General features: G+C 42.0%; 3 protein-coding genes and 1 long non-coding RNA gene across 6 annotated transcripts; 1 reads left to right on the plus strand and 3 right to left on the minus strand.

Moving 5' to 3' along the window:
* Positions 1 to 681: 681 nt before the first annotated feature.
* On the minus strand, positions 682 to 4,700 carry LOC144616460 (uncharacterized). Its single transcript, XM_081795798.1, is given in 6 exon segments — positions 682 to 1,742; positions 1,745 to 2,120; positions 2,162 to 2,620; positions 2,622 to 3,230; positions 3,233 to 3,920; positions 3,922 to 4,700. Coding segments are annotated over 6 exon segments (3,492 nt in total). The 5' UTR covers positions 4,221 to 4,700.
* Positions 4,701 to 9,089: 4,389 nt separating this feature from the next.
* IL17F (interleukin 17F) lies at positions 9,090 to 32,228 on the minus strand. Of its 2 annotated transcripts, XM_060615726.3 has the most exons (5): positions 27,471 to 32,228; positions 24,445 to 24,561; positions 17,562 to 17,629; positions 10,926 to 11,134; positions 9,090 to 9,809 (listed from the first exon to the last, which is right to left on the minus strand). In XM_060615726.3, exons 3-5 carry the CDS (start codon positions 17,583 to 17,585, stop codon positions 9,569 to 9,571), a joined length of 474 nt encoding a protein of 157 aa, XP_060471709.2. In that variant the 5' UTR covers positions 17,586 to 17,629; positions 24,445 to 24,561; positions 27,471 to 32,228; the 3' UTR covers positions 9,090 to 9,568. The 2 variants fall into 2 exon arrangements, with proteins under 2 accessions (XP_060471709.2, XP_060471708.2); XM_060615725.3 differs by lacking the exons at positions 17,562 to 17,629; positions 24,445 to 24,561; positions 27,471 to 32,228 and adding an exon at positions 15,854 to 16,267.
* Positions 32,229 to 32,342: 114 nt separating this feature from the next.
* On the minus strand, positions 32,343 to 50,654 carry MCM3 (minichromosome maintenance complex component 3). Its single transcript, XM_060615722.2, has 17 exons — positions 50,421 to 50,654; positions 48,947 to 49,059; positions 48,316 to 48,524; positions 47,740 to 47,870; positions 45,547 to 45,785; positions 44,963 to 45,071; positions 43,897 to 44,050; positions 43,433 to 43,564; positions 42,651 to 42,859; positions 41,620 to 41,794; positions 41,156 to 41,282; positions 40,215 to 40,365; positions 37,484 to 37,624; positions 35,504 to 35,607; positions 34,897 to 34,979; positions 34,420 to 34,489; positions 32,343 to 33,058 (listed from the first exon to the last, which is right to left on the minus strand). Exons 1-17 carry the CDS (start codon positions 50,496 to 50,498, stop codon positions 32,860 to 32,862), a joined length of 2,424 nt encoding a protein of 807 aa, XP_060471705.1. The 5' UTR covers positions 50,499 to 50,654; the 3' UTR covers positions 32,343 to 32,859.
* A 41-nt stretch (positions 50,655 to 50,695) lies between these two features.
* On the plus strand, positions 50,696 to 121,558 carry LOC144616388 (uncharacterized). Of its 2 annotated transcripts, none has more exons than XR_013555655.2 (3): positions 50,696 to 51,360; positions 90,692 to 90,864; positions 98,455 to 98,553. It is a non-coding gene; the product is annotated as an uncharacterized LOC144616388 (long non-coding RNA). The 2 variants fall into 2 exon arrangements; XR_013555654.2 differs by lacking the exon at positions 98,455 to 98,553 and adding an exon at positions 121,378 to 121,558 and having other exon boundaries at positions 50,697 to 51,360.
* The last annotated feature ends 1,081 nt before the right edge of the window (positions 121,559 to 122,639 follow it).

Genomic DNA, 122,639 nt, shown 5'->3' on the forward strand with positions numbered 1-122,639 from the left:
ATGCCGTCTACCTTGAGAGCGGTGGGGGTTGTCAACACCACAATGTAGGGTCCCTTCCAGCGCACTTCGAGGGTCTCTCGGTGGTGCCTCTTGACGTAGACCATCTCCCAGCCTGTACTGATGAGGTGTCGGGGTCGGGCCAGCCTTGTAGATGGCACGGAGGTGCGGCCAAATGTCCTCGTGCACCCTCTGGAGCCCTCTCAAGGAAAGAAAAAGTTCTTGATCTTTAAACTCAGCAATAGGGGTGCCTGGGTGGCTCAGTCGGTTAAGCGTCCGACTTCAGCTCAGGTCACGATTTCGCGGTCCGTGAGTTCGAGCCCTGCGTCGGGCTCTGGGTTGATGGCTCAGAGCCTGGAGCCTGCTTCCAATTCTGTGTCTCCCTCTCTCTCTGGCCCTCCCCCATTCATGCTCTGTCTCTCTCTGTCTCAAAAATAAATAAATGTGGGGCGCCTGGGTGGTGCCGTCGGTTAAGCGTCCGACTTCAGCCAGGTCACGATCTCGCGGTCCGTGAGTTCAAGCCCCGCGTCAGGCTCTGGGCTGATGGCTCGGAGCCTGGAGCCTGTTTCGGATTCTGTGTCGCCCTCTCTCTCTGCCCCTCCCCCGTTCATGCTCTGTCTCTCTCTGTCCCAAAAATAAATAAAAAACGTTGAAAAAATAAATAAATAAATAAATAAATAAATGTTAAAAAATAAGCTCAGCAATAAGTTCAGCTCGAAGGCTGGGAATAACAGGGGGTGGCCTGGCAAACATGATCTCGTAGGGAGTAAAACCCAGAGTGTAAGGAGTGTTTCTAACCCGGTAAAGGGCGTACGGTAGGAGAGTCACCCAGTCCCCGCCAGTCTCCATGGTTAATTTGGTAAGGGTCTCTTTCAGGGTTCTATTCATTCTTTCTACCTGTCCTGAGCTCTGGGGCCTATAAGCACAATGTAATTTCCAGTTTGCCCCCACCGCCTTGGCTACTGCCTGTGTTACCTGCGATATAAAAGCTGGTCCATTGTCTGATCCTACCAGGGCAGGAAAACCATACCTGGGTAAGATGTCTTCTAGTAGCTTCTTAGCCACCATCTGAGCCGTTTCATGCTTGGTTGGGTATGCCTCCACCCAGCCAGAGAAGGTGTCTGTAAATACTAAAAGATATTTAAAACCATACTTTCCTGGTTTGACTTCAGTGAAGTCAACTTCCCATTGGGCTCCCGGTCTGGTGCCTCTGAGCCTGGTTCCTTTTTTATTTGATGTGGCTCTCGCGTTGGTGAGTTGGCAGGTCTTGCAGGCAGATACAACTTGCTCTATTTTGGTGCCCTGTTGGTGAATCTTGATTCCAGCATGTCGGATTAAGTCTTTTAATTTTCGGGCCCCCATGTGAGTAGACCGATGCATGTGCTCTAATATTGAGACTCCGAGCCGGTCTGGCAGCACGAGCTCCTTGTTAGGTGTATACCACCATCTCTTTATCTCCTGGGCCATGGGGAGTTTCTTGATCCGCTGTAACTCCTCCTGGGAGTATTTGGACTGGTCTGGTAAAACTGGGTCTCCTGGGTCCGGTAGTTGTATGGTCATGGTGGGGACTGGAGTAAGGGCTACTGCCTTGGCTGCCTGGTCAGCCTTTTGATTACCTCTAGCTACTGGGTTATCAGCTTTTTGGTGCCCTTGGCAGTGGATAATGGCTAGCTTGGCAGGAAGCCATAAGGCCGTAAGCAGGTTAAGTATCTCCTGCTTATTTTTTATAGTCCGTCCTTCTGCCGCAGTAACCCCCTCTCCTGATAAATTGCCCCATGAATATGAGCTGTGGCAAATGCATAACAGCTGTCTGTGTAGATGTTAAGCCGTTTTCCATCTCCCAGCGTCAGCGCCTTGGTGAGGGCTATGAGCTCTGCTCGCTGGGCTGACGTTCCGGAGGGTAGAGCCTCCACCCATACGGTGTCCGTTTCGGTGACCACCGCTGCACCCGCATACCTGTGTCCGTCCCGCACAAAGCTACTGCCATCAGTGAACCAAGTAGCCTCGGCATCGGGGAGGGGCCGGTCGGTCAGGTCTGTCCGGAATCCATGTACTTGTTCCAGGATTCCCGCACAGTCATGTAGTGGAGCACCCAGGTCCCCGTGTAGTGCCTCGTCGAAGATGGTGGGTGAATTTTTGAATCCCTGAGGTAGCCGTGTCCAGGTGAGTTGTCTACTGTAGCCTGCCTCCTCCGTGTCCAGGTGAGTGCCCACTGCCACTCAAAGGCAAACAAGGGTTGGCTCTGGGGTGCCAGCGGCAGACTGAAGAAGGCGTCCTTTAAATCTAGTACAGTATACCAGACCCTGGAGGGCGCCAAGGAGCTCAAGAGAGTATATGGGTTGGGAACAGTTGGGTGTATGTCCGCGACCCTCTTATTTACTTTCCGGAGGTCTTGTACCGGTCAGTAGTCATTTGTGTGAGGCTTTTTGACCAGCAGTAAGGGGGTGTTCCAGGCAGACTGGCAAGGAACTAGTACCCCTAGGCTTCGTAGTCTCCGGATGTGTGGCTGGATCCCCTTCCAGGCCTCCTGAGACATGGGGTATTGTTTGATCCTTACCGGACTCTCTCCTGGCTTGAGCTCTACCAGGACTGGGGTCCTGTGAGCGGCTAGTCCCATCCCCCCCCGTCTCTGCCCAAACCGAGGGGAATTCTTGTAGCCATCTGTCTATATTATTCTCTCTTGGGAGCGCCTCCTGGTGGAGGAGGTATTCATCCTCCAGTTTCATGGTCAGGACCTGGATGGGGTGGCCCTTGCCATCGGTGACCTGAGGCCCCCCTTGTCTGAAAGTTATCTGAGCTCCAATCTTGGTCAGTAAGTCCCGTCCTAACAGCGGGTAGGGGCATTCTGGTATTACCATAAAGGAGTGGGATACCCGGCCCATTCCCAAATCTACTGTTCTTCGGGTAGTCCATGAATACTGGCTCATACCAGTTGCCCCTTGTACCCAGGACTTCTTGCTAGCTAGTTTTCCTTGTGGGGTGCGGAGGACCGAATGTGCTCCGGTGTCGACAAGGAAGTCAATAAGGGTCCCCTCCACTTTAAGAGTTACCCTGGGTTCGGGGAGAGGGTCCGAACCCCGACTCCCCTAATCACTTAGTTCATCTAGCTCTAGGACTTTTACTTGATCAGTCTTGCTTCCCTTCCCGCCGGCCCTTTTTGGACAATCTCGGGCCCAATGCCCTATCTCCTTGCAGTATGCGCACTGATCCTTTTGCAGCCTCTGCTTCCCCCCTTGGTGATTCCTTTACCTTTTCTTGCATCGTCTGCCAGCTGCCGGAGACGGCGGTCTCGTTCCTCGGGGAAGTCAGCAGTGGTAGCTAGTAGTATTCTGGCCAGGTCTCAAGTCTGCTTACTGCTGGCAGCTGCCATGGCGCGAGCCTGCTTGTCCTCAGGAGGCTCCCGGTTATTATATACCTTTTTAGCTACCACCAGTAAGTCCTGTAGACTTTTTTCTCCTAGTCTATCTATTTTCTGTAATTTTCTCCTAATGTCTATGGCCGATTGGTTTACAAAGGCCATGATAACAGCTGCCTTGCTTTCCGGAGCCTCTGGATCCATGGGGGTATAGGTACGGAATGCCTCCATGATCCGTTCTAAAAAGGCAGCTGGAGATTCATCTTTTCCCTGTTGTACCTTTCCTACCTTTGCCAAATTGGTTGGCTTTCTAGCAGCCATTCGGAGACCCCCCATTAGAGTCTGGCGGTAGACCCGGAGCCTCTCCTTACCTTCTGCCGTGTTGAAATCCCACTGGGGCCGAGTTAAGGGGAAGGAGGCATCTATCTGAGCCTGGTTGGTGGTGGGATTCCCGTCTGCACCCGGAACTAGTTTTCGGGCCTCGTTGAGGATTCTTTCTCTTTCTTCAGTCGTGAACAGGACCTGCAAAAGCTGCTGGCAATCATCCCACGTGGGCTGATGGGTAAAGAACAGAGTCTAATAAATCAATAAGCCCTGCTGGTTTCTCGGAAAACTTAGGATTCTGAGCTTTCCAATTGTAGAGGTCACTAGTGGCGAAAGGCCAATAGTGATGGGGCTGATTCCCCTCCGCGTCTGGGGGTCCGGTGGTTCGCAGAGGCAGAATAGTGGAGTCGGTGGCAGAGGCGGATTGCTCCCTCTGAGCCCTTTGTCTGGTAAAGGGCGGGCTTCCCACTGGAGCGTTTCCGCCTCCCGCTCTCAGAACAGCGTCTGCCTCCCCCGGAGGGGGAGGATGGTGTTCTTCCAGCATCCTAGAGGGGTTATACGGGGGAGGAAAAAATTAATTTTTCTTCAGTACCCCCCTGTAGGACAGGGTAGAAGGGTGCTGAAGGCTGGGTAAGACTTTTTTCTTCTTTGTCCCCTGCAAAGCAAGAATGGGTTTGGCTCCGGAGGGAGCGGGGCTAGGAAGGGCTTAAGCCAAGAGGGTGGGTAGAGGGGTAGTCTGAGTCTGTCCCATAACGTCCGTCCAGTAAGTCCACAGAACAAAACAGAGAAACACAAAAACAGACAAACAGAGGGCCCCTAGAAAGTCTTTCAACTCCATGGAAGCAAAACTGAAAGCTAGCTTAGACCTTTGAGGGGATTCCACGTCCCTCCAGAAGGGAGGATCGGAACGTCTTCCAAAACTCCCGGCCCGTGGTCCTCCAGTGCATCCACTTAGACCGCGTCGGGCACTACCAGAATTCCAGAAATGAGCTCACACAGAAAAGACAGACCAAACAGACAGACACTAACCATGGCCAGTCAGGCTCTCCGGGCCGGGGGTCCCTCGGGGGTCTTGGGGATCCCGGGCCGAGCCCCCAAATGTTATGCCCAGAATTCGTGATCCCCAAATACTGCCAGGGAGCCGAGTCCGATGTAAAAGCAAAAGAGCCTTTATTCGAGCTAGCTCGAGCTCAATCCCCTACCTGCACCGATGCAGCGGTGAGATACCGGAGAGAGAGCGAGTTTCAAAAGCACAAAGGTTTTATTGGGGCCTAGGGGCAGTTGGTGAGGTAATGGCTATGGCCTCAGCCGATTGGCTGGGGAAGGGTCCGAGTCCTGTTAGGCAGGTGAGGGGGGTGGGTTACTCAAGGGGAGGAGGTGTGGTCAAGGTGAAGGACATAGAACAAGATGGAGTCAGCCGGCGTAGGCCCACCCTTTCAGTTGGTTTAGTCAGTTAAGTGTTCAACTTCTGCTCAGGTCATGATCTAGCGGTTCTTGAGTTCGAGCCCTGCATCGAGCTCTGTGCTAACAGCTTGAGCCTGGAGCTTGCTTCTCATTCTGTGATTCCCTCTCTCTCTGCCCCTTCCCACTCATGCTCTGTCTCTGTTTCTCTCAAAAATAAACATTAAAAAAATTGTAAGTGAATTAAAAGATCTATATAATAATATTAACATGTTTAAATCCTTTGTTTAAATCACCTTAAATTATGTGTGTGTGTATGTGTGTGTAGAGATTAAATGGAGAGTATAAATTTAATAACCGTGAGGAATAATATAGCTGTGGCATTTAAACATAAAAGTTGGTTGTGAGTTTCCTGGGGCCAAGCAAATAGGAAACATAAGTTTTGCACCTCTTGGGATAATGACTGCCAGGTACTGAGTACCTACCATTTCCTGGGTACTGTATTAAGTCTTTTACATTTTTTATTTTAATTACATTCTACTCTTTAACATAGGTATTATTCCCTATTTAACATATGAGGGTGCTGAGTCTCAGAAAGACGAAATTGCCTACATTCATATAACCAGAAAATGGTAGAACCAGGATTCAAAACCAAAAGCTGTCTAAATATTAAATGCATTTCTTCTACCACTTCTCTTAGGAAAAAATAAGAAAACCAATTTTGTAATCATCTTCCTCACTGTAAACTGCAAGTGATATTTTTCCTGTGAAGCATTACAAATAAGGGTGATTTTTATCCAGATTTGGGAGTAGGGGTGGGAGAGAGAGAAGGAGAGGGAAGGAAAGAGAGACAGAGAGAATATGTATTTCCCCTCAGCCCAGCTATCATAAGTGAGAACTAGATATCAAAGAAAAGACTATATGTTTTCCAGTTCCATGTGTAAAGAAAAGTTCCTCTCTCTACATATTATGGTGGCAATGCTGTATTTGAACATCTGGACTGCTCAACGTAGACCATTTCTCCTGCATTCAAAACAAAGGATCTCTGAGGCCCAGAAAGCTAGTCTCGGCACTGAGGAACACAGGCTGCTCAGCAGTGTCTCAAAGTGGTTGTCAAAGACAGATTCCCCCATAAGGGAGCCATTTACTTCTGGGTACAGTGTGCCACCTTGTGAGCTGGCGAGGATGTGCAATTTCCTGAATGATAGCCAGCCCGCAGCCCAAGCTGTAACTTGGGCCCCAGGCCCCAGGGGGCACCACATACAATGTATTTGGAGGTGTGAGATGTGGAAGTCCTTTTTACTGGCTCCCAGGGCCAGCCCTAGGCTGCACAGAGAAATGACTGATGTGAGTATTTACCGGAAACATTACTGAGTGCTGCAAATCCAACATAGAAAATCATGAACCTGGAGTCATTAAATTTGTTTCTGCCAGTAACTACTCCAAGTGACCTTGAGCAAGTTGCCTCATTCCTCTGGGCCTCATGTGCAAATGAGAAAGGCCAGCCAGGTGATCTGCAGGATCCCATCCAGCTCTGAGAGGAGCTGTCACCTCCCTGGTCTTCTCACTAGCCTCGGGTTTCTGATCCCGTTTGTTCACTACTGCCAAAATTACCTTATGAGATACAGCTATGCTCATCACATCTGTAATAGAGCACACAAAACCTTTCACAAGTGGACCGTTTGCCTACTGTTCTTTTTTTTTATTTCTTTTTTTAATGTTTTTAAATTATTTTTGAGAGAGAGAAAGAGAGAGAGCACAAGCAGAGAAGGGGCAGAGAGAGAGAGAGAGAGAGAGAGAGAGAGAGAATCCAAAGCAGGCTCCACGTTCTGAGCTGTCAGCACAGAACCCCATGTGGGGCTCAAACCCACAAACCACAAGATCATGACCAGAGCCAAAGTCAAACACTTAACCAACTGGGCCACCCAGGTGCCCCCATTTGCCTACTGTTTTTTGCCTACCACCATGTTCATTCATTCATTCAATTATTCTTTCAAGAAATATGTATTCCCCACCATGTTCCCCTGTCCACACTATCCCGAGCACATGGGACTACTTGCTGTTCCCCTAACGTGCCAGGCTTCTTTGTTCCTCTGTGTTTGCTTATACTGTTCCCTGTGCTATGAATGCCCATCTCCCGTTTTCCACTAGACGAACTCAGATTCATTTCAGTGAAAATCTTCTTTCTGAAATTTCCTGGATAGCTATCACCCTCTGTGGCTTCTTATCATTTCCTACCTTGACTATTGTATTTAGCACATTGTTTTGAAATTACATGTGTACATGTATATAACAAGGTAATAATATCTTGATACACTCAGAGGTGTGATTTTTTTTCCTCTGCAAATTCCTTCCTCTGTATACTTCTCCTACCCTTTTTTATATGTACTTTTATATGTACTTTTTATAGTACTACCCTCAGGATAGGGCAATTAGTGCCATAATCAGCAGAGAAAGGATTCATTGCACAAGTTTGAACACCAACATGGACTTGTGAGATTCATAGCAAAATTATGAAGTTGTTAGATAGGACAGAAAATCTTTTCTAGATTTCAAGAGCTTGAACACTTTAAGTACAAATGTCAATATTTATACCATTAGCAAAAGATTATACAGCCAAGAGCTGAAGAGCCAGCCTACCCAGCTACTCCATTTCTACTCTCGCCTAGACTAGAAGAAAGTTATCCAAACTAGAGTTAAAGATAGGTATCAGGTTTCTGACACCAGCCTATCCTCAAGCCAAGTTTCAGGTGGGAGTGAGAACTTAGGCCCCACTTTCTCCCTCGGACCTGGAAAAGTAGCAACAATGCAGATGTATTCTGAGCCAGTGGTAGCATTAAGGAGAAAATGTGCTGTGCCATGTTGAGGCAAGGGAGGGATGAGAGAACCTCTGACTTTTCCACAGAGTGGCATGGAGACCAGAATCTGGAGGCTCCTGTGCCGTGCCCCGACCCAAGAAGCATAAGATATTGATGAAGGACAACCAGTGACCCTAAAAGTCCCAGAAATCTAAATGAGGACGATGCAAAGGGATTGCATGGCTCCAATGACCAGAGCCTCTGTGGACGGCCAGTCTCAACACTGTGGCCCTTCCATACGCATTTGTCTTTGCATCTTCAGTGGCTAGCACAGTGGCCAGTAAATGTTCACTTTGTACAATAATGTAGCCAGGAAGACGGAGCAGTAAAGAGTTACCAGGGAAACTCAGTTCTGTTTACACCATTTTCCTTAATTCTCCATGTAACCCCCAAGTACCCTTAATAATAAAATAACTCTCCATCTCATAGAAACAGAGAGAACTGTAGTTGCCAGAAGCTGGGGGGTGGGGGCAGAGAAATGAGAAGATGTTGGTCAAAGAGTATGAATTTATTTATAAGATGAATACGTTCTGGAGGTTTAATATATAGTGTGGTAACCATAGTTATCAATACTGTATTTATTGTATGCTTGCCATTTGCAGAGAGATCTTAAATGCTCTCCATAAACATAAGCACACAGAGGTAACTATATGAGGTGATGGAAGTGTTCACTACCTTACTGTGGTAACCAGTTCACTATAGAGAGAGAGAAATAGAGAGACAGAGAGACAAATCATCATGCTGTATACCATAAACTTACATAATATTATCTGTCAATTATACCTCAATAAAGCTGAGAAAAAAAGTCTCCAAGATCTCTCTCTCTCTCTCTCTCTCTCTCACACACACACACACACACACACACACACACTGCCACATACACACTAATAATAATAACTCTAACAGTAGCCTCTGATAAAAAACTGATCAGGAACTGTGAAAAACAAATGACAAGTATATAGAATTTCAAAATCTTTATGGTTATAAGCTCTGTGAGTATAGGTCAAGACTGGAAACAAACACTTAAAGTATTTTTCAATCATGAATACTTTATTACATTAGTACTAGATATGTTCATTTTTCTCCTACAATTTTATATAACCAATATATCATAAATATATAGAGTTTCCTTACAAATGTAAGTATCAGGCCAACTTCTGTGTTTAGCAAATGTTTAATAAACATATGCCCTAGATCCTTATCCCCATCCTTCCCACCCCACCCTGCACAGTCCCTCCCACACACTCTTACATTGTGGTTGTATTTTTTACATTTTCATCCACATGGCACAGAGCCCCAATTTGCCAACAGAATTCTCGGGGAGTGGCACCGTATCACAGTGTTGATGTGGCTAGGAAGTGGTCATCGCTGCACGTAAACAGAGCAGGCCAAGGGCGCCTTCATTCTCCTCCAGCCATTTTCAGGGGGCTGGGGCAGTGGAACCGCTCAGGACTATGCTATGATTTGGAGGCACCCCAGAAACTTAACACTATAACTACTACAGAGCTTTGAGTTTTCCGCACAGGTCTTATCAAGAGGCCTATGAAGTGGAGAAAATTGGGACTGCACAGGACTGGCTGAAGAGCGCTGGGTAAGGAATGGCATTTTCCAGCTTCTTCAGCCAAGCGGCGGTTCAGGCGCGCAAGTAGCGGACGATGGGGGTGACACAGGTACAGCCCACAGTCACCCGCACCTTCTCCAGCCGGAAGGTGCGTGAGCAGCCCTGGGGCTCCCTCCGCAGGACCAGGAATTCCTGCTGGATGGGAACGGAATTCATGGAGCTGTCTTCCTGCCCCTCCGCGTTGATGCAGCCCGAGTGCCTGCACTGGGCCTCCACGATCTCCGAGGGGAACCGGTTGGGGTCCCGGGTGATGCTGCAGGAGGAGCAGACGAAAGCAGGTGGTGAGACAAGGGAGACGGAGATGGACAAAAGTGAGAGCCCCGTAGCGCTGGCTGCTCCTGCAGGGAGCCATTTCCCAGCAACCCAGGGCTGTAGCCAGCTGGCCTGGATTCATACACTGCCCTCCGGCAGGTGTTTAACTGCCGAAGCCTGTTTCTTCCACTCTAAAATGGAGATTCTCATAGGTCTCTTTCATGGAATGGTTGAGAATATTCAGTGATACAAATGTACACAAAACGCTACACTGAAATATTGGCATTCAATAAATGTCAGATCTTTTCTTTTTCATTGCCCTGTTGCTATTATTTAATTAGTTTTCATCCTTTGCCTAGATACGGAACTTGACTAGTCAGTCTAATATACAGTCTACAAAGCCTGCTGCTTGGAGAGGAAAGCCAAAGCCCCAGAGGTCTGTGAATGCACCACATACTCTCAGTTTCTTCCTGAATACCCGCTCTGCCAGGGGACACAAAGGCAGCAAAGCCATGCCAGCCAACTTGCCACTCCTTTCCTGTGGGAAGCAATTCAGGCAGCCCCAGAAGCCCTTCTAATTGTCCCTGGAATCTGTTTTCATACTTGTATTTGGAGCATGTAGTTGAGACCTTGCTATTCCAAGATCTGGCATGTCAGATAGCATCACAGGACAGTACCCTGGACATCCCATCCCCAAACGGGCCTCTCACTCTGCCCTCCTCACCTTTCCTTGCAGGCTGATGTCTAATCTGAATGGAGCACTCCAAATGGACTTTTCTGGCTCCCACTTATTCAGATGCAAAGATTATTACGTGGGCTGCTTTAAAGAGCCCCCTCTTCCAAGACAGAAAGTTTGTAAATACCAACCCAGGGCTGTGTGGAGCAGGCAAAGGCAGAGAGTCAATGAGAAGTTACAAGCAAAACAGTAGGACCTCTGACCACACAGGAGGACCTAGCCAGAAAAGCAAACTGTGAGCTCCCAGGCAAAGTGGGATTTCTGTTTTTAAGGCAAATATTAGGGCTTTTATTTTTTTCTATATTTTCTAAATTCTCTATGATTAGAATAAATAAACATGGTTTCCAAAAGAACGTGAAGATCAGTCTCATTTGCACTTACTTGTAATCCCAGGGGGAACTGGAACGGTTCTGGAAATCATTTGAGATGGAAATAGCCCCCTGGTTTTGCCTGAGGATGCGAATGTCCACCCTCACGCTGTTATCCTCCAGGGGAGGGCACAGGGCTGTATCCCCTGCTTTAGGGTTTTTCCAGGCTGTCACTTCCCTCAAGAGGGTGAGCTCCAACATCAACAGCAGCAGGGACTTAAGCTGCAAAATAGAGAAAGTTGAGTTGGTTTGGAACTCTGGTGTCAGTTGCTCTCATCCTCTAGCTGAACTCAGCATCCCCAGTCTTTTGTGGGACCAGGGCTTCTCTCTGAACCTCAGGTCCTCACCTGAAAATGGGAATAGTCATACATGAAGATATCAGGGTGCCAAACTGAGTATATACTCATTAGCCTGGTGATTGAGACTCCCACAGTCTGAGACTTCCTCAACAGTGGGACAGAAAGCTTATAAGGATCTAAGACTGGGTTTAAATCTTGACCTGGCCTCATCACTGAATCTCTGGTTTCTCTTCTTTCCAACTGGGTTATAATACTCCCTTCATAATAATATTCACAAGATTAAATCTAGTGTTCTATATAAAGTACCTATAAATTTATCTAGTAAAAATAAAGGATTAATAAATGATAGCCCTTGTTTTTAGTTCCAACCTTGTATTTCATGAATTCTCCTTCCTCCCAGCCAGCCATCTCTCCACGTAGAATACACTGCCCCCACATCTATCTATCCAAACCCTACACTTCCATCAAGGCCCCACTCAGAGGTAGCCTTCTCTAGGAACCATCTCTAAAGTCATTCAATTAAAAATACATTCATTTTCCTTCACCCATAAAGCACTTGCCATCTAGCATTCAAGTGTCATTTCTTTACTGTCTGGAAATGTACTGTCTGTGTTCATGTCAGATATACACCTATTGGATTATAAGTTCCTACAGGAGAACATGTCCTAGAACAGGTGTTCCACAAATACTTTCTGGATGAGTGAAATGAAAAAAACAATACAGTTAAATTAACAATGTATTTAAACTCAAAGCACTAAGAAAAGCACTGTGCAAAACCAACTATAGCAAAGTTCCAATTATCCATGTTAATTGAAAGAAGCAGAGCCACTAATGATGCACAACTACAGAGAATATGGAAACTATTTGTCTTTAGCTCTGAAACATATATTTTTCCAACTTACATTGAAATATCAGTTTATCTGGTATTACAGGAATGCACAAAGAAAGTGCTCTGTGAAGACCTACCTAAAAGAAGAGGTAAAAATCTCTCTAGCTTCCTTTTGTCACAACCATGCTCTGCTCACCCCACCATTACCACCAACCCTTACTAGGGATGGACAAGGCCCATTACCAACTCTCAACATGATACAGAAAAGGAGCTGAATCTGGGTTGCTTTCATTCTCTGGGCTCAATGTTGTTCAGGCTCACACTTTCCATGGGTTAAGGTAGGGGAGGTTATTAGACATGTCCATTTAAAGGACCTCCTTTTTATATTTTACAGATGCTGGAGGCAAGAAATGACAAGACTAAAGAGAAAGGTCATGGTGTCAACTTGCCGTATGAAGGTAGGTGACACTAAAAAGAAGTTGAAAGCAAGATTGACCCAGATAAGCCCAAATGAGGCTGATCTGCCTTCAGATAATCAGCAGTTGTCTACTTTCATCTACTACAATCATTCATTCATTCAGCAACTTTTTCTCAACTGTATAGTGTGGTGACTCAAGATACATGCTCTGGAGTCAGATGTCCTGGGTCCATAACTCAGTTTCAGGACTCTGACTAGCTGCCATTCGCACTGCCAGCATGTGGTAAGTATTCAACACAGGGGGATATTAAGTAGACATTGTGCTAATGACACACAATGAACAGGAAAGATGTGGAATTTTCCCTCATGGATCTTCTGTCTAGAGCTATGAAATAAACTTTAAAAAGTTAAAGGATGCTCTTGTAGACCAGAGGGTTCTTAGGTAACTTCCCAAGCCTACCAATTACTTCTTTAAGGTTTCTTTCTTTTCTTTTTTGAGAGAGAGACAGAAAGCACTCCCAAGCCGGGGAGGGCCAGAGGGAGAGGGACAGAGAGAATCTTAAGCAGGCTTCGTGCCCAGCAAAGAACCCAATGTGGGGCTTGATCTCACAACCGTGAAATCGAGGGTCGGATGCTTACCTGACTGAGCCACCCAGGTGTCCCTTGGGTTTCTTAAGAAAATTCCTCCTGTGTGTTTTCATCTTTTATCTTTAGTATCATATTCACTGAGTCACTTCTCGCTTTCATTATCAAAGCTTTAAAGTAACTGTATCTTATGGTTATGTGATTCAGCAATAATTTCCATGCTTCTAACAAATCATTATATTTGCTTATGTTCTTGGAGTATTTTAGAACACACTTTCACATCTCTTTGAATACTGGATTCTCACAACCACCTCACGAAGTAGGCAGAGCTAGTATTAATTATCCCAATGACACCGATAAGAGTCATGACCGAAAGTAACAAACGGCTTCATTGAGTTCACCAGCTTGTTGGTATCAGTCAGGGGACTCAATCCTAGGTGTCAGTGGTCAGTAGCATTGATACTGAAGTTCATTATTATTGTCAATATAAAGCCAGTCGTGGTGCTTTAGTCTTAGCTTTGCCTCCCAAGAGGAGGCAAGCATTTTAAGCAATGTGAACAGCCGTGTCAGAATTGCATGAGCGTTGTAGGTCACACAGCTCTTTATCAGGAAATCAGATAATGCCTGCATATCACTCTAGTTTGCTCCACAAAGCTTTTGATCTGAAACTGTAGATTTTGGTGGTTATGCGCTACAGAGCAGGGGCTCTGATATGGCTCTTGCTGATTCTTAAGAAAATGACACATACAGCACACACATACATTCTTCTCTGAGAGGTTCAGAGCATCTTATAGATTTGAATTCTTACAGGCCACCTATGAGGCAGATACACAGATATCACTCCTGTTCTGTACACTAGGAATAGAAGCAAGAGAATGCACTAGTGAAGGTGGGCAGTATCAAGACACTGATGGCCTGACTCTCGGGCTCACCTGAGACTATCTGAGTATTTGTCTTCTTTTTTAATTTTAGTTCTTTTTAATTTTTACTTGTTTGGGGGGAGAAATAGAGAGACAGAGCACAAACAGGGGAGGGGCAGAGAGAGAGGGAGACAAAGAATCCGAAGCAAGCTCCAGACTCTGAGCTGTCAGCACAGAGCCCGATGTGGGGCTTGAACTCACGAACTGTGAGATCATGACCCGAGCCAAAGTTGGACGCTTAACCGACTGAGCCACCCAGGAGCTTCTGAGTATTTGTCTCCTGAACTGATCTGTAATGTACGCTCACCTCTGTAGGAATGTGCTCCAGAGCTTGGCCAGTTCCTAAGCCCACAAGAATTTGCCTCAACTACTTACTGAGGATGTTCTACCTGCCTGTACCTTCCAGCTTCGAATCCTATTCTAATGCCCCTTGCATCATCATGTTTCTTGCCGATGGTCCAACAGATTACTTCAAACCAGAAATAGAAATGGTTTTGGAGTACAAAGCTACCCGATAGATTTTTTTTAGACACAAGGTCTTTGAATTTAGAAACCTTGCCTCTGAACCATTTGAGGAAAAGCATACTGTACTTGAAGCCGGTAAACCTAGATTCATGTCCCAGTTCTTATGTGTACAGTACCCAGTGATGTTAAATCACTGGACTCAATTGAGCTTTTTTTTTTTTTTTTTCATTTGTATAATGGGGAAAACTAATCCCAATCTACTTCCTGGGGTTGACAAGAGACTCAGAGGTAAAAATAATAATATTAATATTTTACACATTGAATGTTTTCTCTATCCTTATTGGTTGTTATATTAAAATGACCAATTTAACTAAAAACTAAGCCATTTCAGAGTACAGATTTAGTCATTCTCTATGATACTAATTAATCCCCCCAAAAAAAACATATGAGGGAGATACCATTATTAGTCCCCTTTACAGATAAGGGGAATAATTATGCACAGAGCAGCTAAGTAATTGATCCCAAATCCCACATTTAGTAAGTAGTGGATCTAGGACTGACTCCAAAGCCTATGTGCTCTCTAACTGTTACACTTGGCTGCATTTCTGGTCATCTCTAAAATACCTAAATATGGTATTATCATCACCATATACTATGACCTTTTATGAAATCCAAGCTCTTTTAAATGACGTGGCTTGTAAATGGAGAAAACAAAAAAAAGAGGGTTTATTTAAGCCAATAATATGGTGAATAATTTCCCAAGCCCTGTTTTCAAGCTCCTCTAAATTATATTCTTCCCAGCCTTTACCTGACTGATGTCAGGCAAGATTCTAGACCCAAAAGAGGTGCTTTCCATTATACTAACATCTCTCTCTCCTCCATGAGAAATGAGACAATGCAAAAATAATCAGCTGTCTTAGGCACAGCCAATTTCCCTCCTCTGGGAGCTATCCAAAGTTCAACACTGGGTGGTTCCACTTCTTTCATCCTGGGCACTCTCTGTCTACTTATAGTCTTAGGGGAGTCATTAAACCTCCTGGAGCCTCACTATCCTTGGCTAAAATACATGTGTACAGATCCTAAAAGGCTGGAAGTCCTCACCATGAAATAAGAGTTTTAGACCAACCTAACTCTATAATGGTGGCCACAGGAGAGATCGTGTTCAGCTGTCTGTGACACCAAGAGTGAGCAAGCTATCAATCACCTATGCGAAAGCCACCACATGAGGAGCTATGTTTTATACCCCATTATAACTTCCAGTTATTTTTTTCTTTTTCCTCCACCAGACAGGGGTCAAAATTAAAGTCGGTTCTGCTTTTAAGAAAGAATACCAATAAAAACCCCAATCAAACCTAATTCCTTAGAAATCTGCTATCCTGAAATCCTAGGGCTGACTGCTACTAAACAGCAATTATTTTTACTCACCATGGCTATGTTGCGCAGGATGGTCTTTGTCATTTTGCTCTGGTTGTCTGCTTTGTGTAGTAAATTCTTCCTGTGTGTGTATGTGTGTGTGGTGTCGCCCCGTGTCAAATGTCGCCTGTGCTGTGTCAATGAGAGCACCTGTCGGTTTTATAGCAATCACTGTCCTTATTTCGATTGACCTGCTTACTGTCTAAGTTGTGGTTACCCCAGAATTACTGACGAATGTAGGTTTTTTTTTCCTCTATTACATTTCCTGAAGAAGAATCAGAGAGAGACCCTAAAAAGGATGATGGAAAAAGGGCCAAATCTTGCTTTTCTTCCACCCCACTTCTACCCCCACTGGCCTCAAATTACAGCAAAATTCTTAACTAATTTACTACACAGATGAACCAAATTACAAATTGCTGTCATGATCTTTTATGTTCTTCCACAAATGGCTAACGACTCTCGTCACATACCATATGTTCTACTTTCCTTCATATGATATGAACCATGATTTAAGTGAAAGGTATGTCATCCTTAGAGGATCCTTGATATTAAATGAGAGGACTATCTTTAGTCCATTTTTGAGTGAGAAAACAAAACCAAAGAAATTAATGACATCAGTGAGAGATTCAAAATTATTGCCCCAGGTAGTTTCCTCGACTCCCTGAACAAATTCTATTTTAACCCCATGCTTAAAATCCTATTGATACTTAATAAATAATCATTTTCATATAACATACAATGTCCATTATCTTGGCCATCTCTGATTAAGATTTTTTTTTTTAACAAAAATGAATTAGCAAGTAGAGCCTTTAAATGCTCTAACATAATTTTAAATGACCTATGGAAAGTTAATTTTTCTCAGTTCCGTTCAAGTCAGCAAACATTTATTAAGTACATATTATATGTCAGGTATTGTATCCTAGGGATACACAGACATTTCTGAAGTAACAGTATCTTAATTTCTTTTTTTTTTTTTAATCCCCAGTAAGACCAGGTAAAACTACACATGCTCTTTTAAAAAGGCAAGGCACATTCCAGCAGGGTAAGTCATTTTCCTCTATCACAACACGTTTGAACAACTTTCCTCCATTTTCTTTAAATGAAGGAAATGAAAAGGAAGCAGCTCTTGGATTCATTGGAAGCCCCTCCAAGACCAATCAAAATTCTTCTGTGATCATGAGCCTTTCATCCATATTTCTTCTCCCCATACCTGTGGATTCTTCTCTGCACCTCTCCTCTGGAACAATCAGAAGTTTAACTACTATAAGAAGACTTCTTTGAATCATCCTCTCAGGCATCATTCCCTTCCTCATTACCTCTGTGCTCATATTTAGTCTATCATACTTCTGTATATGTTTCTGAGGTCTTCATGGGCTTACGGTAACTTTAGTACCCCCCCCCCCCAATAATCTATACCAGCCTCCTTCTCTAAATATACACCTCCAAATATAAGACCTAAATTAAAACAGTACATTTTCTATGCATATAGAGATTCAAGACAAGTCTCCTAGCCAGCGCCTTCCAGCCAGCCTGAAGCCCCTAAGCCCACCGTGTAGGGAATTTCCAAGGCCATGCCAGATATGTCCTTCTATATACTCAGTAAAACCAGCACATAAATCAAGAGCCATGTTTTCAAATTTAATTATCAGTCATGCTACCAAAGCAATATATAAAATAGACCCTTAAAAGCATATTAAATCGAGTGGGTTTAATTACTTACTTTCTTTGATGGTCTCTTCTCCATTCAGAGTGATACCTCAACACATAGAAGACTTCTTCACCAGCTCTCTTGAAAGAAGGAACAAGTAAGTCACTTTGAATTAAGAGTGCCTGGTTCAATACAAGAGGACTTGCTGCACTGCAGAGAACTAAATGGCCCTTTATATAAATAGGAAACTGACCTCTTACATCCAGCAGTCACAACGTTTTCCCTCATCAAGGTAAAAATAAGTAACTCATCAGGATGTCAAACTAGTAACCAGCTATCAACAAGTTCAAACTCAATCAACAGATCCAGATCATTATTTCATCTAACATTTATTACATACTTCTCACGCTGTAAATTATGTGCAAATACTGGGGGCACAATAATGATTATATGATGAACACACAGCTGACTATGGTGGAAGGCCTTCACTGCCCCTGTACCACCCATGACCCAAGCTGTTACTACCTTTAGAAGTTTTAGTAATACAAGTGGAACTGTCATTCAACTTACTGACAGCCAGGACACTCTACACACAAGTCCCAGAACCCACAGAAAGAGACAACATAAGATGTTGTAGTTCCAAGAATGGGGTACACACAGCCTCATGTGTGGTAAAATATTATAGCTGGTCAAACATCCAAGTTAGCAAGACTTTTTATGCCCTACCATGTGCTGGAAGCCATGCTACATGTCTGTTGGGGTTACTCTTACAGGAAATAGACTGTACTATTATAGTCTCTACCTTAATGATTTTAAAATCTAGTTATAGAAAGAAAGCAAATACACATATACTAGCCAATAAGATAATAACGAGATGGTTGGGGATACTGATAGCTAAACGTACACATTTAGTTTTACAAATCCAACCTTGGACAGATTTTATCCCCAAAAAAGCTGAATGTGATCAGGATAAGCTGTCATAACCTGGGTATGGAAATTGATGCCTAGAAGTGAGGAGCTACCACAGCAAAAGGCTAAAATAGTGGCATGATCTCTAATGGTCAGGCAGGAGGCTGAAATGACAAGGAAATCGTAGGCTAGCGAAATGATGACCCACAGTATGCAATGACAAAACACTTGGTAAAATTATTGCTTGCAATAACCTAGAGGTACAATAAGAGCTCTAGAGGAAGAGATGAGAAAACAGAAAGTTGTATGTTAGATGCTACTGTCTGCATTTGGCAAGGTAGCCTAAGGAAGAAAATGAAAGAAAATGGAGTCCAGAAATTCAGAGCCTTGGAAAAAAAAACCCAAAATATTTCTATCCCCCAAAAGCAAAAGATAAGATTGAAAAAAGTCTTTGAGGGAGAAATGTCAGGTAAAACCCGTCAATCAAATAAACTTCCTACAGGCAAGAATCTAAATGAAGCATCTAATAAGTTCTTTTAATTGGATAAAAGGACTCGGAATAAATAATGTACGTGTGTAGTTCTAATAATCTACCATTAAATCAAGACAGGGAAAATTACAGCAATGAAAAAGCAAAGACATAGAGATGTTCTAGGAATTATGGCACAAAAAGAACCAACTTAGATGAAAGTTTACTAAGTTTTTGAGAGAGTTCTCAAAGTTAATCACAAGCCAACTGTCAGCCCCATAACCATCTAGGAGCGCAAAGGCCCAAGGAAGGTATGTTTGCCAACACTCTTTCAGATGTGGGCAGATTACTGGGGGAAGAAAACTCCCAGGAGGTGGAGCCAAGGACCACACTACATCTTTGGGAGGAGGTGATCCTCTCTCAAAAAACAGAATCAGGGTCTAATCAAAGAATAGCCCACATGCCCTGGCTATGGGATCCCCACAATGTCAACCAAGCAGGATCTCAAGGTTTCTACACACCAGAACTACTGTGCATCGCCTATTCTCTCTTTGCAAATGAAAGTGTCTTACCCCCATCTAAACTGATGGATCAAAACATTAAATAATTTAACAGGCTTTTCTGTGGATTTTCATTTTTTATCAGACCTCTGACTCCATATCAAATAGCCAGTTATATAATGTTATCATATACTAGATCTAAAGAATATTAACCAGGAATTAAATGCAAAAAATAAACTGAGGCTATAAGCTATTAGTATACAGCTTACTTTCACCCAGTCTTATCTCCAAATGATACTGAAACACTTCTTTCTAATTTCCCTGAAGCACTTATTTATGTTAGTCAGACCTTTCTGAACATAGGTGAAGATCATCGGGTCGGAATTGCCTCAAAGTATTATGGCTTTTATTGTCAACCTCAAACTTCAAGTTTCTTGCACCTCTTCTCCTCTTCAAGCATAAAAATTCTTCCTCTGCTCAGGCTATTCAAGCTAATCAAATACATTGTTTATTTTGCCTTTTTTAGTCCCTAGATCCTTTAGAAAGTCCATGTCCCATTCCCTTTCATAACATTACCGCTCTATCCTCTATTGAATAAAACCATGTGGTGATATGATAGCATCTGTTCCTGTAAAGCTACAGATTCCATAAATTCCACAATTCTTTTTCCCTCTTTTAATGCAGAAGATTATTATCTTCAGCTCCAGTATTCTTTGTGCCTATTAATTCAGTTTTACCTATTTTGTTGGAAGCCAAATTCAAGTACATTATGTGCTTTCTAGAATCTCCATAAGATCACATTCCATAGCAACTAACCCCCCTTTAAGTTTAACATATTTTCACTATGGAAAGATTTTCAAGAACGAAACAACTTTACTTTTGGTTTAAACACTATAAAGAGTTTATTATAATGATCATTGGTCAGATGAAAATACAGTGCTGGGGTTTTCATGTATTGATGTTTGTGGGCATGGGAATTATGTGGCCTTAAGTCAACAAAGGATAAAAAACATGGAAGCCCTCCTTTCCCTTCTCTCTGTAACTTTCTCTTCTCTCCCTAGCCCCCCAGTCCCTCTCTCTCTTTCTCTGTGTCTGTCTAAAAAAAGAGTACAATTCCTGATCATCTGATGAAAAAATGAATCTGTGTGAAGAGTTACAGTGAAGAGACATGAAGGAAGGGGATTGGAGACAAAAGCTGACAAAGAAGAAAAGTAAGGGGGGAGGGAAAGACTTAGGAAAGGAGTTTCTCTGGGGTGCTGTGTGAGAATCCTGGGTAAAACAAGGTTGAGGTCACTGCAGAAAGTTCCAAATCAAATGAGGACCGACCCCTCAATTCTGAGTCTATTCTCTGGACTGTGGAGGCTTTTTGCACCAGAGATTTATCTCCTTGTTAACAAAAACACCATTTGTTAAATGTTCACTCTGTACCACTGGGCTGGGTACCTAACATGGGTCAGAAGAAAAAGTACTGTCCAAAAAAACAAGAAAATCACCATGGCAGTTTCCTCCACCCAGGAGTGCCATGAATTTTATGTCAGACCAGATGGCACTTCTGTTTTGGAGAGAACTGACCGTGGGCCTTTTGGGAAGAACAGTGATAGAGCCTACCTCTATCCAGGGCGAATATAGAGAGGAAAATGCTCTTCTTCCAAAACAGAAACAAAGAGGGAGGTCGCTACACATACAAATAATAGGAATTTGAATTACCCCAGAAGGAAGAGAAATGGAGGGATGCCAGTAAGAAAGTGTGGTGGCTGCCATAGCAGGGAAACTTTATAGAGTCATGAGCCTCATCTTCAAATTGTTTCCATGTCTACATGTGTTTTAATTCTCTTCCATTAATTCTACACCTAAAATTCATTATACATAAAATAGTCCTACAATGTCTACATAGCTGCAAAGTGATGTGAAGAGACAATATAGCAGTCTCGGGAACAGAGGCAGCAAGAGTGGAGCAAGCAAAAACTTGCAGTGAGACAGTAAGGACCATCCCCACTCCCCCACCATCCAGGAGGGCTTGGCTGCTGAGCTGATCCTGGGACCAGCAGCATCCAGCTCGCTAGCCCCTGGGAACTTGTTAAAAAGGTAGAATCTTGGGGCGCCTGGGTGGCTCGGTCAGTTAAGCGTCCGACTTCGGCTCAGGTCATGATCTCACGGTCCGTGGGTTCGAGCCCCGCGTCGGGCTATGTGCTGACAGCTCAGAGCCTGGAGCCTGTTTCAGATTCTGTGTCTCCCTCTCTCTGTGACCCTCCCCCGTTCATGCTCTGTCTCTCTCTGTCTCAAAAATAAATAAACGTTAAAAAAAAAAATTTAAAAAAAAAAGGTAGAATCTTGGTTGATGGATATTAACTAGGCTTACTTGTGGCAATCATTTCACAATAGATACAAATATCAAATCCTTGTACACTTGAAACAAATATGTTATGTATCAATTATATCTCAATTAAACAAGAAAAAAGAAATCAGTGTACACTAAAAAATTAAAATAGATAATACATGAAAAAATAGTTTAACCTCAAGAGTAATCAAAGTAATGCAAATTAGAATAAGATAACCATATTTAGCCTCTCAAATTGGCATGGATTTTTAAACATGCAAAACATGCAATATTAATAGAATAGGGAAAGGGGATACTTTCAGGTGTGACAGCCAGGAGTGTTTGGTACAATTTTGTGTAGGTCATGTAATAACATGCAACAAAAACCTAAAAAAAAGTTCCACACTCGGGAATTGTTCTAAAGAAACAGAAACACACTCAAATATCCACATAAAAGAATATTTAGAGGGGAAAATTGAAAATGCCCTAGATTTCCAACAATAGAGTAACGGTTAAGTAAATGTCATTCTGCGTAATGATAGAATCTTTGTAGCCATTAGAAACTGCTTTCTGAGAAGATTTAATAACTTTAAAAATACTTCTGTTGTAACATTTGTTGAAAATATCAAGACATAGTTCATATAAGGTATGACCTTACTTTGTATAGATATATGCACACTATGTATATCCATGTATGTACGTGTAAATGTACACTCATAGAAAAGTACCTAAAAATAGATATATAAAAGTAGAATCTAGGCCCTCACCCCAAACCTATTGAATCAGACTCTGAATTTTCGCAAGATTTACATCACATGAAAGTCTGGGATACACAGCTTTACGGAACATTTTTAAAAAGTGCGAGACTTCCCGTAAAATTACAGTAGAGTTCGCTAGACACATTACGTTGTCTACAACAGAAATGGTGAGTCAAGTACCCTGAAAGAGTGATCGGAATAAGGAAACCTGAGCCTTAAATCTCAAAGCTGCACCCCCTCATAGCTAAGAACCATACCTATTCTACCCTAGAATGTTCCTTGGTGAGGGCAGGATAGAGAATCGGACAGCGAGATAGTTCCATGTCACAATTCAGTAGCAGGTGCTTTGGGGTGGCCTAACCAAGCTACCCACAGGCTAGCTGTAGGCAACTCAGGTTTCGTGCAGACTTTCACTTACTCAGCAGCCAAGCTGATTTCCTGCATTGAGGTGGATGGAATTAGTCAACAGAAGACCCAAGTGCGGGGACTGGGGAAAGCCCGAGTGAGTGTCTATAGAATGCTGTCGAATTTTCCTGGCTTCCTCTCACTAAAATTTCTCCTCAGCTTGTTTCTACCAGGGTCATACAGGAACCAGGGATCAACAACGTTTGCTCCTGGACTTCCCCACTGTTGTCATACTGACAACCAGCAAAGTTTTGAGGTGGTAAGTTGAGATGGCAAATCTGGCCCCAGAAAGATGACGTTGCACTCCCTTCTTGCCTCTAGATTACACTGCCAATTCCTTAAACACTGGCCCAAATGTTATGTGTGGCCCCAGCCTAATTCATGAAAGAAATCACCTTCTCAAACTTGCCATGTGAGGGAAACTGTTTTTCAGCTTCTGCTCCACAAAATGTTTTGTATTTGAGCCCTCCTCTCTCTGGGCCAGTTCCTTTTCCTTGGAATGTCCCTTTCGGTTCTTTCTGCTCATTGAGGTTCTCCATAAACTCCTAGCCTCGTCCTCAAAATCAATCTCCTCTGACCTTCCATCTCCCATTGTGTCTTTCCCTCTTCTGATGGCTCAACTTAACTCTCATGGCATTTCATTTAGCATTTACTTAGATACAACTTTTCTATGGTCCACTTGACCAGCTATGTGTATGTGCTTTGGCTTTTTAAGTTTTCAAGTGTTTATGCCTGATGTGTTCCCTGGATCTTAAACTCTTTCAAGGAGACAGCTGTGATTTCTGCTTTATGTTCCCACCACTCCCGCACCCCTAGCAAAATATCCTATTCACAGCTAGTACTCTATGAATATTTATTCACTTGATTTAATGTTGACACTAGTTTATTTCTTCTTCCACCTAGTTTTTTGCTAATGAAGGGGATCAGAGTATGCCACCATAAAATATGCAGGAAAAGCTCTCTGCCCTCCCCCTTTCTGTCTAAAAGCAGGGCATAAATTTCCCTTTGTAAAGGTAACATTTATTTTCATTTATAAAGGTGTCTCCCTCTCCCATAGTAGGAAGAGAAGGATAACTCTTAATCATGGGAGTTATCTCTTTTTCATCAATGGTGAAGGTACAAACTTGAGTCTGTATAACAAATCCCACTAAATAGCTTTAATTTTTTATTAGCTTCCCCCATCAATTTACCTTCCCACAATTTACTTCTACTAGAAGTCAAAACTTTGTGTAGTTACTTTTCCACAGTTTATCACTCTTTGTTAAAATAGTACATAAGCCCCCAGCTCTAACCATTTTTTTTGGTCCTTCCTATCTCTTCTATAAAGGGCTCCATATGCATGCATAATAAACTGTTTCTCCTGCTAATCTGTCTTTTGTCAGTGTAATATACAAGGCCCAGGTACAGAATCTAGGAGGGTAGAGGAGAGAGATTTTCCTCTCCTACATTAATTTCAATTCCTAACACATCAGATGGGCTGCCCAAAAAATTATTAATTAAAGAGGGTTATTCTGAACCAGAGAAAAACTTATAGACACATAATATTATCTTCAAGTATTTGGAAGTTTTGTAAAATGGAGAGAAACTGGACTCTCACCAGAAGGTCACACCAAGACGCTAGCGAACATCAGGTAGTGACATTCCAATGGGCAATCATATATTAGGTGGCTCTTTGGACTGGACCTCCATCAACATCTTTTCAAACTTTGGGATCCTGTGAAAACCAAAAAAATTTTTTTTTGATATTTTAATGTTTATTTTTGAGAGAGAGACAGAGTACGAGTGGAGGAGGGGCAGAGAGAGAGAGGGAGACACAGAATCTGAAGCAGGCTCCAGGCTCTGAGCTGTCAGCACAGAGCCCAATGCAGGGCTCGAACCTATGAGACGTTAGATCATGACCTGAGCCAAAGTCAGAGGCCCAACCAAGGCACCCCCAAAATTTGGTATTTTAATTAAACATCCCCGCAATCTCAGTCTTGGGAGTAGGGGTGTGTATGAGTGTGCACACGTGGGTGGATACACTACTGTATCTTTTGCCCTTTTCTTGAGTTTTTTTCCTCTTTCTGCGGAAAACAATCACATGACTCCAAATGCTAAAAATTCTAAGTATGTTTCTACAAAGATCCAGATTAAGAAGAGAATAACTTGGGGGTGGGGGGAAGACCAGAGAAAGAGCACTGAGACAACCGCACTTCTGAGAAATGTTACTTTCACTCCTGCATGGGACTGACTCAGAATGATGAATCTCGGGGCTCTCCTCATTTTGGCAGAAACGCTATAGAAGGACAGGATGAAATGGGTTTCCTGCAAGGACAGTCCATCTTTGTGGAGGTGAGGGACTGAAGGGATACAAAGAAGGGTGGAGGAAGAGAAGAGGGGAAGGTACATGGGAAGGAAAAGCAGAGCACATAGGAGCAGAGAACAAGTGCTCCCCAGTTAGCAGGGCTTGTACCACTGCTTTCCTGCTGCATTTGACCCAGGAGGAGATAAAAGGAAGGTGGATGGGGAGGACGTCAGGGAAAACGCAGATTCTGAGAAGGTTCTTGGCCATGCCGACAGGAGCACTTATTGAAGCTAGAAAGCTTCCTGTAGATTGAACATTTATGTCCATTACCTAGGTTTCACGTTGAGCAAATAGCCCAGGGAACACCACTGCTCACTTTCTTGCTCCAGGACACCCCTCACACCCTACAAGTGTACATGTCCAGAGCACCCCTGTGCTCTGTGTAAGTTAGCACCTAACTTATAGGAGCCATTAAGGCAGGGAGACATCTCTTTACCTTTTGCTGTCAGCCTCCATCATAGATTTCAGGAGCTCTTTACTTTAGAGGTAATCTGATCCAACCTCCTCAGCTGATGATGGAGGTTGGATGGCTTTCCTACAGACCACCTCCAATGGAGGAGCCCAGGCTGGTCTGAGGCCTCCCAACTCCCTCCAGTATCCATCTTCAAATAAAGGGGTCTGTCTCTCCAACTCCTCCAGGGCCATTTTTCTCTTTAACAAAGAGCTGCCAAGGAAGGAAACGGTTATATTAATAGCCTTACATTGTAGGTAAAGCCATACAGCTCACAAAGCACTTTCACGTACTTGATTTTATTGGACTCTCACAACAATCGCACGAGGAAAAGATGATCAGTCTCTCCGTTTCACAAGAAATTGAGACTTAAAGAGTGCATGGCAACTGTCCAAAGCCACACAGCTGTCAAATAACAGAGTTTGGAATTCAAACCACGGCTTCTGACCCCAAGCCCAGAGAAGGAATGCACATGCAAGGCTGGAGGAAATTTGACACAAAGATGCCCAGGGCCTGGTGGAGACAGTTGTCAGAGGATGAGACTTGAAGAGTGAACATCTTCTAAGTGATGTCTGGACTGGAGTCAGGACACTTGACTCTGTGACTCTGCCTGTCACAGTGACTCTGCCTGTTCTCTGAAGAAGAGGAGAAATAAAACCAGTCTTTCTTTTGTTTTGTTTTGTTTGTTAATTCTGAATCCTTCTTAGCCTTTACACATTGTCTTACACACATTTATCTGTGTGTGAACAAGTTAAATGGAAACAAGAGCCAAGTCAAATGGTCAGTGACAGCTCTTAAGATGCCTTGCTCTACCAATTTTTCATTCCTAGTTCTCAAAGATTATATACTGATGGGAAGTTGCTTTCTTTGCACTTGCTATTTATAGTGATAGAAATTTTAAACCACCTCCATAAGTCTGAACTACAAGTACTACTAACAGTATTATGTGGGAAGTACACAGTATGAAATCTTAAAAATTAATTTCAAGTCCTAACTACAGTAAATTTGTCAATTTAAAAAAGGTACCGGTGGGGGTGATGATGATATCCAGTGTCAGCAAGGATGTAGGACAAAGGGCATCCCTCACACACATGTGGGGATATAAATTGGCAATTTGGTGAAACATATCTAAAACTTTAATGTTTATATTTTTGATCCAGCAAGGACACTTCTAGGAAATCATCCTAAGGAAATAAATAAGTAGGTACACACAAATTTGGCAACAAGGTATTATTTATAATCATGAAAAATTAAACAACAAAAGCTCAACTATATAGGTATATATACATTTATCTGGGAAAAAGAAAAACCCCAAGGTATATTTTCTCTGGGTGACTAGATTACAAGTGCTCCTATTTACTTCTTATGGTTATTTTCTAGTATTTCTCTAATGAAAAGATTGTTTTTATAATAAGAAAAAAAATATTTCAGTGGTTTTAGTTTAAAAAATTTTAAAGTTTAGGGCTGCCTGGTTGGCTCAGTCGGTTGAGCATCTGACTTCAGCTCAGGTCACAATCTCACTGTTGGTGGGTTCGAGCCCCGCATCAGGTTCTGCACTGACAGTTCAGAGCCTGAAGCCTGCTTCAGATTCTGTGTCTCCCTCTCTCTCTCTGCACCTCCCCCTTCACACTCTGTCTCTCTCTCTTGAAAATAAATAAATGTTAAAAAAACAATTTTTTTTTTTTTTTTTACTTAAAGTTCCCAGAGGAGTAGAATTTCCTGGTAATTGTAGGGCCGACCATAGCATAAACTTTGTGAGAAGATATGAAATAGCAAATACCAATCACTGCCAAACAGGCTTCCAAGGGCAAATTGCTGACAGCATTACCGATTATGGAAGGTCTTCAATTTCATCTCTGCACACTGGTACCCAGGCTGTTGTCACACCAGGTTCACTCATAGATGTAGCTGTGACCACTTCCTTAGAGCAGTCTCAGCCCTTTGAAAGCAGCAGCATAGTATGATGGTTAGAATACAGTCGTTAAGAAACAAGATAGCCCTGAATTTGAATCTGGAAATCTACGGGCTACTAGCTATGAGGACCTGGGCAATCATCTGACCTCTCTAAGACTGTACTTCCTCTTTGGTAAAACAGGGAGAGTAAAACCATCCCAGAGGACAGTAGGGAAGATTTAATGAGGTAATTTACATGGCGCTTAGTGCATATAGTAAGCTCTTAATAAAAATGATCACTTTTAGGAGGGCCACCCCTTCTCACCTGCCCCAATCACTAAGTGCATGGAGTTATCTCTGGGAATTAGTTTGCTTAAAGAACTTGGAACCCTTCATCAGCTTCCCTATATTATACAGCATCCCTATGTTAATCCTAATTTTTTTTTTATCATCCATTAGAGTTAAATGTGACATGTATTTGCACTTCTGCAGGATTTTCAGAACTCTGACTTTACACTCAAAGTTTCAAAACATTCTTAGTCCCTAAATCCCTATCTCAATGTCAAATGCTTAATCCCCGACTTGCTGGTACCACTGGATATATTGCGAAGTGTCACTTTCAAAACTGGTTTTTCATGTTCATCAAAGATAAATTGTAATAGCTATAGTGAGGTGGTAATATCATTTTGGTTCTCTATTTTCCCAAACAGACCATTATGTTTTATTAGTCACAGGAACATTTTTAAAAAATAGAACTATCCACACAGTTCAATTCCAACTTTAGGCTATATTTTTGGAGATTTTATCCAGCTTTATTATAGCTCTCATTCAGGACTCTATCCACTTAAATTAATAGAACAGCACACATCTGTAAGATTGCATGAGCTGACCTATCTATGGCAAGGTTAAATGTTGATACTTAAATGTAGGAAGGCTTAGTTTGCAACCAAAAGTACCTGCTGGGAGAACTATTAGCAGGATGGTAAATCCCAGCAGAAGCTAATATCCTCCTACAGGCTGTGGAAACATACTCGGGGTTTAATAGTAAAAATATTTAGGAAAAGAAGTTAAAATTTTCATTCTCTCCCTTGAGGAATGACTGAAGAGAATGAGCTAGGATTACATGCTGGTTAATAATGGGCCAGGCAGAATTCAGCATTTATCACTGAGGTATCAGATTTCAAAAAGAAAGTTAACTAGGTTTAGGGGTGCTTGGGTGGCTCAGTGGGTTGAGCATCCAACTCTTGAGATCGGCTCAGGTCATGATCCTAGGATGGTGGGACTGAGCCCTGCACTAACAGTGCAGAGCTCGCTAGGGATTCTCTCTCCCTCTCCCTCTGTTCTTCCCCTGCTCACACTCTCAAAATACTTATTTTTAAAAAAACAAACTAGGTTTATATTTCAGCAAATTAAAATAAAGCTAAACAAAAACTTTTATTCTAAAATTTTTCTAGGAATTAAATAAAACCCCTTGAGATAAGTGGAAACATCCCAGAAAATACCCACAAATAGAGAAGCCCCAAAATCACTACCTTCGAAAAGTGGATCTAACAAGATGATAGATTCATTCTGACCCACCTCCAAGTGATGCTAGGGCTAATAACATGTGGGTAGAACTGACACTGGGTGTTAAGACTCATATACATGATCCGAAGGGACCTCAGAGATCACCTGTTTCAACCATCTCCCTTCCTAGATAAAGAAACCAAGCATTTCCCTCTAAGGAAGTGGCTTGCCCTGCCTGGCTGTCAGCCACATATGGTCGGAAAAGGAACTCGAATGCAGCATTCTTGCTTCCCAGTGCAGGGCTCATTTCCTCTGCCAACTCTGGGCTCTCTAAAGGTTTCCTGTGCAACCATGCACAGCACTCCACCTCCCCACGCCCCTACTTTATAGAGCTTCAGTGGTGATACCTGCTCCTGGAAGGGGAGTGAGGAATGCAGGGAAGGTGGATAACTCCCACACAGCTCAGTCAGGACTGAGTAGCTTTGGCAGCCAGCACACAGGTGACTCATACCTGCCTTACTCTACTGACCAAACCCATTGGGGGAAACCTGACCTCAGAAAGTCTGGAATCATTGGGACCACTAGTATAGTTCAAAAACTCAGGACAAATGAGAAGAGGATAACCTATTCTTTGGCTTCTATGTGCCTTTCTCGTTACCTTCATCCTCCGAGTTTTCCTAATGACCATACCTCATAGGGCTGTTGTGAGAACTGAGGGAACACACTGCCTACACTGGGCAGATCTCAGTCCTTGGGAGAAGGTGAAAGAACCCTTTGCTACAAGCTAGAGGTAAAGGTCATCCCTGTGAGAAGCACTGGAGTCAGAGCCGCACTGACCAGAGGGCAGGGACCATCAAGGAGTGGAAGGGCAGGAAAGAAAACAAAATTCAGGAACTTAACAAGGGGGAAATTATAAATGGCTTTGATCAAAAGATCACATGTTTTGCTTTGTTTTGTATTTTAGAGAGACAGGGAGAGAGGGTGCGAGTAGGAGAGGGGCAGGAGGAGAGAATCTTAAGTAGGCTTCATGCTCAGCATGGAGCCCGACATGGGGCTTGATTCTATGACCCTGGAATCATGACCTGTGCTGAAATCAAGAGTCAGATGCTCTGGGGTGCCTGGGTGGCTCAGTTGGTTAAGTGACAGACTTTGGCTCAGGTCATGATCTTGCAGTTTGTGAGTTCGAGCCCCGCGTCGGGCTCTTTGCTGACAGCTCAGAACCTGGAGCCTGCTTCAGATTCTATGTCTCCCCCTCTCTCTGCCCCTCACCTGCTCACGCTCTGTGTCTTTCTCTCAATAATAAATACACGTTAAAAAAAAAATGTTTAAAAAAAAAAAAAAGAGATGCTCAACCGAGCCACTCAGGTGCCCTGGTTTTTTTAATAAACACATCAAAATGAATCATTTTGTTTTAGTGAAAGTTGGAATTGCAGTAATAATGAAGTATCATAGAGTATTTCCATGCTGGTGGGCACTTACCACTTGATCAGTTATGTCTCACAAGCACCCTAAGAAACAGCAAGCATCCCCATTTTACAGATAAAATAACAAGTAGCTCAACACTCACCCTAAGTTATTTGGTAAATGGCAGAGGAGAGACTCAATTCCAGCAACTCCTACCAAATTGTCTTTTTTTGACAGCTATCTTTCCATATTGACATTTCATTTATCCAGGAGAGTTCAAGAATAATGCAGCATAAAATTTTTCAAGCTAGGACTTATTTCTCTAAGCCCCACAAATTATTTCAACTATTTCAATGGCAACATTAAATGTAAACAGACTTCTCTTTTTGAATGAAGCATGTAGATAATGAAGCGTGTACTTCTCTGTCCTGGTGAATCTGGGCCATCACCAGTCTCAATGCTGTGTGGCCCAGTAGCACCCTCAGGAAGAAAGACCTGCATGCAGGTCAACCCCCTGGCAGTTCCTGAAGCAGGAATAGGAACATACAAACACTGAGTAGGAACATATCCTTCAAATGCTTACCAACTTCTTTAATGTCACTGCAAGTTGGGAAACTACACACATTTTTAAAAACCCAATGTAAAGATTGAGTTCCTAACAGTCAATTTGACGCAATTACCACCTACTGTGACTCCAGAATACATGGTTTTCTCTTTCAGATTCTTTGGTTAGTTTGCAGAGCTGAAATGTCAGCAAGGTAAACTTGGCTTTATAGCTTTTACAAACTGCAAGATCAGCCTACTTTCCCACTCAGCCGGAGTTTCTCCAGGTGTGAAAGATAGAGAGCAAGAGTCCTACTGACAAAATGTTGGACCTTTCTGGAAATGCTCATCTGAGGAGATCCTTTAAAATCCCTAGCTTTTCTTCATATCAGTATCCCATGGTCGCTCCCACCCCTTCCTGATACTCTCATGGCCCTCTCAATGTCTATAGTTCTTACTGGGTGTAACCCTCATTATATTTTAAAATTTCTCACTGACACATTAGACGTGTATATCCTCAACCAGTAGGCCTCAAGAGCATCCAGTCCCGTATTTGCTCCAATTCAGAGCATAATATAGGACTCATTGTCAGTGTTCAATTAATGTCAGATTCCTCCATCTGATACCATTGCCCTCTCCTGTGGAACTATGCTTTCTGGATTACTTCCAATAGGACTTGGATTTCACATCTGCAAACAAACAAAATCACAAAGACAAAACCGGAACTCCCCATCTTCTGTCCCATAGTATCAGGGTAAGGTGCTCCCCTCATGAGCAAGGGAGAAGGAAGAACTTCACCAGTCACAGCGTGGAGAACCAACATGATCTCCTGTTCAGAGCAGCTTCCAATTCATGTGATGCAGGCCCCCCATAAAGTCACACTTCCCCTCCACAAACTCCTGTGCAAAAAGACTAGCAAACCCTAAGAGCTGAACATCCAATTGCAAGTAGTTTCACAAAGATACTGTAAGGAGATCTTCTTATCGGCAAGTACTCACAATATTTAAGTGTCTGATATACCAGGTATTACTTCTCCAGGAAGGGGTTTTGATTCAGGCTCAGAAAAGTCAGGAAAAGGGTCAATTCTCCTGGACTTTCATTCACCTGCCCCCCATGGCCATTTAGCGATGTCAAATTGGCAAAACTTGATTTGTACAAGCTTAACTGGTAAATGCTGGTGTCACTGACGAAGAAAACTGCCTAAAGACCTAACCCCCAAGGACAGCACAGCAGCCTGCTGCCACCGTGTGGTGACTTGGTGCAAATGTGGAAGCAGCAAAACCTGCAGGGCACAGCTTTCAAGGAAAACAAAATTAAATGTGTCTACCAAAGCACACAGTATTAAGGCCATGTGTATAATATAAAAATAGTTAAGTTTATTCAATGTCCTAGATATTTGGGTCAGAAGCATGTATTAGTCTTAACTGGTGCTACAGCAGAGAAAGCTTTCTTGGCCTTCATGACTTGCCTCAGAGCTTCACTCTACCAGCACAGAACCTCTCAAAGCCTGTTCTAGACCAATGTGCTCAGAGAGAAAAACAGCTAACAAACACAGAAAGGATGAACAAAAACTAGCTGTGGTCCAACACCCCTAGATTCTCAGAGGTTATATGTTATTTATAGCCAACAATGGCTTGGTTTGTTCTGGGTAGGAGATGGAGAGAATGAATCAATGGATGAATGAATGAATGCACATGCAACAGTCTTAGTCCTTGCCCACTTTCTTCTCTTTACCCTATGGCAGCTTTGTCACATATCCCTCAACTTCAATTCAATTAACACCGTTATCCGGGGAATGAAAGATTGGCGGGGAGAGGAAATATGGAAGAAACGTCCTTGGCAGAACCCCAAAGTTCAGAGATGAGGCCTCCTTAGATGAGGAAGATGATGCCCTCAGAAACCATGACCTGGTTGTCATCCTGCATCTTGCTCAGCGCAGCCTGGATCTCTGCTGAAGAGAAAGGCTCTTCTTTGTCCCGGTTGATGGATTCTGTGAGGCGATTCATGCCCACCGACTGTGCATGAGCTTCCCGGAACACATCTAAGAGGGCCACCTTGAATTCCTTCAACCTGCCCAAGTCAGGAAAAGATGGGTGAAGAGTAAACAAGCCCAAATGCTCTTAAGTGTTAACACAGTACAGGTATCCCCCAATACTCCCTCTATTATAGAGCTGCCTGAGCATTTTTAAGTATATATCCTCCGACCACAGGAGTCCATTTCTAGAAATTAACCTTACAACTACACTTCCATGAGTACACAGTGATATATAAATATAAGAATGTTTTACTGTCAACAGCAGCTTTACAGAACTGCTTTACATAAGTGTCCATCATTATGTCCAAATGCAAATAAATTCATATATCCACACTATAGTCATTAAAAAAGAAAATCTAGGGGCGCCTGGATGGCTCAGTCAGTCAAGTGTTCAACTCTTGGTTTTGGCTCAGGTCATGATCTCACAACAGGGTTTGTGGATTCAAACCCATGTTGGGCTCCGCACTTTCAGCTTGGGATTCTCTGTCTCTCCCTCTCTCTGCCCCTCCTCGCACATGCATACATGTGCTCTCTCTCAAAATAATAAATAAACTTAAGAAAAAAAAAAGAAAAAGAAAATCTATATAAGCTCCTGAGAACGTGTTTTAAAATACAGTTCAAGGGCACCTGGCTGGCTCAGTCGGAAGAGTGTGCAACTCTTGACTTTGGGGTCACGGGTTTCAGTCCCACATGGGGTGTAGAGATTACTTACTTAAAAAAAAAAAAAAAAAAAAAAAAAAAAAAAATATATATATATATATATATGTATATTTCAATGGTTGTCTTTGGGAGATGAAACTGCAATTGATTTTAATGTTTTTTCCTAAATACCTTTCAATGTTTTCATATTGTCTTCAGTCAATATATTGTTGTGTGCTTAAGTTATTAAAAGAAAAAAAGCAAACCATAATCATAGATTTTCTTTGGTGTCCAGTAAACATAAAAATAGATATATAAAACTGTTTCTGAACCTCTAGTGGTAACAATTCCTCATCCCAAAGCAAATAACGACAATTCAATAAAGAAAAATGTGTGTCTGTATTCTATTGAAAAGAACCCAAGGTTATAGTAAGACAAAAATTTTGTTCTTGCTTCAAGACTCTCCTCCTTCCTGACCTCCCAAGGACACTATATTTAAAATTCTCATAGAGCACCGTTTATAAAGCAAATGATAAAATGTAAACAACAGGGGATTCTGGGCAAAAGGTATAAAGGAGTTCTTTACACTATTTCTGCAACTTTTTTAAAGTTTGGAATTATAATTAGAATATAAAATGTTCTAAAAATCATTGGGCCTACAATTCTGAGCTCTGCTGATAACCAGCTTGTTTCACACCCTCTCCCCAGAAAAGAAGTCCTTGCCTCAAGGACATGTGGCATTCACTTTCCTACTCACCTGGATTCACTCAATTCCACCTTCTGGGACTCCTTAGTCTCCTGTGAGTCTGCAGTCTTTGGAGTATGCACTTTAGAGGATAAATGGTTGCAAATAACAGGAAGACAACAGATGAAGCCATTTCCACAGACATTAGACAAGTAATCCCCACTCGCCACACCTCACTAAGTCTGCCAAATACTCATTTCCTAAGGTTCTTAAGGGGCCAGCCAGGGTAAAGGGGTCAGACATCTCATACATTGTCTGGGATACTTAAGCCAAGCTTGGCAAAAAGCACAGCTCAAAGAAGCAAACTACTGAGCAAACTGGGCCCAGTTTCCAATGTTTTGACTGGATTTCCCTACGTTCTCTTAGGACAAACCTCTTGGACACAAGGCCCTGAGCAGGAAACCAAATGGGAACCCACCAGATAATGCAGTACACAGAGCAACTAAAGTCAGCAAAGGAACCACCTCTTAATAGGGGACACTCACTCACCTTGAGGCATTTCCTCCTCTGTGTCACTGAAGTCATAGGGGTCATAGCCCCCATCCTTGGCATCGGAGTGACGAGTTTTCCTCCTAAAATACCCATAGCAATTAAGAGAAAGGCTTTGGGGAAATCCATCCTGTGCCTCCGACCAGAGAAAAAGAACTAGAACTACCTACAATCAAAGTGAAACACTAGGCCCAGGCCTGTACAAACTGCTACTTTTTCTTAAGAGATCAAAAGCCTCCGAACTGGAACACAAACAGGCCCTGCTTCCCAATGCTCTTCTCTCTTACACGCCCTTATAAATTCAACCACAGGCATGAGAGGAAAAAGTAATCGTGAGGAAAGGATTTTGAAAGACATGCTCAAAAACCCAAGTGAGTTAGTGTTCCTGGTACTTAGCTTTAGCAGGAAAGAGGTCAAAAGCACCGTACCAAAGACAACAGAGGGGCCTGCTCACTCTCTGCCTAGGTTATCTCTGGCTTCCAACCCTGCAGATCTAGGCACCCTTTCCCTAAAACCTTGATGTCAACCAGCAGTACATGATCCACCTCCACCCCTCTCCCCAGCCCTAACTGCAGTCTTTATCTCATTTCTCTTTGCTCCGCCTTACCTCTTCCTCTTCTGCTCTTGGTCCTCCTGGCTTTTCTCCTCTTCATCATCTGTCTCTGATTCATCCTCATTTCGCTTCTTACGTTTCTTCTCCTTCTCTAAAACCTAAGACCAAGCCAAGCACAGGTGGGTGGGAAGGGTCACTGATTCTGGGAAACTGAATAAAAAACTCTGAATAAGAGTCCCTTCTACACTATCAGCAGGAAAAACTTCCATGTCTAAGGACTAAGCCTCTTTTGCCCCTGAGTCCCAGGACCAGGGGCACAGGAATAGGCTGTTACCTATCTTTAAATGCTGAGAAGTATGTTCAATGCCTTTCACATAGGAGGTACTTAATGAGTGTTTACAGTACAAAGAAATAAATGAAAAAAAAAAAGGCTGGCCAATAATAGTTAAGTGGAAAACAATTCATTTCTTTACAGATCAGGTGTTTAATTTAAATTTAAGACAACTCCCACCCTAGCAAAAAGAGTAAACCAGGAAAAGCTTATGGACCCACGATTAAAGCCCAGAGTGCTATAATTCACTAAAGTGGAAAGGAGGTGGGCAACGAGGAAAAGGAAGTCAGGCAAGGCTTCAAGTCTTGGTGTCTAAAATGACATAAACAAAATGTCACAAGCAGAAATTGAGAGACGGAATAAGAGGCAAGTTTGATAGTTCAACTTTTTTTTTTTTTAAGAGCTATGAGGAGGCTCCATGTCTCTCCGTATCTATTTACTGTATCCCAACCATCTAGAAGTGCCTGGCCCCTAGAAGGCACCCAGTCAGTTTTATATTTCAATTGAAATGTATTTGAATTCCCAGTATTACACTGTCAACTTTTTGAGTGCCAGCACTGTACTGAGTTTGGATATCTTTTGCAGCACCAACCAGTGACTTATATGTAATAGTGTAACTACTACATTTCTTTTTCTTTAACTTTTTCTGAACAGAAAACTTAGGCCATGGAGTTTTCTAGTACATGCCGGCAGTGTGCTGGCTCTTTGGGCATAACCTGTATGACACACTGTATTATCCCACTGGGCTGATATCCTTGTGGGGTGGGACACCCATTGAAGCCTGTCATCTGAAAGGTCACTGAAAGCCTGTGGTGTTCCTACATGAAGGTAAGAAACCATCCTGAAGTTTGGGAGAAAGCCTTCCAGGAAATTACGCAAGAGAGAAGGATTATGGTTTCCTTTCAGGAGCCAAATCTGCATTGAATGTCTGAATATGTATTGAATGTATGTAACTTATGCTATAAACATGTAAGATATTCCTTTTTTTAAGTTTGCTTATTTGTTTGTTTATTTAATATAATTTATTGTCAATTTGGCTAACATACAGTGTATACAGTGTGCTCTTGGTTTTGGGGGTAGATTCCTGTGATTCATGCTTACATACAATACCCAGTGCTCATCCCAAGTGCCCTCCTCAATGCCCATCACCCATTTTCCCCTCTCCCCTGTGCACCACCTCCCCCCCTCCCCCATCAACTCTCAGTTTCTTCTCTGTATTTAAGAGTCTCTTCTGGTTTGCCTCCCTCCTTCTCTGTTTGTAACTATTTTCCCCCTTCTCTTCCCCCAAGGTCTTCTGTTAAGTTTCTCAAGTTCCACCTAAGAGCGTGAAGGTTCAACTTCTGATGCGAGTTTTTGAGATACCAATGGGATACTTCAAGAAACTGGCAAGGGAAAAGGTATAAAGGGAAGAGGAAGATCATCAAAGTCAATCCTTTGGAAACATCTACTTTTTTAAGAGATAAAGGAAGTATGAGTAGGCAGAGAAGCAATCTCTTGATGGTGTAGCACATCAATTAAATCATCATCTCTGGGGCCTCTAGAGGCTCTGGCATCAGTATTTTAAAGCTTTCCAGTTGGTTCTCACATTCAGTTAAATGTTGCTTTCCATTGGTGACCTAAATGCAGGTGTCAGCCATGGAGAGCTGGGCAGCCTAAGTACCAACATTTACCCAGAAGAAGTTCTCAAGCATCTGAACCCTCACCTTCTTGAAGTAAGCATACTGGACCAACTCTACAGCTTCCTCTGCATCCTGCAGGTCCACAGTCTTGCTCATGCGGGCCTTGGCATGGGCTGTGGCCAAGCGAATCAGAGTTTCCAGGGTCCGGGCTGTAACTGGTGATGTCTGGGGAAGAAAACAAGGGAGGATTATTTGTCTAGAATTCCTTAGGCATGCCTGTCATTCCCACTGCACAGAAAAGGATGAATATACTACCAGGATGACTCTAGGAAGTACAAGCAAGGATTCAGAGCTCTGTATTCTACATAAACACCTTATAAAATTCGGAAAGATAAAAATAACCAAGGAGATACGAGTGTTGAAGGAGAAAAGAGTAGGTGAACAGGGAAGAAAAAAATGAGACATCTTATAGACGGAAAGAGAAAAGGCTAAAGAGACTACAATAATGAAAGAAGAATGATAATCCTTCACTTCCAGCCTGCGATGCTGTAAGAGCTTTGCTTTTTGTATCAACTGCATCATTTAATATTCTCAATAACTTCTCCAAGTTTTATAGATGAGGAAAATGGAACTCAGGGCTTTAGGTAACTTGTGCAAGGTCACACTAAGGCAGGGGAGGAAATTTTTTTTTTTAATGTTTATTTATTTTTGAGACAGACAGAATACAAGCAGGGGAAGGGCAGAGAGAAGGGAGACACAGAATCTGAAGCAGACTCCAGGCTCCAAGGTGTCAACATAGAGCCTGATGTGGGGCTCAAACTCACAAACCATGAGATCAGGAGATCTGAGCCAAAGTTGGATACTTAACCAACTGAGCCTCCCAGGCACCCCTGAGGACAAATTTTTAACGTAGGGTAAATTCAAGTCCAGAGGAGGAGCATTCTGGCACGCTCCCATCAAGTGGTTCTCATGGGCGTGGGTGCACACCAAACTGGCGTGCTTCTTTTTTAAATACTACTGGCTAAATGGTATCCCTGGACTAATGAGTCAGAATGTCTGTGTTTAGGACTGGTCATGTATACTTTTTCAGTTTCAGGGGATTCTGATGTGCCAGTTAAGCATCCCTGACATTACCTAGACTTCTCATTTTTTTTTTTTTAATGTTTATTTTTTTATTTTTGAGAGAAAGGGAGACAGTGCAAGCAGGGAAGGGGCAGAGAAAGAGGGAGACACAGAATCCAAAGCAGGCTCCAGGCTCCAAGGTGTCAGCACGGAGCTCGATGCGGGGCTCGTACCCACAAGCCGTGAGATTGTGACCTGAGCCAAAGTCGGATGCTTAACCAACTGAGCCACCCAGGCACTCCTGGCCTTCTCATTTTTTGGATAAAAAAAAACCCAAAAAACAAAAAACTCACAACCTGAGAGTGAATGGATTTGTGAAAGGCCAAAAAATTGGCTGAAGACTTGGGATCAGAACATAGAGCTAGTTCTCTATGTCGCACGCCCACATTTCCCACTGTATGATCCTTCAGTGATGGAGCTGGTCACGTCTACTTCTAAGCATCCCAAATTATCATTTATACCCCATCCCACGTTCAAAAACAAATATATTCACTTTTAAATAAATTCACCAAATCTTTTAATGGTTTAGAAGCCGTTAAACCAGAGTTTGGAGGTTACACATTCCATTAAAAGCTCTAATTCTTGAATAACCTAAAAAGTGAGTGAAATCCTAGTCCGCATTAGCAGAACTACAGAATCCAAATCGAGAGATTTACCAGACCTACTAAGACCACAACTAAAATAGCATATTACACTCAGTGAGAGGGCTTCTGACACACTGGAACACGTTCACATGATGAGAGAAACAATTAAAAAGAAAAGGGGGTGCTTAATCTGAAGAAGACAAGTCATACACAATCACTAGAAAACAAAATTAAGACCCACAGGTCTACATCATGGGGAAGCAGGTTCAAGCCCAATAAATAGAAGAATATTCTAAGAATGATGTACCAGGCATGCAGCCACTGGAGGTGTCAAGGAAGTCTTAGCAGAAATTCCAGACGATGGAATGCCTGTCTATGTGCGAGGCTGGAATAAGTAATTTGGAATCGTGTCTAAACCCAAAAGTCTATACCACATAATAATGGTCTTGGACTTGGGTCTTTCTGCTTTGAAATCCTTACAATGCCCCATGAAATTCAGATAAATTCACAGGTAGACTTCTAGAAATAGCTTTGGATAATCACCATGGTTGTCCAATTAATCATCTGCCAAAGTCCTGCTCAAATATCACAGCCTCTTTCCTCACACTCATTCCTTTCTACAAAGTCTAAAGGAAAAACTAATAGCTTCTTCATCTATACTCCAATCATCTTTCACATTCATTCCCTTTTAGGTACCACACTGTGGCATATACCTATATATATGCACATATGATCTTTCCATCTACCTTCCTGCCTCCCCATCCCAGATCTGAGCTCTTTGAGGATAGCTCTTCCTATCTTAACCCTATATGTAAGAACAAACACCAGTTCAGTTCCCAAAAGTTGCTCCTTATGTTTGCTGAATGAATTGTAGCTTCTGGAGGCCAATGTCATCTGAACCAATGAGATACAGGCATCTCTGGCATTCTCACTTCATTTTCCCTTGTAAAAGGAAATGATAAGAATTGTATAACAGGAAGCCCTTCAGACCAGAAAGAAAAAGATAAGGAGTCACTAAGTTAAAATGTTTTCAGACCTCCCAGATAACTGGGACTCCCCAGCCTTCTACTTAAGGAATTCCCAGCTCCATCTTCCCTGTGGGGACTCACCCTGGCAGTGTCTGAGCTCATGCTGTCTTGACTGCGCAGGCGTGAATACTCTTCTGCAATGTAGGCGGCTGACTCCTGAGTTAGGACGGGCTTGATGATTTTGGCCACATGGATGTACTTCCTCATGAAAGCTGCACTCACCATCTTCTCCCTGGACACACACACAGTGAATTCTACGTCTTTGCCACACCTTGGCAACTGGCTGGGATAGGGACTTGGCCTCTCCTCAGAGAAGTCAAGGACAAGTAGTAGAGATGCAATCTAGAATACGTTATCATAAATCCCATTTATATAGAATGTGTACAAGACCCTTTCATATATCTTTCCTGAATTGTGTGGCTACTACTTACTTAGGTATTATTTGTAAGGTAAATAGTACAGGTGAAGTTTAGGTATTATTTGTCCTAGGTAAAAACTATGGCTCAGAGTAGCTTAAATGGACTCAAATTCAGTTTTCTGACTCCGAATTCCATGTTCTTAAATGAACAGGCTTGAAAACTATACGCATCCTACCGTACCACGGCCCAAAGCAGAGGTATAAGATCTCGCATTTCATGTGTTGAGCACTTGATCCCTAGTCTCCTTTATCCAAATCCACCTGCACAGCACCCAGTGCTTGCTATCTACTGCCCCTTCAACATAAATTTGTCACAAATAGCTACATGATTTGTATAGTACTTCATATATGAGGATGACGTGAAACACCCACCATTCATTGGGCATGTGGTCAAAGTCTTCCATTTTAAGAAAACATCAGAACTAAGCCTAATCACCACAAACATAAAGCAACTAGCCAGAAAAATGGGTATATGTGTGGGATCCAGAAAACAGGCCCACAGCATTATAGTCCAAGCATGATCCTGCCTGGGCAGCACATAAAAACGTGTTAATATGACATAAATCTCAGGTTCCCTCAAGGGAGAAACATGAAGACCGCTCACTTTTTCTTCTTGGTCCCATGCAGAAGGTTGTCATGCTTCTCATAAATCTGGGTGTCCTGCTGGTCCTCCTGGTTAAGATTGGGATCATCTGTGGCCAGGATATCCACGGCACTACCCAAAGGCATAGCTAGAAAACCCAAGTTGGGGGAGAAGAGAGTAAGAAATTGCTTCTTCTGAAGATAGAGAAGACTAACAAAGCAAAGATAGACAGAGACATGCGGAGCCCACAAATAAGAAAGGTGGGACCACCTGGCTCACACATGCTCAAGTGTTCCCAGACAAAACTGACAAAAGACACACCTCAGGGTAACTTCCAGTGAACAAGAAGGGAGTGGCCAGGCAGACAAGGGTTCAACATCAACTCAGAAACAGAAACACCTCCCACCATCTGGCCCAGGCCTGAGATAACAGCGTCAGTTTAGGTTCCCTTCCATTAGTCCATCTTACTCTTCTCATGACCTCACCATCGCCATCCTGCTCCCCGGGCGCCCTGTAACGGTGCATCCTAAGGACATGGTCTGAGATCTCTCGATCCTGCTCAGGATCCATCTGATCCAGCATGATGAAGAGTAAGTCAAATCGGGACAGCAGTGAGTCCTGCAGCCCAATGTTCTCCATAGGGGTCTTGTACTGATCATACTACAGAACATAAGGAAAAAGGAAAGTGGAGGCGACATCAATGGGAAGAAAGCACAAGGAGACTAATTAAAATTATTAATGATTCTGTTACTAGGTATTTATCATACAGATAGATTTCCAAACGTGTAACAAAATACACAGAAAGGGATATTCATTGCAATTTTATTTCATAATAGCAAGAGGAAAAAGGGAAAACGCCAAATGCCCATCAAAAGGACACTAGTTAAACAAATTACTATAAATCCATACAATGAAGTATAATAAGATAGCTACTAAAAAGAAAGAAAGAAAAAATAAAGGCCAAATTCAGCAAACGCCAAGATGGATAAATATAAAAGATTACACATTAGCACATCATCATCATAGTAAAAAACAAAGATAAACAGACTAATTTGTTAACAAGGAGATCATGTAGCTGTTGGTACATGCTTAAGTTGTTTCCTGAAACCCTCAAGAGCTGTTAGTGATTATCTCCTGGGAAAGGGATAGGAGAGAAAAGGCTTTTAATGTCCATATCGTACTCTCTGTTCTGTTTATATATCCTATCATCTGCATGTAGTACTTTGGTTGTAATGCCAATTCAAGCTACTGGGCTGTGAGACTGCAGGTCACTTTTGTTTTCTTGTCTGTATTTCTAAAGTTATTGTTAAAAGTAACTTTCCAGGGTATTCTGATGTGTATGAAAAGGTGAAGAACCACTGCCCTATATCAAAGACAGCAGCAAAGCGATGGATGAGCTTCCTTTAGTTTTTGGCCTATTATTTCCCTGGGGCATTGAGAATAAACTTCATGACCCAGTTACTCAGCAAAACCAAACCAAGGTGAGGACAACAGTAAAGTGCCTAATTCCACTCACCCTGCCATAGACGGGGTTGGCAGCTGCCAAAACACTACAGCGGGCATTCAGCCGAGCATGGATGCCAGCTTTGGCGATGGTGACTCGACCCTGCTCCATCACTTCGTGGATGGCCGTGCGGTCCATGTCGGACATCTTGTCAAATTCATCGATACAAACCACACCTCGATCAGCAAGGACCATGGCTCCCGCTTCCAGACGGCGTTCCCCTGGGAAATGAGGAGGTAAAGATATGTGCTACTATCCAGGTTGGAGGGGATGAGGGGAGAGACTTCAATCTTCTTCCTAAGCACTCACTGTCACTCATGAGAACACAGTGAAGAGCTGTTAAGTTCCTAGAGTCTTAGAGAAAAACCATGGTGGGTCAACCTTTTAAGGTCCAATCTGTATGATCCCTCAGCAGCCAGCCTCCAACAAACTTTACTCATGGATTCTCTCTTTATCTTCATCCTCATGTGATTCCCCAACTAGAGCTCTGCTCTCTTTTCACTAGTCTTCAAATCCCTTCCTCTAATTTATAAAATAGCACAATCTTCATTTTTATCTCCCAATTTGCAAAGCCTTCTCCTTCAAAAACTGAAGACATTCTTGTCAATAGAGGGTCACCCAAAGACGTAAATAATTCAGCCACTGTTACCAGAGGCTACTAAGTCCTCTACGATCGGGCTCAAACTAACCTTTCAAGTGTATCTTCTCAACATAGGCCAGTGCCGAGAGCAAACTCAAAGAATCTATGCTTGATCTCACTGCTGGACCTTTGCCAAAGACCTTTATACCCTTACCAGTTTCCTGGTCTGTGGTGACAGCGGCTGTCAGACCCACTCCAGAGGAACCCCGGCCAGTGGTGGGGATAGCCCGGGGCGCAGTACACAGCACATAGCGTAGAAGCTGAGACTTGGCAACCGATGGGTCCCCTGTAATTTGGGGGGAGGAGGGTAGTGGTGACTTGCTAGGAAACTCCTCCCACTGCCCAGCAAGCTCTGCCAAGAGCATAACAGAAATTTATAGTAATTGGTTGTTAATAGTATCCCTTTCACTTTCCCTTCACCATTCATGGAAGAATATATTTTAGATATTATACATCAGGAACCCCAAAAATGAGAATAATATTAAGAAAAGACTTTTGCCCTTTGATAGAACCAAAATACACTACGTAGAAAATACATAATCTTACAGACTATAGATTCCCACAACCACACTCCACAAGAGAAGACCGAGAGTCTAAAGCAAATCCCCAATGCCATACCGATTAGGAGAATATTGATGTCCCCACGGATGTGGCTGCCATTTTCTAGGTCTCGTTCCACCCCTCCCAAGAGCAAGCAGAGAATGGCTTTCTTAACATAGTCATGCCCATGGATGCTAGGGGCCAATGACCTGGCCAGCTGGTCAAAGATATCCTATAGAGGAATAACCAAAGGTGTGAAAAGCCTGGTGAGGTTCAGTGGGGTTTTGCTGAGCTCCACTTTATGCTTTAATCTATAAAAATACTTGAAGAAACCTGCAAATATAGACACTGTTTCTAACTGTAAGATTTTAAGACAAATCATACTGATCAGACCATTATCAGAACAGATACAGAGAAAGCCTGGATTCCAAAACTTGCTTAGGGGTTTAATATTTAAGAAAAAAAGCATTTCCAGGTTCCCAACATGTTAGGTTTAATAAGAATGTGTATTGTGCTTCCAGTGACCTTTATCACACAGGCATACACAGATGATCCTTGAGCAATGCAGAGGTTAGCGGTGCCAACCCCCTTACGCAGTGGAAAATCACGCATAACTTTTGATTCCAAAACCTTTACTAATACCCTACTCTTGGGGTAAAGCCTTACCAAGAACATAAAATGAGTCAATGAATACATTTTTGTATATGATATGTATTCTATGCTCTATTTAGCTAGAGAAAGGAAAAAGCCATTAAGAAAATCTAAAGGAAGAGCAATACATTTACAGTACTTGTATTTATCGGAAAACACCCACAAGTAAGTAAACCCACATAGTTCAAACTTGTGTTGTTCAAGGGTCAACTACATTTTCTTCAATTCTAATGTACTCATTGGTACATTGATATTCTTTAATTCTAGTATTTGTATTAGGTTCACTCAGCAGCCCAGCAGGTAACACAACAGAAATATTAAACAGCAAAAACACCTGTTTACCTGCTGACTGGGTCAAAACTAAAAACTAACACCACATACTTCAAAGGAAAACCTTCCTCCTGATCCAGTACAAAGATGAAAGGTGGCCCATGGCCAAACACAACCCTAACAAATCCATCCCCACCCTCAGATCCCTAAAGGATGCTCAGACCTTGGAACGAGTTTTACTGAACTTCTTGATCTTGGCTATATCCTCAGCAGAGAATGAAGGCTGAACATCCTTGCTCATTTGCTTCACGTTACAGGCAATCAGGATAGTCCTGGGACAAAGAGAGTAAGAGGGAGCCTGCTGTTTTCAATTCTTAACATCAGAGTCAACAGCATGTTGAAAAAAAAATAAAGGAAAAAAGAGAAAAAGACAAGTTGTTCTGAATTCAACAATCGAGTCTCTCTTAGTCTGTGACACAAATATGCCAATGATTCTTCACCTCAGGAATTTATTCTTTGCTGCCCCACAGAGCTTCAGACAGAAGTGTGGATGAGAAGGAGGTGGGAATATGTGAGAAACTCTCCCAGGTAAGCCATGAGGCTGGAACCATGTTCCCAATAACTCCCACTTTTAGCATAAGATAGTATTATCAATTTTATTTGATGGAGAGGAGGCATCCCATCTCCCAGGCAGGTAGGCTGCTCTACCTGTCTGACGTGACACTCCAGAATATGGCAAACTGGTTCAAGAATACTACAAGAAATGTAAGCTGCCAGCAGTCAAATATCTCACAACTGCCCCTTTACCTGAAGGTCCCTGAAGTATAGCCTCCCTTCTTTCCAGGAAGGCAACGGTAGGTCCCTACCACCTGGACTCGATCACCAGGCTTCACTTTATCTACCAAGTCATCATCCAGAATGACATCCACAGAACGGGGGAGTTGGCCAGCGGGGGCCTTCTCCGGCATCTCCTGGATGGTGATGGTCTGGTGGTCCTTGTAGACAGAAAGGCCATATTCTGTCTCAAGGGGATTGTTTTCCTCATCCTGAAAAAGACACACAGAAAAGCATTATCTCATCCTGGTCTTAAAAATGCGATACTCATTTTTTATAGGAAACAAATACAATTTGAAAATGACCAGAGATTTTAGTATTTAGGAACAAAACAAGCCAAATGTCTTCTCTAGCTTTTTCTATTCCCATCTGTTCTAGTAACAAATCATTTAATGGGAGGGACAACTACAGTCTGAAGGAATCATGGCTATATTAACATCTAAATTAAGATTCTTATTTCCCCTTTACTATGATGCAATATTTCCACTCCTAGGTCATACCTGACAGAAACATTTGCCCAAAGCCACATACTACAATGTTCACAGCAGTATTATTCTTAATAGCCCCAAATTAGAAAATATCCAAATGCCATCAACAGAATCGTTAAATAAATGTGGCATATCCACACAAATGAACACTATACAGCAATGAAAATGTATAAAATACACCTATTTACAACATGGATGAATCTCATAAATATCTATTGAACAAAGGCAGCCCAACATGGGAGTATTCAGATAAAATATAAAAACAGGCAAGCTAACTATCAGGATAGGGTTAAGCCTTGGGGAGTGTGGGCCTTTAAAAACTTCTGAATGTTAGGAAGGCTCAATTTCCTGGTCTGGATGCTGATTTTACAGGTATATTCAGTTTGTGAAATTTCACTGAGCTGCAAACTCCTATAAGCTTTCCTGTATGTATATTAAACTTCAGTGAAAATATTTTAAACTTTGATTTCTTGCCATTTGAGTTTTCTAAACACACAACGGCTGTTACTTACTAAGTGCTTACTATGTACAAGGCATTGTGCTATCATCTCATGAGATTATCTCATATAAGCATCACAACAATTCCGTTTAGCAGGTATTTTTCACATTTAACAAATAAGGAAACTGAGGCTGAAGAGTTCCCCAAAGTCACACAGGAAATTGCAGGGCCCGGACTTGAGGCAAGTATAACTCCAAAGCCATGTTCTTAAGTACCACATTAGATGACCTCCAGGAGTCCAAAGTATTTCAGGTCTTGAGCAAAGAAGCCTGGCCCCAGTAATCAACAGAAGACTACTCCCTCAGTAGTTACTGAAGACATTCTAGAAGGAGGGCTCTTAATGAAGAAGAGAGCAGGGTGACTTAGAAAACCCAACTGGCCTGAAAGTAAAAAGACATGTATTCTAGTCTAGGGTCATCACTAACTGAGACCATATGCAAGTCACTTAACCTCTCCAAACCTCAGCATTTCATCTAGAGGCAGACTAAAGGATTCTAAAGTATGCTTCAGTTACAATTCTAAGATATTCATTCTTGTTTTATTTTAAGATTCCTGCACTAGCTGAGTTGAAAACAAGAACTGGGTCTCATTCATATCTGTGTCTGCCACAGAACTTAACAATTCTTTGGATGCAGTGGTTCTCACTTATTATTTGATAGCAGGGAAAGGTATTCCTTGATAGAATGAATTCAGACATCAAGTACCCAATATTAATCATCTTCTGTCTCAATAGAGGGTCTCACAACGTCCTCAATTCAGATCAATCTGACCACTAAGAATACAGCCATTTCCAATGCCATTCTTCTCCCAAACCCAAAGTAAAATATTTGCAAAGATTTCATAGCAGCAATATAGTGTAAGTATTCTCCCATATTACTTTAAGTAGATTATAAACTTGTATATAACTTTGCTAAAAGATCAATGTAGACTGATGGCTTTTTTCCACACTTTCATAATTTGCCAGATTTTCTAAAGTGAGTATTCATTTAAAAAAAAAAAAAAGAACTGAAGGCTTTCCATATTAAACTCTGGCTAGCAACCAATCTTTCCTTTAAGTTAATGCTTACTTTTCAGCTTATTTACTTCTAGAAGACTTCAAACATTACACAATTATTTGCATGAAAACAGACATCTTTGATTCCAACCTCCAAAGAAGGACAATTAATTCATTCCCCTCACCTTGGTAGGATATACAGAGCTGGACGGAAAAGCCACCAGGCTGGTGAGATCAGAATAGCGTCGCTCTATAGTCTTCTTGGTAGCAGGGCAGTAGTGGACACTGCGGACGACTTTGGGACGAACTAGAGAGCCTAGGAATAGAAACATGCATAGAAAGTCACACAACTAGACAGTGACAGAGGTGAAATCTGACCCAGGCAAGCCTGTCATGACTCCAAATACTGTACTCTTCTGACTAGTTGAAGCTACTTCATTAACACTTACCATTTAATCATCTTTATATTTACATGTAGAACATCAACATATCTGTATAAAATCTAAAGTATAACCGAGCCTGTCCAAGAAGTCATAGGAGTTAAGAATTAGAATGAAGAGATTGCCAAGATTCCCCTACTCTCAGCAGAATTCATCATTCTGGACCCCCTAATGGTGCACACTCACAGCTCCTTCCAGTTTCGCCCTGTAAGTTCAGTGCTATATGCTACCCAGCTCCTCTCAGCCTCTCCTGGTTTCCCAGCCCCCCCCCCAAGTCTATCCCACCTCCATTCCCTTAGTCCCCTATTTGAAGCCACTCACACTTAGTGACAATGCCCTCCACACAGACTACACAGCTGAGGAAGCAGGAAGTGAGAGTCCGGGGAGACACATGCTTAGAGCCAAAGCTGCCCTCCAATCCTATGTAGAACTCTTCATACTGCTTGGCATAGGTAGCATCAATGGAGGCCACAAAATCCTTTAAAGCCCGCTGGAAGGCAACCAGCTCCTCAAAGGCATTGCTCAGGAGGCTGCAGATGGTTAAGAGAAAGAATTATTAAGCAGAGAGAAAAATTAAAAAAAAACTGACCCTCAAAAACAAAAGTTGACATTCCTTGATGATCAAGCCAACAAGTGAAAATCTAGCTCCTCCTTTCTCCTGCCATCTTACAAGACTCAGTAAATTGTATCAGAACTGATGGCGAACTTTAGTTCAACTTCTCAACAATCCAGAAATAATACTCAGTTAAACATGGAAGGGGGAGCTCTCCAGAGGAAAATGCCTACCACCCACTTTGGGAAGAAGGAAAAAAACATAGGTGGTAAGGCAATGAGGGTCAAAAACATCTCATCCAGATCCTCTCCTCGGAAGCCTGTTCCAATACGGAGAAAAGAAAAGGGAGCCATTCTCACTCGGAGCCAGGATATCCTCTTGGAAACCCTTGCCACTTACCGGTTAGCCCTCTTCTCATTTTTCCTGCGCAGGTCATTCACATTGACAATCAACCGGTATTGGTTGTCACTGATCAGCTCCCGAACTTTGCTCTGATAAATTCCCTGGTCTTCCTACAAAACAGCCACCACATATCACAACAGCCATAAATTCAAATATAAGATGGTATTTAAACAGAGGCAGTTCTCACAGCAAGATAAAGGTCATTCTCTGCAGCACAGCTGACCCCCAATTTCTCCACATTTTCACTCACTACCTGAAATTCCAAATACACCTTACAAGGCCATTGCAGGAGTTATAATGATTTCCTCAAGCCCATGCTATTATTTCTACTGACAACTACAGCTTTTCTGTATGCAGTCATTTCTCAACTTTTAATGGGGAATTAAAACAAGCTCATAATAATAAGTCTACAAGGACGAGTAAAAATCTCGTCAAAACAAGATTAGCATATCAAAATGACTTTTCATTTAAGAATTACGTAGGGAATTAAAAGATTTTATTTCTCGGGGCGCCTGGGTGGCGCAGTCGGTTAAGCGTCCGACTTCAGCCAGGTCACGATCTCGCGGTCCGTGAGTTCGAGCCCCGCGTCAGGCTCTGGGCTGATGGCTCGGAGCCTGGAGCCTGTTTCCGATTCTGTGTCTCCCTCTCTCTCTGCCCCTCCCCCGTTCATGCTCTGTCTCTCTCTGTCCCAAAAATAAATAAAAAACGTTGAAAAAAAAAAATTTAAAAAAAAAAAAAAGATTTTATTTCTCGATCAGCTGTATGTAGAATAGGAAAGAGTTCTCTCATATCCAGACCTAAAGGATATGGGAGCCTTCGCTATTTGTTTACAGATACAGTATTATCAATCTTTCAAGATGCTTTACCAGTATTCTAAGGCTTCCAATCATGGATGGCATACAAAACCCCCTTTACCAGCATACCAAATACTTTTCCTCTGCATCTCCTGTGGCACAGAAAAAGAATGCGGCCAAATTAGGAAGAAATCTTTTCTGCCCCGTAGGAAGTCAGTGATTAGAATCTGCGCAACTACAACGTAGCGGGTCATTACCGTTCTAACGCACTCTTTCCCCCACACTCCCTCCAAATTCGGAAAGCAGGGAGTGATCTCCAAAAGGTCAAAGGAAGCTTTGCTATTTTGTGTGCACTTGAAAGAAACCCGTCGCCTTTCGCGAGACCCCGCTATCATTTGCACTTAGGAGAATTACAGGATCGCTCTGTCAAGGATGCACCTACAGGCGACAAGCTAACAACGGATTCCACCGGGAGAAACGTTACTAGATCGGGCATGGAAGGGTCCTGAGGGCGCCGGTACGGCCGCAACAGTCCGGAGGCCCAGCAGTCCTCTCGGGAGCTCCGGGGGCCCAGCCACCGCTCGGCGTGGAGCGGCATCTGCCATAGCCCAACTCGGCCCGTCAGCGTCCCCAGGGGCTCCAAGCAACAGAGACTCGCGACCCCGTGCCTTTCTCACCTCGTCATCCAAGAAGTCCAGGTAATCTCTCTGCGCTTCTCGCAGCTCCACGTCGTCCAGTACCACGGTCCCCGCCATGCTCCCCGCCTAGGAACTGCTACCTCCAAGCCCGCGCGAAGGGTCCCCAGCTGACCCCGCCCCGGCGCGAAAACTTCCGAACTTTTCCCGCCACCAAAGGCTACGTTGAGAAGGGGCGGGGCTTTTCTGGGGATATTCACATTCTGATTGGCTGATTCCTCTTACGCCAAAATAGTGAATGTCCAATCGAGAACTTTTTCTTCTTCGGCTTTACGGAGCTGCGCCTTGCCGTGGCGGGAAATGTGACCTCCGGGGCCGTCTGTTTCTTCCTTCACTGACAAGAAAACTGACCAATGGGGCGGAGAGGAGGCTCGTGAAGTCTGGTCATTGGGCAGCCGGGCAAGACCGGGAAGCACTGCGTTCTGGGAGTCGTAGTCTTCCCCCTTTTACCGGATGTTTTGCAGCGTTTTTTCAAGTCGAGGTTCCTTGACCTGCCGCTGAGTGAGGAAATCGCCTGGCGGTTGGACTGGAAGTAGCCGGAACGTTAGAGAATCGGAGTTTATACTCAGGGAGATAAAAACATTAAAGCAAATCGTTTTTTAAATGTATTAAACCAAGTGTACTGGATGTGTTTCCCAAGCAACTGCCCTCAGGTGGAATTCCGAAAAAACAAAGTGGATTTTGAGAATCTGTGGGGTGGAAATAGAACAATAGCATCTTTGGGAAAGGTTCTTTAGTTCAGCGACGCATTTGCTCTCTGACTACCGTTGCCTGAAATACCCATAAACACATCAGGCCGCGGAGGAGGGCGAAGTGAAAGAAACATTTTCAGTATCGTATCCCGCCCCCCACCTAGAGATGGCCTCGCGTGTTATTCTACAAAGGTCTGGACATAATTACTACATCTCTTACTTGCAAATGGGTAAGTTAAAGCTTTCTCGCCTTATAAGAGGATCACAAGATGTTTTAAAATAACTTCGTTTACCGAAAGATAATTAACCCGAAGAAGAAACAGAAAAAAAAAAGTGTTTCAAACCACTCTTTTAAGTATCAGTCGTAATTAAGATACAGTAAATCTGAAATTACAAATAACTAAAAGATCAATTGCACGTCCAAGGTTTTTTGTTTTGTTTTTAATGTTTAATAAGTGTACGACTCAATAAATTTTTATTATGTGTATACTCAAATGTCTTCAGGACTTACTGTACCCTGCTAAGTATTCTAAGTGTAGTCTGCCTAAGCAAAATATATATGCCATTTATATGTATGTGAAATATGTAGTTTTAGTTTTTACACAATTTATAGTATCTTTGTGTTTGGTGTCATCCTAGTGGGCAGGTACATTGATCCTTAGTCAAGGAAAATGGGTGCTCATCTGACTGCTTGCTTTTGTTTATATTAACAGGCAAATTTTTTTTTAAAAATAGAAATTCTAGATGAGGATCCTGTTTGCAATTATATAGTAAGAGATAATTCCATATTAATTTAAAAGTGCCTTTATCACCTGATTATAACTATCATTTTATGAATATATTGAAAGCAGTACTGATGATATTCTCAGCTCTGTAAACAAATTGAAATTAATACTACGAGAATCAGGAAGCTTAGTTCAAGCAAGCAAATTAAGCAAATAATTTCATTTGTAAAGGAAAAATCCAAAGAAGTGAGAGTATGAAACCAAATCTTTGACTCTAACACACTTTTCTGTGGGCTTCAGTTTCCTCATATAAAAGATGAGGAAATTAGAAAACTTCTAATAATTTATCCCATTCTAACATTGCGTGAGCCTATGGCAAATTTGGAAACTGTGTAAAGACAATTCCATTTAAAATTAATCATACTGTGTTTCTTGATAAAGACTTTATTTGCTTTAGTGTCATAATCTTCAGTCATGAAAGACTTTTGGATATTTAATTGGTGTTTCTCCCATTCATTAGGGTGTAGATCTTTGAGCAAAGGAAGTGTTTCATTTATTATTCCCTACTCCTCCAAACTATTCAGAAAGAAAAATCAATCAGGTTGCTGCTAAAAAAAAAAAAAAAAAAAGTTAGGGGCATTTGTACACATCTTATATAGAGTCTACTTGAGCTTAGCCAATGTACTTCTTCAGAATGAAGCACATGTAACCTGATGAAGTAGTGGATCAATAGTTTCCATTTTTGCTCACATTCTTGCTTTCCCTCTGTAGCCATTCTCTCCACCCTATGCCTTGAGGGACCTAAGCCAGTCTCCAAGGCTAAAGAAACACTAGGGGGCTCCCTAGAGAGCAGAAGTATGTAGGAAGATGGTAGAAAACAAAACTTGCAAAGAATATGCAGTACTTCCATTTTCCATGTCCTTAGAGACCAAAAAGTACCCAAAGGCACCATGAGAAATATGATTTATTCTCACTAAATGATACACATCTTTGTTCAAACCAATGAACAATATTATGTGTTGCAAGACTTCAAACAATACCCTGTGATTAAAGACTAGCTTTAGGCATCCAGGAAAATGCCATAGGCCATTAGAGACGTTTGTTATTCTCTCAAAGGCCACAAAAGATTGGAAGTAGAAAATTCTATACCTCTAGGTGCCAGAGCAGCCTAAGGAATAACCTACAGGTCCAGGCTTGCCCTGGCCAAGCAGATCTCTTCCTTTATGTTATACAGACTAGTCAGAATCTTCTCCAGATGACATAGTGTAGGGTCTTGAGCATCAAGATCAGCAGCCTCATTTCTCTTTCTGGCTGCTCTAGTTATTAGTTGTGTGACCGTGGGCAATTTAGTTAGTTACTCTACCTCAGTTTTCTCATCTTGAAAAATTAGAAGTATCTAATTTAAAGAATGGCTTCAGTATTCAGTGAGGTAATAACAGATAAAAAAAAAATACTGAGAAAAGTGCCTGGCATGTAGTAAGCACTAAATAAATGTTAACCACTGGTGGTGGTGGTGGTGGTGAGATGGTGGTGGAGGTATTAGTGGTTGGAGGAGAGTCTAGAGATGTTGGAAGAAAAGGGGAGGAAGCACTCTGGTGAATTCTGGAGCAATTCAAACAATCATATTCAAGCCTCCTCCCCACTCCCACCAAAAGCTTAGAATAGAACCAATCCATGCATTTCTTTCAGTGAGAGTTTGTTGGCTGCAAATCCAATAGGCTAAAGGAGTGATACATTCAGAAAGTATTATCTGGCCCTAATTCTGCCTGTGTTGAGAACCATCAGAGGCATTTGTTCCATGCTTAGGGAACATTATGGAAGAAGACCAAATGGTCTCTGGAGTTAGCCAGCATGTCTTATACCAACAGGAGAGTGTCATAGCATCTGCTCCCATCCTTTGCTTCCTGGAATCCTTCAGGTTAGATATGCTATAAAGAGCAGGAAAATGCAGGAGCCAAAGGGCATCAGTGATCCTGATTTGCCCATTAGATTTGACAACATAGTTGGCCTACTGACAATTTGTGATTAATTGTCGTTTGCCAAAGTTAATTTCAGCAATTGGGTTACTTAGTCCTGGAAGGGTCATCTCCATTCTTTTTTTTTTTTTTTTAACCAAGATTTTATTGACAAATAAAAGGTCATTCCCATTCTTAACTTCACAAATTTCCCCAAAGCTCTGTTTGAAGAGTTTTACTTCAGTGCTTAAAGATTTGCAGGAGAAAATTACCAAAAACTTACTGAGTAAATAACTCATTTACATATGAGATTCTCTAATAATAAAGTCTCTGGAAATCTGTCTTGATTTGTATACACTTAAAAAAATACAGACTCTTATGCTTTTAATTGTGCCAATATAATAAAATGATGAAGAGATTTAGCGTATCAATCAGCCAAATCTTAGTTGAACATTTGTATACCAAATTCTGTCCTTGACCAGAGACTTTAGCTCAGTACTGCCCAATGGAAATACAACGCATAACACATATATAACGTAAAGTTTTCTAGTACCTATGTTTTAAAAAGTAAAAACAGTTTTTACTTTTGAGAGGTGAAATTAATTTGACAATACATTTTATTTAACCCCATTTATTTAAAATATCATTTCAATATGTAGTCAATATAAAAGAAGTATTAATAAAATATTTTACTTTAAATTTTTTTTTTTCTTTTTGAGAGCAAGAGAGAGTGCACACGCATGCATGTGCAATTGGGGAAGTGGGGAGGGGCTGCGGGAATGGGAGGGAGATCTTAAGCAGGCTCCAAGCTCAGCACAGAGCCAAGGCTGAGGTGGGGCTTGATCCCAGGACCTTGAGATCATGACCTGAGCTGAAATCAAGAGTCAGATACTTAACCCATTGAGTCATCCAGGCACCCCTTCCTTTTTTCTATACTGAGTCTTAAAAATCCAGTGTGATTTTTATACTTACCCACATCCCAATTCAGACTTGCCACAATTTGGAAGCTCAGTTACCACATGTGGGTAGTATCTACCATATTAGCACAACTTTGGAATACAAAAATCTATCTCTTGAAATAGGTTACGATTTAACTTGAAAAAATAGCAACCTTTTATTGAACATGTACACTGTGTCAGACTATGCTAAGTATTTTACCATATAATCTCATTTAATCTTTAAAATACTTTGTGATGTGGTTATTTTTTTTAAGTTTGTTTCTTTGTTTTGAGACAGACAGTGTGAATGGGGGAGGGGTAGAGAGAGGAAGACAAAGAATCCCAAGCAGGCTTCGTGCTGCCAGCGAAGAGCCCAATGCGGGGCTCAAACTCATGAAACCATGAGATCATGACCTGAGCCAAAACCAGCCACCCAGTCACTCCATGATATGGTTATTTTTAATTCCCATTTTACAGATGAGGAGACTACAGCTTTAAAGATCCCAGGGGGTGCCTGGGTGGTTCAATTGGTTAAGCCTCCTATTTCAGCTCAGGTCACAATTTTGCAGTCCATGGGCTCAAGCCCCGTGTCGGGCTCGTGCTGACAACTCAGAGCCTGGAGCCTGCTCTCTCTTTCTCTCTCTCTCTCAAAAATGAATAAACATTAAAAAAATATGTATCCCAGAATCCCATACCAGTAAAGGTCAAAAGCTGGATATGAACCAAGGTCTGTATCACTATACTGAATACTCCTTTAAGAACAAATGAGTATGTTAAGATCCAAATGCAGAATCTGACCCAACAGACTTACTAGAATTTACTTAAATATTGATCAAATGGATATTTTATATTTTAAAATACTTTACTTGGGGTAAGTAAACCATACGTCATAATTTTGAAGTTTCAAAATATTTTATTAAAAAATTTTTTTTTAGTGTTTGTTTATTTTTGAGGATAAGAGAGAGACAGTGTAAGCGGGGAAGGGGCAGAGAGAGAGGAAGACACAGAATCTGAGGCAGGCTCCAGGCTCTGAGCTGTTAGCACAGAGCCCAACGTGGCGCTCAAACTCACTAGCCGTGAGATTATGACCTGAGCTGAAGTCGGATGCTTAACCGACTGAGCCATCCAGGCGCCCCTCAAAAGTATTTTAAATGTTTGTCTTTATTCAGCCGACAGAGCTTTGAGGTGAGGATATTTATTCATACTACAAATAATGATGCCAGGTTTTTTTTTTTTTTATTATATGCAAGGTATTTAGGAGGATACAAAGATGAGTAAGATGAGAAGTTTACAATCTAGTATGAAAAATAAGGCACAAACATAAATTACCCTGAGAAAAGGCAACATGTGTTCTAGGCATGGTACAAAGTACCATATGAGTTAAAAAATGGCAAATATAAATTTTCACAGGAGTCCAGGCAAAAACCTCTTTGACCCCGGCCACAGCAGCTTCTTACTCAACATGTCTCTGGAGGTAAGGGAAACAAAAAACCTCATCAAGAGCTTCTGTACAGCAAAGGAAATAATCAGAAAAACTAAAAGGCAACTGACAGAATGGGAGAAGATATTTGCAAATGACATATAAGATAAAAGGTTAGTATCCAAAATCTATAAAGAACTTTTCAAACTCAACACCCAAAAAAACTAATCCAGTGAAGAAATGGGCAAAAGACATGAATAGACACTTCTCCAAAGAAGACATCCAGATGGCCAACCGACACATGAAAAAATGCTCAACATCACTCATCATCGGGGAAATACAAATCAAAACCACAGTGAGATACCATTTCACACAGAATAGCTAAAATTAACAACTCAGCAACATTGGATGTTGGCAAGGATGCAGAGAAAGAGGATCTCTTTTGCACTGCTGGTGGGAATACAAACTGATGCAGCCACTCTGGAAAACAGTGTGGAGGTTCCTCAAAAATTTTAAAATAGGACTGCCCTATGGCCCAGCAATTCCACTACTAGGTATTTATCCAAGGGATATAGGTGTGTTGTTTTGAAGGTACATATGCACCCCAGTGTTTCTGGCAGCACGATCAACAATAGCCAAAGTATGAAAAGAACCCAAATGTGTCCATCAACAGATGAATGGATAAAGAAGATGAATGGATAAACAGATGAATGGATGGATATATATATATATATATATATATATATATATACACACACACACATATATATATGCACACATATATATACATATACATACATACATACATACACACACAATGGAATACTACTCGGCAATGAAAAAGATTGAAATCTTGCCATTTGCAACAACATGGATGGAACTAGAGGGTATTATGCTAAGCGAAATTAGAGAAAGACAAATATCATATGACTTCACTTGTGGAATTTAAAATACAAAACAGGAACATAAGGGAAGGGAAGAGAAAATAATATAAAAACAGGGAGGGGGACAAAACATAAGAGACTCTTAAATACAGAGAACAAATTGAGGGTTGCTGGAGGGGTTGTGGGTGGGGGGATGGGCTAAATGGGTAAGGGGCATTAAGGAAGACACTTGTTAGGATGAGCACTGGGTGTTATACATAGGGGATGAATCACTGGATTCTACTCCTGAAATCATTATTCCACTATATGCTAACTAACTTGGATGTAAATTTAAAAAATAAATTAATTTTTTAAAAAATAAATTGAAAAAAATTTGCACAGGAGTGATGATGGAAAACTAAAGAAAGGAGATGGTATTTGGTTTGAGAATCAAAAGGTGGGCAATATTTCCAGCAGAGAGATCTGACAGCAATGACATTCGAAGCAAAATATAAAGGCAGGTGAGTACACAGTGAAGCAAGGGTTCATTGGGCCTGACTACAGGGGACACTGACCAGCAGAGTTAGAAGGCTGTGCTTGATTTCATAGGCAAAAGGCAGCCATTGATAGTCTTTAAGCAAAGGGAAGACTGTATGAAGTTGTGCTTTAGGAAGGTTAATCGGGCTAGAGAATATGTAGTGTGGATTATTTTTAAATATTTATCTATTTTGAGAGAGAAAGAGAACACATGTGTAAGCATGCAGATAGAGAGAGGGAGAATCCCAAGTAGGCTCCACCCTGTCAGCCCAGAGCCCAGCTCGGGGCTCCATCTCTTGAACCGCAAGACCATGGCCTGAACCAAAATCAAGAGTCACACCAACTGAGCCACCCAGGTGCTCCTAGAATGGATTACTTTAATCAAATAAAAGAAATCAGGCCGGAAAGTGTGTGCAAAGAAAGAACTAAAAGAGAAGAATGGGAGTGAAACATTTCAAAGGAAAAATGGGCACATCTAAAAGCTATTTAAATGGAAGTAGGAATGAAGGAGAGAGATATTAAAATTACGTATATGTAGAAAAAATGCACGTGCTTCACACACAATGCCTCAAGCGCTTACAAAAGCTTCTAGTTGCTAATGATCCTTAATTAGATTACCGTTTAGAATGAATAATTGTTTTGCAGTTAAGACACAGAAGAAAAGAAATTTAAGAGGCAACCCACATCTTTCAAAACACCAGTAATCAGGAGAGGAATACAGCTTTGACATTTAGTTCCAAAACTTTGTCTGGGAAAGCATAGAAAAAGAAGGAAAATAACATTCTGTTGAATTTTAAAACAAAGTATATATAAACTATATTTCAATAAAGCAGACTGTTCATAAATTATGCTTCCATCAAGTTTATTCTAAAAATCTAAACTAAGGAAATAAATCATAAAAGCAGCATGACTGCATTTGGTCAGTGGCAGGTAGTGGGGGGAGTGTTGGGGGAAGCCCAGTGCTCTTTGAAGTAAGCTAAATGTCACTTTTAATTGGCTCCATGTCATTTGCCTAAGAACCTAGTTCCTGTGCACAGCATTCACAACCAGTTTGACAGACCAGAAACCAGGGTTTAGGAAGACTGAATCTCATTGCATCCCCTACTCACTGAACATTTGACATTGACATGGAGCAGAATTTGAAAGATGCTTGTGAGGCACTTTGGAACATAAGCCACAGAGATGGTTGTATTGATCACTCACTTTCCCTTTATAGAAATATATTAAGATCACATCCTATATTCTTCACCCCCAGCTTATAACCTACTGTACACTTCCAGCACCTTCTTACATTCTTCTAGCTCAATGTGGGGATCTTTAGATAAAAAGAAATACAGGCCTTCATTATCCCTCTTCCAGCCCTCCAATATTCCATTGGTTTTAGAGAGTATAGAAAAACCATTAACACTCTAGTTTTATATTTTAAGTGCTACACCAATCAAACCAAAAATCTCTGAAAAGCTGAGAGGATTAGTGTTTACCTCTTTTCCCCAGCTTTTCAACTGGATTCTTTGATGAGCCTCCAAAAAATATCTCTGATCTGAAAACAAACCCAGATGGATATTTTTCCTGGCCTATTTTCATCTGGTTAGCCACCCGTTTCTTTCTGTGCCAATACAGGAAGGGAATATGAGAAAATGGAAGATGTTGGCTCAAAGCCCTAGAGGTCTGGGGAAAGTGACTTTTAAAATAATCATTCTTTATGCACTGCCATGCTCCAATGCCACCTTCATTGATGGCAAATGCAAAGTATGCCAACAGTGTTTATTAAAAAAATAAATGAGTATCAGGGTGAATACTAAAACTTCCAAAAGTGGAAGTTACTGTTGAGGCCATTTAATTTAAAGCCCCATCATAATCTAGACAACTGAAGTCCAGAGAAATTTAATTAGATTATAAAATCAACATATTTAAAATAAATAGGTGAAACAGTACACAACAAGACCCTGAAAGAAAGGTAGGTTTGAGCAAATCAAACTTTTAGAATTGAAAAATACAGTTATTTAAAAAATAAAGTAATGGACTGATTAAAAGCAGAATAGACACATTTGAAAAGAGAATTAGTAAACTAGAAGATGGAGCAGAGGAAATTGCCATAATGTATATGCATAATGCAGAGTAGAAGAAACGAAAAATATGAAGAGGAGTTAAGGGAAATGAATGATAGAAGGAAAAGTTTCAAATATATATATTTTTTAATTTTTTTTTTAATGTTTATTTATTTTTGAGACAGAGAGAGACAGAGCATGAACGGGGGAGGGTCAGAGAGAGGGAGACACAGAATCTGAAACAGGCTCCAGGCTCTGAGCTGTCAGCACAGAGCCGGAGGCGGGGCTCGAACTCACGGACTGTGACATCATGACCTGAGTCGAAGTCGGCCGCTTAACCGACTGAGCCACCCAGGTGCCCCAAAAGTTTCAAATATATTTAATGGGAATTCTAGATGGAGAAAAATTAAGGAAATAGATAATAAATTAAAAATTTCCAGAATTGGTCAACGACAAGAATCCTCAGATTAAAGAATCACAATGAATCCAAAGCAAGGAATATGAAATTAAATCTTCATTTAGACACACTGTAATGAAACCCAGAAAATGGGGGAAATATTAAAAGTAATCCAAAAAAGAACAGTTTAGACTGGCCACAGATTTGACAATTATAACAACAAAGGTTAAAAAACAATGGAATAGTATTTTCAATTCCCAAAGAAAATAACTGACAGCCTAGAATCCTATATCTTGTTAAACTGTAATTAAAGAGGGCAAAATTGGGGCACCTGGGTGGCTCAGTCATTTGAACATCCAGCCTTGGCTCAGGTCATGATCTCATGGTTCAGAAGTTTGAGCCCTGCATCAGGCTGTCTGTTGTCAGCTCAGAGCCCACTTTGGATCTTCTGTCTTCCTCTCTCTCTGCCCCTCCCCTGTTCATTCTCTCTCTCTCTCTCTCTCTCTCTGTCTCTCTCTCTCCCCCCCCCCACTCTCCCTCTCTCAAAAAATAAACACTTTTTTAAAAAAGAGGGCAAAATAAAGACTTTCAGAATAACACTTGAGACCTTTGTTAAATGGACTTTATATTTGTCTGTTAGAGCTGCCATAACAAAATACCACAGGCTAGATTGCTTAAACAATAGAAACTTATTTCTCATAGTTGTGGAGGCAGGAAGTCCCAGATAAAGCTCTGGCAGGGTTCAGTTTTTGGTGAGAACTTTCTTTCTGGCTTGCAAATATCCACCTTCTTGCTGAGTCCTCCCATGACCTTTCCTATGAGCATATGCAGAGAGAGATAGAGAGAGAAGGAAAGAAGGGTCTGTCTTCCTCTTCTAATAAGGCCCCCAGTCCTATTAGATTAGGGCCCCACCCTTATGATCTCATTTAACCTTAATTATCTCCTAAAGATCTTACTTCCACATATAATCACATTGGGGATTAGGCCATCAGCATAAGAATTTTGGGGAGGACACAATTCAGTCCATAACAGACGCATAGGATACATGTCAGAAAGAAGGAAATTGAACAAAAGTAAGGAAAAAAATAAAGGTCAGCAAAGAAATTGGTAAACACAAAGGTAAATCTAGAGGAATATTGACTCTAAAAATAAGTACTACTAATAACTAATTTGGAGAGGACTAAAACTGGATGTAAATAACTAGCATTGTCCAATAGTACTTTCAGTAGTGATGGAAATGTTCTATATCGGCTCTGTCCAAAATGGTAGCCATTAGCCACATGTAGCTATGAAGCACTTAAAATGTGGCTCTGCAATGAAGACAATTTTAATTATATTTAATATTAATTTCAATTTAAGTATCTGCATGTGGGTAGTGGCTACCATATTAGTCAGTACAGCATTACACAACAATAGCATTGCAAATGGCTAGAGCAGATCAAAGTTAAATATTCTAAGGTCTTTATCTGGAAGGAGAAGGGACATTTTGAAGGTAGTTATTCATATTAAAATTTTAAGGACAGACACTAGAAAAATTGAAATAGAATGTATCCTTTACAAAGTAGTAGAGGAAACAGGAATAAAGAAAACATTATTGATACACAGAAGATAGGAAAAAGATGAAAGAAATCAAAGAAAAGCATAGTAAATAGAAACCATAAGAAATATGATAGAAATAAATAAGAAATATACCAGTTTCTTCTTATAATGGAATATAGAATTTTAAGGAACCTCATCTATCAAGGGCATATTGAGTAAAAAAAAATCAGCAAAAGATATATACACTATTAAACCTTTTATAAAAAGTTTCAAACCATATAAGCTATTACTATTTTTTTATTAACACATAAATATATCAACTATAACAATATGCATGGGAATGAATGACAAAACCCAACTTCAGGAGAGTGATTTCTATTGGAGGAAGGGTGATGGAAAGGGAGTAGATCTTTAGTTGAATCTAAATATTTTTAAGAAAAGATTTGAAGCAAATATGACAATGTCAACCTATAAAATGTGGGTGGTAAGTACCTGGGTTTCAAACTCTATTGTTTGAAACTGGTAGTTTCAAACTCTTTTATAAAGAAAAACTCAAGTTCAAAAGAAACATATCTATCCAGATACTTTCTTCTTTTCTGTGTTAGACTATTTCTATCTGACTGCTTTAGATCTTAGGATTTGAACTTGATTTCTTGTCACTTAGGAAACTTCCATTCACAAGATAGTTAACATCATGAGCCCTCCTTACACCAGAGGACTAAGGAGCTGGACAACCCAGTTCCACTGGGAAGTTCTGTTTCCTTATAACAGGGGTCAGCAATTTAATTTAACACAGTGTTCTATTAATGGAATGAGTGAGTACTCTTGGATGCCATTGGGTCACTGGGGGGAAGGAAGAAAGAAGTGGGAGAAGAAAAAGAAAATAGGGGAATAGTGGGGGGAAGAGAAGGAGTTATGGTAGTGGGCTACCAACTGACTGCTCACACGTGAGCAGCATATCCCTATAAAAGAAAGCAGGATCTAATGACCTCATCTCATTGCTTTGGCATTTTTATATTAGTGCTCCTTTTATTGTATTGCAAGTACTGTTTATATATCTGTCTCCCAATGGACCATGTCTCATCCCACTTCTTACCTTGAGTGCTTAGCACTCTGCCTGACAGAGTAGGTCTTAATGAATGTCTGTTAACGGTGAATACACAGCTTCCAATCTTAAGTGATTTCTGGCTTCTTGTTTAAGCCTTCCAAGCCTTTCTGTTTTGCTTTACTGCCTTCTTGGGTCCTTTTTCAGGCTCTTGAAATTTGAAACCTTTAAGCCTCTGTCCAGCTCTAAACTGGGACATCCAAACCAACTTCTAGGTACCCTACAGAGAGTACTTTGTCAGGAAGGTAAGGGAGATAGACTGGGAGCAATGTCTGGAAATGGGGATGTTCTAGGGGTGTCCCAGGAGTGCCACAGAATCCTGAACCTGAGTTTTTTACTTTGTGGGAGCCATGACAGGGAGCCATGATCAAGAGGATAAAGGGAGAGGGATTGTGGCATTCCTGACACCTAGTGTTCATGTCCTCCCTCCCCTGTGTCTTATGCTGAAGTGTGGGTCCCCCAATCCCCTTTTCACACCCAGCCCCAGCCTCCCAAAGCCAGCCCTGTTCTTCATTATAACAATCCTGACTTTTTAGGAGAAATCAGCTGTTGCTTACAGCTGTGGGAGGTACTATCTTAACAGAGACAGCAGTCTGGACAGCAAGATATTTCTGTCAACTGTGCTGTGGGAACAGGTCCATTCTGTTTGGTTGCCATTAAAGGGATTTTCCTACAAAGATGTTTGTACAGTCTGTTGGGGAGATAACTGGCCCTGCCTTGGGCCTGCTTGCTCATTGGCCAGCCAGTGTCTTTCAGCAGTGAGCTGTCCAGGAGCCATGTTAAAGTAGAGGCAGATAAGCGGGAAGGCTGAATGTAGCTCAGATAATGAATTGCACATTGCAGTGAGACAGGCACATGAACACACACCCCTGGATTACTTAGAGGAAACCTGCTCTTTGCTTCAAGAGGGCACAAGACAACAGGTGCATACTTACCTTTCCCTGTCAACAGATTGGGGTGGCTAAGGCTGGCCAAGGAAACACCTCACCTCACATCCAGTTATGTTGGGTCCTGGGCAGGTCTGGGGTCTCTGATTCATCCTTGGTGGATGAACCCTCTCTGTAGGTTCTGTCCCACCCTGCCATAGGCTCTAACTTGAGCAAAGCATAGCAGTGCAAGGGCCTACAATATTAGCAAGCTTTATGGTCTTGGAACCTCCACAGCATCATCTGTTGCACCAGGCACATCCCTGATAATCTCCAGCAGTTAAACCAACACAAAAAGCAGCAGCCATAGCAAATTCTACAGCAGTGGGGGCTTCTCTGGGAGTTCTTTCCTCAATAGCATTGTCCCTCACCTACTGCCATTCCAGCCACTCTCTGAAATGGAGGTAGAAACAGAGTACAGGGCCTTTCACATTAACTGGCCTAGGTGTGGTCCACCCTGATCCATCCCATCAGCCACTGGGGGTTGTAAAGAAAGAAAATGAATCCCATATTACTGCCCTTATAGCCTCCAAATTGCTCCAATAAGGACACTATTATTGGACACTATGCACCAGGAAGAAACAATGTACTCTGAACTCCCATGCACCACAAAAGATTTGCCTCAATACTGTGCCAAGAAACTTGACCAAACTTCTACCTACATTAGGCTGTATCCCTAAAGGTGACCCCGCCTCTTGTGCTGAGTCTTTGCTCAAGAAAATACAATTCTGCCAAACTTCAGAATGTACTTTGTCCCAACCCACATTGCCAAACTGTTTTCAATCATTTTCCACTTAACACCCTTCAGTAATTTTTCATTTCCCCATGGCCCCCTTTTTAGTTCCCTATAGTCTTCCCTATCCCCTTTTTGTTCCCCCTTTTATACTACTCAGTAGTAGTATAATTACCTTTAAGGGATTAATTTCCATTAGTCCCTTTAAAAACCTGTCACCTTTGTCTTAGTTGGTGTTGAGCTCACTCTATATTGGAGTTTCTTTTCCCTATTGCTCTAGTGTGAATAAAACCTACCTTTCCACATTTAACAAGTGTCCAGTGCTGTTTCTCTTTGCAAGGACCAATCCAGGACTTCCACTGATGGCTTCAACCCTCATGCCCCCAGGCCAGGAGCCAGTGGGACCATCCCAGACACCACAGCAGGATCCATCTGGAGTCCACTGGCTCCAGCAGAGATCCAGCAGCTGTTCACCAATATAGCAGAACCTGCCATCAAGAGGTGTCTGAAGACATCTCACCACAACACTTCAGTCATCGAAGATGTGGCCAGGCGCCTTCAGGAGCAGAGATGTGTCTGGCATGCACACCAGTGCTCTATCAAGTTCAAGGCCCCATATGTGGCCTACAAGAAGGCCCACATGGCATCCTGCACTACACAGAGAGAGGTCAGATGCTGCAGATCATGGGCAACAGCAGCCTGACAACCTCAGGGAGCAGACCCTGCCATGGGATCTGGCCACCACCAGGCCAACCCAGGGAAGGAGAAAAGGTAATGAGCAGAAATACGGATGAGCAGAAGAATACTCACTCTTCAAGGAAGCAGCAGCTGGAGGCACCAGAACCACACATGGAGACAAGAGTATCAGTTTAAGCTGGAAGTGGAAGTGTTAAAGAGTTGTTCAGTTGGTGCCCAAACCAATAAGACAACTGAGATGAAGGATACCCAAGGGACGACCAAGGGACTGAGCACATAAGTGGCCAAGTGTGTTCTACCAGAGCCCTGATGACATGAGACTGAGTAGAGAAAGAAGTCATAAATGACAAAACCAAAGTAGGGATCCCCTCAAAGGAGTCCGAGCTCCTGAAAACTTAAGAAAGCATGGTTTCCCCATAGGTGTTGAAACCCACATATTAAAGCTGGAAGGGATGGCTGGAGATTATCTTCAACGCTTGTATTTTACAGATGAGGAAACCTAGCCAGAGGAAAGTTATTTGCATAAGGTGACACTGCCTTTTAGTGTTAAGACTGACCCTAGAACCCAAGCCCAGTGATCCTTCCTCTGGCTTTTATGGTCTCTTGCCTTAAATGTAGTTGATAATTGGTCATCATAGTCCTCATTTGCTGTCTTACAAATGGGGCCTGGAAAGAATGGGATTAGGAGAGCAGCTAGAATTTCTTTCTCCAGCAGAACTCCACAGGAGGCCAAAGTCTCCAGACAGACACCAGCCTCCAAGAGAGACTCCACCAGCAACACTAAATATTCCAGGGGTGTCTTCAGTACACCCTGGAGCACAGGTGGGCCACGTACACAAGTTCCAGCACAGCCAAGACCCTCAGGCACCACCAGACTATTGTTGCCATGGTTGTAGCTAAAATGGCAGAGACCAGGTGCTTAGAGAACTGGCCCAGGAATCAGCTGCTCAGCTAGACCAGCACAATGCCCACATGGCAGCCTTGGTCCAACTGGCCAGAGAGAGCTACACCTAGCACCAGGAGGGTGTCCGTGAGGGGGTAGCCCTCCTAAGGCCATCTCTAGGCCTCTTGGGCAAGAAATGAGACCTACAGACCACAGCCTCTGCCATTCAAGAGACATTTGAAGGTCTGCTTGATGCCCAGGCATTATCTTAAGTACAGGGTATGGTATTCATTAGTGATAAAAATGCACATCATCTTTGGAAAGCAGTATGGTAGTTTTAAAAAATTAAGACTGGAACTACCATAGAATGTAGCAGTCCTGCTTCTGGGTATATAGCCAAAAGAATTGAACGAAGGATGTCAATGAGATATTTGCATACCCATGTTCATTGCAGCATTATTCACAGTAGCCCAGAGGTTGAAGCAAAATAAATGTCCATCAGTGGATGAATAGATAAACAATATGTGGTCTATGTATGCAGTGGAATACAATGCAGCCTTAAAAAGGAAGGCAATCCTGTCACATACTACAGCATGGATGAACCTGGAAGACATTGTGCTCAGTGAAATAAGCCAGTTACCAAAGGACAAATGCTTTATGATTCTGCCTACATGAGGTAGCTAAAGTAGTCAGATTCACAGAAAGCAGTCTGGTGGTGACCAGAGGCTGAGGGGAGGGGAAGGAGAGTTATTGTTTAATGGGTATAGAGTTTTAGTTCTGCCAGATGAGAAGGTTCTGGAGATCTATTTCAGAACAATTTAAATATACTTAACAGTACTGAACTGTACACTTCTATGGTCAAGATGGGAGATTTTATTATTTTTTATTTTTTACCACAGTAAAGAAGAATACACATCATCCTTGCTCTAATGGACCTTATCATTTAAAGGGGAAGATAGTCATTGAATACAGCTAAAATGAATGATTACCACTATAAAGAAAATGAACAGGAAGAGTAATCAGACAAGGCTGTAGATACCTCAGGGTGATCCAGGAAGACTTCTCTGATTCTAGCACAAATTAGCTATCAATAGGCTCATTAGAGAAAGCCATGCTCCCCACTCCTTTGTCCAAATGTAGAATAGTCCTGGAAATAAGTCTCTGCCAACTCAACTGCAGACCCCTGCTCTGGTCACTGCCATCATAATGGCGGTGGTAGGGTGGTAGCGAGACTCACACCAGCAAAGACACGCCAGCTCCTCTTCCTCCCTAAAGCACAGAGTGGGCTCAGGGTGACAATTGCCTGAGCCTACACCCAGAGCACTCTTTCTTTGTGTGGTATTGTGGTGAGCCTTTTATGTATGACTTTTTTTAGTCTTTGTAAGCAGGGATACTGCCTATTTTAGGCCTTGGTGTCTCAAAGCATCTTTAGTATCTCATTTACATTTATCGTGCAAAGAGTAGGCATTCCACATGGTTCATTCATAAATGCTCATCTCCAACTAATCCTTGGAGGTCGGTGTTTTAGTGGGTATTTTCAAACTCTCTGAAAAGACATGTCCTTTTTCATGAAGGTAAGAGGGTTACCTTTGATGCTTTCCTCACCAAATGATGGTAAAACCATTGGTGAGGTTTCTCTGCTTCTGTATCTTTGGTGATCTCAACCTCTGCTCAGTTGCTCAGCTCCTCGCTCAGCCCAGGGCCATGCTGTCGCCATGATCCAGGCCTCTGGGTAGGCAACTGCCTTCCCTGGTTTCAGAAGGTTAAGAATGGCAGGAAACAGGACAAGCAGGGCCCCTTCTGTCTTCCCTTCCTGCCACCTAGCTGAAAAGTAAGTCTCTACCAAGGAACTGGGACCAACTCTGATCGTCATCTAAACTTGTTTGAGGCCTCAGCAAATGCTGCTGGGTCTACAATGAGCAAAGACAATGGCTTTTTCACACTAGACGTGATGGCAATGCTAGAACTATAAGCAGACTTGTTGATTTTAGTGCGGCTCTCTCATGCTATAGGCAAAGAAGTTGAGACCTGAAGAGGTTCCAAGACCACGGGATCCTGGGAGGTGGACTCCCCTGTCCAGAACTTTTCCAAGTTTAGGCTGCACCCAAAGCTTAGCTTAATCTCAACCCCCAAACACTATCCTCCTGGCAATAATCTCTTGACAGACTTCGGGGCCAAGCAAAAGATGGGCCTGAGGTACAATTTTACTGTTTTCACCCAGTGTTTCTGTGCTACCTCCTCTCCACTGGACACTGGTTTCTGTGCTGTTTCAAGTCATTCCTCTTCCTTCTCACCCCCGAATTAGCAAATCACTAAACTCCTGCCCTATCTCAACATGTCCCCCAACCAAACAATGGTTTCCTTCTCTACCTTAATATCATCATTAATATTAAAAAGCATTTATAAATTACCTATCACCTCCCTCCAAGGTGATGCATAAATCAAAAAGAGATTTTTTTTTAAAGACCATTCAAAACTTTGTTTTAAATTGCTCTTTTTAACTTGTAGAGCTCTCTCACTGTGGTATAGTCATGGTCCATCCTAAAATCCTCCCCACTCCCTCTACCCACCTCTTCACCCTCCACACATACACTGATGAGGTTTTTCACTTCTAGGAAATTGTGTGAGGGAAGGAGAGAAAAATAGAAAAGGGGAGGGGCACAAGGTAAACAAGCAAAATCACAGCTGGGCTTGGTTTGTAAAGATGGAGAAGCCAAGGCTCCTCCAGCTCTTGGAATTCCAGTTCACAGTTTGCTTCTCAATCTTGCCAGCTCCAGTCTCTGAGGGTGGGTGAGCCTGAGCACACAGAGGAGAACTCTGGGAAAGGAGGCCTTTAGAAAGCTGCCTGAAAGTTCGGGGCAGATGCCAAGACTTTTATCTCCAGAGTCCCTCAATTTAACCCAACCAAAAGAATGGACAGCTCTATCATCCAATCAGCTATAGTGGCCAATCACAAGTAGAAGAGGGTAGATGTTAAAGCAGAACCTTCTGGGTAATCTGATTAAGTACCCTTCACCCACACACACATACACACACACGTACACGCACACATACACGCACGCACACAGCTGATTTCCTAGCTGATTCTCCTGCCCTCTTTTTTCCCCCTCTAATTAATCTCTCTGTGCTACTAAGGGTTATCTTTTTAAAAGGCTAAACTGATCATGTCTACCCTTGCTTAATTCTATCAGTGATTCCTTTTGGCTCACGGGAAGTTCAACCTCCTTAGATTGGCATGCAGGTCCCTGCCTGCCTCTGCAGCCCCATACTGCCATCTCACTTTGGCCTCCAGATTACAGAGGTACCTGCAGCTCTTCTGGAGCACCACACCCCTGTGTCTTCTGCAGGTCCCTCTTCTTGGAGCTCCTTCTACCATGCTTGTCCTTTACCACTCAGCTCAAGGGCAAACTCTTACAGGTCTACTTAATTGCTACCCTTCTCTTCTGCAGCCATATGCCCAGGTCTTACCTCCTCAAGATGGCTCTCTTGCTGTATGCTAACTGTCCAGTTGCTTGACTTTTTACCCCACTGGAATTCTTGAAGGCAAGGACTGTATCTTTTTCACCTTTGCATATCCAGTGCTTAGTACATAGTAGGCATACAAAACTTTTAGTGCATGAATGATCTCAACAGTACACACACTGCTTAGCAGGGAGTTGTTGGAAGAAGACTTCCTGCCTTGAAGGATCCCTTGGCAACTTCACATTTCTATCTTCTCCTAATTGTAAACACTTTATCTGAGTTTGGGAAAATGGAATCATTGACTATTAGACATGGAAGGGACTTCAGAGCTCAAGAGAAGCAGGATGGGGTAGTAGCTGGGAAAGCAGGATGGAAAAGGGGATGTGATGATAGAAGCAGAGGTCAGAAAGGAGAGAAGATGCTTTGAAGATGGAGAAAGGGGCCAAAAACAAAGGAATGCAGGTAGTTTCCAGAAAATGGAAAAGGGAAGGAACAAATTTTCCCCTAGAGTGTTTGGAAGGAGCATAGCCCTGCCTATGCCTTGACTTGAACACACTGAGGCTGATTTTGGACTTCTGCCCTCCAGAACTACAAGATAATAAATTTGTGTTGTTTTAAGCCACCAAGATTGTGGCAATTTGTTGCAGCAGCAATAGGAAACTAATACAGATTATTATTTTTTGAACAGGATTGGTCCAGAGAAGCACAGGTGTGTGTGTACAAGTGTAAATGTAAATGTGTATGAAAATACATGTGCCTTGGGGCACCTGGGTGGCTCAGTTGGTTGAGGGTCCACTTCTGGATTTTGGTTCAGGTCATGATCTGATGGTCCTGAGATCAAGCGCTGCAAGTTGGGCTCTGCGCTGGATGGAGCCTGCTTGGGATTCTCTCCCCCTCGTTCTGCCACTTCCCCCTTCATGTGAGTGAAGCGCATGTGTACATGCTCTCTTTCTCAAATAAATAAATAAATTTATATATAAAAAAAAATGCGTATGTCTTTATGGATGCTGAAAACAGCACTAAGGAAATTTTAAGCAGGACCAGCAGGTGAGCAGGGTGAGTCAGCCACAAAACTGTCAGTTTGCCTGACAGTGCAGGCAATTTGTTCCTCTACTGCTGGAGATAACCAACCTGCATGCCCTTTCCAGGAACTTTCTAAAAGGATACGGTAACTTTGGAGTGTTACAAACATTAATGGCAGTGCTTTATCTTCTGGGAGAGGGGAGGCTTAACATGAAAAGAAGAAAGAGAGCCTAAAGAAGAAATTCAAGTGAAATTGTCATCACACTGGGTTTAACTGGGTTTGAACTACCAGATGCCAACTGATGGCTTGGCGCACCTGGAACTCCAGCTGCCTTTTTACCTCATTGCTTGCATGGTGGTCTGCAAGCTAGTTCTGCCCCATGCCACAGCAAGGGTGCAGGCTCTGGTCCCACTCCAGGCAGATGGCCTCGCCTCAGTGAATACACAGATTGTGGAACCAGCTGTAGCCAGTGACCACATCATAGATGCACTCTTCCTGACACAATCTCTTAACGTGGAGACACTGCCAGACAATTCCAGCTACCTGAAGACCTCTACCACAGTGCCGCAGAAAGCCAAGAGCCACTTGTTGAAACACAGCTCCTAAGGAGTGATGATTTTTGGTGGTATGGGGCTGTCAGCTATTGATGGATAGAAAGGGTATGCTCCATCACCCATAAGGACCAGCTTTGTGGCCTTAAGGTTTTCCCCCATTTCTTTTTGGATAGGGGGTAAGAGAGTGCCTGCATCTCCCCTAGGACAAAGCCAGCTTTCCTCCAATACATGTGAATCATGGCTGGATCCTGGGCAACTGATAAACGCTTGGCTTAAATGAAGTGTGTGAAAGGGGACTTCCTATAGAATTTCTTCCTGAAATCAGGACCAGCCACAAGCTTGAAGAAGTACTAAAAAGTACTTATGCCTGTTGGAATAGTTCTTTTCCTACCCTTTAGGGCAGGACACCTCGATATGTGTGCCTCCAGTATCCCAGCACACATCAGGAAGCCATATTTGGTCCGGAACCTCTCCATAGCCTCCTCCAGGTCAAGCTGGTTTTTCTGGAGGTGCTGAAAGATAGCAGAGATGGCAGCCACAACCTTATGGATGGCATACCCAGAACTGGATCTGCCCACTTCAGAGAGCTCAGTCACACAGCCCAGAGGCACCGGGGAGGCAAGTAAATACATTCCAATGGCTACTTTCTGAGGCACAGAGGAAGGCAGCTTCATATGGTGGCTTCTTTTTGACAATTCAGGGCCAACCTTTTGCAGGTACGGTAAAATGTCTACCAAAATATCCGGAAGGCTCATCTCCATCTGTGGAGGCTAAGTCTGTCTGCGCAGAGGTCCTATCAAAGATGAGATTGTGTAGGGAGAGCCCCAATCTTGTGTGCTCATCTTCCAAGGGACTGAGACATAGCAGGTATCTGTGGCTCTCTGAGCAGACAGTGGATGGCTGCTTAGGTTCTCCAGGTATGGAAGGCAGCTGGATTCAGGTGGACCTGCATGCCATGGGCCAGGGCAGCCTCCTTGTCAGCCTCTTCACTCTCAGCCACAAGCATGGCAACAATGGCTCCTATTTGCAGGGTGGCTTGTATAACAATGGGCTGGATCCATGGAGCATGGTTTGGGGGTTGTGGGTGCCATGGAGCTGAGTTAGGCAGAGTGATGGGTAGGTGTGTATGCTTTTCCTAATGATGTCAATGAAATTCTTATCCCCCAAGTAGGTGTGGGCACAGGAAGCTCAGGGTTGAGTTAGCTGATGAATATATCAGGCCTGCCATTATGAACTGGACGGAACAAATGTAATTTCATCTGTGTAACCACACATCAGCAACTTCTGTTCATTTTCTTGCAGATTGAGTCAGCAATACAAGAGCCAGGATGAAACAGCTCAGAGAAAATTAGACTAGGTTCTTAGTGTGGATGTCAGTTTGCCTTCTTTTCTTCACAGACTTCTCCTTAATGACTCCTTCTGGAGGACTTCTAATTTCTCCTGGCCTTCTTGCTCTCCTTACCAAGCAAACACATTGGTGAAATTCTACAGGAACTCCCTTCTCACACACTAAAATCAAGGGCTACACTGAAAATACAAAGAACATCGCCAATTTTATGTGCCCTGATCATCTGGTGCTCCCACAAGGAAGCACCTGAAGAGATGGTTAGTAAGTATTGTGGAGGGCAAGAAGATACGATCCTTTTCAATCTCAGACACCAGACTTTTAGTTAAAAATTTCATTCGGGATTTCAACTTACTTATTATGAAGAAGGACCTGCTTCATAGAAGCACACAAAAAAAAGATCAATTATTCCCTAGAGTTTTCAGAATGAACAACCACAAAGCAGAATAGACTTTAACATTAGCACTTACAGTTCTAGATCTGATAGTTCCACATTGCCAAGTCACTTAGGAGGACCTCATGAGTTGCCTAATGCTAGAACTGAGAGGCCACTAAGGACTTCTTCACACACCACTGCAATTTTCTCATGAAAATCTTCTTCTACAATATCATGTGTACTTGGGCTGATCTTTCTCTAAGAGCCGATGTCCATCCTAGGCAGGATTGGAGTGTTCATATCCTAGCTCCATAGGCTGTGTGAGCTCAGGAAAGTTACCTCCTCTCAGCGTGTCTCAAGTGTTCTCCTTGTAAAGCAAACAAGTTGGACTCACCTGACCCTAAGTTCCCTTGCTGCTCTAACATCCTCAAGCTAATTTAAAAGGCCAGACCTGGAGTGCTTGGGTGTCTCGGTTGGTAAGCATCTAACTTTGGCTCAAGTCATGATTTCACAGTTTGTGAGTTCGGCCCCCGTCAGGCTCTGTGCTGACAGCTCAGAGCCTGGAGCCTGCTTCGGGTTCTGTGTCTCCCTATTCTCTGTGCCCCTCCCCTGCTCTCTCTCTCTCTCAAAAATAAATAAACATTAAAAAAAAAATTTTTTAAGGCCAGACCCCACAAGATGTCAGCTAAGATGGCTGAAACTGCATCTCAGAGCTTGTTTCTAAGAAAGCCTAATAAATATAATGTAGTAAACATTATGAACTTGGCATTGCATTCCACAAATATTTATTGAGCCTTATTATGTGCTAGGAATTCCGAAGGCACAGGGGACTACATTTCATTTTGGTTATTAGATCAGCAGTTTATTAGATCAGAAAAGAAAAGGCAGTGATTAGTCATCCCTTTCTAGATGGCTGTTTGTAAATGGAAAGTCTGCGCTTGCTATTGGTGGCTGATTCTTGACTTGGACAGGAGGACTAAACATTCTGGCACTTGGGCCTTTATGACTTAGATGAATCCTTCCATATAGTAATTAAACATATCTCTTGTCTGGGTAGGAAGGAGTTTATCAGTTATTGTCATAACCTTGAGGCTCACCGTAATCTCATTTTAATAGTATCCTCCCTGTCCATCTGTCTGGAAAATTGCTCTCTAACTAAACGTTCTGGCATCTTTCACTTGAAAATGACAGCTTAGGGGCACCTGGACAGCTCAGTCAGTTGGGCGGCCAATGCTTGGTTTCGGTTCAGGTCATGATCTCACAGCTTCCAGCCCCACATTGGGCTCTATGCTGGCAATGTAGAGCCTGCTGTGATTCTCTCTGTCCCTCTCTCTCTCTCTCTCTCTCTCTCTCTGTCCTTCCCCCACTTGTACTGTCTCTGTCTCTCTCAAATAAACAAGCTTAAAAAAAAAAGAAAATGACAGCTTAGCCAACCCCCATTGATCAAGAGGAAATGTGAGTTTCTATTCTGCCTCCTCTGCCTTACACTTCCCTTTGATGTAAGACATGTTCACAAGCAGTCTTCAGTAATATGCCTTCCTAACATGTCCAGCACTGAGTTTGTTCTGAGTTTGCTTCCTCCTTAATTATTATTTAACTCAACTTACCATCTTGGATGGCAGGTCTTTTCACAAATCACTTAAACTTCCTCTTGGGGTGCCTGGGTGGCTCAGTTGGTTAAGCCTCTGACTTCGGCTCAGGTCATGACCTCCAGGTTAGTGAGTTCCAGCCCCCAACTGGGGCTCTGTGCTGACAGCTCAGAGCCTGGAGTCTGCTTCTCTCTCTCTCACACACACACACAAATGAATAAACAGTAAAAAAAAATGTAAGTTCCTCTTAGTCATAGACTGGTCTCATCGTACCTCAAGAAGACAGACGGAGGCGGGAGGAGTTTCCAGCTGATTTGCTCCCCATCCCATTGCCTACCTTACAGCAAGTTCTGCTGCTGCTAACAAGTCGCTATTAATTGGTTGGTGGAAAGTAGAAAGTAAGAAAAATGAGTGCTCTCAACTCCCCCCCCCCCCCCACCCCATAACACACACCTAAAAAAAAAAAAAAAAAGACAGTAAGTGGATGAAGACAGTTTAAGAACTTTATTTTTCCCGTTCATGTTTGAAGTTTTATCACAGAAACTGCTCCCAGATCCTTTACTAAAGTTGCTCTACTCCGTCCCTTCTCCCAAAGGTTTGCTCTTCCTCTCCCCTAGCACTGCCCGGGTTACCGCCTCTGGGCAGTTTCTAGAAGACAGGGGTTTTGTTCCATTCAAAAACCTGCACTAAATCCTTGCCGCACAGATGCCATGAACCGAGGACTGACCTGACTCCCTGGTTCACCTCAGAGCAGCAATCTGTTCAGCCAACTTGAACTCCGGGTTCCGGGCTGTGGCAAGGGAGAAGTTGGTGGCGGGCTAGCTGTCCAGCCCCAACCCGCGCCCATTCTGCAGCCCTGCCTGCCCGACAGCCCCGCAGACCTACGCGCAGCCTGGGACCTGGCGCCCGCAGGAAGCAGAAGTCGGAGCCCCGGAGCCCCGGAGCCCGGAGCTAGGCGCGTCTCGCCGCCGCCGCAGCCACCGCCGCCACGCAGACCTCCTGCCTGCGCGCTGCCTCCGCCCCATGTCCTCCCCTCCTCCCTTGCTCTTCTCAGCCTCTCCCTCTTCTTCGCTTCCTCCAAGCTGCCTCTACATGCTTTTTCAAAGTAACATATATATATTTATCCAGTTTATGGAAAAGTTTCAAAAAGACTTGGAGGGCCCCCTGTCTGGCATTTCCTGAAAATCCCCTATTGTTTTCTTTTAACCTCAGTAGGAAAGCCGATCTCTCACTATCCAGGCCTCCCAAAGGATCTTTCCCAGCCATCTGTCGAAGGGTTTGCCCTAACGGGTGGAAAATTGACTTTGAAGTTACAGAGTATTAAAAATAAAAACCCTCCAGAGGAGATAACAGGTGGCTGCGGGGTGTTATTCTTATCAGATACCTGGGCCTTGTTGCTACTAACACTTGAAGTGAGTGAGTTTATCAGAATTATTCCAAGCAGACTTTTAGCTGGAAGCAGATCCTTGCAACAAAGGAGAGTGGGTCTGTCTGCAGGGACAGGTGCACAGTGTAGTGTCACCTGGCAGGGACCACCTGAATTAGATTCTACAGTTTGGGAACTTGGCCCTCAGAATGAAAAAGAGAAAAGTGAGAGAAGAGAGAAAGAAATTTAAAAAACACTCAGTAAAAACAAAAACTCAAAACACAATCTAGAAGTTCTGGCTTCCCACTTCCTCTCTTCGCAGGAAAGATTCCCCCAGTGATTACAAAACAAGGTTCACAGAAGCTTGGTTCTTTAGTGCAAGAAGCTGGAGGCTAGAGGATTTTGACTGATAGGGAAATATGTGCTTAATTTCAACCTGTAGCAACAAGATTGCTCTGGCTTTGTCAGCGTGGTTCTAGTCCCCTAGCTTCTACAAGAAGCTTTGTGGGCTCCACAGTCCCCTTCCTCCTCTTAAGGAGCCTACTGGGGAGGCTGTTTGTACCTACAATGCCAAACACTCTTAGAGCCAAGCTCATGGCCTGGGGGCTAACGTTAGTTGCTAACGTTAAAATACTAGGACATTTCTTATTAAAATCTGGATTTCCAGCTTTTTGAAAAAAAAAGATTTCTATATGCCATCAACACTGGACCCATATTTTGCACATATCAACAAAAGACAGTTACTAGATACGTTAGATACAGTCTTTACAAAGCCAGATTCACATATTGCTACCTGCAAGGGGCCTTTGGGTATTTGAGGGTGGGCCTGTGCTCTACCCCAGCTCTAACACCCAGGTAACATTCTTTCCCAGGAGGCTGACCCTCATTTCTCCACTAGGTCTACTCTTGTACTTCAGAGGGCCACTATGGGGCCTTGATCTGCCTCTCCCGAGAGTGAAAAAATATTCTAGGAGGCCAAGTTGAAGCCCTCAACTGATATAAAATCAATGGAAACTGACCAGGGACACCTGAGTGGTTCAGTTGGTTAAGTCTCCAACTCTTGATTTCGGCTCAGGTCGTGATCTCATGGTTCATGGGATCAAGCCCCACGTGGGGCTCTGTGATGACAGCATGGAGGCTTCTTGGGATTCTCTCTCTCTCTCTCTCTCTCTCTCTCTCTCTGTTTCTTTCAAATAAATAAACTTTAATTAAAAAAAAAAAAAAAGCTGACCAGAAAAGGAAGTGAGCTTGGCCCATAAAATTAAACAAATTGCTTCATCAACATAAATAAAAAGGAGCTGATAAAGAATATCAAAAGACTTAGGAAAGGATGTGGTCATGATTAACATTGGGATCCTGGGCTTTTTTCTTTCCTTCTATTCTAAGTGCCATAACTTATAGCAGTTTATTGAAAATAATAACAGGGGTGCCTGGGTGGCTCAGTTGGTTAAGAGTCTGACTTCAGCTCAGGTCATGATCTCACAGCTCATGAGTTCAATCCCCACATCAGGCTCTGTGCTGACAGCTTGAAGCCTGGAGACTGCTTTGGCCTCTGTGTCTCCCTTTCTCTCTGCCTCTCCCCCACTCAAGCTCTGTCTCTCTCTTTCTCAAAAATAAGTAAATATTTTAAAATTTTCGTAAAAAAAGAAAATAATCACAGCTATATTTTTTGAATACTTACTGTACACAGGGCAACCCGATGAGGTCAGTACTATTATTATCTCCATTTTATGAATGAGGAAGCTGAGGCTTAGAGAGGTCAGTTACTCCCAAAGGTCACAAAGCTGGTGAGCTGATGGAGGTGGGATTTGAACCCAGGGTTTGAATCAAGAGTGGGAACCCTAGTGTCTCGGAACACCTTGAGGTTAGGGAATTGATCTGCCTTTTTGTATCTTTCCAGATAGATATAGAGGCTCAAAAATGAATCAATTACAGAAAGAAAGGAGAGAAAAGAAAAAGAAAAACCAAAAATTTGTATTTTTCATAGAAACAGTGAAATTTAAAATTCTTTATTAAATTGAAAAAAAATAGATTTTCAACTTGTTATGAATCCATGTCTATCCTCCAGTCTACACATTTACGAATTACTTATTAGAATGAGAAAAATGTATTGTCTAAATAAAAACAGATCAGTCTTTTACTTTATCTAAAGGGGAGCAAGTTTTATCGAGAATAATTTCTTGTCACTGAAAACTTGATGGCTTCTAGTAATTAGGTCCTTCCTTTTTTTTTATATTCACAACTTGCCCTTCAAGAACTTTGCCCAAGACTGGCATCTACGGTTTGCAGAATCAACCTTCTTCCCCTTTTCACAAATTGGAACAGCGTGTACCCATCCACAGCCTTCTGGCTCCCCTCCCTTGGCTCCACAGTCCCTGAACAACTGCCAATAGTCTTCTTTTATTTAAATTCTGTTGGTACCCCAACCGGAATTTGTTCAGCCTTGGAGACATACGCTTATTCGAAGCCAGGCGTTCTCTTAAAATGCCCCACTCATTTTGTGCTTCGGTTTCTTCCTACTGCTATTTGTATGACAAATATTCAGCTTCATGATAGTTGGAGCAGGAGAGCTGGTGTTCTGAGGTGGAAGCCAGGAAGTCCCAAATGTACATCCATATTGTTACTCTCCAGCAGTATGATGATCTTGGATTAAGTTGACCGTTCTTTGGGCTTCAGCTTGTGTCTCTGTAAAATAGGAATAATAATAGCTATTGTTATTAACCTGTCAGATCATAGTGAAGATTGAAAGAGATGTTTGTGAGAGTGCTGGCCGCAAGCTGGTTGATAATAACAACTAAGCAGAGGAGACAAATAGATGTGCTTCCTCGTAGACATGCGGATTCATGGGACTTCAGAGTTGGAAGGTACTAGGGAAGCCGCCCAGTCTTGCCTCCCACTCACTAGAACTGGTACTCATGAACAGCACATCTCATTCAACAGCTTCTCTCTGTCACAGGCTACCACCATAACTTCTGCTCCTGAGCAGCACATCTGTGCCTTCCATGGTCCAACAAAACCTTCAAAAGGCCTTTTCTCTGTGCCAGCTACTTTAAACCCTCAATCTCCTTAGTTCTTACAATAACCCTGTATGGTATGCATTTTTACCTTCACTTTACCGCTGTGGAAACTGAGATGTTTAAGTAACTGGTCCAAGGTTACACAGTTAATAAATGGGATTCAAGCAGATCTGTCTGAATCTCAAACCCCTGTTCTTTTCTGCCTTTTCAAGAAAAGAATTGGGCCTATATTTCTCAAGTCTCAGCTCTCCCCTTGCTCCTCTTTTAGGGGTATCCTTGTGCTATGGACTGAATTATGTTGCTCAAAATTCCTATGTTGAAACCCTACCTCCCAACGTGGTAGTATTTGGGGATGGGGCCTTTTGGAGATACTCAGGGTTAGATGAGGTCATGAGAGTGGAGCCCTCAGGATGGGATTAGTGCTCTTATAAGAAGAGGCCCCAGAGAGCTTGCTCTCCACCCCCTCCTTGCCCCCATGCCCACAAAGATGTCATGTGAGCATACCTAGCAGGACCAAAAGGAGTGGCCTCAGAATCACACCTACCTTGTGGGGCACCTTCATCTTAAACTTCCAGCCTCCAGGGCACCTGGGTGGCTCGGTTGGTTAAGTGTCCAATTTCGTTTCATGTCATGATCTCGTGGTTTGTGGGTTCCAGTCCTGTGTCGGGCTCTGTGCCGACAGCTCAGAGCCTGGAGCCTGTTTCAGGTTCTGTGTCTCCCTCTCTCTCTGCCCCTTCCTTGCTTGTGCTCTCTCTCTCTCTCTTTCTCTCTTTCAAAAATAAATAAACATTAAAATTAAAAAAAAAATTTTTAACTTCAGCCTCCAGAAGTGTGAAAAATAAATGTCTGTTGTGTAAGCCACCCAGTCAATGGTGTTATGTTCCAGCAGTCTGAACAGAGACACTGTTTTTGTATCTATGCCTTCCTTTCCCCAGTTGGTCTTTTCCAAATCTGACCTCAATGAGCTTGCGTTTCAACCTACACCGTCTCTCCAGCTCTCAGCTTCCTGCCTCCCCCATTGTTCATTGTATCTCAGTGTTGGGTTTTCAACAGTTTTCTTACTTTCTGGTGACATCTTTCTTTTTCTTTTTTTTTTTTTTGTAAATTTTTTTGTTTATTTATTTTTGAGGGAGAGAGAGAGAGTGCACACAAGCTGGGGGCGGGGGGGGGTGTGAAGAGAGAGAGGGAGACATAGAATCCAAAGCAGGCTCCAGGCTCTGAGCTGTCAACACAGAGACCGATTTGGGGCTCAGACCCACAAACCATGAGATCATGATCTGAGCCAAAGTCAAAAGCTTAACCAACTGAGCCACCCAGGCGCCCCAAGACATCTTTCTGTTCAGTGTCTCAGGCCAGGTAATCAGACCTATGTTTTTCACCTGAATGGTTTGATGCTTGCCTTCATATCTGACTATATCTGTCCTTGAGTACTCCAAAATTTAAAAAAGACGTGGTTACTTCTTACTGAGACTGATAGTGCCTTCAGTTGACCCTAGTGTCTGCTTTGGAGTCCAAGTTAGACCCTGACTAACAGTGCCCCCTTACTTCTTGTTTCCTAGGAGCTGCAGGTATTGGCAGGCAAATCAGGAGGTTACCAGATACAGTGTGTGAGCCTTCTTGATCTGGTGATATCTTCTTTCCCACATCTTTCCCTTCTCAGATCCCTATGCATTTGTTGTTTATTCTACCCAGTTCAGCCCTTGATTATAGGCTGTACCTCTTAGGCAAAATGCTCAGGACCTACAGTTCTTTTTAGGGTCTAAAAAAAAGTTTGAGATCTAGAAAAAAACCGACTTAAAAAAAAAAACCTTGCATAATCAAAATTAATATGTATATCTTTAAATGCCCACAAATTTAACATCATGAAAAACAATTAACTGGCAACTCAACTCTACTCTTAGGTGATAACATATAAATAATGTCTGATGTAAACATGTTCACTTGAACATGTTTAGAATGAAGTGGGTGCAGTAGAGTCTCTGAGTATGAGAGTGCCTGGAACCTACCCGAGTCTGAAAACAGCTTTGCTTGATTATGCATGATTTCATACTTATTCTAACTCCCTATGTTACTCTTGATACCTCAGTAAGAATGTAAATTGGTAAAGTAGTCAAATCCTTCAACATATTGGTGTCATCTACTATGTGTTAAATACCATGCTTGGTATTCAGGGTGGGAGTGAAGGGTAATATATAAAAGACAAAATGGGGTCCCTGGTCTTAAGGAGTTCAAAGTCTAGATGGCAAGAAGGGACTTCATCTTTCCCAATTTTCCTTTGCCTCCCCTGGCTTCTTTCAGTTCCTCAAATTCACACAGCTCCTTCTTTCCTGCCTCAGGACCTTTGTAGATGCTGATCCTTCCTGCCACCCTTCTTCTAGCCCATCCTTCAGTATCTGTTTAAATGTCACTTCCTTGGAGACCTTCCCTGACCACACTCTGCCGCCACTCCCTACCCCATCTAACTTAGACCCCTCTGTTATTCATAATTTTCTAATTATTTTTGGTTTTGTTTTGCCTTTGCAGCACTTATCACTTGAAATCACTATCATGTTTATTCACTTACTTACTTACTGTCTATCTTACCTCATTCATTTATAAGCTCTAAGAAGGCAGCAAAACCAGGTCTGTTTTGTTCACAGCTATGTATCCAGTGTCAATCACCGTTGTTTGGCAGACAATAGTGTTCATTAAGTATTTCCTTAATACATGAGAGAGGAAGAGCACACACTCCTAAAGCAGGTAAATAGCAATGTGAAAATGCCTAGAATTAAAAGGAAATCACAATACTCTGTATAATACTGCAATGGTGAATACATGCCATTATACATTTGTACAACCCATGGAATGTACAACACCAAGGGTGAACCCTAATGTAAACTGTGTACTTTGGGTAATTATGATGTGTCAAGATAGGTTCACCAGTTGCCACAAAGGGACTACTCTGGTTGGAGATGTTGATAATGAGAGCAGCTATGCATATGTGAGGATAGAGGGTATATGAGAAATTCCTGTACTTTCTGCTCAGGTGTGCTGTGAACCTAAAACTGCTCTCAAAAAAAAAAAAAAAAAAAAAGATATGGACCTATAAGGGAGCAGCTGAGTAGAGAGAGGACAGATAGACAGGATTTGATTACATGGAGAAGAGGACTGAGCACTGAGTTGGGAGAGTAGCATGCGGAGGAGCCTGGTTGTAAAGATAGGTCTGCTGGTCTCAGAACAGTTGGAAACGCTAGCCCGACTGCCTGATTCCCACTTGACAATGGTGGGAGACCAAAGTAGACAGCAGGTTCAGACCATACTGGGGAGGGCCTTGAAAGCTGTTCTGAGAGTGATGGGGAGCCACTGACAGTAGTGATGAGACAAGATGCAAGTGGTGATGAACTGCAGGGTAGATGGTAAACTAGGCAAAGAACAGAGGCAGGATTTAGGAAGATCCAGAAGACCCTTACAGTTATCCAGGGTTGAGATTCTAAAGGCTCTTAGAAAGCCAGGCTCCTAATTTTCATTCTTTTATATCCATCGCTACATCTTATTAAATCCTAAGTAGTCAAGGTTTGAACCATAGATGAGAAAACAGATAATCTGGCATGAATACACTAAATAGTCTTTAATTGGAATAAAAAAAAAAGCTGTGGAAACACAAGCATACATTTTCTTCAAAACTTCAGTTTGAATCATGAGTGTATTTTGTTCTATTTTTTATCATTGAGTATCTGGGATAATTAGAGCATGAGTTTACATTTTTTTCCCTCTAAATCAAGAAACAGTTATTCAATCTCCATGCATAAATGGAGAATAGGGACACAGAGGAAGAGTATCAGGACTATATTTTGTGTATCTTGCCCAGATACCAATGTCATTTGCCTCATGCTCCCTAATAGAGCATTGTCTGCCTATTGAACACTAATCACGAATTATAGAGGCTCTGACTGCCCCTGGATTTACCTCTGGCCACTGTGACTGGGCATCTCCATATATAGCCTCATCTTATCTAGTTCCTTGTAAGTTTCTCTTTGAAATAGCCCTCTGATGAGGCAAGAAAAATGTTTACTCTGTATAAAACATAAACATAGGACTGGTATGAAAAAGATCTTGAGTTAAAAGAGAATGGGAAATCTCTTACATCTCTTAAATGTCTACGCATTGTTAAAAATAAAAATGTCTATATTTTTTGACGTGGAAGAAACCCTTGTAGTAGAGACCATGGGCATTCTCCCCTTCATCCATATTGTATACCCATCAGTGATCAGCTGGTCACATGTCCCTTAGAACAAAGACTCCATTTCCTGCCATCTCTTCTAGCTGGGTGAGGACATGTGTCTAAGTCCTTTATATGCCTATTGTAACATCTTTAATGAGAATATCTTATATTTTATATCATCTTTCTTCCTGGAGGATCAAAGATTTTTATACATTTTCAAAAATAGTATCTCTTTAATTAAAATTTTAATATCCATGGTGTTCAAAGTATTATAATATTTTTATTACCAAGAGATGTTACAGCTGTTTTAAAAAACAATGACTTTCCAATTCACTCAAGGACTTTTTTTTTCTCATTTTAATATATGCAAGTTTCTTTGAAAGGAGGTAGAATAATGGAGAAAGAAGCAAGCAGTCTAACTTCATTTTTAAATGTGAAATAATTTTCCTGGTAATTATTTGCAAGAGCGATAGATTACCTATTTAACATTTAAATCCAAGTTACGGTTAATAAGGTGTAATTAACACTCCTCAAATTTTACGTCAGAAAACTGAAATATGAGAAGTGTATGTCAGTCAGGGCTCTCTATAGTAAGCAAGAGAAACCAATTCTGGTTAATTTAAATACAAAACACACATTTCTTTATTTTTTTAATTTTAATTTTTTTATTTGAATATAGTTGACACACAATGTTGCATTAATTTCAGGTGTACAACATAGTGATTCAGCATCTCTACCTGCTATGCTATGCTTGCCACAAGTGTAGCTACCATCGATCACCATACATTGCTGTTACAGTATCATTGACTATATCCCTATGCTGTGCCTTTTATTTCCATAACTGGAAGCCTGTATCTCCCACTCCGCTTCACCCACTCTGCCCATCTCCCTACACCCCTCCTCTGAATAGATTTATTTTTTTTTTATGTTTTATTTATTTATTTTGAGAGAAAGAGAGACACCGAGAGACAGAGAGTGAGAGTGAGCAGGAGAGAGGCAGAGAGAAAGGGAGACAGAGAATCCCAAGCAGGCTGAGCCCCGATCAGCACAGAGCCCAACGTGGGGCTTGAACTCACGAACTATGAGATCATGACCTGAGTCGAAATCAAGAGTCAAATGCTCAACCAACTGAGCCACCCAGACACCCCTGAATGGATTTATTTTTAAAGTATCGGGAAGGTTATAGAATCTTCTAGGGTGTGAAAACTAGACTTGGAGGCCACATTGCAGAACTGACATCCCTGATGAAATTCAGATTTGGTTGCCTTCCAAGTGAAACCAGCTACAGGAAATGAAATGTCCTGGCTGAGCAAGGGCACAGTTTGGTGACCTTGGCATGCTTTTGAAGGATAAAGGCATATTTGGCTATAAAAATGCAATATTGTGGCTTTAAGGTTTAATTTTTTTTTACTGTTTATTTATTTTTGAAGAGAGAGAGAGACAGAGCATAAGCGGGGGAGGGCAGATAGAGAGGGAGCCACAGAATCCGAAGCAGGCTCCAGGCTCTGAGCTGTCAGCACAGGGCCCGACGCGGGACTCAAACTCACAGACCGCAAGATGATGACCTGAGCCGAAGTCGGACGCTCAACCGAGCCACCAGGCGCCCCTAAATTAAGTTTACATGATACAGATGATGACCACTGTTCCTAACTTAAGTCAAGCAAGAAAACATTCACTATCTCATAAATCTTACCAAATTGAGTTCACAGGACATTGTAAATAATGCATATATTCTATCTGTTGGATTACAAATCAGATCAACATGCCCAATATTAAACAGTCACATGATTTATTTGTGCATATTTAAGGCTCAAAAAGTTGGCCCCCCACACTCTCACAGTCATTGAAGCTGCTATTGAGAACTTAAGGGGGGTTAAAATGGATTATTGGCAAGAGTTCAGGCACAAGGCGAGGAGCCAGTCCTGTCGGTCTGATTAAGGAGTTTGCAATACAAAACAGCTCATGAATTCTTCCTCTGACCAGAGCAGAAAGCACCTTTGTCCCCTCTGCAGACGGTTGTTGAAAGTCAACAAGATGCCTTCACTTTGGCTGATTTCAGCGTTGGAGAGACAGGGTGAGAAATAGACGTGCTCTTTGGTATATCCACCAGGAATGTCAGCCCCACCAGGAAGTGTGCTTTGACTGTTACTTGCTGCTTGTAAAAGAGATGCCCCACTGATGTTCCCCTATTGCATGATCTCATTTTTTTTTTTTTTTTTTTTTTTTTTGCTTAAAAACCAAATATTTGTTATCTCGATGTTTCTGTGGGTCGGGATCTCAGAAGAAGCTTAGCTGGATGGTTCTGGTTTCAAGTCTCTAATGGGGTTGCTGTCAAGCTATTGGCTAGAGCTGTTGACATTGGAAGGCCTGAGTTGGGCTGTAAGATCTGTTCTCAAGGTGGCCTTCTCATTTGGGTGGCAAATGGATGCTGGCTATAGGCAAGGGGCGTCGGGTTCTCACTACATGGGCCTCTTCATCACACTGATTTTTTTAGAAATTGAGGTATAATTGACATGTATAACATTATATTAGTTTCAGGTATACAACATAATGATTTGGTATTTGTAGACATTGTGAAACAATCACCACAGTAAGTCTAGTTAACACCCATCACCACACACGATCACACATTTTTTTTCTTGTGATGAGAACTTTTAACATCTACTTTCTTAGCAACATTCAAATATGCAGTATAGGATTGACTATAGTCACTATGCTGTATGTTACATCCGCACTCAGTGCTTTTAAGACGAGAGAATAGTAATAACAATACAACTTTCTGGCTCTTAATGAGCAGACACTACGTGCCTGGGATTGTGCCAAGCATTTAGATGCTCTATATCCTTTTATCCCTGTAAGAATTCTGTGAGGAAGGCACTGCCATGTCTCCATTTCACAAGTGAGGAAACTGAAGATCTGAAACTTTGTGCAACCCCTTCAAGACAAACACATAATAGTGAGAGGCAGTCTGGTCCAGAATCCAGCCTGTGATGGGAAAGCCAGTGTTCCCAGCCACCATGCCACACTGTGGGATCCTGGCCTTGCTTTCCTTCTTAGTATTTTTCTTAATGTCTCTCATCATCCTCCATTTCCCCTCACATCTCTTACTTGCCAGTTAGTTCCATGGCAGTGCCCTGGGAGTGTATTTCGAGAATGGCCACTGGTGAGCCTCTCTCTGTTCTTATTGGAACTTCACAGAATCAGCCACAGAATAATGAAATTATCAAACTAAAGAGGTCTCTGTGCATTTTCTGCCCCACCCACTCTGAATTTGTGTCTTATGAGTGGCATATATCATTAATAGAGCTGCCTAGTGAAGCATTACCTCCACAGTCTTGGGACCCGAGCTATCCCTGGCCACCAAAGGAAGAGCCATCCCAGCTGGAAACTTCACCAACCCCAAGCCATATTGGGAATCCATTTCCTTGCTTATCTGGCAGAGTGCTTCCCTCTAGCCTCAGCTTGGGTCTGTATTTCCACTCTGGGTCCTCAGTCCCTGTTTGCTTTGCTCCAGCCCTGAGTCCTGGCTGAGAAAGGGTCTTCCTTCTCAAGGAAGGCTTTCTTGTCAACCCAGGCTCAGGCGATTCTGCACTAACCCTGTCCATTCCTATTTTCTCCATTGGGAGCAGGAGAGTCTCCAACACTCCAGAGAAGGCCCACCCTCTTCCCTGACCCTTTCTAGGGATCTACCAGTCCTTGTTCAGGCTGATTCAGCTGGAAAAAAGCAAACCGTGAGGTAAAAGAGTAAGGAAAAGGACTCAACTGAGCCTTCTCACTCTAGAGGTATGCAAGCCATCTGAGTGGACACCATCATCCACCAGAACTTTTTCAAAATAATTTTACTGAGGCTCTTTACATGTCAAGAACAAAATCTGGTGATTTTTAAAAAAATTTTTTTCAAGTTTTAGTTTTTAGAGAGAGCATGAGTTGGGGAGAGGCAGAGAGAGAGAGGGAGATACAGAATCTGAAGCAGGCTCCAGGCTCTCAGCTGTCAGCATAGAGCCCGATGCGGGGCTCGAACTCACAGACCGTGAGATCATGACCTGAGCTGAAGTCAGATGCTTAACTGACTGAGCCACCCAGGTGCCCCCCAAATCTGGTGATTTTTAAAGTAAATTTATCAAATAGTGCAACCATCAACATAAGTCCACTTAGGAACATTTTCATCACCCGAGGAAGATCCGTCATGCACCTTTGCTGTTAATGCCCTGCCTTCCACCGTGGGGTACCACAAATCTAATTTCTGTCTCTATAGCTTGGTTTTTTATGGATGTTTCATGTAAAAGGAATCATATACTATGTGGTTACCTGTGTCTGGGTACTGTCACTAAGCATCAGGTCTTTCAGATCCCTCTGTAATTTGATCCTTTTTAATGCTGAGTATCTTTTCATTGTATGGATATACCACGGTTTGTCCACTCGCAAACTTTTATGAGCATTTAGGTAGTTTCCAATTTGGGGCTATTATGAATAATACTGCTGTAAACATTTGTGTGCAAGTCTTTGTGTGGATCACTGGAACTCTTTTCAGACTTAATAGGCCTGTCTTTTTGTTTTTTTCCTAGTCCTGTCAAGTTCCTATATTTCTTTCGGACACGATCCTTAGCCATTGGCTCATTTGGAAAGCAGAAAATACTCATAGTCCCCAAGCCAGTGAGTGATCACATCAATCATAGTTCAGATTACTAGCTTCACTTATTTACCCAAATATTGTCTGAAACTTCTTAGAGACTCAGTTACTCACCTGGAGAAGGTGGAACCCTTCACAAATCCCCTGACACATATTTCTTCATTCGATTGCTTTCCTTTTTAAAAAGGTTTTAACAAATTTTCTATTGATGGTCTTTCAGATTGTTTTCAAACTTTTATTATTACAAAAAGCACTGTAAGTGGATAATCTTGTAAACTTGTATAAGTCGTAAGTACAGTATGTCTATAGAATAAATTCCTCAGAGTAGAATTTGAGTCAAAGGTATATGTTCTTATAATTTGGATAGGTATTGCGAAATGTTTCTTCAATGTGGTGACAATGTATGCATATTTCCTCATACACTCATTAGCGTTTGGAATCCCAACTGTTTTTTTTAAAAAACAATTAAAAAATATTGTTTTGTAATCTAAGCTAACCTAACAGGTCTAAGGTAGATCTCAACATGATTTGAATTGCATTTCTCTTTTGATGAGTGAAGTTGAGCATATTTTTATGTACCTAAAAGCCAATTTTGTTTCTTTTGTGAATTCTCTATTTCTATCATTTTCTGCATTTTTCAGTCTTTTCCTTATTGCTTCATGGGACACTTAACCCTTTGTTTTGGTAGAAGTTGCAAATATTTTCTTTCTTTTCACTTTGGTTGTTTTGTCAAACAGAATTTATTTATATGTTCATTTATTTGTTTATTTATTTTTGTGGTAAAATATATATGACATAAAATATATTTTAACCATTTTTAAATGTACAATTCAGTCGCTTTAAGTACAGTCACCATGTTGTACAACCATCAACATTATCCATTTCCAGAACAGAAATCCAAAATAGAAACTCTGTACCCATTAAATAACAGCTCCCCTTTCCTCCCTCTGTGCCCCAATCCCGGCCCTGGTAAGCACTATTTCCACTTTACGTTTCTGTGAATTTTACTACTCTAGGTATCTCATATAAGTGGAATCTGACAGTACTTGTCCTTTTGTGACTGGCTTATTTCATTTAGCATAATGTCTTCAAGGTTCATCCATGTTGTAGCACATGGATGTAGTCAGAATTTCCTTCCTTTTTAAAGCTGAATAATATTCCATTGTATGTATATGCCACATTTCGTTTATCCATTTATCAGAATTTTATTTTAATGTGGAAAAATCTCTTTTTTAAATGGGTTCTAATATTTAGGCTAATCAAGGGTATAAAAATTCTTCTCTACTTTCTTCTACTACCTTTATAATTTAATTTTTTTTTAATTTTACATTTGAAGCTTTGAATCAGCTATAATTTATTCTAGTTGAATTTGCAGGGTTTGCATCTAACAAAAGAAGAAAGTCATTTTGAAGATTGGGTTCCCCAAGACACAGATTCTGGTACAGAGATTTGAATGCAAGAAGTTCGATAGGGAGCCCTCTCAGGAATCATATCTATAAAGGAGTGAAGGAAGCAAAACTGAGAAGAGGGAGAAGTTGAATTGAAATGCAGTGGCAGCAAATCTTTAGCCAATTCCATGAGTTCTGCACCTGGAATGGTTGCAGAATTGTCTTAAATTGAGCAAAGGTCCAGGCATTTTCACCCCTGCATCAATCAGTCCTTGGATGTTATGGACCCTAAGAGTATAATTTTGGATGAGGCAGTCCCCTTCTGCTGACTTCAGTTCCTAGGGAGGGACTCAGCCAGGAGCCTCAGTGAACAGCACTTTCAGCAGCTGTGAGAATCGGTGCCTTGGTCCTGAAGCGGGCATATGGACGGTGTACCACAGCATCCACAACACTGCCTTCCTAACACCATGTAGTAATTAATGCATCTCTTTGCTCACTTTATTATATACAAAAACCCATATGTGTTTGGGTCTATCTCTGGACTGCTCTATTTTGCTCCATTGATCTATTTTTTCATACATCAGTAGTATACTGTTTTAAAAATTATAGTTTTAAAATATATTTTAACGTATGCTAGGGCTAGTCCCTTCTCATTAACATCAAAATTTTCCTGGTTATTCTTGCTTGTTGATATTTCTATAGAAACTTTAGATCAGCTTGCTAATTAAATTTGGGTAGAGGAGGATGACTGGATTAAATTTATAGATTAATTTAGAGAAAACAGACATATTTATACTATTGAGTCAGCATCCTCTCCATGAATATGTTTGGACTTTTTATTTGTTCAAATTATCTTTCATTTTCCTCACCGGTGTTCTAAACTTTTCTTTCTATAGGTATTATGCATCTATTATTATTTAATTTATCCTTAACTTTTATCCTTAAAAAAATTTTTTTTAATGTTTATTCATTTTTGAGACAGAGAGAGAGCATGAGTGGGGGAGGGGTAGAGAGAAAGAGAGGGAGACACACAATCCAAAGCAGGCTCCAGGCTCTGAGCTGCCAGCACAGAGCCCAATGTGGGGCTCAAATTCCTGAACTGTAAGATCATGACCTGAGCCAAAATCAGATGCTTAACTGACTGAGTCACCCAGGCGCCCCTATCCTTAAAATTTTTTTTATAAGTGGGGTCTTTTCTGTAGATTCCTGCCTGATTGTTGGTATATATGAAGATTAATTATTTCCATACATTAATTTTGAATGCAACCACCTTACTATATTGTTTTACTGCTTATGGTAGTTGTTTAGTTGATACTCTTAGGGTTTTCAGATATGCAGTTTTATCACTTTCAGATAATGACATTTTTGCCTCCTCTTTTCTAATTATTCAGCCTCTAATTTCTTCATTTGACTTAATAAGCAAAAGTACAGGATATTTTAAAACACTAAAATCCTGAAACACATAATTCACAACAGGAAAAGAAAGCCATTGTGTATACTTTTACAGCTGTGGTAACTACACTCTTTATAATTATATGTTGTAGTTATAATCTTGTCAGTGGCTGTTTCCATTGGAAATTATGATTTTCCTTGAGGGCAAGGACTGTGTTATTCACTTTTATATCCCTGGCACTTAGCTTAGTGCCTCAATAAATGTCTGTTGAAAAATTAAAGAAAAACCAATAATCCAATAACCAAAACCCAAAAACCAATAATCCTAAACAAGTAAAATAACTATCATTTACAAAGTGTCTGTTAATGTCAACTAGCCCATTTCTCTTAAATTTTTTTAAACCATGGAACATAAAATAATGTTTTTTTGTTTTTCTTTTTGTTTTTCTTAGGTCTGGACACCTTCTCTCCTTGATCGGGTTCTCTGTTCTGCTAACCAAGTGTCTGCTTCAGAAGCCTGATAACCTCTCTATCACCAAACACCAACCGGCCGAGACCAAGTGAGCCATGCAGGTCAGCTCCAGTACCCTGGACAACCTGGAGAATCAAAGACTCCAACCTCCAGGTATAGAGCAGATGTAATGTGGGTAATTCTGGAGAGCATAGGCCAAAGACTGAAATCCTTCTGATCAGTTCTGTATTTGGTGTCTGTCATTTTGAAACATCTTTGAGAAAAAAAAAAAAAAAGAAAGGTCCTGGCCTACTCTGAGGTCTCTCAATTTTTCTGGTGGTCTGAAACATTCTCAAAATAACACAAGTAGTAATTGACTCAGCCAGAACTTGAGGTTACATTCACTGACTCCAAGTCTAATGCTCTCTACAGTAGACTACCATGTTACTTCTACTGATTTTTACTCACCAGAAACTGGTTCAGTTCTCTTCTATTTAGGTGATGGTGGGTGAGAGTGCCTTCTAATTTACAAAAATGTTGTCAGTATTCCTACGAATATTAGCACACAAAAGGAAATTATAGTAACAATAAGAATAAAAATCTCAGCCAGAATTTGCAGAAAAGATACAAGGTAATACAATAATGAAGTACTATTTTACATTTATTAAGCTACCGACAAATTCTGTGGTAATAATTTCTAATGACAGAAGATTGTGCTGAAATGCTCCTGATGCAGCAGTATAAATGCTCTAATGTTTTTGGAAAGCAATTTGGTAACAGATACCAAGAGACCTAAAGATAGATGTTCACACTCTTTTACTCCATCATCCTACTACTCAGAATTTATGTAAGGAATTAATTCAGTTGAAAAGATAGTCATCTGAAGGAAGATATTAATTTTATGTAAGATGTACTCTATAATAAAAAACTGAAATGGCCAACAATAGAGGATGGTTTTAAAAAATTATGCTACATCAACTGAAGGGAATGTTATATTGACATTAAAATAAGATTTACAAAGACTACATAATAATATATGGAAAGAGTGCTTTATGACAGTAGGAAGTTAAAAAATAAACACAAGAGTACAATGCACACAAAGATAATACTCAAGCCCCCACCCTGCAAAAACATGTATCAACATAGAAAAAAAGAAAATAGATGTATTAGGGACTGATATAATTTGTTTAATGTTTATTTATCTATTATTTTTGAGGGGCGGGGGGCAAGGAGGGAGGCCAGAAAGAGAGGGAGAGATAGAGAATCCAAAACAGGCTCCCTGCTGTCCATGCAGAGCCAGACACAGGGCTCAAACTCATGAACCATGAGATCATGACCTGAGCTAAAGTCAGAAAAGCTTAACTGACTGAGCCACACAGGTGCCCCAGGCAGTGATATAATTAAAAACTGCCACAAGGTGAGTTCCCCAGAAAACGGATTCTGAGATGGAGATTTGAATGCAAGAGGGTTCTACCTCTTGATCCCTCATGATCAGCACCTGGGAGAGAGTGATGGCAGCAGGAGTGGGTAGAGAAAAAGTTGGGCTCATTGCAATCCCAGGAGAGATGCTGAAGCTGGACTGGCCTTGGTACTGGTAAGCAGGAGTGACTTTGGATGAGCCTAGTGGGCATCTTTCCCTGAGGAAAACTTAGAGGAAGGTTAATGGAAAAAACTGGTCTCTTCCACTGCAACTGGTCTCAAGGTCCCACCTAGTACTCATTAACTCCACCTTCTACTGTCCATGATGAAGTTCACTCACCCTTAGCTAGTGGTTTTTCTGGACTAGGTGGTTTTTCTAAGTGGCCCAGATTCTGTGCCTTAGGGACTTGATCTCCTGGTCACCTTGCCCTTCTCAGGCTAAGGCTGCTGCAAGGGAGTACAAAGTGGTCACCCATATCCTGAGGTCAAATATATTCTTCCATGCCCCCTATCTCCTCCAGATATTTAGGGTCAACTTCTCCCTTAGGACAGTGACTTCTTTCTATGCCTGCTGATTTCTTCACATGAGAAACCCAAGGTGACTAAGCAGCGGACAAAACTTGAACTTGAGTAGGATTCTTGCTGTGCACCCTGGTGGAACATCCTTTATCTGGGAGCCAAGATCTCTAAATTCACAGAGCCCAGAGTTGCAGGAACAAGTGCAGAAATTCTCCCCGTGGACCTCTGGGAGTGTGGGTAAGCAGGGACACTTCTACTTCTACCCCTCAGTTCTTAGACCCACGTACTCGGACCATTAGGGACACCACACTATATAATAGCTGTTGATTTAGGGTATATTCTGTAAGGTATCACCTCTAGGCCAGTCTCTCAGTTGTATCTCAATAAGCCTTTTCATTGTTCTATCTGTGTGGTGCAGTATGGGATAAGGCCAGGGGATCCCATGATCATATACCCACTACCACACCTCACCTTATCCCTATTTGTGGATCAAACACTCTGTAAGCCCTCGGATAATGATGTTGTCTAGGGCCCTGTAAATAGGAAAGGCAAACTCACAGCTAAAATATTTGTCAGTATCAGTCAAAATTAATTATTACCAGGGTTGAAGGAATCCAGTAGAAGTCAACTTTACACCAAAAGACTGATTGATCTCCCCTAAGTTATGGTGCTGTATTAGGAACATAGGATTGGTCTCTATTGCTGGAGGTTTGGAAATTTGGTAGTGGCAGTAGCTAAAGCAGTATTGGTGAGTGGAAGCCCATACTGTTGAGCCCATATGTATCTACCATTCCTGCCACCATGGCTACTCTGTTGTGCCAACACTGAGGCCAACACAAAAGCTAGCTGATGTCAGCTGGCTGAGCCATTCTGTTTAGTGCTTAGTGTGTTCTGTGGTTCAGTTAAGAGTTCTGGGTGTTTAAAATGACTCAGATATGGAATTTGGGCAAGCAATCATGAATTTTTATTGGTATTGCTGTCCTCAGCCTCAATTATTTTGATTGGATATATTGAACAATACTCTTGTTGGCTGCCCATCTATCTTGCCCATAAGGATACTCTTTTCAGTTATCCATCTCCGTAGCTTTCTAAGGACCATGCCCCTCTTTCTGCCTCTCCAACCTTGCCTCTCACTACAATAGTTGAATGCATTTTGCTTCTAAAGTTTAAGCACTGCCACTACCTCTAATATTTCAGACTACTCTCATCCCCATTATTATAAAGATGCCCAGTTCTGTGATGACACCTCTAACCACAAGTTCTGGACTATAAGGGAGAGCCACCAGTGAGTTTCTCAGTGAATCTGATGTCCCTCTTACCAGGTCCTTCCTTACTGCTTTGGTCTTTCCTCTGAGCCTTCACATGGAAAATAGTCATCTGGTGGAGTTTTCAGCCTCACATAATAAATCCACTCAAGTATGCTTCCTTCTACGACACATTGGTTCCTTTTTCCATTGTCTGCAAAAGAAGTTCTGGCATTTACTTCTCATTGAGTGTGGGCATCACTTTCTCCAAGTATCTAAGAGCCATCCTAGCAGTGTAAACTGCCAAAGCCCAGGAGAATGCTTCCATATCAACACTCCCTTGTCCAACTTTATATTGTACTTCCCCTTGATTCTACACCCTCAGAATCCAATCCTGTACATCCTCTCTTAGCTCATATTGGCTATGTCCTGCAGCTCCTTCAGGGTATAGTTCCTTTCTTCTTCTTGCAGACCCAGTGCATCTGTGACTGCATTTGTTGTGACTTAATGCACTATGTTATTGATTATAATGGGTTATGATGGGTCTAGTGGCGAGAAGGGAAATGGTGGCAGATTCGGATAGGACATATGTTGTCTTGCAAGTCAGAGGCATAAGTACCATCCTTATGGGAGTGATGAGTACCAGCCCTTGACAAGGAGTAGGCCCTTTATGCACACCTAGAGGCTTCAAGGGAATATGCAGCTTCAAGATTTCTGTCACATCAACCCAAATACCCACCTCCCATTTATCAGGGTCACACTCTTTCCCAATTAGAGCTTCAACCTAAGTGTAGCAGACCCGCCACTGAAAAGTTAATGTCTTTTGGAGCTCTGCTAATTTGATGCTTAAATCTTGAGCCTGATCTTTGATTTTATCTGCCCTCCAGCTATTGGAAATGACAGTCTCATTGTGCTCTGCAAAGAGGCCCTCCGGCTTTTATGTTTAGCCGTTAATTACTGATTAATTGTGCTCAGCCTTTCCTTGTCTTTCTCCAGAGCATCTCTTGCCCTTATAATTACCAATTTCCTCATGCTTCTCAAATACTGGTTCCATTGCCCCAACCAGTGCCCTCCATTCCAAAAGTATGCCATTCCAGAAACTGTCAACAATCATACCACTGCTGCGGGCCCGCCTTTATCCATGCTCTTGATGGGGTCCTTATTTCCAGATAGCTGGTGGGTGACTCAGATTTAGCACCTACTTTCTTGCGCCACTCCCACAATCAGCTGTCACAAGCTGGGTTTCCTGGGAGGCAGAGTCTGCCATGGAGAGCAACATGCAGGAGGCTTATTAGAGGGCACTCTTAGATCAGCATTTGTGGGAGTGTAAAGAAGCAGAATTGAGCAGGGAAGCTTGACTGAAGCTGTCACAACACAGGCTTCTGCAGACCCCAAGAAAGTCTCTGGAACTGGGATGGCCCTGAAGAGTTGCCCTCACTTTGGGGACCTTGACCAGTCATTGGGTGGGGGCTGCTATGTCCCCTGGGAAGGGGACATAATTTGGATGAAGCTGCTCAGTTCAGCAGAGGATAATCTCAGGGTGGAGGGGGTTAGCTGGGATCTGTCAGCCATCCACCCTCCCTGCAGCTAGCTAAAAGAATACATGCCTGAAAGAAGGGTCTGGATTTGAGCAGCACACTACAGTGTTCATTGTGATGTTTTTTAAGTTGTTATAATTAATTATATTTTAACAGCAAAAAAAAAAAAAAAAAAATCAAGTCATTAAAAAAATACCCAGGAGTAGGGCGCCTGGGTGGCTCAGTCAGTTAAGCGTCTGCCTTCAGCTCAGGTCATCATTTCACTGTTCACAGTGAGTTCAAGCCCCACATCAGTCTCTGTGCTGTCAGTGCAGAGCCTGCTTCAAATCCTTTGTCCCCCTCTCTATCTGCACCTACCCCATTCACGCTCTCTCTCTTTCTCGAAAATAAAAATAAATAAAAACTTTTAAAAAAATGCCCAGGAGAAAATAGTGCCATCTTTTCTGTGCTTTCCTCCAGAGTCTTAGTGCTTTGTCCTGGGGAAGGTTTCCCCACCTGAAGAATGGCCCAGACAAAACAAATAGAAACTTGGGCGTGCCTTGGTCAGTGAAACTACCGATAGGGGGTCAATTAGCCTCTCCTGACTCACCATTCCCCAACCCACCCAACCCAGACCAGAAAGAGGCAAGTCAGGTGGGGCCTTCAGGCTGCTTCATGGCAGAACAAGCTGGCAAACCTGTGTAACCTGAACAAATAATTCGAGGCTTGCTTAGAGGCCTATTGCCACATGGCACCCATGCTAAAAACACATAAATCTGATGCCTAAGACCTTGAAAATCAATTTATGTCTTTACTGAAGCCTGGTGAAAATGTGACAAAGACACACTTCCTAAAAATAAAAAATAAATTATCCTTCCTAAAAATCCTATGGAGACAGCTCATTCCTAAGGTTTCATGTATTCCAGCTGCTGCTCTCTGAATCTCTCATTTCTCCTGCTGGCAAAACTCCAAAAGACCTTGCCTCCACCTCTAGATTTACACTTCTTCTGCAAGTATATATACAAATCAATTTTATGTGTATAAATCAATTTAGTCTTTCTCTGCACTTTCCAATTCTCCTGTCCTCCTTACCCTCAACAACATGCAAAGGGCAGACACAGACTCATGAGCAGAGGTGTTGGGGGGCTGGGGGAGGGATGTAAAATTTGGCCTGTGACACTTGAATTGGTAAATATGCTATATTTTTATGCTATCTTTGATGGTAAAACACTCCACCACATAAGAACCCAATCATAAATTAAAATGTATGAATCACCCCTTCTTTAGAGCTTCCAACTCATTATTCTTATGATGGCCTATCCGCTCCACTTCCCCTCATTGTCCAGCAGAGTGTTTCCATGGTGCTTTGTCTGGAATAGATCCGACTGCTTTGCACTTGTCCTCTTGAAAAGCCTTGTTGACCTGCTTGATAGGGAGAATACATGAATATGAGTGCACATTTGTGCATATACACACAAACGCAATTTTGCATATTATTTCAGTGAGTTCATGGACTCCTTAGTAAGTCCACTAATAACCACTTAATTAGTTTCCTTCCCTAACTCCCAGTTCCTAAAATTCTCACCCCAAATGTTAGCTAAACCAATAATACACTTAGATGCCCATGACAGGATACAAACTCCTTTTTTTTATATTGGCAAATGAATCATCCTTATAAATTACATAGAGCACACATAAATTGTATACTAGAAAAGCCAACATTTTAATTCATTCCTTCCTGTTAGTCACTCACTCATTTAACAAGCATTTTTTTTTTTTTTTTTTTTTTGCTAAGCACTATTTTAGAGTAATATATTTACTTAAAATCAATTTCCAACTTTAAGAATGAAGCCAGTTCATGGGGGAGAACCGCTATGTAATTAGACAATTGCAATAGTGTGCTGGGACAGAGGGTGCTGTAGGAGCCTCAGGGAAGAAAGCGGTGAGGCGAGAGCAGTGGTGGGGAGGGCACCTAATTCTCTCTGGGAGTTGGGTATGGCTGAGAGTAATTTCAGGGAGAGCTCTTTGGAAAAGGCAGTACATAAACTGTATATTGGTGAATTCTTAGCGTTTTCAGAAAACAAGAGTGGAAGTGGGAGAAAGACCTTCCCTCCAGGAGGGATAGCATTTGCAAAGATGGAATGGCAGGAGGAAGTTGATGAGCTCATCACTGGTTTACTAGAGCTGGGGTGGAGGGTAGATATGCAGACTGCCCTATGGAACAAGGGTCAGTTCACAGAGGGCCTGGAATGCTGGTCGAAGAATTTACTCCTTATCCTCAATAGGATGTGCAGCCTCTGAAAGCTATTTAGCAGGCATGACAGACTCAGCTTTGCATGTAGCATGGTGAGGTGTGGCAATCCTCACGCCTATGCATGGAGATTGCTTCTATGTTGCATTTAAAAATTTGGAAATAATAAAGAATTGAAATTACAAATGACTTGATTTTAAGAAATTAAAGTTGGTGCTTGGTTATACATTTATATAACAGTACCCTGAGCCACTTGCTTTTAAATGTTATTTTGAATGGAGTTATCTCCAGAGCTGTGGAAATAGCATGCATAACTACCATCGCAGCTTATCTCTGTTCCAGCTTTTAGAGAGGCTCCTGAGAGAAACTCTAATTCTAAACTATTGCATTTTTTTTTAAATTTTTTAGTGTTTATTTATTTTTTTGAGAGGGAGAGAGAGAGAGAGAGAGAGGAAGAGAGAGAATCCTAAGCAGGCTTTGCGATGTTAGCGCAGAACCCGATGCAGGGCTCAAACTCAGGAACCGTGAGATCACGACCTGAGCTGAAATCAAGAGTCGGATGCTTAACCGACTGAGCTACCCAGGCGCCCCAATATTGAGTTTGTTTATAGTTTTATATTTTTTCTACTTTATTTTTTTAATGATTACATTTTTAGTTTAAAAAGGAGAGAAAACGGAAATGAAGAGAACATGCATCGGGCATCAACATCATTAAGTGGATATTCTACTTACTTACATATTTAGAAAATGCTTTTATTAGTTTTTTTAATAATATCTCTTCCCTGAGTAGTCTGCTGTTTACTTCACTTTCTAGGTCAGTTTGCATCAGAACTGAGATCCACTCAAGGGAGTAGATAATGCGTGTGAATGTCGTTTGCTGTGGTATATGACAAGAGGAAAAAGAGTTTTAAACCAAATTCATCGGGGTGAAAAGAACACAAACTTTGGTAACGGACAGATCGGAGTTCAAACCCCAATTCTGTTACTTATGAGATATATAACATTGGACAAGATATTTAACAACTCTAAATCGTAGTTTCCTTTGTATAAACTAGAGCTAATAACAATTTTCTTGTAAGGTTGCTGTGATAAGTGAAAGAACATGTATTCAGTGCTTGTGTAGTGTTTAAAATGTGGTGGTTAATAGTAGAAAGATCACCGTGAAGGTGGTGGTTTCTGAAGCTGAATTGCTTACCAAGACCAGGCACAGAAGACTCATTCAGGAGTGTGAACAATTAACTCATGAGGCCTAACCTAAGACAGTTACAAAAGGAGAGACTAAATTTTAGAAATAATCAAAACTTGATGGTTAACTGGGGTATGCTAACTACTATAGCGAACAACCCCTAAAATCTTTATGGTATGATACGATAAAGGTTTATTTCCCCCTGTGTTAGTTCAGGTCCACTGAGAAGCAGATGCCAGGATGAGATTAGACATGCAAGAGGTTTATGGGGGGAAACACCTGTGGAGGATAAACAGATGCCAAGGGAGGAGAGAAGAGCTTTCAGACCACAAGTGTGGACCTGATACCACTGAAGGAAAGTGTTATGCCCAGAATTCGTGATCCCCAAAGACCACCAGGGAGCCGAGTCCGATGCAAAAGCAAAGAGCCTTTAATCGTGCTAGCTCAAGCTCAATCCCCTACCTGCACCGACGCAGCAATGAGATAAGGGAGGGAGAGAGGGAGAGAGGGAGAGAGGGAGAGAGGGAGAGAGAGGAGAGAGAGGAGGGAGAGGGGGAGAGGGGGAGAGGGGGAGAGGGGGAGAGGGGGAGAGGGGGAGAGAGGGAGGAGGGAGGAGGGAGGAGGGAGGAGGGAGGAGGGAGGAGGGAGGAGGGAGGAGGGAGGAGGGAGGAGGGAGGAGGGAGAGGGTTTCAAAAGCACAAAGGTTTTATAGGGATCATGGCCCTAGCCGATTGGCTGGGGAAGAGTCCTGGCCTCAGCCGATTGGCTGGGGAAGGATAGAACAATGGGTGCCAAGGTGTGGTGCCAGATCAGCAATTATCAGCATCACCTGGAACTTGTTAAAAATGCAAATGTTGGGCCTGATGGTCACAGACCCACTGAATCAGAAACTCTGGGGGTGGGGCTCAGCAATCTGTGTTTGAACAAGTTTTCCAGGAGATTCTGATGCACCTGAAGTTTAAGAACCAGTGTGTCTGAGGTTGTTTAACATGTTTGGCCTCAGTGTATACAGAATGTTTCTCACTGGTCACCTATTAACCATTGGCTGTCAGCCTTGCTGTGCTATATAAATACCTAGCACCAAACACCATCCCGAGACTCTGATTTAATTGGTTTGGGGAGGGGTCAGTTATTAAAATGCTCCCAGGTCATTCTAAGCCTGGACAGGGTTGAGGGCTCCTGCCTCTGGCCCCTACCTGAGAGAAGCCCTCCCTCTTCTACTCACACTTTCCACGCCTCTCACACTCCCCTTCCTCCCACCTTAGACTTCGGAAGAATGCATCAATCGGTAGCCTGCTTTCCTAGAAAACATAAGTTACTGAAGGGGAGGAGGCGTGGTCTGAGGTTTGAGCGGGAACTTCTTTCTGCGGCCATGTCAGGGACATAGTCACTAGTTGGCCGGCCTAGGTCTGCTCTTTCAAGAGCAGCAAGGAAAGAAGTTTGGGTAGGGAGATTCCTGGACTTCAGTGTAGTTTCAAGAAAGATTCAGGCAGGTCAGTGGAGATTCCGTGAGTCAGAGTCACCTGCTGTAGGAATCCCATGTCTTGCAGGAATGGGTCTGAATTTCTACACTCACCACACTTAGTCCTTGGCTGGGAGCAGTCCATGGGAAATGTAGTCTTGGCACAAACACAGTGATAGATCCAGTGGGGCAGCAGCTGGGGTCAGAGTAAATCTTGTCCCCCTCTTAACGCTCATTTTCATGACCCTCACCCCCATGTCATAGTACAGTGCAGATCAGTGGATTTGCAGAGCTCCACTGAGTCCTTCCGGGACCCATGCTCCTTATTACTATGGCTCTGCTCTAGGCTCCTGAAGTTCTCTCCATCAAGTTGGCAGGTAGGAAAAGAGAACGCAGGTCATGTAGGAAAGTTTTCCACAAGATTCACCCGGACTTTGCTCACATAACCTATGTTCAGATTATATGGGCCAGGATAAAGTCACATGGCTCCATCTAATTGCAGGAAAATATAGGCTAGTTGCATACCTCAACAACTATTTGCATGGGACAAATGAGAGACATGGTAATGTCCCCAGTTTCTGGCTTGGATTACTGGATAGATGGTGGTGTCACTCACTGATAAAGAAGATACAGGACAGCATGTGACTTCAGAGGAAGTGGAGCTGTCTAGCAGCCAGCTGGACATTTGAGTCTGGAGCCCAGGGTTAGAGATAACCCAGATGGTGGTTGAAACCATGAATTGCTGAGAGATAAGAAAATGGCTAAGAACATAATTCTGAAGAACACTAAAGTTTAAGGGACTATGTGACTCAACATCTATTTCAATCTCCCTTGAGTGCACCTTTCCATACTACAAATCTGGAAGCTAAAAACATTTTGGAGACTCCCTGAAGCTAGGATTTCCAAGGATGTGATTTGCGTTCTGCCAATTGGACACACCTCACAGAAGACTCCAGTGTCAGAACTGAACTGGTGGTGGTGGGGTGGGTGGCAGGCAAGGCAGAAGGCATCCATCTTGCTGGTATGAAGGGTAGGAACTCTGGATCCCAGGCGGGCAGCTGTAGCCATGATCTCCTGGCTCAGCAGGCACTTCCCAACCGTGGCAGAAGCAGCAGCTTCCTTAGCAACTCGGTCCTGAGTGTGGCTTTGTTCCTGGTAATTGAGCCTAAAGTCTTCTTATTCAACTCTCCCACTGGTTCTGTAAGCCAATTAATACTTTGTAATTATCCCTTTCTACTTAAACCAGCCAGGATAGGTTCTATCCTTTGTACCTAAACCATGACAGATATAGACAGTCAGAGAAACCTGAACCTTTGAAAGAGGCTGAGAAGGAGAGGCCAGAGAAATGGGACTAAAACCAGGAAAGACAGATGCCCCAAAATCCAGGGAAGGGAGAGTTTCCATAAGTGGTCATCAGTAAATGCTACAGCATGGCCAAAACAGATACAAATATAAAGTAAAATAATTCAGCCAGGAGATCACAGGGAAACTCGACAGGAATAAGTCCAGTGGAATAGGTGGGGAGGAAATTGGATTGCAAGAGGTTTAGGAGATTCTTCCATTTTATTTGGACTAAATTTATGGAGTAAGAATCAGGTATTATAGTCAGGTATTGGGAAGATTATTTTATGCTCATTATTGTGCCTGGAAATCCAGAATAGCAATCAGATCCCTCCAGATGTAGGAATTTGTCTTCTGACATCATTTATTGAAGAAGGCTGTAGCCCCAGCTCTGTTAGTTCTGCAAAATCATTCTCTGAACCTCCATTTTTAAAAGAGAAAAAAAGATCCCTTAGCAAATGGACAGACCAAATCTACCTGGCCTTCTGCCCTGACAGAATGATGTAGGAAATAAAAGCACAGGATTTGGACTTGGCCACACTTAGGTCTTAATCCTGGTTTTGCCACTAATTTGGCTATATGACCTCTGGCAAGTTACCTACACCTAGCTTTCTCCTCTGTAAACTAAGGATTGATATTATCAGCCTCCAAGAGTAGTTATGATTAGTTGAGATATGTAAGGCATTGGGTAAGTAAAAAGTACTCAATAAATGATACTTCATTTTTTTTTCCTTAGGAGAGAGAGAGCGCATGCACAGGGGAGGGGGAGGGCAGAGAGAGAGAGAGAGAGAGAGAGAGAGAATCTTAAGCAGGCTCCACACTCAGCATGGAGTCCAACACTGTGCTCAGTCTCACGACCGTGAGATTGTGACCTGAGCCGAAATCAAGAGTCAGATGCTTCACTGACTGAGCTCTTTGCCACCTGGCGCTCCAATGATAGTTCATTTTGTAAGTGGCCAAAAATACCTTTTGGGAAATAATAAGCTATACTCCCTTCTTCACAGGGTTGCTGGCCAAATGAGATTATGTACAGAAAAGCAAAATATAAGGTCTGTTATCAGAATGAAAAAACACCGTAAGAAAGGTCACCCCTTAAACCAGAAATTGACTAAGCTCCTTAACAACGTGATTGTGCTATAAGTTGGTAGGGAGAACAGGGCCAGGACAAAGGGGAGCTGAAGATAAGGTTCAACTGTTGCACAGTTTTTCCCCGTGCTGGCCCTTGTTGCCATAATAGACATAACAGACACAATCAACATTCTACCATAAAGGGCAGTAGATTAATATACACCTGTCAGTAAAGATGGAAACTCTGTGCCTGATAGCTGGGTACGTGGAAGGGGTAAAGGGAGCTGATACATTTGCTTGAAATTAGGTAAAAGATTCATATATGAAGAACCCCATTCTGGATGTCTTCAGTGCCAAACTTCCTTCCCCTTCCTGCCTCTTTCTGAGCCTCTGCACAAAGCACACACACCAACTCTGTACAAAGTAAGAATTCCAAAGAGCTTACATGGAGATAAACTGCCTGCTTGTACAAATAGGAAAGCCAGAAATCTCTGGAGATGGGCAGGTGAGTTCCTCCTGCTTTCCTGCCTCACCCAGCCCTGTTCTTGGCCCTCCATTACAACAAAGAGGTGGGGTTACACTCCATTCTCTACAGCACCCCCCCTTTCTTTGGTCCTCCCCACAAGAATATAGCCAAAAAGTTGCATCCTAGTGGCCAAGGGACCTCCTGATACCCCCACCCCACCTCCTATTCCACCCTTCCCCATTCATTGACTTTATCCTTTTTCCCATTAGAGACTAAACACAGCCAGGGGAGTGAGTTTTTCACTGTAGATCATTTTATTTTTTCCATTTACCGTTGTTCTGATCATCAATCAGCCATTTTCCCCGTTACCTCATTCTGCAGGTGAAGCATTAAAGCTGTGTTAGAGTTCAAGGCCAGTCTACCTTCTACTGCAGGGAGGCACCCCTGGCAGCGCAATGCTCTACTCACTTGGCCACTGTCATAGACCCTTCGGGAGTGGGCAGATGGGGCATGAGGGCAGAGGCAGTGTGGCCTGCTGAACAGGTGTCAGTGCTGGCTGAGTCAATGTGCTAAGAGGGATGGCTGGTGCTGGCCCACGGGAGGCTTAGTAAATCACTCCTGATTGCTAGCCTCTGGGACTTCACATCTTATAATTTCCCAAAACAGACCCGTGATTATAAGTGCTCAACCTAGTCATCACTGCCCAAGCCCAGGTGTTCTGAAGAAGTAGGGTGTAAGCTTGTATTTACAAAGAAAATGATAAGGAGCTATTTACCCGGCAAACACATTCTGTAGAGTAGATCACATGTACACATTGTACTGCCTTCCTCCATCTTCCCGCAGCACCCTACAAAGTCCTGACAAGCCACCAAACCAGGATTATATTGTGGTCCTGCTTTCTGTAGGTGGTGCTCAAATTTTCATAAAAGAGAATTTAATTTTATTCAATTTGGTCTGCTGCATTTATACATTTATTTTAGTTTCTATTCTATGCCTGCCACTCTGGGGTGAGACATAAATGAAAATATTGGGACTGCCTTGAAGGAACATTCAACAGAGTTACAGAGATAGGCACCTTTACTATTTCACAGTAGGACTGTGGCTTTTCTCCCCTTTACCCTAGACTTTCCGAGGATCATTAGCCTATGTTTTCCTCCCTCTCTCTTGCTTTGGGGAAAGAAAAATTGAAACCTTTATGTTAAGACTTATTCCTCCATGGGATTTGGAATTGGAACCACATAGGGGACTCAGCTTCATTCATCAACTTTTTCTTTCATTGTCAACCTCTTTGCACTTGCCCTAGAAACATGCTCAAATCTATTCTATCTCTATATTTCTCTACCTTCCTTTCCTCTTGGGATTTAGTTTTTTTTCTTCCATTCATTCAGTCATTTACTCATGAAAGTACCAAATGCTGGTGATGAACACTATGTGCAAGGCCTCTCCTAGGCTGGAGACATAAAAACAAACTCTTTGTTTTTGAGGAGCACACTGTGACTGGGGAGACACATGTAAACAGGTATATATATTGGTGCCCCCTCTCTCTTTTTCATTGTCAAACTGTCTGGAAGTGTTGCCACCTCCTTGTTTCTCAATCCCTGTGGCCCTCACAGCTCTTCTGAAATAGACATCATGAGTCTGCTGGAACTTCCTATTTCCAAATATCCAGTCCTCATCATAGCACTCACTCACCTCAGCCCTCTTGCTGGATTTGACATCTTGCTGAACTCCTGTCACAGCCTGGTTTCCTGGAGACAGAGTTCCTGTTCCAGCTACACCATTTACTAGGACGAGTCACATATCCTCTCAGACTCAGTTTACCTTGAGACTCTTTTTTTTTTTTAATGCTTGTTTATTTTTGAGAGAGAGAAAGAGAGACAGAGTGCAAGTAGGGGAGGAGTGGAGAGAGAGGGAGACACAGAATCCAAAGCAGGCTCCAGGCTCTGAGCTGTCCAGCACAGAGCCCCAGGCGGGGCTTGAACTCACGAATTGCCAGATCATGACCTGAGCTGAAGCTGGACTTTTAACCGACTGAGCCACCCAGGCTCCCCTCCATCAACTAAGATTTTTAAAAGTCTACATATCTGGGTTATTGTGAGGATTAAATGGAGATATTGCATGAAAAGATTCTCTCACATGGTTTGTATTAAATAATTGTCTACTTTCCTTTGATGGCACTAAACATTCTTTTTAGTTCTTTGCCTGTCTCTCTTACTTAGAATTTCTTTGCTGGATACTTATCCTCCCCATCCCTTGAATTATAGGCATTGCTCTAATGGAAATTTGCTTTTTGGGGGATTTCCTCCCTACAATTCCAGGGCAAATCCAAGATTTCTATCTGGAGAGTCTATACCTTCCCAACCTCCTGCTCCAGAAGATCTGAGCATGGCACGTTACCTAGGCCTGACTAATCAGAGTTCTTCATTCTCTTGGACAAACAGTGATTGGTTCAGGAGTGGGCAGGAGACCTCCTCTCAGAATCACTGAGACTCCAGGAGATTTCTGCTAAGGCTTCTGGGAGTGAGGCACTTTTTCCCATTAGGCTTGAAAGTGTTGAAGATAGAAGACCAGATGCAAATACAGCCATCCTGCCATCACAAGGGAGACCCAGCTTAGGAATGGAGCTAAGCCAGAGGGAGAAAAGCCAAAGGATGAAGGAAGAGAAACAGTCCTGGTGATACCATTTGGGCCTCTGCACCAAATTACACCTAAAAACAACATAGCATCAGGACTTCTTTGCTTACTCATTAAGTCCCTTTTTTGCTTAAGCATTAATCCCTTTTTGGATGGAGTTTTCTGATATTTATAAGTAAATACATTTTAACCAAGAGAGAAATGTTAACATCCACTCCTCATTTATTCAACAAGTACTCATCAAGCGTCTTGTGTGTGCTAAGGACTGTGCTAGGAACTGGAGATACAAGTGTAAGTGAAACCCATCTCTGCCTTCAGGAAGCTAGTTAAGAGACAGAAAATAGGCGAAGACAACTTCGTGCCATTAGTATTGCAGAAATACAGTCTGCTCTGGAAGCACAAAGAGGGGTAGCTACACTGTCTCAGGGAATGATGGAAGACTTTCCAGGGGGCATGATCTGCATGGAAACCCAAAGGATTTGTAGCCAGGCAATGATATAGGGAGGGATGAAGAGTGTTCTGTGCAGTGGGAAAATGGCCAGAAAGGACTCAGAGAAAATACAGAGCACCGGAAATTTTGGAGACCTGTGCAAAGTAAAATAGTGTTCTAAGGAGAGGGTCTACCAAGAGTCCAGAGAGGTAAGCAAGAATAAAACTGTGAAGGACCTTGCAAGCTTGAGGACTTTGTTTGGAAATGTGGGAAGGCTTTCAGCAGGGGAGTGTGTGGCCATGATCTCCTACTGCTACACACACAAACGTACCATATATTCCTACAGCTGTCAATGTCATCCACTCCTAGGTTGATGATATCCAAATCTGTGTCTCGGGCTTCTGTCCTGAGCTCCAGGAGGACATCCTATGGCAACTTCAAGTAAATCTCTTCATTTTCCTCCCTTCTCTGTCATTCTGCTTGTGTCCCCAGATTCAGTAATAGCATTGCCCTCTTTCCAATCACTGGCTATAAAGCCCTGAGTCATGCTTCTCTCTTCCATTTCCTGTACCATACTCAGTGGTTGCCGTATCTCAGCAATTCTATTTTCAGATTGTCTCTTTCATTTTCATGTGAACTGGAAGCTATAGCTTTAATTTTCCAGAAAGCTTTCCCACCCCCATCTTCTGGTAACTGAGCTGGTATATGACCAAGGCCTGGCTTTTCATGGTGTCTGCAGCAGATAGATGCTAGGGTGACCCTTCATGATTCCCACTTCCTACTGTTCATGCCTCTGTGTGATCCCCTCTTTGAGTGTAGGTGGGATCTATGACTTGCTTTTACCCGATGGACTATGGCAAAAGTAATAGAGTTTACATTATATAAGACCCATCTTGCTAGAAGGCTTACTCTAGAGATTTTTCTACATAAGAAATATTAAATATAACATAATTTTAGTTATAATATATTTTAATGTAATAATATAATATATAATTATATAAATTATGTACTCTATAATATATAATTATGTATTATAAATTACATATAAAATATATAATATATAAAAGAGAAAAGATAGTCTATTGTACATGGTAAAGGGAAGTATTATTTTGTAAAATGTTTGTTTTAGTTGTATGTATGTACATATATATATATATATATATATATATATATATATAGGGTCAAATGTAAAAAATACTTATGGTATACATATATAATTATATATATAAGATCATACACTATATTTACTATAATACCATATATACTGTATAGCATATTATAGTACATACAATATTACAATTACATGCTATATATTATATGCTGAATATGTAATATATGTGTGTTACATTATGACCTAACATATATATACACAAATATAACTAAAATAAACATCTTACAAAACAATACTTATCCTTACTATTTACAATACACTATCTTTCCTTCTTTTCTATACTTTTGATGCTCTTTTAAAATCCTGCTTGCAGCCCATGTGCTTCTGTCCTCACCACAGTGAGAAATGCAGTTGCCCTGTGCTCTGAGCTGCATTCGCTGTGGCTGTAGGAGGTTGGAGATGTTCTATGCCATGCTGAGGAGCCCCCAAACCAAGGCTTTTTTATGAGGAAAGAATCTAGAGCTCAGCTTGCTGCTGCTGATGAGGCTGAGACTTTACAAGGAACTATAAGCCCTGATAGTTCAGAAATGGATTACAAGGAGCACGGGATGATTTCAATCAGCATCTCTTAGTCCCCCAGAGCACACTGAGATGCTCAACCACTGGATTTTGATGTTGCTCAGGAACCTCCTAACAATCCTGGATGAAAAGAATTCAGCAAGAGGGAGGAGTCTAGGAATCTCCTGAAAGAGTGGTTTCCAAAGCAGGAGAGAAGTCGACCTCAACCCCCAGGCATCTGCCTGAACTGTTCCCCAGCAGCATTTTAAGGAAGTGCCAATGGGACAGTGTGCTTTTGATCTGAGTGGAGAAATCCATTTGAAATAGAAAGCAAGTCTGGAAAGCAGAAAGATAAACATGTACAATAATCATAAGTGAGAGCAAACAAGATACTTGGTGACTTGTTGGAGGAGGATGAAGATGAAAATGCAGAACCTTTGCAAAGCACATAAAACAAAACATAGTTACCTTGCGTTAGCAAAGACAGCAGTCTATGTACTGCTACACCGTATCATTCTTGGGTTTTTTTATTTTCAAGCTAATAACCATGAAAATATATCTTTATACACAAACATTTCCCCCACTTTCTTAATGGGGATAACTTGAACTGATATTTAACGTCCTCTAAAATCACAATAAGTAACTGTGATGTATGTTGAATAATTGGAAATTTTGGGAGTTCATAGGAAAGCCATTATATAGACCACAAATAGGAACTATTGTAATCTTAAAAAATGCCAATATTCCCTATGCAGACAGTATTTTAGGTATTTTGAAGTAGGAAAAGTGCAAAAACTTCAGCTTCTTCAAGCAAGAAAGGCCCTTAGACAGGGCTACTTTTTATGATTGGTTTGCAGCAGTATTTTAAACTTTTATATTCAATTAATGTAAAAACGTTAAGAGAACATACCTTACCTTGAGAAACACAATAGTAACGAGGGTTCCCTTTTGTCTTTAATTCTCAGAATAACTTATTTAGTTACTTACACTGAATATTTTTAGAAAAGTTTCTTTTTTTGTCTTCCACATATATGAACAGGAAATAAAATAAGTAGCATATTGCATATAAGTCAATGTACTGGTAGGTTAAAAGTTTTCCCCAAGAAGAGCTCATTTTATAATTTAATTCAAGGGAAGCCAGTAGAAAATGTTCTATCAAGTTGCCTGAAATATAACAGGTTCTCAAATTACTTGAAATAGAATTCAGTGAATATGAATGAAGTTTCCGATAGTGTTGATACAACAAGTTCCATATGAGTCGAGTTGGCTTGCTACATATCCAGATTCTCAGTATTCCCAACTTCTGTTATGAACACACATTCCTCCATCTTTCTTCAACATCTTGTCCTGTTTTCTCATAGACGCTGCCAAGCTCAAGCTACCATCCCTTTTTCATGTATTTTTTAGTTTGTTATTTTGAGATATTTGTAGATTCACATCAGTTGTAAGACATATCACAGAGGAAGGGCTCCTGGGTGGCTCAGTCAGTTAAGCGTCCAACGCTTGATTTTGGCTCAGGTCATGATCTCACAGTTCATGGGACTGGGGCCCACATCGGGCTCTGAGCTGAGCATAGAGCCTGCTTGGGATTCTCTCTCTCCCTTTCTCTCTGCCCTTCCCCACTCATCCTCATTCTCTCTCTCTCTCTCTCTCAACAAATAAAAAAATATTTTTTAAAAGAGAAATATCACAGAGGAATCTCATATACCTTTTATCCAGTTTCCCCCAATGGTAACATCTTGCATAACCAGAGTGCAATATTACAATCAGGATATTGACATGAATGCAATCCACCCACCTGGTTCAAATGTAACCACTTTTGTGTGCACTCATTTTGTGTGCACAGTTTATCACAGGTGTAGATTCACGTGCCACCACCACAGTCAAGATACAGAACAGTTCCATCATGGGAATTCCTTGTGGTTTTTTATAGCCACAGCCCTTTCCCCATGCCCTAACCTGTGGCACACACAAATCTGTTCTCCATCTCTATAATTTTGTCATTTCAATAATGTCATATAAATGGAACCATTCAGTATATAACCTTTTGAGATTTTTTTTTTTTCCACTCAGCATAACTCCCTTGAGACCTATTCAAGCTGTTGCCTGTATCAATGATTCATTCTGTTTTATTGCTGAGTGGTACTCCATAAGACAGAGGTATGGCAGTTTGTTTAACCATTCCCCGGTAAAGGACATTTGGGTTTTTTCCCACTAATGGGTCGACATACAATTTTGAAAGATGTCTTTAATTACTTGGCTCTGCTGCTAACCTTGTTCTCAAGCCACACTAGAGGTCTTGCTTTCCTCACACATGGCTGGCTCATCAGCTGCTGTTTCTCTGTCCCTGTTCAGGGATATTTGTTTCTCATTTGTGCCCCCAAAAACTCTACCTAGAACATCTTTGTCTAGTGAAGTCCTACTTACAAGAATAAGTTAGGCATGTTTTTTGCTACAAATCACAAGAAACTTGACTGAAGTGTCTTTTTTTTTCTTTTAATGTTTATTTATTTTTGAGACAGAGAGAGACAGAGCATGAACAGGGGAGGGTCAGAGAGAGGGAGACACAGAATCTGAAACAGGCTCCAGGCTCTGAGCCATCAGCCCAGAGCCCGACGCGGGGCTTGAACTCATGGACCGCGAGATCGTGACCTGAGCCCAAGTCGGACGCTTAACCGACTGAGCCACCCAGGCGCCCCTGAAGTGTCTTTTTAAAAAGGGGACTTTTTTTCTCACTACCATAACAGGTATTGCCTAGAGCAATAGAAAAAGATGTAATAATATTATAGAAAAAGCTTACTAAATTTTTCTATAATATTAGTAGTAAACATTTTAGACTTTGTGAGCCAAAAAGTAAAGTCAAAGATTATCATGTAAGCACTTCTGTAACAGGAGAGAAAACTCGTGCCCTGCCCCATTTGTTTGCTGTGGGCCATGTGGGTGTTACTCATGCTTCTCCTCTGTAGTTGCCTTTTGCTGCAGATATTCTTGCGAGAAAGAGCTTATCAGCATACGTGGGAGGGGCCTGGCCAGGTAGGTAGGAGGGATGGCTACCTCACTGGTCAATGTCACTCTGCCCCAGTGACATCCAGAGTCCTGTGCATCCTATACTCCTGTGAGCCCAGCATATCAACTTGGGCAGCTAGCCAGAAACAAGGGGACTCACATAGTCACCAATCTCCAGACTGAGAGTCCACCACTCAGTTCCCACTTGTTGCCAACAGCGGAATCCCTAATATATTGGTGGTGGCCAGCTGGACCCTAGGCATTGGTGATGCATAGCTGCTGCTGGCCACAGAGTCAAGTACCAGGAGCAGAGAGGAGAAGTAGGGGCAGAGGAGGATGCCCTGGCTTAGTCTCCTTGGCTTACCATGCTAGCCTGCTCAGGCAGTGCCTCCGAGGCTTACAAACACAAACTTGGCTTAGGGTCTATAGCTTGTCAAAGCTTAGCTGGAGTAAGGTAATTGCTATTTATTGTTCGAGGGGTTCAAAGATGTCAGGATTGACATCTTTGTGATTCTCTTTGTCTTTCCCTCATGGTCTCAAGATGGCTGCTTCAGCTCCAACCATGACTTCCAACCAAGTCAGAAGTGAGGAAAAATAAAAGGGATCATGACTATCTCCTTTACCAACAGACGTTTTTCCAGATCCAAGTCCAGGTGGTTTTCTTTAAGTTGCATAGGCCAGAACTAGGTCTATGGTTTCATTCTCAGACAGAGTCTCTCAAGCACTGAGTTTGAATTGTCCTCACTAAGCAGATATGTATCTCTTTACAAATAATTCCTTCCAATCCCAGAGAAAACACCAAAGGGTCCAGTGTGGGTTACATATTCACCCCTATTTCCAAGGGTTTAGGAAACTCTGATCAGCCAGCCTGCGTCCATTCTTGACCCACAGGCCAGGGCAAGTGGGGAAATGTGACTGTTAGCACTGCCATGTGAGGGAGCGTGAGTTCCTAAAGGAAAAGATGCTGGCAGAAACAGATACCCACTACAGAAGAAGTCAATATGTTGCTGCTAAATTGAATTGAAGTATCATTATTAAGTAGTTATACTCAAGGTTTTAATGGATTTGTAAGTGCTGCTATCCTGGCAGTATGCCAAACAATTAACAGTATTTGTCTTCAAGAAATTTACAGTCTGGGGTAGACATTGGTTATTTGGCTAAATATGATTCTTTTGGTAACAAATGAAAAAATATTTAACAAAATAAAAAGCATAGGAGCAGCTGGATGGCTCAGTCAGTTAAGTGTCTGACTCTTGATCTCAGCTCAGGTCATGAACTCATGGTTCATGAGTTCGAGCCCTGCTTCTGGCTCTGCACTGACAGTACAGAATCTGCTTGAGATTCCCCCCCTCTCTCTCTCTCAAAATAAGTAAATAAGACTTAAAAAGAAGCAAAATAAATAGCATAGGCCAAGCCATGAGATTCTAAATAACAGAGACTCAGAAGTAAGTCAGTGGTGTACTTTTGAATAAACAAACTGAAATGGAGAAGATTTAAATAATGTATCTGCAGCCGTACTGAAAGTAGTGACTGAAGTGGGGTCAAAACCACAGGACTGTTACCTTAGGAGCATGAACTAAATCTCTTGAACCCATCCAGCTTGGTGTTTTATGCCTTAAGATGACAGGCACTCCAGCCTGGCAGGCATGCAAAGTGTCTACAGACTGTCATCATGTCTCACCTTGGCTTGCTCAAAGTGTCTGGCTAGACATGAGGCATCCTGCTGTGCTACCTGCCGCCCGGCTAGGACTTGACCAATCAAGGGACCATTTCACAACCAGTGATACAGGAGAGATCCTTGATGTTATAAGACATTCTATGTTTCCTCACTTTCCTTTGCCAACTGTAGAGTAGGACAGAGGCTGCAGAAAGTGGAGTGACAATTCTAATGGAAGAGGATGTGTTGTGATATGGTGGTGCCATTGGGTGGGGGTGGTCAGAAAGCTTGGTAGTAGCAAAGCAAAGAGCAGAAAATCCTCTTAATGTGTCCTAGACAGTTCAGTGCTGTCTTTATTTGATAATTAATGAATTAAACCACCATACCACAGTGTGCATCAATTCTTGCTTGTCAGCCACTGTCAATATCTTCTATCAGTTCAACAAGGATTGTTGATAGACTCAAAGTGGCCCACACCCCCTAAAATGAAGTTGTACTCTCCTTATCAGTGACAGTTATCAGGGCATGTAATACAAGCACTAATTACTGTAATTTCTTCTGCCATTAAATGATGCAAGCATCTTCCATATATGCATGATGCCAAGGGTCTGAGGCAGAGAAGGAGAGGGAGTGTTGAAGGGAAAGACACCCAGAAGAATACAAGGAGACCTACAGTCTCCACTCTCACATGTCTGTGTGATGCTTTCAAGGTCTGGCTTTCTGGATCTGCTTTCTCATCTGTCCAATGATGGAGTAATTTCTAAAGTCTATTCCATCTTCATGAAAAAAAAATCTTAATGTTTACATTAAAAGCATTCTCAATTAGAACTTCTTTGATTATCAATAATAGAAACTCACTGGAGCTAGCTAAAAAGCTAAAAAGAGATATATGTTGGAAACTGTCGTGTGCAAGGAATGGCACTTTAGTATTTTCCTTTGACTCAAACAGAACCCGATTCTGATCCTTCATCCCATTGTGCCGTCAAGAACATGCAGGAGAGGGTTGTGAGGGTGCAGGGATGAGGACTGGAGAACCAAGATGATATACAAAATATTTAACATCCTATACAGTCACAAAGGTGCATGCCAGCTGAGCATCAACCTGGTGCAAGGGGTTGGGAGTTGGTGAAATGGAGGAGTGAGGGGAAAAGAATTAAACAAAAGTAGCTCTTCTCCTTTCAGGTTCTGCCCCCCCCCCCCAAACAAGAATATTAGTACCTTCATAAACAACTCAACACCTAAAGATACATAGGCACTTAATGGAGCTCAAGGGTAGAGACAAAGCCAGCCTGCAAGAATGAATTAGAACCAAGGGTTTGGAGACATTAAGACTCTAGATTCATCTCTTGCAGGCCCTTCTCTGTAGGAAAGACTCCCTCACTGTTTTCTTTCTCTCATTTGCTCCAACTGGCTCTGTCTAGTTTTCCAGTTTGCATGCTGCCAATATCTCCTGAATTGACTTTCTTGTTGTTCAAAACATCATATAGATTAAGGATGAACTGAATCCAAATTCTTCATGAAGGCAGACTAATTGACAAGGCTTGGGTCAGGTACATTTTCTTGGACCATCTAGCTGTGACTAGAGTGACATAGTCATATGTGGCGGGGAGGAGGGAGCTGCTGTGTACTATTGCAACTACAATGTAAATGGTAGTATAAGAATAATATTGAAAATATTTAACAGTTGGTATGAAATGAGCACCAGCCACTGAGAATGAACATGAGCCATAAAGACCCAGTATAGCTGGACAAGGGCTTTCTAGCTGTATCAGCCTGGGATAGGGACAGAAGAGGACCAGTTTCTAGAAAATGGGAAATAATCATGAACTGGACAGTTAATCAAAGAGCAATCTATTACAAAGTCTAAGAAAAAATAGTCAAATCCATTTTAAAAATGAAGTAATAGTGTTCCTGGAAACATTTTAGCAATTAGAGAGATAATTTAAGTGTCATTTTGGTTTCTATTTGATTGGAGGAATAATTCCATAGAATGCTGTGTTAAGTGTTGTAAACAATAGAAGAAAAATATAGCACATGACACTCCATACTCTCTTTCACTCTGATTTGAGAAGGAAGACAGAAAATTTACAGGCATTTAATTGCAAAGTGCACACAGTGTGTGCCCTGGGAGTCAGAAAAAAGAAGACATTCTTGTGGCCCAGAGAAGTCAGGGATGCCTTCAGAGAGTAGCTGAGGATGATTTTTATGGCTCCTTTAAGCATAAAGAATTTCTGGTTTTTTTAATATTTATTTATTTTTGAGAGAGAGAGATAGAGCATGAGTGAAGGAGGGGCAGAGAGAGAGAGAGACAGAATCCGAAGCAGGCTCCAGGCTCCAGGCTCTGTTAGCACAGAGCCCAATGTGGGGCCCAAACTCAAGGACTGAGAGATCATGACCTGAGCCGAAGTTGGATGCTCAACTGACCAAGCCACCCAGAAAAAAAGCGCCCCTTTTTTTCATTTTTTAGAAATGTTTATGTATTTTTCAGAGAGAGAGGCAGAGCATGAGTGGAGAAGGGGCAAGCATAAAGATTTTCCAAATTTTATGGATTAACGAAGGGACCCACCATCTGGACTTTGAGGGATGTACTCAAAAGGTCAAGGGAGCCTTATAGATCAAAGATGGGACTACAAGAAACTTTGCTAAAGATCAAACACCAGCCTTCTGAATGAAGTGCAGACACATGCTAAATACAGAGGAACCTTGAAAACATCATGCTAAGTGAAAGAAGCCAGACACAAAAGTCACATATTAGAGGACTCCCATTTAAATAAAATATCCAGAATAAGCAAATTCATGGAAACAGATAATTTGTGATTACCAGAGACTGGCGGGAACAGAGAATGGGGAATGACAGCTAATGAGTATGGGGTTTCTTTTGAGGATGACGAAAATGTTCTAGAATTAGATAGTGGTGATGGTTGTACAACATTGTAAATACACTAAAAGCTACTTAACTTCACATTTCAAAATGATGAAATGTATGGTATGTGAATTATATTTCAATAAAAACACAAACAATAAGGAAAAAAAAACACCAGCCTTCTGGTTAGAAATAACTTCTTTTCTCTTAGCCCTCTTTGCTTCACTCTGCAGAGTTGTCCTACCTCTACCTGTGCTATGAATGTCTGCCAATTCACTGACAACTACCTACTTTATAATGCCAGACTAGAACCCTCCCCTGGGCTCCCATTGCAACTGAACATCTTCTCGGAAGATCCCACAGGCACCTCAAACCCAACATAAGGAAAATAAAATTGCAGTTTTGGAGGCCACCCTCCTTTTTTTTCCAGTACTTCCTCCTTTAGTTGACAGCTTCCCTGACTATCCAGTCATTTAAGCCATCCATGTGTAGGTCATTCTTTATGCCTTTCATTAATTAATTAATTAATTCATTCATTCATTCGTTTGTTTATCTTTTCAGTTAATATTTTTTTTAAAGACCTGCTATGTATCAGGCATGGTGCTATGTGCTGGAAACAGCGCTGGGATACCAGATGGTTTCAGCCTCTGCGGAGGATACTGGGAAGACTATTTAATCAAGAATTCTGACACAGTGAGATGAGAACTATGACCTAGGTAATACAGCGATCTGTATTTTTATATAAGCACACAGCACCGGGATCCAACCTCCTACTTCCAGTTAGTCACCAAATGCTATTATTGATTTTGCCTTTTAGATGCTTCTTAAATCTGGTGTTTGCTCTTCATCCACAATACCCTTGCCTTCCTTCAAGCCCTCATCAGCTCATGTCTATCTGACTGCAACTGCCTCCTAACCAGTCTCTTTTCCCAGTTTCTCATGCCTCCAGCCTCACTAGTCTCAGTTCCTTCTCCCACATTGCAACTATCTGACTATCTGACTGCAACTGCCTCCTAACCAGTCTCTTTTCCCAGTTTCTCATGCCTCCAGCCTCACTAGTCTCAGTTCCTTCTCCCACATTGCCTCCAGAAAAATACGTCAAAAACAAAATATCTCATGCAATTTCCTTGTTTATAAGTGTCTATCTATTGTAGTGACCCAATACACCTGGGGGCTATGCCATGCTCCCATCAGAACAAGAACCTACAATAGCAGAGAAATTGATGACATGAAGGGGGTTTGCCCCCATCCCCAACTCTGGTGGGGAATCATTGTGCAGTTTCATTGTTCCTTCCTAGGACATGTGTAGTCCTTTATTATGTGACCCCTGCTTCCTTCTCCCATATCACCCCTTGCCATGGTTTCTCCCATGTGGTAGGATGGATTTTCTTTCTCCAATTTTCTCAATCTCCGTGGTCTACCTATCACCAAAGCTGAGACTGTTCCCCAAGGCAGAGAAATTGACAGGCTTAATATAACAATTCAAAATTGCTTGGCTAGCAAACAGTAAATGAAGCCACATGAAAGGTCTGAAGATCTTTCAGATATTTGACTATGAGGCCAGCTCTTAGGCTCTTTCCCCCACCCACTTGATTTGAAGCCCCTGACCCAGTCCAGCCGCAGAGGTGGATGGAACTGAGTGATTGGCAGCCTCTCGAAGACTGACCACAAGAAGAGGTGGGATGCGAGCACAGCAGGGAGTGAAGGGAATGAAAAAGTTTAAATGTACCAAAGAAATGAGCAGGAGAGAGGAGACAGAGAGAGACAGAGAGAGCCCAAAGCGGAGGGATGATCTCCAGTCCTTGCTTACTCGGGGTACAGATCACATGGCCACCACGAATATTGATACTAAATCTTGGTGCTAGTTAGAGGAATCAGTGGGGTAAGAGGAGCTGCTTCTGAATTCTCTCTTCCCCTGAGGATTTTATGAGTTGAAACATGCCACTGGAACCCAAAGTAAAGGGTTGCGTTTACTTTCTTTAATATTCTACACGTATGATTTAGTGACAGTAAAACTCTTTGGTTATGGACTGTACCGTCTCTTCCTTCCTTGTTGCAGGCTGTAAGCAGGGGTTGCATCCATATGTGCCCTACACACTAGCCATTGTTATTCCTGCAAGTGTGGTGCTGTTGTGTGCCTCTTGGCTTTTGTCTCTGCTGTCTCCTCAGGCCGAATGGTTCCCTCTTCTCCAGTTTGCTTATTTAGACCTCATCCTTCATGACTCACCTTGAGCTTTTGCTGACCCTTCCAACACTAAAACACCAGGTGACTAAGGAACTAGGCGCTCCTCCCTTGTTTTTCCATAATGTCCAGTATCCCTCTCTTATAGCCCTTGTATCATAATTATTTGTATAAATATGTCTTCTCTATTAGAGGGGAGGATGGAGATTGCATCAAGTGTATCTTTTTATCTTTAGGTCTTAGCAAAGTGTTCTTAGCACTTACATGGTCTTCAATAAATATTTCCTGAATAGATGAAAGAATTAATAATAGGACTACTGCATATTGAATAATAGGCACATGTCCCTACGTCTCCAGACTAAAATCTTATTTAGTGGCCTCACAGCATCCAAATAAGATATTTCCCTTCTGACCTAAATGATTTGCTGACCCCCTTGTCAAAAATGTAGAGGGATTAGGACTAATTGGATTTGTCTAAAGAGGTAGAGAGAAGGGAGAGAGAGACTTAAAGTAGCCAGGCCTCATCTTGTTGCACAGTTTACTGGACTCAATCTCAATAAAATTGGATCAGCCAGCACAGTTCTCTTCTAGCCCTGATTTAATAGAGGGGATGAGAGATGTCGAATGCACCATTAAAGAGGAGCATGGCAGGAAAGGAGGTTGTTCAGGTCCAAAGGAGCTGGCTGATGGAGCCAGTCATGCCCATTAGTGGCTGTTAAGAGAAGGGGCACCTTGCATATTGCACTCAGCGTCCCCTCCGAGAACCTTGAGTTCTTGGAATCCAAGCATGCTGATTTTGACCTCCCTGCCATCTGCTTCCCCAGCACCACTGATGATGGGGTGACTCTGACACAGTTTATGGTTGCCTTAAGCAAGTTACTTCTTTTAACATCTATTTTAAAAAGAGAATAAAGATACTGTTTGCTGTTGTTATGAGGTCAGAAACATAGGGTACTCACAAAGCACCAACACATCACAATTGCTATAATTAATTTCATTATATTTTTGTCCTGTAATAATGTACAGTTAATTATAGTCCATTATAATTATACTTATGTGCAGAACAATGAACAACAGCCATTTGTTTACATGTTTATTTTATTAAGGATATTTTGAAAAATGATGAAAGTTATAAAAAAGAAACTCAAGTTCTCCTGGAATATCACCATCGAGAAATAACCATTATGAGTGCATAACTTTCTTTTGCTTTTCTTTCTTTCTTTTTTTTTCTTGTGATATATATTTAAATTTATATTTATTTTTATAAGATTTTATTTTTAAGTAATCTCTACACCCAACGGGCTTGAAGTTAAACCCCAAGATCAAGAGTTGCATCCTCTACTGACTGAGCCAACCAGGCACCCCCATATATGTCTTTTTTAAAAAACTGGATTACACTGCACAGCCTGCTCTGTTTTGTTAAACCACAGAACTACAGACTGCAAGTTTCTCTATGCCATGTGGTCTGCATGATTTTTGAAGACAGTATAGTATTCTATCTCATGCATGGATCATAGTTAATTTGGTCAGGCCACAGTCATCATATTTTACCCCAGAAACTATTTGCCCTGTGAGATTCCTGCTGAAACTTCACATTGGCGTTGCCAGGATTCTAAGACTCTGGTCAAAACACCCAAAGTGTTAGGTAATTCTTGGAGGCTGTCAGGAACATTTGGGGAGAAAGACCCAAAAAAGTTTGGATCTCTATGCCCAGAGTGGCTCCCAGTTTCCTCCCTGAGTGTCTTCAGGGCTGAAGAATCATAGTCTAGTGGGACGAATAACTGGAGAAATCTAATTTAATTGGGAGGGAGAAGAATTTTACTTTATTTCTTTTAAGATTTTTTTTTAATTTTTTAATGTTTGTTTTTGAGAAAAAGAGAGCATGAGGGGGAGAGGGACTGAGAGAGAGGGAGACACAGAATTGGAAAAAGATTTTTATTTTTAAGTCATCTCTACACCCAATGTGGGGCTCACACTTACAACCCCAAGATCAAGACTTTCATGCTGTACCGACCAAGCCAGCCAGGTGCCCCAAGGATTTTACTTTAATTTGAATTCTTCAGGATGAATTCAGTTTACTTCAATTCAATTCAGTTTGATTAAAAAAAAAAAAAAAAAAAAAAAAAAAAGGTCTATTTCTGTAGCATATCCTGCTGGGGACCCAGAATTACCCTTTCTCATTCTTTTTCCTTCTCTTTCCCCCTCTCCCAAATGGGAAAACATGCTTCTCCTCAGTGGCTTTTTCTTGTCCTCATTGTTTCCACCCCTGGGGCATATTCTTTTCTAGTCCCATTTCTAGATCATCCTACCTCCTGTAAGGGATCTGGACTTAATGATCATGGACTCCTGGGCTAACTGGATTCCAAATATGCCATGTATTTACATTATTTGTTCACTTATTCAGTGATATTTTTTTTCCAGCACATACTATGTACTAGGTCATATGGGTGTGGCAACAAATGGCATGTACACAAAACTTGCTGCCTAGGAGCTTGCAGTCTAGTGGAGAAACCAAAGAAGTTCATAGGGAATTACAAAATGATGTAATGATGTAAGAGAGGTCAGCTCAAGACCCTGTGTCTCAATAAACCAAAGGTCACTTTTGACCAAACTTATAACTTTAAACCTGGCTTAACATTCAGGTTGCTGAGCTCATTCAGAGAGGTACACATATGAAGATTCCAATTTGTCTACTCCACTCCTAAGATCTGGGCTGGGTATATAGCCTTAGATCTCCTCTATTCTGAGAGGTCTTCCAGATGGCCACATGGACAAGCCAGTTCCAGCTCCCTAGCTTGCCCCTGGGCAGTAAAAACAGACTCAGTGAACAGGTGCTGGCTTAAACCAGTCAATTGTTGCACTGATTTTTTTTCTTTTTAAAATTATTAAAACCCTGAAACCAAGCCAGAATCTAGCATGAATAATGCAATTGTTAGTCTTCTTGTCCAAGATTGCCATTTTCATTTTTCCATGCTCTTTAAAAGACCCAAGAGCCAAGATAAGTCTCTTTTAGATAGACATCAACTAAAAGGCAGTGGACAGAACTCTCTGCCCCTATAGCAGATTCTGGCCCTACCCCACCACTCTTTAACAGAGGATGGTCTGTGCCTTTGCTCATCAACCTAATTTAGATGATAGATGATAGACAGAAATGAGCTATAAGGGGTTGTATACTTCCCCCACCAACACAGCAGTGGGGGATGTGGCAAAGGCCAGAGGTTCAAGTCTCAGTTTTCCATCCTGGGTGAATTCACATGGCTCTTCTTCACTAGTCCTAAAGCCGAGAAATTTCTCTTCTAAATCTTCCTTTAGAACACAGCCCAGATTGAACTGGAGTTGGACAGACTAAAAAAATGTTTACTTCCCCAAATTTTTGACCTTAGTCTTGCAAGTTCAACTCTTCTGATTTGCCAGGGTCAGGGATTACCCATCCTCCACCCCCCGACCCCCCAGGATAAAATGACTAAGAATTAGGAGCAAAGTGAAGGGAAGAAACATAATTGTTAGGATATTTCAAGATGGGGGCAACCAGGGCTATTTATTCTGGGGCTTTTCATTCTTCTAAAGAATAAGTAAAGTCCTCGTATTTTAATATCCACACTTTCATTTGCCATTAAATTTCTATGATCCAATTATAAATTGTATTTTCTAAATTTAAGTCTTATTTAGAATAAATGTTAAAATTTACACTTATATACATTAAATGTTGTTGGAATGTAGGAATTTATATTGTTTGCATAACTAGTCTGTCATTTTATCATTCATCCTTATAGTTTCCCATCTGAAGCTCTTCAGTGAGGCACAGGTTACCTCACAGTGGGAGATCAAATGCAAGGCCACACAACTTCACATGTGCCCAGGTTTGCAGAGGGCCCAGGAGCAATTGCTGGATCTTGCCTCCCTTGTCTACATGTGTTAATTGGTTTGCTCCCTGAATTGTTAATTGTTATCATTAAGAAATAAAATGGGGAAAATTTTTATTTTTATTATTTACTTATTTATAAGTAAATAAATAAATTATTTATTTATTTATTATTTATTAATTGTTATCATTAAGAAATAAAATAGGGGAAAAAAGGAATGAACCACTCCAGACGAAATCAAATTAATGAACCCCTACCATTCCACCATTAGTAAGATACCATAAACACACAATACAATAAAACCATTACCATTGTTCTTATTTCTATTTTTAATTTGATTCAACCACAGCTCATTAGAATCTTGTGTGTGAAATTAGTATCATGGTTGCTTCCCCACTTGGCCAGCTGGCAGGGGGTGTGAATAGAAAAGCTAAGGGTGGATGTCTGTCTGATGATGGAATGTTAAGGAATGTATAGATTTGACTTCAGGATTAAAAATATAGATATTCAGGGCGCCTGGGTGGTTCAGTCGGCTAAGCATCTGACTTTAGCATGGGTCATGATCTCACAATCTGTGAGTTTGAGCCCCACATGGGCTCTCTGCTGTCAGTGTGGAGCCTGCTTTGGATCCTCTGTCCCTCTCTCTCTCTGCCCCCACCCCTTCTCTCAAAAATAAATAAACATTAAAAAATAGATAGATATTCAAGTTTCTCCAAATTACTCCTATGAAGTCTGCTGGAATAAGTATATCTTCTCTTCAAGTAGAACGTCCTATAAGCAGCCATTTCTTTTTTACCCACATTTATCAAGCCCTCATTATGTGATAAGCACAATGTTGAGTGCTTAATGTGTGCTTCATTTAATCCTAGCAATAAATATATAAACTGGTTACAATTATTATTCCCATTTTACAGATACGAACCCTGAAGTACACTACCAAAGGCTCTAGATGATGGTAAAGGGGTTCAGACTCAAGATGGTCTGACTTTCAAGCACACACTTTTTTTTTTATTATTATTAAAGTATAATGTTATATAACACTATGTTAGTTTCAGGTGTTCAACATAATGATTTAATATTTGTATAGACTGCAAAATAGTCACCACAATAAGCCTATTTTCCTGTCACCATATAAAGTTACATAATATGCAAAACAATATTATTAACTATAG

This window comes from Panthera onca, chromosome B2 (assembly GCF_046562875.1).
Source record: "Panthera onca isolate mPanOnc1 chromosome B2, mPanOnc1 haplotype 2, whole genome shotgun sequence".
Lineage (NCBI taxonomy): Eukaryota > Metazoa > Chordata > Mammalia > Carnivora > Felidae > Panthera > Panthera onca.

Coding starts and splice junctions, on each gene's coding strand:
- MCM3 (XM_060615722.2), bottom strand. CDS start 50,498: ATGGCGGGGACCGTGGTACTGGACGACGTGGAGCTGCGAGAAGCGCAG. Junction 48,525..48,946: donor AATGAGAAGAGGGCTAACCG/GTAAGTGGCAAG, acceptor AACCATCTGCAG/CCTCCTGAGCAATGCCTTTG. Junction 34,490..34,896: donor AGAGGAGGAAATGCCTCAAG/GTGAGTGAGTGT, acceptor TATCCTCTAAAG/TGCATACTCCAAAGACTGCA.
- IL17F (XM_060615725.3), bottom strand. CDS start 15,886: ATGACAAAGACCATCCTGCGCAACATAGCCATG. Junction 11,135..15,853: donor TCCTGCGCAACATAGCCATG/GTGAGTAAAAAT, acceptor TCTATTTTGCAG/CTTAAGTCCCTGCTGCTGTT. Junction 9,810..10,925: donor AGTTCCCCCTGGGATTACAA/GTAAGTGCAAAT, acceptor CTCCTCCTGCAG/CATCACCCGGGACCCCAACC.